This window comes from Mixophyes fleayi, chromosome 4 (genome assembly GCF_038048845.1).
Source record: "Mixophyes fleayi isolate aMixFle1 chromosome 4, aMixFle1.hap1, whole genome shotgun sequence".
NCBI classification, from domain to species: domain Eukaryota; kingdom Metazoa; phylum Chordata; class Amphibia; order Anura; family Limnodynastidae; genus Mixophyes; species Mixophyes fleayi.
Window position 1 is genome coordinate 258,610,045 of NC_134405.1, and position 144,179 is coordinate 258,754,223.

The window sequence follows — 144,179 nt, forward strand, 5'->3', positions numbered from 1 at the left end:
TTGTCTGGACGACTTTTTAATTTCAGCTATGCCAGCAATTAATTTCCCCCTTAGGAAAGCCTTAAAAGCGTCCCAAACTATAGGTGGCCTTGCTGTTACCAGATTATCTACAAAGAAGCCTTCCCACTGTGTCACCAAGGTTGCTCCTGTACCCATCAAGGAGAGCCAGAAGGGATTTAATTTCCAAAAGGACTGGCCTCTATCAATTGCAAAATCAATAGATAGGATGAGGGGCGAGTGGTCAGAAATTCCCCTAGCCCTATATTCCACGCTCCTTACCAGCGGTACCAGAGAGTGTGACAGCAGAGCCAGATCAATTCTTGAAAATGCATTATGTGATGTAGAAAAGCAGGAGAATTGGACATCTTCTGAGTGCCTCAAACGCCATACATCTACTAACCCCATTTCCTCAACCAGAGCAGAAAAAGCTGACTTAGAGTTGCCAACTACAGCATTTTTCTCTCGCCATCTGTCCACCTCTCCATTTATCACATTATTAAAATCCCCTATACAAATGGCTGGAACATCTGGGAACAATGCCATGAATTCTCCACATTTCCTTAACACCTCACCATTATACGGTGGGGGTATATATATACAGCTAACAGAATCACCGGAACCCAATTAATGACAGCCTTCATCAGTACAAACCTTCCCCCTGCATCCACTTGAATTTTTTCTAAGGAGAAGCAGAGACGTTTATGTACCAATATAGAGACCCCTCGAGAATTAGTCGTGTACGTAGAGTGGTATGCCCTACCTACCCATGCTTTTTTAAGGGTGAGTATTCTATCACCGTGTAAGTGAGTCTCCAATAGACAAACAATATCAGGATCATTTTTTCTAATTTGTCTTAGTACAAGAGAACGTTTCACAGCATTATTTAGGCCCCGCACATTCCAGGAGAGAATTTTCAGCTCCTTATCAGATGTACCAAAATAGATATAATAGTAGTCCCTCTTATCTCACTACCCCGCATCCCACACCCCTGCAGAGCATACATTGACATACTTATAAGCACATATAATCCTTGTCTATATATTTGCGATAACATTAAAACTACCCACAACTTAAATAACTTTAATACTAAACCCATACCCCCACCCTGTATACTCCACCCAACTTAAGTATACCTTAAACCCTAACTAAAATTACCTTAAGATATTCAGCAGGCCAGCACACTACCAAAAAAGGTCACCCGCCAACCCGCAAAATACCAGAAGATAGAGGAAGGAAAAGGAAGGAAGGAAAAGGGACGAATTGAGACAAGAGAGGAGAGAACAGCCTTAAAGCCATGGGCTCTCCAGCCCATTACATTTTTATTTTTTTTTTACAGTGGACCTTTCAATATTAGTTTGAAAATCACAGACCCCACCTGAGCGAAATACATTTTTTTTTTTTTTTGTACCACAGAAGAGAAATTACATTATGTATAGCAAATACCATGCATAATATCAATGACAAATCAGCAATGTCCAAAGGACTATCAGGAGAGACATAAAAAAGTACTCATCCAGCATCAGCGTCCAGCAGCAGCTAGGCGGTCCAACCAAATTGCAGCCTCTCAGGGAGTATCAAAAAAGGATGTACGGCCCTCCGAAACCACTCTCAACCGGGCAGGGAAAATCATGGCATATGGGATCTGTAAATCTCTCAATCTTCTCTTCACCGGAATGAATTGAGCCCTGTTCTTTTGTACATCCAGAGCGAAATCAGGATACATTGCTACTCGCTGACCATTGTATTCCACTGAACCTTTATGCCTAGCCAAGCGTAGAACGGTATCTCTGTCACGATAGTGCAACAATTTGGCTATGAAAGTGCGTGGGGAGGCTCCAGGAGGGGGTGCTTGAGTTGAAATACGGTGGGCCCGCTCCACTGCGAATTGGGCTGTAAATGAATCTGTACCAAACAGTTGGATTAACCACTTTTCCAAGAAGGATTCTGGGGAGACACCTTCTGCCTTCTCGGGCAATCCAACCAACCGAATGTTGCTGCGACGCATACGCCCCTCCATATCCGTAAGCTTTTGTTTAAACAGAGAGGCTTGCGATTTCAGACTCTCCAACCGGCCCGCAACTGGTGCAGAAGTGTCCTCCAATGTAGACGCACGTGTCTCAACTTCACCCACTCTCTCCCTGATTTTTTGCACGTCTTGCCGGAGAAGAGAGAGGTCCACCTGCACCTATCCTATTTTATCCGTAACACGCTTTTCAGATGCCCCAATGGCCTGCAGGACCTGCTGTAATGTAACTTCAGGGTCCGCCAGTGGAGCCGACAAAGGGGGGGGTAACGGGATGTGATGCATCTCCTGAACCAGAGGCTGTAGTGGAGGAGCGAGCAAAGCGGTCCAATTTTCCCGCTGCGGTGGACTGGTTATGTTTGCCCATAATTTCACAGGAAAGATGGGATGATATTTATTCTATAAGCTTATATGCAACCCTGTAACCTGTATAGCTTTAATTACATATAGGTGTACAGCTCAGATTTTATTGCTAGCAGTGCATTGCAGCCAGTTATCTTCACAGAGAAAAGTATATCTCCTCCAACAACACTGATAATAATAATCAAATAAGTCCAGAGCCCAATTCAGTTACTCCTCACTTGTACAAGGATATAAATGTACCTGTATCAGATGGATATCACAGGCTGTGTTCACCTAGGCCAGTATGTGGTATTACAGAGGCGCTATGTCCCAGCAGTCATCAACTGCCACAAACTGCCACAGACTGCCTGTAGTATTCCTCTACCCAGATGCTCAACTCTTTCTCTCCCAGTCTCGGGTAAAATGGCAAGAGCACTATCAAAACAGGTACACTATGTACAGCAACTATTCGGATGCACAGTTTTGGGTCCAAAAGTTTCTTTATTCTACTATAACGGAGATCAACAGGATATCTGGGATGGAGAGCTCCTAACTGTGCTTGCTACTCCATGCTCGTCCAGGCCAAGCCCCCAAATACTGCTTTCTTACCTTTATATGCCATCTTAATCTCAGAGGGGTGAGGAATGTATTAATTGTTTGAAATAAAATTTCCAATGTTTACCACAGTTCTCTCTTCCCTTATTAAGGAATTAATGTATACATTGCTTTATATGTGTCTGGTATTGAATTGAGCAACATAATATATATTGAAAATTGTGAGCCCTGAATAACTTTTTGTTGCAATTGCATGCTCATCTGCAAAATAGTATTTATATCAGCTATCTGCACAGAAAAAATAGAGGAATAATATATTCTCAAACTCACTTTGGTTTACTATGTATGTTTTAACACCCACCATAATGTTTCAAAGCTTAGAATCAACCATGACATCTAATAGGAAACAGCAATTGTTTTACGGAAATTATAAAGTAAAGGTATCAAATAATAAGTAACCAATATGCATCAATAATGTCCATATGCAATGTTTTATAGTTAACACTGTGCTTCTAGAAATCCTGTACACTGGTTCTAATGTTTTCAGGCTGTCTATACCACGGAGATGCAGAATAGGGTGTGTCGAATTCATATAATTGGATGAACAAAAGTATATTGGTTAATATTGTTTTGACATGCAATTGCGATCAGTATGCCACGTAACATGTGGCATACTGCGAAAGCACGGTAAAATACGCACGCACACACTAGCAATACAACATTTAGTTATTTATATATATTTCATATTTATATTGATTCCATTCCACAGTGATTTATGAACAGATAGTATTTAGTTTTTTATTAGTTTATATATTATGATTATATATACACTTTAGTGTTATTTAAGGTTCAGGTTATAGGAAATGTTTCTGGTATCATTTTAATCCCCTATTCATCAGCAGTTGTCCGGTTCATTCGCCGAAGAGATCGCACATTGCATACTCTAGTTAGTGATGTTAGGGAATAAATACTTAAAGTAATACTGAATATAAAATGCTAATAGACTAGTCGAAACTGGAGTCTTGGCGGGAAAAGTCAGAGCACAACCCCTGGAAAGATGACCCCCACCTTTGGATATTTTGGTTTGAACTGGCCTATGACATGCAGCACTCTGGACCTTCCTGATACCTGGACCAATAGAAGTAAGCCACACCATCTGCATTGTTCTCACTGTAACACTGAGTATATATAACAACAGCTCTCACAGGCACTGGCCTCAGTCTCTTCTGACCACAGTATTCTGAAGTGAAATACTGTCCGAAGGTGTCAGTGGGAGCGCAGCGAGCACAATTGTATGTATGTATCTTTTGGTATTGGCTGTACTGTTTTATAATCATGTATTGAATTGTTAAATTTTGCATCTGCTAAAATAAATTACTTTGTGCCTTGGAAACACAACACAATCGCTTGGGCAATGCTTCTTTGAAAACGATAAAATTACTTTAATAGGTGCAACACTGAATCCTGTGTGACACCTCCTTGGTCTGATCCATTAAGACTTGAAAGAATATTGTCAATCAGCTTTTTAAATTTATATTCCTCAGTTTATAGTAAAATGATCTACAAACATTTAATCCCCTTTCTTTTGTTGAAAAACAACATTTAGGAGCTTACCAACAGCACTATAGGTTAACAGGACTGCAGAGAGCGTAATTGCTGTTTGTAGCAAAGTACATTTTATGACTGCTTGGCAAGTGCTATTGTAGTGAAAAATACATGGAAGTAGATGTGTGAGGGTTCATATTTTTCAAATGGGAACTGTAAAGATGTCAGCCAAAATCTACTTAATATATACTTATGTCCCCACTAGAAAGCAGTAGAAAATGTAATAACAATAAATTCAAAATTAATTTTACTTTCAATTGAGGGGGGTGATTTCGATTTAGTTAAGTTATATTGGGGATTATACAACATAGACTTAGCAAAAGAAAAAAAAAGGAGAGTAGTAAAAAGAACAAAACAATACAGTATTTGTATTCAACTAAAAAGCTCAGGAAATATTGCATATGCACTGTAAAAGTATCTCATAAAAGTCTCATTTAGGGTTCTGTAATATATAGAGTCCAGCTAGATTAAGCAGAATTTAGTTGGACTGCATATATCTACACCTTATATTATTCTTATGTTCCTTGTAGATCTGCTAAGTTACAGAAAAAGGATTTGTAAGGACTAACTTGATCACAGCATACTATTCTTTTCTTTAAAAATGTGGGAGTAAAAAAAATCATAATTTTGAAAGTGCCACCTTAACTGTACAAATATAGATTCACTTTGTATCCAACTAAAGATTACTTATTACTAGAGATGGGCAGGTTCGGTTCCCCGAGTACCGAACCCGCCTGAACTTCTGGAATCTGAGTCGGCTCGGTACTCTCGTGCCTACTAGGATTCCAAAACAAGGCAAAACGCCATTGTGATGTCGTCGGATCTCGGATCTTGCAGGTTTTGGAATGTATAAATACCGCCCTCCACCGTGATCTAGTGCCATTTCACAGAGAGACACTGAAGGGGTAGCAGGGTTCTTAGCAGTCTCCAGTGCAGTTAGGTAGCGTTATTAATGCAAGTGAAAGAGGAAGTGTTGGCAGTGTTCTTCCAAGTCCTCAGTCACATTTTACTGTGCCAGAGCTCACCCAGAAATAGGAGAATGAGAATGCAATAGGCTGGCATTGTTATTCACAGAGCTTACAGCGAAATAGAAGTGTTAACTACAGTGTTCTTGTCACTCTTCAGTCTCAGTGTCATTGCCTACACAGAAACAAAAGGGAAAGGAGGGACATAATAGAAACTTTGAAATATATAATTATGAAGGGTTTTTTAACAGGTACAGGAGGATAACATTCTTCAAAGGAAGAAAAATACTATACCACAATGATATGTACTGAGGGAAGTAGATTCAGAGGAAATTGGAGAAAAAACTAGCTAGCTTTCTTCTCTCAGCTACATCACAGCACCTGCAATCTACAGTCACCATTCTCATTCTCATCAGTGTGTACATCATTGTTACTCACACAATATTAATTATTCCATGCTGTAAGACTATATTACAGAAGTCTCTGTACTTTGATGTAATTGCCAGCAAAGGACTTTCTTATGGAATTTGTAGTACATATTAAGCAGAAGCTGTCATGGTTTTGGGGCAATTCTTTTAGACCAGAGCAGATGTTGAAATGTTGAGCAGACTCAGGTATCACCACCACTGGGTCTCTTGGTAAAGCTAATTATTTCCTAGCTGCATTCACAATAGAAATTGAAGGAATATACCTTGTGGTGTCATGTACCATTTGAGCTGTCAACTGGCTGACCAGCAACTCATTGCATCTCTTCAGATATGTGTCATTTGGAAATAAATATAACACATAACTCTTAAACCTAGGGTCAAGCACAGTCGCCAAAATTTAGTGATCACATTTAAAAATGTTGATAATTCTTAGATCCAGGCGAAGCAAATAAAGTACTTGGTCTACCAGTCTGATATTCACAATTTTTTTTTACAAAAGTCTAATTAAGGGAATCAAGGTAGCTGTGCTGAACTCACTTTACAGTAGACTTTTTATATTACTTGCAGGACCATAAATAACTGTGAAATTATTCTCCACTGCACTGTACTAAAATACATTCCCCCTTTTTCCCATAAAGTGTAGAGTAAGCGTGGATGGACTTTCGCTGTTGCTCCATCCACTTAAGCATGCAAAGGGTGAAATTACACGTTGTTACCACCTCTTGCTTCAGTTGGTGACAGGGCAAATTGTATTATTGTGGTAGCAGCTGCAATCTCATACATGCTGTTGTAGAATGGCAGTAAAGTCCAGAAATTTTTCCAACCACAGACAGCATCTCCTGCACGTCCCTGTCATCATCCTCATCTGCAGAAGCTAATTATATAGCGTCATTAATTGCGCTGCGCTGTACAGAGCAGATGAGAACTAAGCAGAAACCATTATAAGTTATGTTAGTTATGTAGATAGTTATAACATATAGTTATAAGTTATTTTAGTTAGGCAGATAGTTATAAGATATAGTTATAAGTTATGTTAGTTATTTAGATAGTTATAAGATATAGTTATAAGTTATGTTAGCTCACATCAGTCCCTACCCCATTTAACTTTGCCTTGAGTACAGGTGTTTTTTAATTTACCAAGAATAATTGTGTTTTTTTACATTTTGTTTTCCCTCACTTTAAAAACACTAAGCAACTTAGTCTATAACATAGGCTTTAGCAGATGACGTAAAGGCATTCCTATCATCAGGAAAAAGAGGTTATATACCACCGCACTAAGTATTTTTATTTACATATCCAGACTGATATTCTATCACATTAATGAGTATGTCATATAGCTGGATTGGTGCACCTCTACATGTGAAGTATTCAATTTAGAGACACATGTGAAAGAGGGAAGCATGCTTAACAAGGGCACTGTCACGGCACTAGGAGTTGCTTACCCGAGTTTCACCAGATGGAACTCTGCTAGAGAGGCGGGGTTATGGCATGCACCTCAAAGCAGGCAGGTGAATGATTGGAGCGACACAACAGCAGGAGAGTAGAGATAGTCTGAGGAAGTCAGCGACTTGCAGCTATGGTTAGAGGAAAGTCAGCGACTTGGAGCAGTAAACTGGAGGCTGAAGATAATGTAGACACGAGGAGTGGACGTGGATAGGTGATGGTAGGTAGAGGAGGAGTCAGTGGTCTGCGTACAGCAAGTTGTACCACTGCAGTGATGGGAAGAATAGTACTGGTGCAGGTAGGAAGCAGGGTAGTCGGTGGTCTGCGTTCAGCAAGTTGTACCACCGCTATGGTCAGGAGTCTGGTCCAGGTGTAGGTAGGTAATAGGAGAGTCAGTGGTCTGCGTATAGCAAGTTGTACCACCGCTGTGATATGAGGACTTGTCCAGGTGCGGGTAGGTAGCAGGGAAGTCAGTGGTCTGCGTGCAGCAAGTTCTACCACTGCTGTGAGAAGGAATGAGGACTTGTCCAGGTGCAGGAGAGTGAAGTTGAAAGGCAAACTGCGGCTGTATGGAAACAGCGCGAGTAGAGCAATGTCTTGTGAGGCAGAGATGGAAGGCACAATGAATAGTCTGTATGGAGTAGATGCCATGCAGGGAGGAGAAGCTGGTCACAGCAGATATGCATAATAACGCTAAGTAGTAGCGTGAGGAGATATAGTAGCTTGAGTGAAAGCTTGTCCTAAATGAAGCAATGCAGTAACACAGTCTATATGGGTACTTGTACCCTGTGCAGCAAACAACAATGGATACAACTGGTATGCAAGCAATAGGCAATAGTCAATAGTCAGTAGAGCATACCCAGTTGTGTAGATCCGGAATCAGCTGAGAAGTGAAGCGTTGTAGCGGTATGGGAACCGCCGCTGAGTTAAGCAGGGAGCAGCGTGGAAGCTGAAGCACGAGTAGAGCTGGAAGCAGTTTGGAAACTGTACACATGAGTAGAGCTGGAAGCAGTTTCGAAACTGCACACAGGAGTAGAGCTGGAAGCAGTTTGGAAACTGCACACAGGAGTAGAGCTTGAAGCAGTTTGGAAACTGCACACAGGAGTAGAGCTGGAAGCAGTTTGGAAACTGCACACAGGAGTAGAGCTGGAAGCAGTTTGGAAACTGCACACAGGAGCAGAGCTGGAAGCAGTTTGGAAACTGCACACAGGAGTAGAGATTGAAGCAGTTTGGAAACTGCACACAGGAGTAGAGCTGGAAGCAGTTTGGAAACTGCACACAGGAGTAGAGCTGGAAGCAGTCTGGAAACTGCACACAGGAGTAGAGCTGGAAGCAGTTTGGAAACTGCACACACCTATAGAAGTTCACTGGGAGTGAGACTTCAAGATCAGGCCCCTACCTGAGGCTGCAGGTGCCTTAAGTAGGGAGGGGTGATTGATCCATCAATCACATTAGTGGTCAGGTGTAGTTGTTAAAGGGACCTGCGCATGCCCAGTGCGACAGGATGGCGTGGAGGCACTCACACTCCGGTGAGTGACAGGCACTCAGTAATGATTATTTTATTTAAAATATACCTTTTATTAGTTAGATTTAAAATATGATGTTCCTATCATGAACCTAAATATTGTTGGCAGCGAAACAATAAAAGAAAGAGAAGTAATGAAAATAAAGATTAAAATAAAGATGTTCATTAACAGATTGTCAGCTGTATACCTGTTACTGAAGCCACTGATACACAGAGTAGCCTACTTCTGAAAGATGTGACGTACTTGGGTACATGCTGCTTCTGTTCCTGCTGGTGAAGGCAAATCACCAAACCAGTGGGCTGTCACAGTCATATAATCTTTAGTTTGCTCAGTTCCGTTTGTCCCCATATCTGTGGTTAAGTGTACAGTTGGTAGAATGGCAATTTGTAGCTCTATAATTACATTTTTATGAACTTTCTGGTAAAGGTGAGGAATAGCTTTTCTAGTAAAATGGTGTTGTGATGGAATTTGGGAATAGGGACAGAAGACCTCAAGTAACTGTCTAAAACCAGCTGCATTAATAGTGGACAATGGACGTAAATCTAATACTAGCATAGTCCCCATAGCGTCTGTGATCCGCTTTGCTACTGGGTGACAGCTTTCTTACTTTCTTGCTCTAGCAAAGAATTGTTGTTGTAAACTACTAGTAGTCTTCATCTGGGTGGAAGATCCACCCCCAGCAGCAGCAGCAGCGGGACTAAAGCTCAATAATTCTTCAGAGGAATCATGGATAGTGGAGGAGTCATCTAGAATTAGGAACTTGGATGCAGGACTAACTCCCATCACTTCTGGGGATATTGATGATGAAGGTGTTATGGGTGTAGATTGCAGGTGCTGGGATCTAGCTGAGAGAAGGGAGCTAGCTGATGCAGGACTCCTTGTTGTTATTTTTTAGCATAAGTTTCTGATTTTCCGAAAAGCTTTCATGAACTTGTTTCAAATGTGTAACATGGATGTGGTTCCTAGATGGTTATGGTCCCTACCTCTACTGATTGTGACTTTACAATGCTACAAATGGCTAGACAACTGTTGTCAGGATTTTTGTAAAAATCATTCCACACTTAAGAGGTGGATTTTTGGTCTTATTCCCAGGCATGACAATGACAATGACCTTTCTCCTATCACTGGCAAGAACTGCATCAATATTTGTTTGAAAGTGTATGATAATAATATTGTGATCTGTGAGGTGGTCAAAATTTGAATGGAAATGAATGGAAATTAGTGTTAGTGAGGTTAATAATAATGTAGGCACAAAATAATACCTACATAATGTTATTTTAGCCCAAAAAATTAGATTTTTTAAAAAATTGTAAAACAAAACCAAAACCAAAACCAAAACATACAAGGGTGGTTTTGGCAAAACCAAAACACGAAGGTCATCTAGATCCAAAATCAAAACCAAAACACGGGGTTCAGTGAGCATCTTTACTTATTACCTGGCTCCTCAACTTCATGTAATTTATCCAAACTAAGTTTTATTAGCTACCAAATCAAATATGTAATGATCTTTTCAGTAATCTAGCATAAATAATTATTTTATTCTACAAGCCTTTCTAATACTTTTTAAATGTTTATTTATAGACGTGACTTTGACAAGTTGAGTAAAGTGGTTCTATTTTTAACAGCAGTTCTATATATACTTTAGGATAAAGGGTGGTCTGCAGAAATGAACACTGGATTTGGTGTATTAATAACGGAGGTAATCCCTGGAGATGCAGTGATAAAAACAAGTTTAAAGAACAAGAAATTCTGGTCATCTTCAGGATGCCTAATCTTCTGACTAACTGTTGTACTTCTTACTCCTGTCCTCCTAACAGAGATATTCTCAGAAATTACTGAAACATGCAGATAAAACATATACAGCATGGTGATGTTTCTATTAGTGAATAAATGGACATGACACATGAGAAAGTAATATTTTAAATCGTTGATCTAATTACATTTGTCTAATAATCAACTGTGTCTGGCTTACTAGGCTGCCTGTAGTAATAAGCTGTTACCTGCTGACCTCAATTATCTTTGGGTTAGTGAGCATAATCCAGCCATTTAAAAGAATAATCAATTTTACACTCCAAAAAAACAAAGATCGAACGAAAGAAATCAACCAAAGTGATAAAATAACCTTATGTGCAAGTTTAATTGACTTAAAAAAAGTGACTTGAGCAGCAGTAACATATGATCTCATTCTACTTTTCTTATATCATTTGATAAATTGCCTATTATTGACAGTGTCAAATGGGATTTTATAAAGCTGTAATTGTTTAACCTGGCATTTATCAAAGTATAAAGAATTTTTGTTAGTATATATTTATATAACACCATATTACGAACGCTGTATAGAGAATATGTAATCATTGACATCAGTCCCTGCCCCCACTTGAGTTTACATTCTAAATTTTCTACAACACACACACACACTAGGGTCTTTTATTTCGTAAGCAAAATAACCTAACCATGTTTTTGTACTGTGGGAGGAAATCAGAACACCCACGAAAACACAGGGAGAATGTACAAACTCGGTACATATAGGGACATATTCAATTAGTCAAGATTTTCCTCCGAACATCGTAGCTGGATATGTTTTCTGGTACCCTGTGGGCGCTGTGGTTAATTGAATATGCCCCATAGCGCCCCGATTGGAATTGAAGCATTGTGTGGCTTTATGTAACTGTGCTGGACACATGCAACAATAGTGATCCTAAAATGATTTTAGACAGGACTTTGAAGTGCCATTTTTACTTTTAGCACTATGCACATTTTTATCTGGACCTGCAATCTTGCAAATGGTCAATCATAGCATTTTCATAGGGCACTTTCCAAAATAGGAAGTGGACTTGCACAATATATGTCCTCGATGGACAAATAGGTACAATTATGTATAATTAATTGTGCTTCACATCCACATTATATGTGTGGGCAGCACAGTGGCTTAGTGGTTAGCACTTCTGCCTCACAGCACTGGGGTCATGAGTTTGATTCCTGACCATGGCCTTATCTGTGTGGAGTTTATATGTTCTCCCTGTGTTTGTGTGGGTTTCCTCTGGGTGCTCCAGTTTCCTCACACACTCCAAAAACATACTAGTAGGTTAATTGGCTGCTATCAAATTGACCCTAGTCTCTCTTTCTCTCTCTCTCTGTGTTTATGTGTATATGTATGTAAGGGAATTTAGACTGTAAGCTTCAATAGGGCAGGGACTGTTGTGAGTGCAGTGCTGCGGTATTAGTGTCGCTATATAAATAGCTGATGATGATTATACAATTAGTGCGTAACTGTTGCTGATATTGCATTGATTGTTGCCATCATTGCTACCTGTGGAGAGTTAAAGTCCTGTCAAGTTCCAAATAGACTAATGGGTTGAACATCTTGGCTAAACAATTCTCATCAGCTACTTCCCAGTTTTTTTGGGGGGGAGGGAGAAAACCAGAGCTGAAAAGAAGTCCTGTATATCCTGGCATTAGGTGTTCTTCCCCCAATAAGGGGAGCGGCTAATTGAAAGTCAAAGTCTATTGTCGAACCCTATGGCTACTACAATTATGGTGTTTGCCTGAAAGTGGACCTTCCCTTGGTGTAATAAAAATTATACAACTTTTTTTGACCTTTTTCTCAGAATTGTACTGTTAGAATCTGGATTAGTGGTAATGAGAACCAGGAACTTTGATCTTGTGGAACCACAGGGGAACAATGTGCTCCAATAAGAACATAGAACTGGAATATATGATATGGGAAATTATTGTATAAAAATCATTATTTTGTTTATTCTGCTTTGGAATCACATTATGTTAAAAGATTTTTCAGACTTGCTCCACCAGAGGGAGCTGTTTGAGCACATGTGCATGTACTGAACAAAACACGCAAATGAACAGTTCCATTGCATATTGATGAGTGGTGTTTTCAATGCATTACAGGAAAGAGATTAAATTAATGCAAATCCAAAAGTTCCCTCTTATATAATGCCAATCTTATTCCACGCTACTTGCTTGACTATGTATCCTATTTTAAGAGTGAGGCAAAAATGCACTGCTTTTAAAGGCAATTATTGTGTGGTCTCTTCTAAACTGTCAGTTAAATAAAAATTCAGACTTTCAATGTAAATATATACCACCGGTATACTACCTTCTTAACTTTTTGAAAATAGGATGCAATCTTGACTGTCAATCATCGGTCTTGGGTGCTCCTCATAACAGTAATCTACTAAAAGCAAATGGCATTCAAACAAACAGCATAAATCTGTTCCAAGCAAATTTTGCATTTATTAGTTAGTGGCCCAATTAACAAGATAAAAACAGAAAATTTCACATAAGCAGCAAATCATCTGATCCCAAATTGAAACAAAATATCTTCCGCTTCATTCTTCTGTGGGCAAAAGAGAAGGACCGAAAGGGCAACATGGACTTTGGTTCCTTTCAATTGGGCTCACAGAATACTGCCCAAGTGGCAGTCTGTATTTTTTTTTATCATGCTAGTTGTGCCTTTTGTAAGTAACTACTAAATGTAACATTTTACTGGAACGTAGGTGCCCATCATCGGTGATGTGCTGTCTGTATGGGCTGCATTTACTCATATCCTGTAATGAATGTCATTTTACAATGCATCTTACCTATACCATAGGTTGATTAATAAGCCTGATGAGGCTGAAACATGAAGCTGTCCTGATATCCAGTGTAAATGTCAAATTCAAATTATTTGCAAAACTATTTTATCCCCACTTTTAAGTCTTCACTGATTTAGACACAACAAATCATTTGGAGAATCTGTAATATTTCCACCAAAAATTGGTCATAAATAGTAGAAACGTCATATGAAATCAATCAGGTAGTTGGGCTGTTAGTCAATTAACAACTCAATGATACACTATGAAGGGCCACATTTGCAGCCTCATATCCTTAAAAAAAGGATGCACTTTAGCCTTTATTTCATTCATGAGTTAAAAGTACATTTAGTCAGATAAAGAAAAGTGTTATAACTATAACAAAAAAGTCAAAAAATTTACTTAAGTATAAGACTGGAACAGTCACAACGCAATTCTGCAGATAGGTTTCCTTCTGTCAAATTGTTGCACTTGTTATTATTGATGTGCCCCATGATAGAGAATGTCTTTTCACATGTGTAAGTAGAGGCAAAAAAAGACAACTTTGCATACACCTCTGCATAATAAGGCCTACATTACTTTAATAAAGTAAGTAGGAAGTTAGCTGCTAAGGGTAAAAAACTAAGATTAAGTTCAGCCTTACTCTCTGCTTTGATATGCTAAACTTCACACACATTGCCACAGGTTTTATTAAAAAAAATGTTGGGGCAACTTTTCAGACTTGCTCCACCAGAGGGAACGGTTTGAGCACAGAGGGGTTAAAAAATGGGGGAGCATGGCACAGTGGGGTTAAAAAATGGTGGGCAGCATGGCACAGTGGGGTTAAAAAGGGGGTGAGGCATGGCACAGTGGGACTGAAAAAGGGGGGGAGCAGCATAGTATAGTGTGATGAAGGGGAGCCAGATGAAGGGGGCAAAAGCAGCATGGAGGGCGCAGTGTGATCATAAGGCATGGCGATGATGAAGGGGCACATTATTGTAATATTGGAGCTGGAGGAAGGCCTAATTATTAATTGTGGATGGTATTGATTTAACGCCAGGGTTGTTTGGAATTATCTAAATGTAGCTATTTTTTCCAAATAGGGACCCCAGCATTCCAGGATCCAGACAAGCCGAAACTAAAGAAACATGCAGCAAAAGGTGTTGAAAGTGAGAACAGGTAGCAGAGAGCAGGACAGTATGTGAAATGTTGTGATTCTAGTAAGGACAATGTCAATTTTTGGTGAGTGTTGTGCCCAATGTAAGGTGGAGGCCAGGACTGAACTCTTTGTGTACACACTGCATTTTTTCTATACTACACTTTGGTGCTTGATGTCCTGAAAGTCAGGAGTGCTTGGACATATGTGACGCTCGGGCGAATTGAGAGCCTAGTTTTTGATGTGTTAGCCATGCCCCAATGACGCATTTGCCACGCCCCCAAATGCATGACCACACCCCCGGAAAATTTTGCGTCGTCGTAAGGCGGCGCAATTTTTTTTACCATACTCAACTATGAGGGGGGCCCCATGAATTTGTTTGTACCGGGGACCTGAATTCCTCTTGGCAGCCCTGATCTTGATACAACATAAAGCACAGAATAAGAGCTGGGGCCAATGGGTCATAAGGCAGAGAGAAGGATTAATGGGGAACAAAGCTGGAAGTACCTGCAGGGGGCGGGGGCAGGTGGTGGTTTGGTCTGCTACCTGTTGCCCATTTCTGACCAACAGCACCTTGAAAACTGCTGCTACTTCTGCTTTACATTGATGGATGCAAAGCCCAGGACTGCGTATGTGGTTTCCTCAATCAAAATATAAAAGTTGAATGTATAGCATTGCAAATTAATATTCATTGTTCCAGCAACTCTCTCTGTCATAGAGGTTCTGGATTGTTAATATAGTATGGGACCTATTTGTTGTAGCCCATAAATCTTATAAAATTGTCTATTTTTGCAGGATTATGGAAAATGAGAGTATCAGACAAACTTATTAATGCTCTAACACCAAAGTTATCGAAGATGTCTCTGGTGTTCAATACAATTTCGATCACTACAGCTGTCCCCATTGTTCTCCATACTTCTCTTAGATTGTGGGACCTTTCAAAAGAGATCCTCAGATGGCGTAAGCAGAGGTGATCAATGTCAAAAGTCCTGCTTGCTAATACACAATGTGAAGAGACTAATATGAAGTGAAATAACTGCACTTTCACTAACTTTTCACCCTGCATACACCTCTTCACCAAGACTGCCAGTTTTCTGCAGCACTGTCCAGGCTAAAATAATTGTTAGATAGCAATAAAACGAAAGTGCTATAGTGGCAAATACGTAAGTAATGGAGCAAATATACCATAAATTATAAATATGTCCAATGTTTTACCCAAATGGACCTTTAGTCAGTGAGAATTATTTAGTAACATTGTTTAAAAGTGGAAATCTACCATTTCAAGAAAGCAAGCAATTGGACATTTGTTTTCATTGTCTAATGTGCAATAAATAGTCACATAAAAGTCAATGCTTGACTGGGTGTTATGATTTTGTGCAGATTTACACCTTTAAACTATGTAAGTAAATAATTTTCAGTAGACACGTTAAAGCATACAAATAGTATTGCAAATGCAGCCTGTGATACAGCAGGCAAGCTAAATCGATTTTCATTCACAATGTTTGTTCAGGAACAGAAGATTGTTGAAAAATTAACAGTACAAAATAGCTTAAGTACTTCAACCTCAATTCATCATTCAAAACCAAGAGACAAATTATACTATCTACAAAGAACAAAATATTTAGTTTACCAAAGATGTTTCCAGTCACATGTACCTTTATACAACCAAAGAACATAGTTCAACCTGTCTTTTTTAGATGCTAATGACTGCTGTACATAGCAAAAAAGTTAATCAACACAACTTGTTGATATATATATATATATATATATATATATATATATATATATATATATATAGGACAAAAATGGCTCTGTAGTTTGTTTTCTTCTAAAAGACATTCAAATGACTATACATATTTATTAGCATACCTATTATCTTCTTTGTTTGATAAGACTGACACAGTTGACTAACCACACATCATGCAATCACAGTGTTTTCTTTAGTTTCATTTAATGTTTACAACATTTTTCTGCTGTACTTGAATATAAATAATCTAATAAATATGTTTGCCTCGGTAAAATATAGGGTTTTTAAATATGTTTTCATGGAAAAACTCTTTTTCCCCAGCTTATTTAAGCTGTAAATGTAAAGAGGTAAAGCAAGCTTTTGCTCTCTCTCTTCTCTCTCTCTCTCTCTCTCTCTCTCTCTCTCTCTCTCTCTCTCTCTCTCTCTATCTCTCCATATATATATATTTATATATATATATATATATATATATATATATATATATATATATATATATTTATATCATCATCATCACATCATCATCATCAACATTTATTTATGTAATTTATATAATTCCACAGCGCTGTATAGAGAACTCACTCACATCAGTTCCTGCCCCATTGGGGCTTACAGTCTCAATTCCATCACACACACACTCACACACACACGCAGACAGACTAGGGCCAATTTGGCCTGCCAATATGTTTTTGGAGTGTGGAAGGAAACCGGGACACCCGGAGGAAACCCACGCAAACACGGGGAGAACATACAAACACCTCATAGATGAGGCCATGGTAGGGAATTGAAGTTTTATATATATATATATATATATATATATATATATATATATATATATATATATATATATGTATATATATTGACCGCCTCCACAGCATTGTATGTTGATGTACATTGAGTGCAAAATGCAATAATATAGCTTGCAGGGTAGAATAACAGAGGGCAGGAATTTGCCCAAGGGAATATAAATGCATAGGTTGCAAAAATGGAGAAAAAGGATTGGGCTTGGCAACAGTTACATTTTAGAAAGGATGAAGGATCATATCTGCACCAGGTAGACCATTGGACATAAATCATCACATGAGTACATTAATGTGCAACTCATTTCTCAGGGTACATGAATCCAGAGGAACTCCTGAGTGGTGCACCCTAACACTTATATAGTAATTAAGGAAGGGAGAAAAAAGAGGTGTCTAGAAGGGGCACTCAGGATATAGGAATGGATATATTCTTACATATATTGTTACATATAAAACATAAATTGTATTGGTATATTTAAAATAAAACAATTGTACAATTCTCCTAGGTACATTAAAAGCTAGCGAAATATTAAAAAACGAAACAGTCATGGTGAATACCAACCTAAACACTTGTGCAACTCCTGTAACATCACTGGGGAAAAGTTCTTAGCAAGCAGGGGCATCAGATCTGGATTGCTCTGCGAGCGGAAGGCCTGGGAGCCTAGTACAATCACTCCTGGTGTGTTCCCCTATACACACGGAGCTAGCATGCCTGAAATGACAGAAAGGCCATCAGTCGCTATGCCCAAGGCCACCAAGAGAATTTTTGGGCCCCAGGGCAGCAACTTCTTAGGGTCCCATCCATAGCTTCCAAAGGGTGTGTGATCACATCAGGTTGGTGGCTTCTCCGACTACACAGGCTCGGACCCCGGTACTTTGTACCGCCCCCCTCTCGGTACCCCTGGCAATGCCTGCCGTTAAAGGTGAAGCACTTACCTCTGAAATAAAAAGACATGCTAAGCCTCCCCGGTCAGGCAAACTAGCGCGAGGCTACATCCTTGCACTCATCACACACAATCCATCACACACAAACCATTCTGTTTCTTATGAAACGCCTCATTATAAAAATTCCACATAACACCCTTAGAGCGCATGTACATCCCTTGTACCAGATAAATAAATATCAGGACATTCATATGCTCTTCGGGCCTTATCAACAAGTAGCATGCAGAAAACACCAGCATTCCTTCCAACCAAATCACATAACCAAGTCACATAACTTCTATGCACATCTTCCCCAGTGCCATTCCTGGCTTTAAAAGTGATGGCAAACATATCCACATAATGCCCCACACAAATCCTGTCATGCACCTTACTCTGTATGTCCCGCAGGACAACTATATATGCACAGCACCCTGCTTCATTGCCTCCACCCCCTGTGGGCAGTCACATACACCTCTGGCACCACAGAGGGGACCACTGAGCTTTCGCTCAAGGAAATGTGTAAGCCACTCATTTCTTCTCCTTGACCCAGCAGAATCCACACTCTCAAAAGAGGTGCCATGCTTTTGGCTATGCTGCCCACAGCACAGACTCAAAAAAGGATCACCCAATGCAGACAGCTCCATCTGATCCCAAATAGCGCCCTGTGGGAGCATCACTGAGCCAGATGAAGCTGCCACAACCACCAAACTGATTTGATGACCCAGGATCTAAGATCATCTTAGATCCTGCATTACCAAATCGGTTTGGTGGTTGTGGCGGCTTCATCTGGCTCAGTGATGCTGCCTCAAGGCGCTATTTTAGATCAGATGGAGCTGTCTGTGTTGGGTGAGCCTTTTTTGAGTCTGTACTTGAGCAGCATAAACCACAAGCTTGGCTCTTCTTTTGAGAGTGTGGGTTCTGCTGGGTCAAGGAGAACAAATGAGTGGTTTACACATCTCCTTGAGCGAAAGCTCAGTGGTCCCCTCTGTGGTGCCAGGGGTGTATGTGACTGCCCACAGGTGGTGGAGGCAATGAAGCGGGGTACTGTGCATATACAGTTGTCATGCGGTACATACAGAGTAAGGTGCATGACAGGTTTTGTACGGGGCATTATGTGGATATGTTTGCCATCACTGGTAAAGCCAGGAATGGCACTGGGGAAGATGTGCATAGGAGTTATGTGACTTTGTCATGTGATTTGGCTGGAAGGAATGCTGGTGTTTTCTGCATGCTACTTGTTGATAAAGCCCAAAGAGCATATGAATGTCCTGATATTTATTTATCTGGTCTAAGGGATGTACATGCGCTCTAAGGGTGTTATGTGTAAATTTTATAATGAGGCGTTTCATAAGAAGCAGGATGGTTTGTGTTTGATGGCTTGTGTGTGATGAGTGCAAGGATGTAGCCTCGTGCTAGTTTGTCTGACAGAGGGACTTCCAGGAAGAGACAGGGGTAGAAAGGCTTGGCATGTCTTTTTATTCTAGAGGTAAGTGCTTCGCCTTTAACGGCAGGCATTGCCAGGGGTACCAAGAGGCGGGGGGCTGGTACAAAGTACCGGGGCCCGAGCCTGTGTAGTCAGAGAGGCCACCAACCTGATGTGATCACACACCCTTTGGAAGCTATGCATGGGACCCCAAGAAGTTGCTGCACCGGGGCCCAAAAATTCTCTTGGTGGCCTTGGGCATTGCGACTGATGGTCTTCCTGTCGTTTCAGACATGATTGTTCCATGTGTAGAGGGGAACACACCAGGAGGGATTGTACTAGGCGCCCAGGCTTTCTGCTCGCAGAATAATCCAGATCTGATGCCCCTGCTCGCTAAGAACTTTTCCCCAGTGATGTTACAGGAGTTGCACAAGTGTTTAGGTTGGTATTCCAGTAGACAGGCTACTTATTCTAAGGATTTTTGCATTTGCTTTTGCAGCCTATTCTGGGGATTGTTTGGGTCGGTTCTCCCGGAATGTAAAGTCAGCCCAGCAGATGTCACTAGCTGTGCAGTTTTTCAGAAGTGTTTGTATAGACCTGAATTTTGTTGACTACGGCACTTACTCTTTTCAGTTTGGTGCCACTAAGGTTAAGGCCTCAGAAGGTTGTTCTGTTCAGTCCACCATGGCTTTGGGTAGGTGGAAGTCGAGGTGTTTTAAGATATGTAAAAGGCCAAGTGCTGCGCCTTAATGCAAGCTTTTCCTCCCAGTGGTGCTCACACACGTCGTGCGTTGCTCTCCTTGTTTTGAGGTGGCATGGAGAGATTTCTCTAATTTTTACTCTCAAAAGGGGACTAATTGGCTTTCGGCTCTCCAAGGTTTTTATGATTTTTCTTCCATATGGGTCGTCCCGTGCATCCTTTTTCGGTAGCTAGGCCTGCTGTGTTTTTAGCTGTTACTGTGCTGCTTTTGTTATTGTCTTATGTTTGATTTATCTCTATGTTCCAGGTTCACAATGGGACCCCATGTCCCATTTCTTTGTGTTTTGGGTCACTAAGAGTTGTCTGTCTCATAGCACAAGCCTTTTCCCAGGACTAGACAGATCCATTTGTTGGATTTTAGGGTGCTTCATTGGGCTTCATTGTTGGGTATTCTATTCACTAGTGAGGCCAAGTTTGGATGCCCAGAGATGCTGGTGATCCATTTGTGTAGAAATGACTTGGGAAAATTGACGGGTTTGGACCTCATTGAGCACATTAAGTCTGATTTGAACTGACTAAGTCCTGCTGGCCTAGGGTCTGTTTAAACTGGTCTGATATTATCCCTAGGCATAAATAACCTGGTCCGCCTCAACAAGGTCTGTTCTAAAGTTAACCTTGCCATTGGGAAGTTTCTGATGGGATTAGGGGATTTGTTGGTTAGCCATACGGTCATCAGGATTAAATTTCCTCATTTGTACAGGTCGGATGGGGTGCATCTATCTGAGGAGGGTGTGGCTTTTTTTATGGAGCAAATTTTTAGAATCCTTGGGCTTTGAGAGATCACTGTGAGTGGATTCAGTTCTTTTGTGAGATCCTATCTGTGGCGGAAAAAGCATGCTAATCCGCAGTCATTATGACACATTATGGGACACTGCCTGGTCAGCCAAGCCCCAGCTACTGTGCCAAAAACGAGGTACAGTTGGGCTCCACCACCTAGAAGTGTCTGAATATTTTAGTTTGCTGTAAATATGGTTTTTGTAATGGCTGATAGCTGATTAGTTATGCTTTTATTTGCCACCACGATGATTTTAATTTTCAGTAGAATTGGTGACCTTTCATTCACCAAACAAGTGTCTTGTGTATTTATTTATTTATTTATTTATTTAGTTATGGTGACTCTAGGTAAGTACAATCTTGTATAATCAACCAATAGGCGGTTTATTAAGGAAACATGCTTTTTCAAAATAGATACAATGCCCTAAATCTAATTGTGAGATAGGAACATATTTTTTTGTAAATACTGAGAATGTATTAGTGCAATACATAATAAATTGTTTTATGCAAATTAATAAATACAGAGCAAAGTATACTGTACTTGCACCTGTTTTGCTTGAACAGTAACACAGCGCACATGTTGCAAGCAATGTCTCAATTGTCAGTATGAAAAATGTTATTAGTATAGGGTGAAAATGTTTTAAAATCAGTCTCTACATTAGACTTGGTGCATAAAATATATTCCCTTATCTTTAGTCCAAATTCCTAGTTTATTTAGTTTATCATCAAAGATTCTACATAAACTGATTAGGGTTAAACTGTGCCAAAAAAATATCCCCTTGGGTCATAATGTTTATAGATTCGGAACAGCGTGAAAAACTGAGCGGTATGTAGAGATAGAAGAAAAAACTGTATTTTTATGTGTTTAAAACTAAATATTATATTATAGTCCTAGTCATTTAATTCTCCTACCTTCACTTGTAATAAAAAATATTCCCATTTCCTTGTCCAAATGTGTTGTTTTATGAGATAAAAATAATGAATATATAATCATGCAAAAAACATACAAAAAACACATGAAGTAAAGCTGTAACAGATTGCTTACTTTGATCATGATTGTGGTATTATATATATTGCAACATAATTGTGATGCATAGATTCTGGTGCCTGCATGTTCTTGCTGTTCAGATGAGCAGTACTGTAATTCATTTGTCAGCCTCAAACATCGGAAAATTGTGCATGAACGATTTACCATCATTTTTCTGTGACCTGTGGTCCCACTGCTGTTTGTCTCAACAGCTGAAGTGTGCTCATCAAAGGAAATTGTTATAAAGCTGTTGCTGAATTGTCAGTCCACTCTCTTTGTGGAGTGTAATGTAAGGAATATGGTACTTCTCTAGCTCACAGCATTTATCAGTTTATGATTTATGTCTGTAATTACTAAACAGGTCTTAAAAATCACATAGCGTTTTGCCTCTCTTCTATTTCTCTGACATAAAGAATAAGTTAATGACAAGTGAGGCCATAAGTCAAACGCACTTAAAATCATGTGCTTGTGCGAGTGTTATGCACTTGCCCATTTGGGGTTAGGTCTCCTGCATACACAGCCAATAAGAGCCACAGGGATGGTCCTAAGCTTCTCTATATATTTCTCCTCTTGGTTGATGCTGGGTCTCTTTGTTTTCTGCACCAAATAAGTAGAACCTGTAACAAGAAAGGCCAATTTATTTCTTACCTTTTAATTAGCCTGCCCTTATTCTTACTTCTTTTTCTCCTCTTCTGTTGATTCAGCCTTTAGCTTTCTCAGCTTTAATCCTTCCCTCTCCTTTCCATCTTTCCCCATCTGTCCTCCTCCCTTTGCTTCCCCTCACTACCTTTTCCTCCTGTTCCCATTCTCCCTGCCCAGGTCCTGCTCCTAATTGCCCCCCATATCCCATTCCCCCCCTGCTGCTGCCATATATTTTCCACGGTTTTCATCATCCTCCTCCCTGCTTCCAAGCCATGCCTTCCAACCTCACTCCAAATAAATGCCTCATCCTTTCCGGCACCTTTATTCACGCCTCTCAGTACAAGCAGCCGACAAGCCAGGTAGTGTGCATCCTTGAGCCAGCAGCCATACTTCTCAGCTCTCAAGTGGGGGAACCATATATATATATATATATATATATATATATATATATGTAATATATTTGTTTGCATGATGCAAATAGTACTATTTTATGAACCAGCTTATAATACCTGTCTTCCCCGTTTTTGTTTTCACTTACCCCCTGCATTTACTACCACAGATGGCACCCCCTATTTCTCACTTCAGCATGGGGGGCAGTTTCCAGCTAACAAAGGGGCCACCTTGCAGTGGGTTTGGTTCCTATCCACCACGCCCTCATGCCCCCCCAATCTAGGCACCCATCTCCAGATATAAAGAGGGTGATGCCAGCTACCCCATTCCCATTTTAGTAGCTGCACATCTCCTGCCCTAGTATCCCCACCACCTTGCAGCCAGTCTCTCCCCTTCTCCCTGCCCAGTCCCCATCCTCCCCTTGACTGAAGCATGGGTATGCAGCTCGGGTACACCCTCGCCCACAGCCACAAAAGCCCCTTTACATCAACGCTCCCACACCCCACTCAATTTGCCCCATTTTCACGCCCCCTGACATTCTCCATGCCCCCCACATCATCATGCCCCCCAATTCCTCCCCCAGTTCATGCCATTACACTCCCCCTCCTGGAAATTTCCCATTTGCCTTTCCTCTGCTTTTGGGCACCTATAGATCCTACAGATTGCAGAAATACACATTGCCAATACTAACATGTTTCCAGCTTCAGTATTGCAGATCCTTCGAGTTAAAGAAAGATTTCAGATGGCATGCGGGCACTTCACTTTGAGTGAAAACAGTAGCCGATGACCACCGCCATTCAGCACGACATTTGGGAGCAAGGGGGTTCTATGAGGATGCAGGACTGACAACGTGTCTCCGGTGAGTATGGCGCACACACTGCATTTCTTTACACAATACATTATATGTCACTTGGCTTGCAGGCCTGTGGTATCACAGCAGTTTCCGTTGTCTCAATATGAAGACATTTTTATATTTAAAGAAGAATTTGTATGGTGTGTATGTGATGACCATTTTCTAGTTAAGCTTAGGAGCCAACCTGGCTTGCTACTGTTTTCATGGATGTGGACATCAGGTTGGCCTTGCATTCCCCGCCCAAAGTTGCTGTGCTTACCAGCATCCGGACAATGTTTCCCATACAAGGGCACGTCTCTCCAGTCAATATCTGTGTTTTTGCTTTTAATACCACTAATTAAACTTTGTTCCTATGCGCACTCAACACTAAGAGAGTTGGTTTGGTAATTGATTATCTCGTGTGCAGGCATTAGCATTTTCATTATTTAATTTATGGCCAATTAATATGCAATTTCTTATACATATTTCATATTTGGTACTTAGCTTATATGGCTATATCCAGACGAGGTTGGCAGGCGCATTTAACATCATTTGTCTATAGCCTGTGCGCGATTAACAAGTTCCTGATAATTGATTGATACAAATTTAAATTTACTGTTGCATCTCTGGGGAATCGATCGTTCTCATGTCAGACAGCTTATGCATTGCACCTTTAGGTATATCTATCATTGACTGTGGATACCTTCACAAAAGTACACAGCATTTATTCAGTATCGGTATATAAAAAATATCTAGACAATGGCTTAGAGTATATTCTGCATCTTATTATTAGCAGACCCTAAATTATAAATCAATCTATACACATGTAGAGATGTGCCCTGCGGATCTGGATACTGTGCCCTTGAAGAGGGCGAAGATGGACCTGGCTGCTGTGCCCATGAAGAGGGCAAAGAAAGAAAAGGAAATATACTTATCGTTCCTGCGATCCAGCGCTGGTGAGTATTTCTTTCTTTCCGCAGGTCCTGTCGGCAGAGGGAAGATAAGACAATCAGGGCTCACCTTCCCCTGCTGGCCAATCGGCCGGTGGATAAGTGAGCCAATCCCGGCTCACCTCCGGCCATTTAAATTATTGGCGACGCGGTCAGCCAATGAGCTCTCGCGGCAGCACCCAATGATGACGTCGCGCCGGCGGTTATTTAAGCTGCTGCCCGGCACGTCTTGCCAGAAGTTTGCCGGCGGAGAGAAGAGAGGACGTCGTGGGACGTCCGGAGAAAAGAAGCCAGAAGATATCTACGGAGGTGGCAGGGTGCCCTTGTCAGGGCAGAGAGCTACCCTGCCACCAGAAAACAGCGCCGGAGATGCTGGCAGGGAGTCCTTGTAAGGGCTAAGAGTGCCCCTGCCCAGAGAGCTGCGGGAAATGCCGCGAAAAATAGGCTCTGCCAGCTGGAGGGTCTGGAAGACCCGGAAAAGAAGACGGCGTGGTCAAGTTGAGTGTCCTGCGCAGAGCAGGTAAGTATAATAAGCATTTAGGTCGGACACGGTCGGGCACAAGGCCTGTGGCACAGTTAGGGGCACAAGGCCCAGGGCAATTGGGCACAAGGCCCTATTAGGTAGTTAGAGGGCTTAAAGCCCAAAGTGTGTAAAAGGCACAGGGCCCTAGTTAGTGGGCTAGTGCCCATAGTGAGGTAGGCCGCAAGGCCTAATGAGGGGGCTAGTGCCCATAGTTGACAGGGCACAAGGCCATAGGTAGGGGCAATAAGCCCATAGGTAGAAGGGCACAAGGCCCTAGTTAGTGGGCTAAGAGCCCAGACAGAGAGGGGGCAAAAGGCCCATAGTCAGGGCACAAGGCCCTGTAGTTACCTGGGCAAAGAGGCCCATGGTGTAGGGCATAAGGCCCATGGTACGAAGGGCATTAGACCCTGTAGGCAGTGGCATGAGAACCCTGAGAGAGTAGGGTGCGGTCCAGTGTGTGGTGAGTACACTAGGTGAGAGACCTAGGCAACAGTAGAGTAGAAGGCTCCTGTTAGTGCTATACTAACCCGTCTGGTTTTATAGCAGGTGTGTGTATTAAGTGACAGCCTACCAGATACAGAAGCAGGGTCTTATTCCGTCTGTGCAGCGAATACTGTATTGTGCATTGTATTTTGGTTGTGCTGTGTGTTTCTTTACAGGTGCAAGACGTCAAGCCCCCATTAAAGGTAGGCTCTTTTTCCTTTCTGTTTTCCTGCAATAACCTGTGTCTGTGGGGACAATGTGTAATTAAGCACACACACATAGCCAGGGAAGAACACACAGTAGTCTTCCTGTCTCATAGGTCCCTGGGGTTACGCTGGTTTCCAGAGGCGGTGTTTGAGTATCTAACTGGCAGTGCAGCACAGCCCTATTGAGTTCCAGGGGCGTCCTGTGGTTCTATTTAGGTGTTCCAGTCATAGTAACATAGTAACATAGTAACATAGTTGATGAGGTTGAAAAAAGACACCAGTCCATCAAGTTCAACCTATTTTGGATCTCCTGCGATCCTGCACTTATATTTGAAATTCATCCAGAGTAAGCAACCGCCAATCTGTTTCAATCGTGAAAATCCCCCAAGACTCAATTTTGCAGTCTTATTTTTACCCTATATCCACTACTATCCTACATTTTAATTAACGGTCGTATCCCTGGATACACCTTTCCGCTAAAAATTTGACTAACCCTTTCTTAAACATATCTATTGAATCTGCCATCACAACCTTCCCTGGCAATGAATTCTATATCTTGACTGCCCTTACTGTAAAGAACCCCTTCCTTTGCTGGTTGTGAAATTTCCTCTCCTCTAACCTTAGGGGGTGACCACGTGTCCTGTGTATAGTCCTTGAGGTAAAAAGTTCCCATGAAAGTTCTCTGTATTGACCCCTAATGTATTTGTACATAGTAATCATATCTTCCCTTAGACGCCTCTTTTCTAAAGTAAACATGCCTAAACTGGCTAACCTTTCCTCATAACTTAATGACTCCATACCCTTTATCTATTTTGTCACCCTTCTCTGAACCCTTTCTAGTTCCAAATTATCTTTTTTATAGAGTGGTGCCCAGAACTGTACTGCATATTCAAGATGAGGTCTTACCAACGATTTACAGTGGCAAAATTACACTGTCTTCCCTTGCATCTATGCCCCTTTTTATGAATGCCAATACTTTGTTTGCCCTTGCAGTTGCTGCTTGACATTGAGCACTATTGCTAAGTCTACTGTCTACAAGCACTCCCAAATCCTTTTCCATTATAGATTCTCCTAAATTAATTCCATTTAATTTATTGATTGCGTTCTTGTTTTTGATCCCTCAATGCATAACCTTACATTTATCAGTGTTAAACCTCATATTCCATTTGGCCGCCCAATCCTCGAGTTTATTTAAGTCCCTATGTAGAGAAGCTACATCTTGCTCTGATTTTATTACCTTACAGAGTTTAGTGTCATCTGCAAAAATAGAAACTTTACTCTCTAAACCATCACCAAGGTCATTAATGAATATATAAAAAAGGAGTGGCCCCAGCACGGAACCTTGAGGTACTCCACTTAAGACTTTTGACCAATTAGAAAATGTTCCATTTATCACAACTCTCTGTTCCCTATTCTCTAACCAGTTTTCGATCCAAGTACAAATGTTGATTCCTAGACCCAGTTCCCTAATTTTGTAAACCAACCTCTTGTGTGGCACTGTATCAAAGGCCTTTGCAAAATCTAAGTAGACCACATCTACTGTGCTGCCCTGGTCTAAGTTTCCACTAACTTCCTCGTAGAAACTAATTAGATTCGTTTGACATGACCTATCCCTCACAAATCCATGTTGATTCCCACTAATAATTTTATGGCGTACCAAGTAATCCTGAATACTATCCCTTAAAATACCTTCCAGTAGTTTCCCCACTATTGATGTCAGGCTTACAGGTCTATAATTCCCTGGTTGTGATATCGTCCCCTTTTTAAACAACGGCACCACATCTGCTATTCGCCAATCCCTTGGTACTGAGTCTGATGAGATTGAATCTATGAAAATTAGGAATAGCGGTCTTGCTATTTCCGAGTTTAACTTCATAAGGACCCTTGGGTGTATGCCATCTGGACCTGGAGCTTTATTTATCTTAATTTTCTTCAGTCGCCTTTGGACTTCTTCCTCTGACAACCAAGTATTAATTAATGGCATGGTTTAATTTCCATTTTTATGTATTACTTCTACCATTTGTTCCTCTCAGGTAAATACTGAAGAAAAGAAAGTGTTTAATACCTCTGCTTTTTCCTTAGTATCATTTATCAATTCACCCATCTCACTTCTTAGGGGTCCTATATTATCTTTTTTTAATCCTTTTGCCATTTATATACATAAAAATCTTTTTGGGGTTTGTCTTACTTTGTTTTGCAACGTGCCTTTCATTTTCTAATTTAGCCAATCTAATTTCCTTTTTGCATGTTTTATTACATTTCTTGTACCTACGGAAGGACTCCTCTGACCCTTCAGACTTAAACAATTTATATGCACGGTTCTTCCTTTGCATTTCTTCCTTTACCTTTTTATTTAGCCACATTGGTTTAGACTTAATTCTTTTACATTTATTTCCATAGGAATGAACTTATACGTGTATGTTTCCAACAACATTTTAAAGACAGTCCACTTTTCTTCTGTATTTTTTCCTTCAAAGGTTTTGTCCCAGTCTATGCTCTTTATAGACTCCTTTAGCATATTAAAATTTGCCTTTCTAAAGTTTAAAGTCCTAGTTGATCCCTTATACCTTTGTTTCTGGAAACTAATTTCAAATGAGACCATATTATGATCACTGTTTCCCAAGTGCTCCCTTACTTGAATATTTGATATTACGTCTACATTGTTTGTTATTACTAGGTCCAGCATAGTCCGGTTCCTAGTTGGTTCCTTTACTAATTGGGACATGTAATGGTCTTTTAGCGTGCTCAGAAACTTATTTCCCCTAGCTGTACCGCAGGTCTCAGTACTCCAATCAATGTCTGGATAATTAAAATCCTCCATAATTAAAATTTGACCTAGTTGTGTAGCCTTTACAATTTGCTGTAGAAGTTGGGCTTCCTCAATCGTACTAATATCTGGCGGTTTATAGCATATACCTATCAGCAACTACTCTGAACTTTTTCCTCCGCTGGATATTTCCACCCACAATGCCTTTATATTATCACCAATATTTTCATATATAACTTTCTGAATACTTGGTTTTATTTCTGGTTTAATATAAAGACATACTCCTCCTCCCCTTTTATTTACCCTATCCCTCCTGAAGAGAGAATAGCCTTCCAAGTTGACTGCCCAGTCATGTGTATCATCCCACCAGGTCTCCGTAATACCTATAATATCATACTGCTCATTCATTGCTACTAGCTCTAACTCCCCCATTTTACCTGTCAGGCATCTTGCATTTGCAAGCATACAATTAAGTCTATTGCCTCCCTTAGGTATTTCTTTTTCCTCAATTCCGGCAGGTTCTCTAGCGGTTCCGGACTGGGACAGGTGTTCCGCTTGAGTGAAGGCAGTCGTTCCGAGTTCCGGTAGTGACTACTGGCGGTTGCTTGCGGCATTTGACACTCCGGTGGTGTGCTTCTCCATTGAGCCTCTTTCGTTCCTCGTGAGACTAGTCCTTAGGATCCCGTGAGTGACCCCATAGGAGAAGATAGTCTTCTCGGTACAACCTGGGTGAGAGTATAGTAACAGCCATCCGGAGTAGACCGTGAACACCAGCTGGTGTTCCCCGTAAAGTAGAGGGAGGAGGTTTAGGGAGTACACTACACCCAGTTTATTGTCAAGTTGCGTTCCTGGCCATTAGTTAGTTGTTAGGGTCAGGTCGCCTGTTGTTAGTTAGTGCAGTTGTGTGGGTGTACATATTAGCCTCACTGGTAGAGTAGAGGAAGGCTGTGTTGTGTCTCTCGTCCACAGCTGACGGAGAGGAGCAGGAGAGCAGGGACCAGAAGTTGGAGTGCCTGGTGAGTATAACGCTCTATTCCTTCTTCTGGTTAGGCCCTCACTGAGAGGTGAGTGGGGTAATTGAGGCGGGACTGTTCCTGGTCTCAAGTACTCGTAGTCCCGCACCCTTGGCAAGAGCAAAACAAGGTGGCGGCAAGCGATATTGACTTGAGTGTCTCTGCTCATTGCCGTGGTCTCGGACAGCCCTTTCCTGGTAGGCACGGCCTTAATTTCTGTTTCTTCCTCAGAGGGAAGTGGTTGGAGGTGACAGAGGTTCGGTTGCTGATCTGCTGGGATAGGACCACGGCTGGGGTGCATCGGAAGCGGACGGGAGGTGACCATCGCTTGTAAGGTAAGTTCATCTGTGTGCGTCTGTCCTGTTCCACGCAGGCGTTACACGCAATAATCCTGTATTAAAATCCTATAGCGCTCAGTGACAGAACATATAACTCCACATATACAAACTGCATATCAGTTAACATATAACCGGTGAATATATTGTGGATAATAGTAGATCCTCCAGCGTTGGACACTGGTTTAACCGCAACCACCGGCAGTGCCTTTCTAATGCGTACACGGCACCCAAGGAAGACCAAAGTAATTGATCAATATAAAAAACTTTTGTTTTTTATATTGTCCCTTGGTCCTGTTGTATCCACACCAGCAACACCCTCCTCTCAATTTCCTCCTCGATCTCGATTGGAGATAGTCCTGCAGGCCATGTCACCGGCATGACTGAGTCCTCTTCAATCCGGTATTCTTCCGGAGGATCCTGCAGTGCTACGCCTACTACTGCCGCTGCTGCTGTTGCTGCTGGTAGTCGGTCATCTTCCCAGAGAAGAAGTCGTAATACCGCTACGTCTTTCACTGAACAATTGACCGTACAACAGTCGTTTGCTATGAGCACGAAATACGACAGTAGTCATCCTATGGCAAAGCGGATAACTGCGTCCTTAACAGCTATGTTGGTGTTAGACGTGCATCCGGTGTCCGCCATCAGTGGAGTGGGATTTAGACGGTTGATGGAGGTATTGTGCCCCCGGTACCAAATCCCGTCGAGATTCCACTTCACTAGGCAGGCGATACCCGGGATGTACAGAGAAGTACGAAAAAGTGTCCTCAGTGCTCTGAAAAATGCGGTTGTACCCACTGTCCACTTAACCACTAACATGTGGACAAGTGGTTCAGGTCAAACTAAGGACTATATGACTGTGACAGCCCACTGGGTAGATGCATCGCCTTCCGCAGCAACAGCAGCAGCAGCATCAGTAGCAGCATCTCCAAAACGCCTGCTCGTTCAAAGGCAGGCAACGTTGTGTATCACCGTTTTTAGTAAGAGGCACAACGCTGACAACCTCTTAGAGAAACTGAGGCAAATAATCTCGCACTGGCTTGCCCCACTTACACTCTCCTGGGGATTTGTGGTGTCGGACAACGCCAGTAACATTGTGCGGGCATTACATATGGGCAATTTCCAGCACGTGCCATGTTTTGCCCACACAATAAATTTGGTGGTGCAGCATTATCTGAAAAGTGACAGGGGTGTGCAGGATATGCTTGCGGTGGCCTGCAAAATTGCGGGACACTTTCGGCATTCTGCCACTGCCTACCGAAGACTGGAGCAGCATCAAAAACGCCTGAACCTGCCCTGCCATCACCTCAAACAAGTGGTTGTGACGCGCTGGAACTCAACCCTCTATATGCTGCAGAGGATGGAGGAGCAGCAAAAGGCCATTCAAGCCTACACAGCCACCTACGAAATAGGCAAAGGAGTGGGGATGCACCTCAGTCAAGCGCAGTGGAGACTGATTTCCGTGTTGTGCAAGGTTCTCCAGCCGTTTGAAAATGCCACATGAGAAGTCAGTTCCGACACTGCCAGCTTGAGTCAGGTGATTCCCCTGATCAGGCTGTTGCAGAAGCAGCTGGAGAAAGTGAGGGAGGTGCTGGTAAACCATTGCGATTCCACAAAGCATGTAGCTCTTGTGGATGAAGCCCTTCGTACGCTTTGCCAGGATCCGAGGGTGGTCACTCTTTTAAAGTCAGAGGAATACATTCTGGCCACCGTGCTCGATCCTCGTTTTAAAGCGTATGTTGTGTCTCTGTTTCCGGCGGATACAAGTCTACAGCGGTGCAAAAACCTGCTGGTCAGGAGATTGTCCTCTGAAGAGGACCGTGACATGCCAACAGCTCCTCCTTCATTTTCTTCCACACCTATGGCTGCGAGGAAACAGCTGAGATTTCATAAACGACCCGTTGGCGGAGATGCAGAAAACATCTGGTCCGGACTGAAGGACCTGCCAACCATTGCAGACATGTCTACTGTCGCTGCATTGGATGCTGTCACCATTGAAAAAAGGGTGGAGGATTACTTTGCTGACACCATCCAAGTAGACATGTCAGACAGTCCTTACTTTTACTGGCAGGAAAAAAGGCAGTTTGGAAGCCCCTGTACAAACTGGCTCTATTTTACCTGAGTTTTCCCCCCTCCAGTGTGTACTCCGAAAGAGTTTTTAGTGCAGCGGGGACCCAGGTCAGTGAGCGGCGAAGGAGGTTGCTTCCGCAAAATGTTGAGAAGATGATGTTCATAAAAATGAATTATCAATTCTTCAATCAAGACCAGCAATGGCCTCCAGAGACTACAGAGGAACCGGTGATTGTGGAGTCCAGCGGGTACGAATTGATAATGTGTGAGGATGAGGAAGTACACACTGAAGGGGGCGAGGAATCAGAGGATGAGGATGAGGACGACATCTTGCCTAAGTAGAGCCAGTTTACTTTGTACATGGAGAGATGAATAGCTTTTTTTGTGAGGGGGCCCAAACAAACCAATCATTTCAGCCACAGTTGTTTGGTAGGCCCTGTCGCTGAAATGATTGGTTTGTTAAAGTGTGCATGTCCTTTTTCCGCAACATAAGGGTGGGTGGGAGAGCCCAAGGACAATTCCATCTTGCACCTCTTTTTTTTCTTTGCCAGCTCGTTTTGTAGGGGTCCAAACGAACCAATCATTTCAGCCACAGTTTTGTAGGCCCTGTCGCTGAAATGATTGGTTTGTTAAAGTGCGCATGTCCTATTTCACCAACATAAGGGTGGGTGGGAGGGCCCAAGGACAATTCCATCTTGCACCTCTTTTTTTGGCATTATGTGCTCTTTGTGGCCTAGTTTTTTAAACTGCCACCCTGTCTGCCACTGCAATGCCACTCCTAGATGGGCCACGTGTTTGTGCCGCCCACTTGTGTCGCTTAGCTTAGTTATCCAGATACCTTGGTGCAATATTTTGGCCTAAAAACAATATTGTGAGGTGTGAGGTGTTCAGAATAGACTGGAAATTAGTGGAAATGAATGTTATTGAGGTTAATAATAGCGTAGGAGTGAAAAAAATCTAAAATTTTGGATTTTAGCACTTTTTATGCTTTTTAAAAAAAAAATCAGAACTCAAAACCCAAAATCAGAACCAAAACCTTGAGTGGGGTGTTTTGGCAAAACCCATTCGAACCCAAAACCTCAAGGTAATCAGAACCCAAAACCCAAAAAGTGGCCGGTGCACACCCCTAATAAAGATATTGGGCAAACCCAAAACACAAAGATAGTTTTAGAACCAAAACACAGGGCTCTGTGCGTATCTCTCTCTCTCTCTCTCTCTGTATATATGTATATATATATATATATATACATAAATATGTATATATGTATGTAGTTACTTTGATTAGCATAAAAATAGAGGTCTTGCCAATTTTTTTAATATACACATCTGGGGCAAGTCCCAAGTTGTGTTCCCATTATCATTTGTGCCTTTGTTGCACATTTATGGATGGAGAAAGAAGTAGGTTATATAAAGATGAAATAAGTCCATTCCAGGTTGGTGATCTTCCGCATATAGCCTCAAATGGAAACAAAGGTCACAACATCAAATATTCAGGGAGTGAAGATAAAATAAATGTTGCACTGAAAATGTTCAAATATTCTTACTTGACCTAGATTAAATTTTTACTGGAGAGATTGATGAGATTTAAAGAGAATTCAAGTGTGTAAAATGTACAGCACAAAATAGGCCTGCCCAGAGTCAATGATGGAGTTATCTACATGAAAGTCATGATGTTTCACAATGAACCTACTGGGAACATAAGGAAATAAGGAATATTTGTCTGTATAATTGCCCCATATTTTAGATGTAAAATTTATTGTAGGGAAACTTTGCCTGGTTTTTGGACTATTTGACTTAGATAGGCCTAAAAAGGGAGTACATAAAGGCGAGTATAAAAAATGACTCCACCAACTCATCTCAGCTCATTAACTTCGAGGAAGTGAACCAGGCAAAATCATGGCTCAGATGAGAGTTAAGAAAGTAAATTCTGATATCTCAAAATCTCCTGCTCCTGTTTTTGTTGTTCTTTCCAAAGTAATCATCTTTATTTTGGTGTGGGATTCACCACACAATCTAGAAAATAAGTTTGGATCTAAAAATCATGAGTGAGCCTTCTACAAGGAAGGTATGGAAAAGGTGCAGCAGTCAGGGGATGATATTTATCTCAAGGGTCATTACCCTGGTCAACCATGGTATTGTATATGGCTTCCAACATATGTTTTTTTTAATGTTGTTTTTTTTTCGGAAATATAAAGTTATTAATATTATTATTAATATTTATTTATAAGGCGCTACAAGGCATCCGCAGCGCCGTACAGAGACAAACAAAATCACAATACAATGGGAGACAGCACAGTACAGTAAACACAGCAACTCAGTACGCTCAATGCACAGCTAGAGAGGGCGGGGAAAGGGGAGGGAGGATCCGAAAACGACGGGGCCCAAGAAGGGGGGCGCGGAAGACAGGGAGACCCCCAGGGGGGAGGAGGGAGCGAAAGTGGACGTGGGGTGGAGGACCTTTGAGGAGGAGGGCTACGTAGCTGGAGAGCAGAGTTAGAAGTGGTGGAAACAGGAGGAGAGATGGCCCTGATCAGGGGAGCGTACAATCTAAGTTACATAAGTATGGGTAATTTATACCCCTAGATCATATTATGGTTTTGTCATTTCAATTTAAAGTCAGAGAGCAGGGACTCACTCGATGATTGCAGCAAGTGGTTGAATGATCATAACAAATTTCATACAGTGAATCCCGGTTATTAAGTCACCATGAATTCCAAACGTGCTTAGTTTTTCCAACATAAACGGCCAGAAGATACGATCAAACACCTGGGGGTAAATGTATCAAGGTGCGATTTTGCACCTTGATACAAGTCAAAGGTCAAAGTCTAGATTAAGCCCAAATGGTGCTAAGAATCCTACCTCATATATCCATTTGGCTTCTTCTCTGGAGATCTTGACTATATAGTTGCCTCCTCTCCATTTTTTTTTACCTTTTTATTTCCTAAGAATATTAGCGACGTGGGATCCTCATTGTGGAATTGTGCGTAATGTTGTGACACACTGTGATATTCCACTTTCTTTCTCATGTTTCTACAGTGTACTGCAAGCCTGATTTTTAGGGGTTGAGTAGTTCTTCCTATATATTGTTTGTGGCAAGGGCACTGGAGGAGGTAGATGGTGTTGCATGTAATTTTTTCTTTAATCAAGAACTTCCTATGATTATGGTTTGACGTGAACTCTGTAATGAGTTTGGTGGTATACACACGTGTGCTCTTACAAGTAGAGCACTTATTGCAGAAATAGAAGCCACCAGTGTTCTTATTAAGCCATGTGTTCTGAGATATACACTTTTCTAGTGGTATGGCGCTCTGGACTAGGCTGTTCTGGAGATTTTGTGCTCTTTTGAAGGTTAGATTGGGCTTATCGGAAATAAGGCCTGTAAGTTTTTCATCCTTCAGAAGTATTGGCCAATACTTGGACACTATGTTGCTGATCTTTTTGCATGGACACTGTAATGTGTGATAAATCTCAGACCGTCATCCTTCTTTTTTTCTTTGGGCTTGCATAGATTTCGTTTGTCTCCTTTGCTGCTACAATCGCATCTTTGATTAAGGATGGAGTGTACTTCTTTTCTTTGAACTTGACACTTAAGTTCTCTGCCTGGGTCTCGAAATCTAGGATGTTAGTGCAGTTTCATCTCAGCCTCTGGAATTGACCCCCAGGTATGCTTGTTGAAGTCGTATAATTGGATGAATGAAAGTATATTGGTTTAATATTGGTTTGCCGTGCGTATTGCGAAGCGTACGCCACGTAACATGTGGCGTGATGCGTTCGCACGGTAAAATACGCACGCACACACTCGCATTACAACATTTAGTTATTTATAAAATTCATATTCATATTGGTTCTGTTGCACTGTAATTTATGAGCAGATAGCATATGATTTATTATTAGTTTATATATATATATTATATATATATATAGACATTGATTATATGTACACTTCAGTGTTATTAAAGGTTTAGGTTATAGGAAAGGTGTCATGCCTGATATCATATTAAAGCCCTATTCATCAGTAGCTGTCCGGTGCAGTCGGCGACATGATCGCACATTGCATACTTTAGCTATTGATATTAGGGAATAAACCTTTTGTATGATGCTGGCTATGAAAGGAGCAGACCCCCTGGAGAGACGACCCCCTCCTTTGGATTCCTTAGATTGAATCAGCCTATGAACTGTTTACCCTGGAGCCACCCTGTGTCTGGACCTATAGAAGCAAGCTATGTCATCTCTATTGTTCACAATGAAACACTGACTGTATATATATTCATAGCTATGCATCTAGACCTTAGTCAACTCTGACACAGTATTCTAACAGATATACTGTCCACCGGGTCCCGTGGGTGCGCAGCAAGCGCATGCGATTGCATTGGTATGTACTTATCTTTTGGTATTGGCTGTGCTGTACTGTACTTTATTACAATATAATAATGTATTGAATTGTTGACTATTTACATCTGCTAAAATAAACCACCATGTGCTTTGGAAACACATACAATTGATTGGGCAATGCTTATTTGAAAATTATAGAATTACTTTAATAGCTTTTAAGCCACTGGGGGTGGTGGTTACTGGTAGCCAATATATGGTTACAGCAGTCCACTTCCTTTATTAATGTTTTTGTTTTTATCTCACCACTTTGCACAAGAATCTCTAAATCTAAAAATTCGACTCTCACTGCTGATGGAGGTGGTGAATTTAAGATTTATTTCATTAGCATTAATGTGCCTAACAAAGGAAGTGAGGGAATCCATGTCTCCTTCCCATATGACTATCACATCATCTATAAATTGATGCCAGACCATAATAAGGTCTAGGAAACGGTTGTTACTCCAGATATTGAGGTTTTTCCAGTGTGCCACAAAAAGGTTTGTGTAATTTGGTGCGAACTTCATTCCCATTGTGGTCTCGCAAACCTGTCTGTAGCCCACCCACTGAAACCAAAAATAATTATGGTTCAGAATGAATCCGATTGACTCTACAAGGAAGGCGATTTGTTCTTGTTTTAGTGACGATTCTGTTCTCAGAAGTGTTTCTATGTGGGAACATCCTTTATCCTGTTCAAGGGCGGTGTACAATGAAGTCACATCACATGTCATCATAATATAACCTTCTTTCCATTTTACATTGTTGAGGCGATTAAGTACTTGTGTAGTATCTCTTAAGTAACTCCTTTGTTGCACTGCTAATGTCTGAAGAAAGGTGTTGATGTATTCTGAAAGACTGGATGTCAGCGATCCTATGTGGATTTGTAAGTGATTTATGGATTTTCAGAAGAAAGTAAAAGACTGTCAGTCTCGGATTTATTATATATATATATATATATATATATATATTTATTTGTGTTCTTTCTTGGAGATGGCGCCATTGCTTACACCTGTGTTAAGTAAAATCAGTAATTCAGTATATTTGAGATAAGTGGGTTTATATGTTGGATTCTCCCCTAGAAGTTTTAAAGCTTCTTGTATGTACTGGTATTTCTCCATCACCACTATACCTCCTATTATTACAATGCTGGTGTTATTACTTAGTTCTTTTAGGGTCTTTCATTCTTCCTTATTAAGGTTATGTGGTCTAGTATATGTCCTCTTGAGGTCTAATTTTTCAATTTCTTCTTCTACCATCCTCTGGAAAGTCTCTATATAGGGTCCTTTAAAATGGCTTGAGTAGAATGAAGATTTAGGCTTCAGATTTGTGTGCTGAAATCGATCTTCCAAAATCGTGTGTACCTGTGTCCATGGAGTATTTAAGAAATATTTCTTAAGTGTCAATTTGCATATGAATTTATGCAAATCCACGTATGTGTTGAATTTGTTGACACTTGCACTAGGGGCAAATTTTAGACCCTTGTTTAGCGCCCTAGTCTGATGAGGGGTCAGCGTATATTGGCTCATATTGTAAATCCCTTCCATATTTACTTCCTTGTTTTTGGCCTTGTGCCTAAGCAGATTCCCTTCCTCCCCTTCTGCTACTCCTAGCTTTCTTTTTAGGTTTCTAAAATGTTCTGTACTGGTTTCTTTGGGGTTAGAGGTGGTGGTTCTTTCAGGCCTGCCAACTCTAAAAAATAGTCTATACATGCTTCTGGCTCGGGTTCTTCCTCTACTAAAGTGTGCAGTTCAGTGGTAATGTTCTTAGTGATTTGGTTTAAAAGTATGTTTTTTATGCTTGTGATTTCTGATTCTATTGTTCTGTAACCTTTTGCAAAGATACGTTTAGCTATCTGGTTTTATTTGCGGGAATGTTCTTTTTCTTTCCTAGGGGATCCTATATTCGCTGGATTAAGAGGTTTGTAATGGTGTGACGGGTCTCTAAATTTGGGTATTTGCTTAATCAAGGGAGATCTGGCACTATTGTTTTGGTGGTGACCTTTGCTTAATTGTTTTATATTTCTCTGAGTATAATCGGTGATCAGTGGTGGTCTGAGATTTGAAGAGTGTTTGAATGTTCTTGTTTTACTTCCATGTTTTTGTTCCAGTTTCTATATAATCACCTTGATAATCTGTGATGTCTCTAAGGATTTTTTTCTGTTTGATGGATATTGTCTCTTGCCTAATTTTGTCTAATCTATCTTGTGTAATCTGTTCCAAGTTTTAAAAGCATTCTAGGTTTTTTAGTGGTGTTTGTATTTCTTGTATATATTTAAGTTCAATACCAATCTTCCCTGGTGAAGATTCTCTATCTTTTATAATCGTTTTCATAAGTTATATTGAGCAATCGTCAAGTATATTGTGCCAATCAGTAAGAAAAGATTTGTTATTTGGTATAAAGGTGGACTTTTTGATGATTCTAAGCCCTCTAGGAATAATGTTATGCTCTAGATATTTCTTAAGGGCGGCTAAATCCCACCATTATCTGGTTTCAGAGATGAGTGATTGATATCTTAAATAGTGATCGCAGAAACTCTTAACATCTGTTTGTGTTTCTACCCATTATAGGTTTTTGAGAGAATATCTTGTCCAGATATATGTCTGAGTTGTTCCTTTCGATAGGCATTTATAGGGTATTAGAATGCTGCTATAGGGTTCCCAATTGGGACTATTAATTTTATCTGGATTTTCCTTTATCATATTGTCTTTTTTTTCAGAACCTTCAGTTATGCAAATAACGATTTGGCCACTATCACATATGTTTGTGTTACATGGTTTATATACTGCAGTACAATCATGTTTGTAATAAACAATGTGAAATTACAACATTTATAGACTATATCGCATTTAAGAACGCAATCAGTAGGACGCCAGGGGCTATTGTACACAATTAGTCATTTTTTATTCTTATTGAGCCAAGACCTTGGGCAATTTACACTTAATTATAAGGTTATTTATGTTTTCTTTAATAATGTTAGCTGAATGATGAGTTTTAGATCTTTTATCCAAATCTTGTTTTGATTATTAATATGTTGCACTGTGATGTTTTATGCTAATCATAGTGGTAATATGTGTGACCATTTATCGCCTTTCTCATAGGGATTTTCATTAAACCATCTTAATTTACTTTCATATAAGGAAAACAGCAAGATGTTCAATTCTTATTTCTCATATCAATAGCAGTAAGGAGTCTCTCCTCCTGTGTTATGTTGAACTCCAACTTTTAAAGTAGATTGGTCAGCTCAGGTGTCTTTGATGTACTCTTTCTTTTGGTCTGAGATGCAAAATTAATAAGATACACTCTCAGCACTGTATTACTGTGTTACCACGCCAAAATTATTGGTGTAGGTGTAAGAGAACAATTAAGGTAACAATATTGATCTAGAAATTTCCATTGGCATCTAAAATTAGAGGCCATAATTAGGAATGTCTTTAATAGCCAAGTGGATGAGAGTAGTTTAATAGACTAAAGATTAGAAAATGCTGCTGATGCAGTGGCAAGTGAAATGCGCTTAAAGATTTTCTGAGCTAATTGACGGCAAGAATGAAGTAAAATATGTAATTTAAGAAGATTATTCCAGGAGTTTGAATTTTGTATAATTGTGCTGGATGAAGGTTGGGCCACAGAGGTTGTCCTATCCATTCCTGGGTTCAGTACACTGCTAAAATCATCTGACATTATATCAGCCATTCCTATGCAAAGTAAGGTGATGGGTGAGAGTTATTCCCTTTGTTTTCTGTCTAGATACTCCAATTTTTGCATCACACCAAGGAAAGTCATCAGATGGGATCAGACATTTCTGTGCGGTGCAGACCAAAGAAATATCACATTTTCAAGGTTGAGTAGAGTTTGCTATGTTTAATGATGGAGCTATTGAATCCTTTGACTTTAAACTGTCAAAATGTATAAAGGTTCACTATAAATATCCTTAATTAAAGTTGGGTGATAAAATGGGCAAGCGATTTCAGACAAATACAGTATGGCAAAAAAGCTAAATTAGGGTATAAGGCATGGAAAAGGCCAGCTGGTTGCTTAACTGCATCAGGGATGGCCTTTGTCTATCGGGTGTTCCCAGATAAGACACCCACTCCTAATCCCTTCATAGCAATATTAATGCACCAAATATATAATAATATAATTTGTTTACCATGTAGGGGGGAAACATTTAATATAATTTTTTTTTTTACTTTCATCTATTTTTAACACTTTTTACAGCTGTCGGAGCTCTGGTAGTATTACAGAACAGTGTTACAGTGATGGGTTTATACAACACGCTGCTACAACACAGGAGAGTTAGTTAACACGGAAGTGTTTTACATCACAGCAACGCGCCAGAGATGACCAGCGATTTTGAAGATCAGGGTAAAAATCACAGCTTAATACATTTACCCCCAAGTGTTCGCTCTACATAGACAACGTCACTGTCTTCTGCGCTGACCAGCGTTCGGTGACAGCACTCTTCCAGACCTGCGAGAACTTCGGCTGAGCTTCAGTGTCAAAGGTCAACTGACAGAAGTCAGAGGCGATGCTTTTCGGGCAGTGGCACCTGTAAGACTTCATCAAGATTCTGGGAGTTTGGTTTGGTGGTGAGGGCGGGGCCTTGAAGTGTTGGGAAGAGAGACTCGCTACTGTGAGACAGAAAGTTGGCTTGTGGAGCCTCAGAGAACTTACCATTGATGGGAAAGCACTGGTGCTGCGCAACAAGATCCGTCCCCTTCTGCAGTACATGGCCCAAGCTTGGCCACCTCTTGCTGCCATCTTCAAGACCATCAGGAGGACAGTCTTCCACTTCATCTGCCACTCCAAAATGAACAAAGTGAAGCAGTCGATAATGTAGAAGGAGCTCCTCAAAGATGGCAAAGGGATCCCAGATATCCCTACCATGCTGCAATCCTTCTTTTCCTGCAATTGCATCCACAGAACGCTTATTAAATAGAACATTTGCTCTGCTGGAAAGGCCATGTCACGCTTTTTCCTCCTACCTCCTTGGAGGTCTCTTGGCTGGGACAAGTGGGACATCTTCATCCCTTACAACTGGACTACACCTTGATTTTACCTGGATGTTAGACAATTTGTGAGGGAGCACCATCTGGAGTGACTTACACCAGATTTGTGGAAACCAAAAACAGTCCACACCTAATCAGAGCGAAAGACGTTATGGAGTCTGTTCCAGGGCTCCCTGTTGCTACAGGAAAACATGTGTGGGAGAATGTGGCCTCTAAGAGGCTGACTAATAGAAATAAAGACATTGCATGGATGGCTATCCAGGCGGGTCTGCCTCTCAGGACATTCATGCACTCCCAGAACCTGTGCAGATATGTCCACTGTCCCTTCTGCATCACCAGAAGGGAAACAGCACAGCATATGTTTTGGGACTGCCCCATTGCACAGGCACTGTTAGATGCCTTGGAACATGAACATAAGGACAGTGTGCCCAGGACTTTGTCTTTCATACCATTCGGCATTTTACGGATTATATCCTGGGACCCACACCATTGGGGCAATCCAGGAGGCCAGGCGCCTTAAGAACTGTTTTAAGCATCCTATTTGGCTCGCCAGGAATCATCTCATTTTGAAGTGGGACAAGATGACCATCCAGGACTGTCGCAGGGTGATCCACAGCCTGCTAAGAGACAATAACACCCTTGACAGTCCAGAGGAAGAGGACAATGATGGATTGTTGTTTCCCTCTTCTCCTCCCCCCTATGTGCCTGCTTTTTTTCATTAAAGCCTTGGGCTTGTGTTTCCCCTCCCTTACCTCCTCCAACCCATTCCCCCATCACTGTTTGAAGTGTTATTGAATGTCATCCCTTTTTTATGCACCCTCCCCTAGATATATATAAATATCATAACAGAAGACACTATAAGCTGGACTGCTGTGAGATATCTGAACAGAGGAGCAAAGACAGAAACAGAGAGTCTAATAATTTCCAATGTTTCTTATCTTGTTCATGTGATTGGACTGAGCGATATTTAGCTTAGGTGATTGGACTTAATCAAATCAAGAGAAAATAGCAAAAGTCTTCTGATATACATGCAATATTTACAGAAAAGAGATAATTTATTTGGCAATGGGCCTATTATATAGATTTGGACATTGTCTTGCACTTCAGGCTGCAAACTGCTTTATATTGGAGCTGAAAGAGGCTGATATCCCAGCTAACTAATGATAAACTGCATATCCATATAGATATACCAGTATTTGCATATTGAGGACTGTATTGCTATTTAAAATGTTCATTGATGTTTAGTTATTTAAATAGATATCTGTATATAGCTTTATATCAATATTTTAACATAGCAAGTATTATATAAAGGGTAATAGAGGTACCTCTAGTTTATAATATATTAGAGGGATCTGTTTTAGGTGTTATACACAAAATGTTGTAGTATGCTTTTCTTAATTTTATGTGATTTTTATTGTTCACACTATAATAGTCTATTTTTATATAAAATTAAAATTGAATTCAGTGTGATTGCAGTTTATGTGTGTGCCTGTTGTCCAGGAAAGGGGGGCAGTGGGTTCCTTAATCTCCATCTGGTGTAGCTTGATCCAGGACACTAGCCAACGAAACCCTGGTCTGATTTGACTAAAGTGGAATCACTTCGCTACTGTTAAAGAATGTTCAGACCACCTATATAAAGAAAACACATATATTGAAACGCTTACATACACACCCTAGCAGTACAAAGGGGTGATATAGATGTATCAATTTAAATGTTATTGTATCAAAATGTATTTCAGACTTCGATTGTATAGCACTGCAGATACAATGTATCAAATGTCTTAATGTTTCACGCAAGCCTGAAGTTTCATGTTATTCCCTGATGTAATATTGCAACCATTTGTTAATTGTATCCAGCCAAAGAGCTAATTCAGTCAAGCCATTCCATTGTATAATCAAAGTAACAGAGGCAGTATGTCTAACAGTTAAAGTGTCCACTGATAGACCCCTACTGAAATGGGGAGGATTGGGTCATCTTGACCCCACTCCCTGTGTACAGTTGACAGCCAGGAACATAAGGAGAGCAGTATGTGAAGAGATTCATTGTAGTTTGGAGCATCCTGGTGTACAAGACATTAGCACAAAGGACTCTAGACCAGGCATTATCCTACCAGGCTGTATTCCAGGCTGGGCGACAGAGAAACTGTCTAGCTAAACTGCAGGAGGGTAAGATACTAAAGGATACTGAGATTATTACTTTGGAATGCTGACTGCAAGAAGCTGCTGTAAGGTGTACCCAACCATTTACCCTGTACCCTATGACTGTCTTATGGTGTTGTGTTGTCATAATAAAACCTTAGTTTGTATATATTCTGGTCTACCTAGCCAAGTTGAATCCAACGCAGAGTAACCACCATCCCAACTAAGGGTGGTTTCCTCACATCCAGCTACTGTTTAATATTTAAGTGATTAATAACCTCTTTTACTAATGTTAATCTATTAGGGAATTTTACTAAAGTGAGTTTCACCAAACTGTGGGTTATTTTGCGGTTTTATGAGCAGTTTGTAAACTGTGCAGTGTACTGGGCTAAACTGAACAACAACGAATATTATTTAGAACACCCAAATTCAAATCTGCAATTCTGGTATTGAGCCATAGAGAACATACTAACGGGATTGCTCAAATTGAATGCCATATAAGTATGATGAATATAATCATGAACAAAACATTTCTGCTACTGAGAATCTATTAAAATGGCTATGCTTGGGGAAATTATTGACTTTCTTGGTTTGTTTGCACTACAAAGGATAGGCTTAGGAGGAGAAGGGATTGATCAGCAGCTCATGTTGCTAATGTTCCACAGGTTGTCCCTGGAATCCCTGTCTGTTCAGGCTCTGATTGCGATGTTTATGCTGAACCTCTTCATTCTGTATATATCGATCAGGAATGAATGTAAGACTTTGCCAGCTCACTGTAATGCAATTTCTGATCAGGACACACATTATTATGTGCTTTACACGTCATGGCCTCAGAATCATTTAAATATGTGTGCTCCAAAGTGAAAGTGAAAGATATTACGTCTTGTGCCTACATATATCTGGTTCTCTAACTAGTAGACACAATGAAGTTAGCTTTCTATAATACCTCATGACCAGGCCCTTTCAGAGGTTCATAGAGGTCCAGGGAATCGCAAATTAAGATGCCCTCCACCCCCTCTTTCTTTTAACCCCGCACTCATCATCTCCCGCCTGGATTACTGCAACCTCCTCCTCACCGGCCTCCCCCACTCCCGTCTCTCCCCCCTCCGCTCTATACTCAATGCGGCCGCAAGACTCATCTACCTCTCACGCCGCTCCTCCTCTGCCTCCCCTCTCTGTCTTGCCCTACACTGGCTCCCCTTCCCCTACAGAATTCTATTCAAACTCCTCACCACCACTTACAAGGCTCTCTCCAACTCTACTGCCCCTTATATCTCTAACCTCCTCTCCATTCACACTCCCACCCGCTCCCTGCGCTCGGCCAATGACCGCCGCCTCCCCTCCACTCTGATCACCTCTTCCCATTCCAGAATCCAGGACTTTTCCCGTGCAGCCCCCCTTCACTGGAATGACCTCCCTCGCTCCATCCACCTCTCTCCTACTCTGTGCTCCTTCAAACGTGCACTCAAAACTCACCTCTTTCTCAAAGCCTACCAACCATCCACTTAACCCCCATCTCCTCCACTCATTCTCCCCTCTCTCCTATTCCCTCAACTGGCTCCTCTTGTGCCTGGTCTGTTTAACCCTCCCTTAGGATGTAAGCTCGCTTGAGCAGGGCCCTCTTCCCTCCTGTCTCCAGACCTGTTCTTCTGCTCCGTGTCTATTGCATCTGCCTGCCTGGAGTTTCTGAAGTATTGGTACTTTTGTTTATTGTTCTGTACTGTTATACCCTGTATAGTCTACTGTTTGTACTATGTGCGGCGCTGCGGAAACCTTGTGGCGCCTAACAAATAAATGATAATAATAATAATAATAATAATAACCCCCCCACAAAAAAAACATTAAAAATGCATTTTAAATGCATTTTAAATTGATTTCATTGCTTAACTTTATTAAAATGTACAAATAAAATACTGTATACATATACTGATGTACTAGATTTCAAAATTAGAACTATTTTGTTAGCTTTTTTTCTGCAAATGTAGCAATCAATTTGAAAAAATCCAACTGTCATGCCACGTCATTGTTGATATTAAGCATGGCCAGCCAATTCAAACGCTCTTGCCCCATAGTTGAGTTATGATAGTTTTTTACGTTGTTCAGCAGACTGAACGTTCGTTCACCAGAAGCAACAGTTGCTGGAAAAGTGAGGAAAATGTGCAAATCAATTGTGATGTTGGGAATCACCCAGAAAGTCCTAATTCTAACATTTATGCAGAAAGTTCCTTTGGCTTGCTTTCCAAGTTAAAGTTTGTACTATAAATTTGCTTCAGGAAAATTAGTTTGTCACTGAAACCTTGGGTAATATCTTTCTTGTAATGTTGCTGAAACTTTTCAGCTGCAGAGCACATGTTTTCATTACTCATTTAGTTGAACCCCCAAAGAAACTTAAGCTACAAATTACTTCCAATGTAATAAAAGGACAACGAAGACCAGATAGAATGGAGTCTACAACTACATAGAAAACGTTGACCCTATAGTGATTTTTGGCATCGGATAGAGTAGGTAAGTTGCGACTGGTGGAGAACTCGGTTGGAATCTCAGTTTTTTTACTACAAATTTACACTCTATGACAATCTTCTCCCATTGTTCCTTGCATTTGTTACTTATCTTTGATAAAACATTTGATGTTGTTCAGCTCAATGTCCAAAGTAGCATTGCGTGCTTCAATAAGGAGGGTAGTTTGGTTGATCATTGTAAGTAGCTTTATCCACAAAGATTACATAAGAACTAATTCAAATCTCTACAAGTACTTTTCAATGGACTGAATTTCTGATTGAGCTTGTGCAGTGCGAGTGAGAATATTAATATTTAATAAAGCCGTTCCCAAAGAATGCAAATGATGTGCAACTGGTATAACAGAATCAATGTGTGCAGACCATCTAGTTGTGGATATATTATGAAGTGAAGCAGGGACATACTCTTCTGCTTTTGTGGAGAGGAGCTGAAGATATTGTACATTTGTTGCATAGTTCAAAAGTAAGTAATTGTCTCCTTAAAGGATTCAGCGCAATTAACACCCACAAGAATTAGTGTGTGGTTTCCACAGCTGGAGAAAATACAGTATGATAATTTAGTAATTCAGCTTTGCTGAAGCAGAATTGCTTGTACTGCATTGTATTTTCCAAACATGCTAGATCCGCCCCCATTACTCAGACATCCCTTTCCCTCCTTCTCCTTTCCTGAAGTCCTGACAGCCCTGCGGGAGCTGAAAGGAGACTACAGAGAATGAGCCGCTTATTAAAACATTGCGGTTGGCGTTCGGCAAATGGACATTGTGTTTCCACCCCCAGGGCAGCCTCTGCTCAGTGCTAGGGCACCGTCCACACTACCCTAGTTACGGCCCTGTTACTTAATTTATTCTATTTACCTTATAAAGGCATTCAATTGTCCATGTAAAAAAGTAATATTTTAAAATGTATTAATAAAAACAAAACCTGTCGAATCTATACAAATATGGGCATTATAATAATAATAAAAATTTATGAAATGAAATGGCTTATTCTACAATTCCTTGAGTAAACATTGAACATGAAACAGTCCAGTTCAGTTTCCTAATTATAAACAAACTATTCCCTTGCAAAGTTGCGACTCACTAACCTCGGCAAATCTCAAGGACAAGTGGCGTTCTCACGTGTATGTGGGGATAGATGCATCATGCACCGAGAGAGCAATAAGCGCATGTGCTGCTGTGCATTATGCCAATTTACCCAATTAGCATGTTTAGGTGCTAGGCTTGAACTTTTATTACTTTGAAATTGTCAAATTTGCAAATGGATAAATATATAAAAAACTGAAAAGAAATGGGAACACAAAAACAATAAGTCTGAAAATTTTGAGTCCCCCTGCCAGTCGGAGGCCAGGGGGACATTTCCACCCTAGCTCCCCACTCTTGTAGGGCCTGCTTATGACTACCTACTGTCTGGGGAGCTATAAATTACAGACATGTTGGTCTGAGACCACCTCAACACAGAGAAGGAATGGAAATTATCAGATATCAGTATCACTTTCTCAATGTGCAAGTGGTTTGTGTTGTGAAAATACAAATCATAAGTGTAGTAGCAGGCTGTCCTAGTTCCTGTCATGACTCCTATATCCTGTGTCAGTCATTATTGGCAGAGGAAATTCCTGAGGCAGTAATACATTTGTACATGTAGCATGCTTTATGTGTTTCACCTGTGCTAACTGCAATATACACCAGAGATTTATCTTTGAACTCTACTTCATATGTAAGTGGTGTTATGAGCGTTTTGTCGCTATCCAATAACGATTGTCGAATCTCGATTTGTGTTTCCAACGCACAAAGATTTATTCTCAAAAAGTAGCAGAATATATTCAAGCGAAATAATAATAAGTACAGCCGTTACTTATCGCAGGCGCTCTGGATCCAGTGTACAGTCATTCAGGTCTGAAGTCTATGGTCAAGGTGACTGAACACTAGATGAGGAGCTGCTGCTTATATGCACACAGAGATACAGTAAACAATGCAGATGGTATAGCTTGCTTCTATTGGTCCAGGTTTCAGGAAGGCCCAGGGGGTTGTCGATCATTGGCTAGTTAAACCTAAAGAATCCAAAGGTGGGGGTCATCTCTCCAGGGGATATGCTCCGATCTTCCCGCCAAGATTCATAGTCTTAATAGTCCATAATTCCCTAACATTAATAACTTGCGAATGCACTCTGCGATCCCTTCGCAGAGTGAACCGGACAGTCGCAAATGTAAAGGGGATTAATATGATACCACACATGACACGATTCCTTCAACCTGTACCATATGTTTTACTGATATGCATATAACTTATAATATTACACATAAACACTACTATATTTCGACATAAATAACTATGTGTTGCAACTACCATTAATGTGTACTATTTTACAAATGTGTGTGTTGGTGCGAATGTATGTAAAAGCGTAAATACTGTTGTTGCCACGTGTTGCGGCTGCGTACGCCCTTATACGCAGTAGCGTGCCATACGCATCTTTTCAGACAAAGACAACCAAGTTTGCTCGATTTTAATTGAAATGACTTTATCTAATTTGCTGACTTCGAAAGTGGTCTTCAAAAATCTTTTAGCTTATTAATATTGCTGTAATGTAATGCACAAAATTGCAATATTTTTACACATCCAAATCTACCTTATATTTTTTATATAATGGTTCACATTGGAAGTCCCTACTCTGTGCCACCTTTGTGCATGTACTTTGTTTTTGAGGACTACCTGTTACAGATATTGAAGGTGTGCTGGCAGCATTACTCTTAGTAGAAGTTGGTAGAAGAGGTAACACATGATGGCTTACCTGGGCAATAGCATTAATCCAATTAGCATTATGCTCCCTCACATACCTTGTTAAACCCTGTATTGCCCGTTTGCTGCCTTACTAATCTGTTATAAATGTATATATGTATATCAAATTGTAAAGCGCTACGGAATTTGCTGGCGCTATATAAATAAATGTTGATGATGATGATATCTATTGGGAAGGTTTTGGGGCATCGAGAATTAACTTCCAGGGCTTCTCCTGCATTTGCATGAAGCCAAATTTATTCTGAGACCATATTAAGTTGTGAGCAAGGTAAGTCCATCTGTAACAGATACCTTTGTACCTAATAATTTGTGTCAGCTCCACTAAATTTGCACCTTTTGGCGAGGGTTGCAGGAGCCTGCTCTTCGGAGATATATAAGGAGACTTCTTGCATACATTTTTACTTTGTTTGGAAATAATGTAGTCACAGTCTGTGTCTTGCATATTTGGAACTAATGCTGTGCTTGATCTACTACTAACCGGTCACTAGTAATGGAAGTATACTGGCAAATAGTCCCATAAGATAAGCTTCCAGCCTATATCTCCTCAGAGATATTCTTAATTTTTATGTTACTCCACAACACATGGTTTCTCATGCAACAGGAAGAAGCAATGTCTCAGTTGAAGGATAGTTTATTTTTCCATCTGCTACAAAGCAATACCTTTGCCCATCTTGTGTTCTAATTGGATAGTACGATCTCCAATCAATATTTTATCTGTTCTGAGGCTGATAATCACTTTCTGTAGTTACTGTTGGATGGGATAGTTTATTTCTTTCATTTCTTAAAATTTCTTAGACATCTTGCTTTGTGGCTGACGTGAGATCCTCGTCTTCTGATTCAGAGTCTGTCTACACAAAGCAGAGCCATCTTAAGGCATGGGCATTCTAGGCCCGGGGTGGCCCAAGAGCATAGGGGTGCCAACTTTTCAGAATATTATTCTGGGAGATTTATACTGAACCTTCAAACTAGAGATGGGCGGGCTCGGTTCCCCGAGATCTGAACCCGCCCAAACTTTGCCTATACGAGTACCGAGCCCATTTGGATTTGAAATCGAGGCAAAACATAATCGTGACGTCGTCGGATCTCAGTGCTCGGTTCTTGCGATATTTGAAATGCATAAATATCCACCTCCACAGCAATTCATCGCAATTTGACAGAGGGAAAGAGCAGGGTTAGGTCACAGGCTGTATTAGATCAGGGACAGAGCAATTATTGTATACCTTATTCTTTCAATTATTATTGAAATTCTGCTAGCAATGCTATTAGCAATTCTTAGAGCAGGAAGAGAGGAGGATAGAGCAGGCATTTTTTTGAATATTTTGCACTACAAGTGCTTTGGGGTGTCCCATATTCCCCAGTGTGAAAGAATAATTTTTCTGGCTGCAAACAGTCATATCTAGCAGCACTACAAGTGCTTTGGGGTGTCTCATATTCCCCAGTGTGAAGCAATAATTTTTCTGACTGCAAAAAGTCATATATAGCAGAAGTATCTATTGAATATTTTGCACTACAAGTGCTTTGGGGTGTCCCATATTCCCCAGTGTGAAACAATAATTTTTCTGGCGGCAAAAAGTCTTATCTAGCAGCATTATCTATTGAATATTTTGCACGTCAAGTGCTTTGGGGTGTTTCATATTCCCCAGTGTGAAACAATAGTTTTTCTGGCTGCAAAAAGTCATATATAGCAGCACTATCTATTGAATATTTTGCACTACAAGTGCTTTGGCCTCATTAAAATTGATTCAAAGCAGTCCACATATGAACAGTATCAGCAAGCAGGTCCTGGCACCAGTCCTGATGGTAGTGTTCCCAGTACGTCATCTGGTAAAGCCTATGTAAAAGTACATAGTCTTTTCAAGTCAGGGGGAAAAAAACACACCCAAAAATTTTTTTTACCGTGTTGAAGCGAAAAAGAACTGTAACTGAGGAAAGCTTAACTGCCGATAAAAAAAAAATTGCCAACATTCCATTCTACACACGCAGTGCCAAAGAAAGAATGAGGCCTTCGCCTTTCTCTGTTAGTGGCAGATCAAGAAAAGTTACTGAGCCTTCTTCTTGTACGGTCACTCGTGTCCGAGCAAGACCAAGTAATGTGGAGTCTAAAAGTGGTGCACAACTACTGTTATGCGTCAAAACCGAGCTGCAAGAAAACAGTAAGGCATTAGAGGATAATGTATGCTGAGAATCAGAAATGACACCAATCCCCGTGAAGAGTCCATCCACCAGTGCTATGTGTAATCGGGAGCATTCTGTTAGTGTACCCATAGAGAAGGGCCCTTTCAGCAGTTCTGCTGATGTGTGCCTGAACAGCCCGAGTGTAGCTGGTGATACACCAATTGAGGATGCCACTTTGGAATTAGAAGAGGATGAGGGGGAGATTTGTGTAGGCGACGAGGGCGCTAATGAGGATGTTGATGAGGATGATGCAGACAGATACCAAACTGCCTTTCTCAATTTCTATTTCTATTCTACAGTTTATAATGGCTGAATAGTTTTCTATTTTACTCCTACTGGAGAGGGGGTCTGACGCAGACAGCCACCAAACTACCTTTGTCCATTTTGTTTTATTTTGGACAGTCTATGCAGGCTGCTTTTTTTCTATTTAACTACAAGTGGAGGGGCAGGGCTATACAGACAGACACCAAACTGCCTTTGTCCATTTCTATTTTTATTGTACAGTCTATACCGGCTGTTTTCTTCTATTTTACTACAAATGGAGGGGGGTGGGGCTGATATCAGACAGAAACCAAACGGTCTTTGTCCATTTCTTTTTATATTTAACTATAAGTGTAGGGTGTAATATACACCCAAAGACGATGGCTGCATTGCCAATAGGCTAAGATGGAGAGGAAGACAATCAGGTTTGTGTGCAGAATTAAGGATGGCCTACCAGGGATTAAAATGTTTTTTCCTAATTTATTAGCTTTAGAATTTCCTTACTTATCCAAGAAACAGGTCGAGCACTAAATTAAGTTAATTTAGGGCAAAAAAAATGATTTTTAAACAAAATTGCAAAACAAAACCAAACAAAACCAAAACCAAGACACTCAATGGCGGTTTTGCCAAAACCAATACCAAGACCAAAACCCGAAGGTAATCCAGATCCAAAACCAAAACCAAAATACGGGGGTCAGTGACCATCTCTACTTCAATCCCTCTTTATTAAAATGTTTTGGTGGACTAATCACCTCAGTATCAGCTGTTACTGTACATGCGATCTTGCTGTTGCAAATCCATATCTTTACCTTGACGAGAACAACGTACATGTACTAATTGTACATAAGTAACACAAAATCAACACACGTAATTTATTGAAGCCATAAAGCTATTATAAAGTTCTTCCAATATTTTTAATTGTCCATGTCAGTTGTCATCCACTGCAACCAACCAAACGTAAATAATGAAAGAAATTGAAGAGAGCGCAATGAAGACAATGATGTGGCTTTGTGTCAGTTTTCTTTGACTCTGATCTGCACCCTTTGATGTAGAAGTGTGTTTAAATCTACTGTTTCTCCCTTCCTTCCAATTCTTCCCCATCCCCCCACCAACACACGCATGCTAGAAGCATATAAGCTTAATTTTAACAATAATTTACTTTTTTATTCCTGTGAGTGTTTGTGTAGGTAGGGCCTCAGTCCACTGCTTTGCCCGGGGGCCTATAATGTTGTTAAGGCGGCCCTGACACAAAGGTTTCTGTTAGTCTCTCTGCTTCTCAGGTAGGCCCTTTTTCTTTAAAAGTAATTACAGGGAATATGTTTTCCCCTTTGTTGTATTCTACCTATATGTCTACCTCCCCCACTTTCATATATCTTTTGATCTTGTTTCGTTATGGTGGTACCAAAAGAATTATTAAAAAAGCTGTCTTGAAGATAGGAACTGTTATTTCAGCTTGCTATTGGCATGGCTTCGCACATGCACCTCGAGTAATTTTAACTTACCACTAAAAATATAACTGAAACTTTATAGTTCATAATGAGGATTTGTCAAGTGGGAGTGTATTGTAACAATATCCACCTACTGCTTTTCTTTTTAGACTAATGGAATACTTATTAAATTTGACTCATTGGAATAAGATAGAATGATAGAAAGGTACTTAAAGATGATCAGCGACCAAAGAGATGCGTTCCTTTTTCAGGCACACCCCTCCCCTTCTGACTCCTGTCCTCCTGCTCTCTTCTCCTCCCCTCTTATGCACCCTGCAGCTAACTCAGAGGTGGCACTGTTTGGCGCTTGATATCAGGTGATGTCGGAGAGGAAGACTTTGCTTGATATTACTAAAGTAGCACTCCTGCTGCCTACAGGAAATCTCCAGATTATTCCATAAGTTCTATATGTATGTATAATTTTATTTGTATTATGCTTTTTCAAATCTTGCTATTTTTTCTATTATTATTATTATTATTATTCAAAGTTTGCTGTGTATCAAGGTCTCTGCCATAGAGAGTGTCAGTAAATCTGCTCAATTAGTATTAAAGAGAAGTAACAATTTTACCTGTCAGTAAGACCTCATACTTACTGGTGCTCAAGTCATGTGCTTTTCTAGTGTTTTTACAGAATGATACTAGAGTTGCCAGCATTTGCTGTAGGACTCTATTTTTCATAATGCATTTTCTTCTACCCAATGTGTTTACCTGCGGTAAATGCATTGAGCAAATCTACAGTGAGCTGCAACTGCATGTAACATACCCAGTTACACTTGTATTTTTATTAGCATTTAAAAACACTAAAGTAATACCAGTGGAAACATAGCCTAAGGAAAAAAAATTACATCTGTGACAAAAAAAAACCTTCTCTTCTGACAATACATTAATACACAGAATGTATACAGTATATTCAAGTATAGTAAAAAGAGGTGCCAGTTTATATACAATAGTAATTTTTGCAGGCAGAGCTCAGAGAGGAGGAGGACCAGAACCAGTATCTTACCTAGGTCCCTAAGAGGTCTTAATCCGGATCTGTCAGGTACTCAAAGAATGAAATCTGGCAATCATTAATAGCTAAGCCTGGACTTATTTGGGACAAATTGGTGACACTTACCTCGTACCAGTATATGTGACATGATGTAATGACAATTAAAGGAAGCCATCACACAGACTTTATTTCAAATCAAAGGAACCTCCATCGGTACATGTTTATAGAACAGCTAAAATGTAACAGGAAAAGAAGAGGATCATATACCATGTGATGATTTTACAAATGTGCAATTTATATTTATATACTTTTTTTCAACTATTGTTTGAGAAAATGGGAATTTAATGGTGACATGTCCATGTTATTGAATGTCTTTCCTTTGCCACTTTTTGCTTCATAGAAATTTGTAAGACAATACAATTTTTAAAAGGTAGAAATGTTGTTTTGGTTCATGATGTCAGATCACAAATGGTGGCATTATATGTGAGAAAGAACACTGTATACCCCAATATAAAACATTAACAACTACAGGCAAACAGTGTAAACATCCTTTATTGTTCTAATTAGAATGATAGAAATGTTTCAAACATCATTTCCATATCATTTTACCCAGGGGCATTAAATAGACAAGAAGCATTATCTTGGTCTATGCAGGAAGCATTATCTTGCTCTGCAGACTGTTATCCATTTGAAGACACCAGATGAATTAGTAAGGGCTACTGACACTGTTCAAGCTACACATGTCAGGTTTTATTTGTAACATTCTCTTTTGAAAATAAATTTGACTATGTGAAACAAAGTGTAGGAATGCAACACCAAAGCAGCACTTGCACATTAGTTCAATCAAGTTTATGGAGAAGATGATACACGAGCCATAAAATATCGATGAACAGCTTTAAAAAGCCTTATTGAGGTTTGGCACTAAAGTGGTACAAATACTTAAGGGGTGAAATATTGAGCAAGTAGAGCCATTATTTAAAAAAAAACATTACAAAGGTAAGATCTAGTGTAGTGTTGTGTGGATTGCTAAGTTAGGTTAGGTACACACTGGAGCTTTTTCGTCCATATTGGGCCAATCAGGCGACATACGACCATTTGGTCGGAAGTTGGGTTAGTGTGTATAATGACAGAATGGTCGAAAGTCGTACTTTTTAATATTTTCCTCCCAATCACCTAAGGATCATGTAGTGTACATAAATTTCAGATCGATCCACGAGCAACTGCCGATACTTTCTCGAGCTGCGATTCCTTTTGGGGCATGTGTATGTAAATTTGTGATGCCTTTACCTGTCCCACGTGGTGCGGTATCTGTACGTCACTCATTTTGTAATTAGGTGCTTCTAGTGGTAAAGCAATAGCAGTTTAATTAGAAACCTTTGTCAGTGTAGTCAAAAAAACAACATTTTGTTTATATGTTTATAGCTTATGTCTGCCTCCATAATTACGTCCGTTTGTCCCTTTATTGTACACTCAATAAACATTAATTTAAAATACAAAATATATGTATTACATTTGTCTGCCTGCATAGTTATTTAACTGTGGCCAGGTATTGTACAAGAATAACCATGTTTTTCTGTTTCCTATAGATGTGTATTCTATATGACAGGTTGTACACCTGTGTAAATGGTAATGCATCTTACACCTGTGTTCTGTAACACTTTACATGTATATTCAACATGTTTTATAATTGAACTTTTATTTACTTATTAATGCATATATTTGTTAATTACACAGAAAAAAACACACATTGTGAATATTACAGATTTATTGTTGAAAAGTGTACAAAAATGTTACTGTGCAAAAATATAAAGGTTAAACAAAATTATACTACCACTAAAGAATTGGACTGTTTAACGGTTAAAGTGGCTAATGATTTGTAGCATAATATTCTGAAATAATTGAAACATCTCCATGAAGTTTTTTTCTAGCGTTTTGAATTTTTCTTTAACATCACTGATGTTTGACCTTAATTCTTAAACGTATTCGTTGAGCTTTTACATCTTCTCCACAGTACTCTTCAAAGGACTACCAACATTATTTTCTCCCTCCAAACTTTCGTCATATATGACGATGGTATCTACGAGCAAAGGATAAATATATTTGGCATTTTACTGCTATATATGTAATAATGTTAACACAAGTTCTTTTCCAACACCATACAAGCCCCATTTGCTCACCTAGTACACTGCTGGTAATAAGTTTATGATGTGGCCCTTCTTGTTGGTTCTCTAGAAAGGTGCCCTTTAGCTCCATAGGTTCTGTAAACCATGCACCATTTTGGTTATTATAACGGTAAATGTTTCTCCCAATTTTACAGCCTTTAATCCGTTTACGGTGGACCTCATACCTTTACCATATTTTACCTTTACAAGAGTTAACTTAACAAAATAAAATAGCGACACAGAGACTTGAATTGGCATTTGAAAGGTCAGGAATTTATTAAAGGGGAATCTGCTAGAAAAAATTGGTGGCAAATCTAAACAGACCAATCAGCCTCCAGGCCACACCTGTAAGTTGTAAATTCCGTCCAAACTAATTTGGACCCGACTAGGCGTTAAAATGCAAACCCCCCCCCATTTGGCACATTAGCTGAGGCCCGCTCACCTAAGCGGAGCCCCCTAAACCCCGAAGGGCAATTCTGACTAATTGCCTAATCCCTTTAAGGGGATCGTGCCTATCACGCCTTAAATGTAACCAGATTGGCCGTTGATTGGGCTGCTTACCGCCACAGCTAAGGTTCCCCCCAGGAACCGCAGCACGCCACAAACTGACCTCTCATAGCCAAACAAGAAAACTAAAAATCTGCTCTATCAAATAGGACATACCCAAATCAGACAAGTGTACCCCATCAGGTCTATAATACTGCGTAGAAGAAGTCCTAATGGAAGGATAGCTAATGCAACCACCACCTACTTCCTGAAAGATTTTCCGCACCGCCCTATTGACCTTCCCTCAAGCTTTCTAAATCCGAGCTGGTCTATTCGCCCCTCTCCAATTACGTCTAGGGATAATGTCGGACAAAACCAGGTGAACTGTTGGCCAATGCAATTTAATGGTCTCGACATCAGATTTTATCCCCTCAATGACCTCTAAACTCTTCCACTTTCCAGGTCAATCCCCCCAAGGTGAATTATAAGTTATGAAGGGCGCCCAAACTTTATCTCGCTATCCTTTAGAATATTCAACAGTGACGCCCAATGCAAACCCCTGACACCTAACCATCTTACTGAATCCTCCCGGGGGAATCTGCTCAAATCATGAGCAAGGCCGCTCTTACCAGCCCAAAAAATAAATGAATGGCCGACCAGCCAAATATTCTTCCCATCCTGTCGTGACCCTGTAACATGGAGTAATAATGCGTATAAAAAAACTGACAAAAACATAATATATAGTATTAGAGAAAGCACTGTTACATTGCGCCCAACGCAGGGTGACCCATACGGAGGTAAAACCGGAAACCCCGGGGTGCCACCGCCAATCAGGCCCCCGGAGAAAAGAAATGGCAAATCCATCCGCGCCTCCTTTCAACAAGGCAAGCAATGCATGTCATGGGTCAGCCTTACTACATCGCATTATTAAGCCTAAAGCACCGCAGCTGGCCTAACATTCCGCTTAAAACACTTAGACCTCCATCTACCTAAAGCCATAATCCTCTGCTCAGACTCACCTTCCTCTGCTGCCCCTGCCCCAGCCCCTCATTCCTTTAGGATAGGGGCGGCTGCCCCTATCCTAAAGGAATGAGTCCCATATTCTGCTGCACTCAGACCAAGTTTAACAACATAATTCTTGAAGACTGCTAAAAACTGAAACTTGGTAAGGGGAAAACCATGACAATGCCTAAGCCAATTATTACCGGGAGCAGGAGACATGTCCTGTACAACCTTGTCCATTCAACCGGACAAACTGATATCCTGATTATGATGCAAAGTAATCCACTTCCCCCTACCCAACAGATCAGTCTTTGATCTATGAATCTTACAAGCAATATTCTCATCTTTAACCACCACATTCCTGTAAAGCAACCCTGAACCAACTGCCGCTCTAGACGAAGCTACCAACTTGCTTATTCTGAAAGCCCCGAAAAAACCCATTACAAACGCTAGTCGAAACAAAGCTGCCTCAAACTCTTCAGTAGCCACAACCGAAATAACGTTTAAAAGATCCACTAACAGTCTCTTATCGACAGGTCTACGCTTGTCTTCCACGGGGGGGAAGGGGGACTCTATCCCACTCCCTTATCACTTTACGCACCAATGCTTGCTTGGTAACATTTTGCCTACCATTAATCTGCAGAAAAAATGAAATACCAGACAACGCCGACACCATATATGCCTTTGATCTACCAGCCTGAAAACAATGCCACACAAAAGCAAGAATGCGCTGATGTTCCGTCTTACCTTGAGCCTCATCCAAACCACAAAACCCCTCCCAGGATGACCGAGCCTCCCGATACTTCTTCAAGGTCCCAGGTGCAACCGAACGCTTAGCAAGCTCTTCTATACCGGCCTTATAATCTGCCAGACAAAATCAGGGCATGAAACACCAGTAACATTAGCATGGGGGGCTAGCAAGCGAAACTTCTGCCAATCAAACCTAGACAAAGCATCTGCAATCCCGTTAGCAGTTCCCGGCACATGCCTCGCCCTGAAGGTAATGTTAAGTATCAAACATCTATAAACCAAATGTCTCAATAACCTCAACGCTGGCAGGAAGGTAGCCTTCTGATTATTAATGGCGTGCACCACACCCAAATTGTCACACCAGAAAGATATACTTCTATTATGCAGAAGAACGCCCAACAACTCCATAGCTACAATGATAGTGAACAATTCCAACAACAAGAGATTCCTTGTGAGACCCTCCTGCTGCCAAGCAAATGGCCAGGCTGCCCCCCACCACTCCCTGCCCAGGTAAGCCCCAAACCCGGAAGACCCAGCAGCATCCGTAAACAATTGCAACTCCACATTATTGGCGACAAGCAGGGACCACAAACAAACTCCATTAAAACTCTAAAAGAACAAATGCCCCATAGCCAAATCATCCTTAATCTCTTTGGATATTCTCACAAAATGTCTTGCCTTTGTAATCCTCACTGTAGCCCTCTCTAGCTTCTGACAAAAAACCCTACCCATGGGTATCACCCTGTAAGCGAAATTAAGAACACCAAGCAGTTACTGCACTTGTTTCAAATGCACTTTACATTCCCCTTGAAGCGACTCAATCACCCCCCTCAACTTAGCCACCTTCTCCGCTGGAAGCCTACAACAACCTGCAACAGTGTCAATTTTAATACCCAGATATGACAAACTCACAGTCGGGCCCTCCGACTTGTCCGCTGCAACCGGAACTCCCATCACCCTAAACAGCGACTGGGCAGAAAACAACAAATCCTGACGAACCACACGGACCAATAAACAAAAATCATCCAGATAATGCGCAACACTCTGATGCCCTGACCCCGTGACAGCGCACCAATGGAGAAAGCTACTAAAACACTCAAAGAACGCGCATGACACCGAACAACCCATAGGTAAATACTTATCCGCGTATACCCATCCGCATGGAATGACGGGCCCACCATGGCCGAGGATGTGGCTTCCGCATAAGAAACACGCCCAGACCTCCGAACTGATGTCACCCGCCCCGACGAACCTGCAGATGGGGAAACAGAAGAAGAACCCTCCGGCCTGGGACCCCTGGTCCTTGCATTCACGGCAGTGCTGAACTCTGATCTCTCAAACTATGGTCAGATGCCACTGTCGCACCTGCTTGCTGACTTTGTAAACTTGGCGCGACCATGCAGGGAATGACCCGAGGACCCGCCAGGGAGGACGCTTGAACCTGCCCCGTATCTGGCCCCCCAGTCATCAACCGCATGTCGCTAGTCCCTAACAGCACTGACAGTGAGGAGACAGGAACCTGACGACCCTCCGATCCTGCAACCACCGGAGCGACAGCAACTGTGGAAGAAGCACTTGAGGTTACCACAACATTAGGAGGAGGAAGATAACCAGGGGGAAATCCCCAAGGTGGGCATGACATTGGAAAAGGAAAAGCTGGAAACCCTTGACCTTGTGGCACCCTGCCAGAACTAACCCCTTGCAAAGGGAAGGGGGGCTGAGGGAACCCCGTAAAAGGCGCCTGACTAGGCCCGTACCCATTTGCCCACAGAGGAAAATAACCTGTCCAAGGGGGGCAGGACATAACTGTGTGCCCTATAGTGGCATTGGGGTTGTGCCCAGGTGGATAAAATGTGCGCCCCCGCGCATACAAATAACCAGACCATGTTGAACTAACTGTAGCTGTACTCTGGGTAGAAGAAACCGCAGCCCCAGGAGGGGGGGCAGATAAGGAGAAGGAGATGGAAATAGGATATTGGGAAAAGAGGGGGGGGGTGAAGGAAAAGGGGTCCCAGAAGGGAAAGCTGCCCCTGAAGTTCCAGGGGGAGGAGAGGGGAGAAGAGGGGTTATAGAATTGCTGCTGCTGGGAAACAGGTGGAAAATTAGAATGTGCATGACTAGATGTAATTGGGAGAGGGAAATGGGGGGCAGAGACACCCCCAGATTGAGAGGAAGCACTGTCAGGGGCACTGGATATCATGCCCAGACCCAAGGCTGCAGCAGGGAACTGCTGACCACCCGTGGGTAAGGGAGGGTTAGGGGGTTCTATCATGCCCCCAGCCCCTTCTGTTATACAAGCAGAGCCTGCAGAGTCTCCACCCCCAGCCACAAGGACCGCCTGGTCCCCGGCGGGGGGAGGATCTACAGAGGCCCCCAATATATTGATTTCAGCGGGGACAATAACGGGCGCTCTGGAAGCGCCCATTTCTAAAATGGCCGCCAGGGCCGCCAGAGCCGCCATGCTCGCCCGCGCCATGCGCAGTAACTTTTTTCGCCCCACGGCGGACCCCACCGGTCCCATGCCAGAGGGGGGGAGAGGAGAATTACCCCGCGGCGAGTCAAGGGCCTGGACCCGCCTCTTGGGGGTTAAAATGGAGGGCACAGCAGCCTCCACTAAGCGGTGGGGAGGGACACGAACCCGCTTTGCTCGCAGCATGGGGGTGGGAGAAAGCTACCACAAGGAGGGAAAAAGGAGGAAAACGAGGAAAAGAGAAAAGAGGGAAAGGAATAAAGTCAAGGTGAAAGAAAGGGAACATAACAGAGAAACAGATCACAGAGAGGAAACCAAATAAATTCAGATAAAGTAAAATACACAGCAAGTCACATTACAAAATCACAATCCACAAGGCAGTATAACACAGGTTTATACAGCAATACTCACCAGGACAACAGAGCAGGATATACTCACTCTAAACTCTCCAGACGGTAAGAGGAAGTTGAAAACTCTTCTTATATGTTATAAACCTCTCTGAGAGCTAAACCCTCCCCTTCCGTCCTTCCCAATTGGATAACTCAGTTTTTCACTACCACCCATATAAATTAACTCTTGCCATGCCTGAACTTTTTCATCTACATGCCCCCGCAGCGTTTATATCACTTCGGGCTAATTCAATCCCTCTGTTATATTAAATGTGACTTCAAATACCTTTTTTTAAAACATCTTTTGTTTCTTCTAATTTTTTATTGATTTTTTCTTCTTTAACAAGTTTACGTTTAGCTTTTACATTTTCTGTACCTACGCAGCACATGTCATCGGGCATTCTTCTTTCTGGAAATAATACAACTTTTATAATATATTATATGCTATTGTCAGTCATTCATCTACAAATTCACTAACAAGTCTGTCAAACAGTTGCACAACTTGTAAAACTCACTTTTGTTAACGCTTTTACGAATTTGCATCAGTCGCCGTTGTTCTATATTTTTTATATCTGACCACTGCTTTTGAACTGAAATTTGGTCCTTTCTTTCCAAGTTTCTCCTTCATTTGTTTTAGCAATTTCTGCATTGTGAGTTCCTTTCTTTTATTAACTTTTTGGTATTTTCTCTTTTGGCAGTCGTAGTCATACTGGTCCAGTACTTGTACAATCATCTCCACCTCTTTTGGGCTCATTGCCTTTGCGCTTTAGTATTTTTTCTTCTTCACCATCCCTTATGACTTCTTCAATTTTTTCCACTACTTCTCGAACCCCCTCTGCCTGTACTTCTTGCACCCCCACCAACACCTGCTCCTCATCCGCCATCTTCTCACGCCCCTCGCCACCAGTCAGGCTTCTCTGTATTTTTATACACTCAGACATGGGCATTTATTCCTGTTGTGTACCAATCAGTGATTGTTCCGGTATGGAATGGAGCATTGTGGGTGAAGGCCATTCATGTATAATAACCTTGTGTTTTCCACAATTTATCAATATATTTAACCCCTCATGGTCTGTGAAATATGAAGGGAAACTACGAACGTTTGCCATATAAGGTAAGTTATTTATGGAAGGATAATTAATGTTTTTTTGTACCGTTGTGCTTGTCGTAATAACTGCATAAATATAGATTTTGTGATTGTTAAGCAACCTTTTGTGTATATTCCATATAATTCTTTTATACTTAATAGTATTGTCTATGATTCAAAAATTGGCATATATTCCAAAGTGTCTTTGATATCATCAGTGTAAAAAAGAATAAAATTACTCTTAATTTTTTCTTGGAAAAAAAGCTGAAAATGGCATATGATTGCAATGTGGAGCTCATGAAAGATTTCATTGAGACATAATGGGCGCACCCCTGTTTGTGGAAAATTAAATCCAAAGAATTTTGTAAGTGAATGCTGTGGAATGTGTCTATGCAAGAACTTGTGAAAGCATGCATGCCACATTGCCCAGGAGCAAATGTGGAATTGTCACAGACTTACCTGTCATCGCCGCTCCGTCCGGAAGCCGCACTTCTGGTTTACGGAGGTCACATGACCGCAACCTGGAGGTGGGGAGATTGAATCCCCGTCAGTATAAAACATCCACTCTGACACTCTGTGAGTGTCAGAGCAACATCCCTTGTTCCTGGCTCCTGTTCCCTGTGGATTCCTGCTTCCTTGACCGCTGCTGTTTCCTGTATATTGACCTCTGCCTTTCTGACCATTCTACATCTCCAGTCCCAGTGTACCAACCCGGCTTTCTGACTACTCTCCTGTTCTGGTGACCTGTGTACTGACCCAGCCTGATTGACTCCGAGCTTGCTTTCTGAATCTGCCTCCATTGTCTTCCTGTGTACCGACCCGGCCCGTCTGACTACGCTACTCCTGCTCCTACTACACTGCACTACATCTAAGGGCGAGCCTGAGGAACGCGACCTGCGACTCCTGGCAGCAAAGCCCATCCAGCCTTGCGTCGGTTCTTGGTGAACACTAGGGAGATCGTTAGACTCCGCACCTCAGGTAAGCCAGCACTATTTAGATTGTAGTAATATCCAGTAAATCTGTTACAGGAATGGACAAAGAGCAAGCTACAGAACCTTAGGATAAGTTTGCCTCTCCAGTATACAAGAAATAACTAAGTAAGACTGAGCCCTCTAAAAAATCTGGGGCAGGTGCAGATGATGTTTATGTGCCAAAGCTGTAGTACTTTGACCATTTGCACTTCATTCGTGAAAATGAAATTACAAGGCAGTTCACCTGCAGTCTGGATATAGACAGTAGTTCTCCTACTGATGTGGTGCAAGCTGACGACATACCTCCTAGTGGAACTATAATTAAAATATATTACGCTGTTGCTGTGTAACAGGTTTATTAAAGTAGAAATACATAACAATAAAGTTTACACACATAACATATTTATGGACAATTGTTACACAAACCCATTCTGTCATGACACTGCATCCTCTCTATTGATATATTGAAAATATGCCTCCCTGTTTAATTTAGCAATGGCAATTGCATTTCTAAACTGACCCGACTCTAGAGGTGTCAAGCCCCCTACCTCTGTTTCTTCTACATTATTGTACACATACGTATGTTTACCGTGTACACAGTGGGTTTTACGTCGTACAAAGTTATGCAGAACACAACAGGCCATCACCACTTTGTCTATTTTGTCCAAACGAAGATTTATAGCAACATGCCTAGCTCGTAACAGTCTATAATTAAAAAGATCCGCCTTTCTGTAGACAGATTGCGTTGCGGGTACGGTTTCAATAAATTGTTGTGCAATGCAAATGCCTCATCGGTCACAAACACAAAAATTAATCCATATTTTGTATTACTTGCAGTTGGAATATTAAGTTAATTGTTTTTTAGTTTTTTGTGGAATGGAGTCTGCTCCAATGCACCTCCATCAGACTTTTTCCCATTTTTCCCAATGTCCACAAATAAGAATTCATAATTTGCATCCACTATGGCCATTAGAATGATGCTGAAAAATCCTTTATATATTATAATAAAATGATCCACTCTTGGATTGAGGCATAATTTGGACATGTTTCCCATCAATGGCACTGCACAATTTGAAAAATTCCATTGCCAGTCAAATTCTTCAGCAATAACTTGCCATTGTTCTACCGTTGTAGGAAACTGAAACATAAAGAGGTTTGAAATTATTAAATTGGTACATGCATTTAATTTCATACACTTTTTTTTTCTTTTCTCATTACAAAGCTTCCTGTCCTGTCACAAGAATCATGTTGAATGTTGCTTACCAAGACAAGACAACAAGTATTGTACAGGGAAGCCAGGTGACACTTGAGGTTGCAGGTCACAAAGTAAGAAGAGGAGAAAAAAGAGGCTCCAGGAAATTGAGCAAAGTGATGTGCTAACTACGAAGATGGTGGTCTGTGTAAACAGTTTGATGGCCAAAAAACCTGCACAGCACACTTTTGATCTACTTGGAGCAACGCTAGCAAGTAAAATGAAAAGTGTAAGTAGACCAATTTAAATTCAAATGGAGCGTTTGGTGTGTGATCTCATGTGTAAAGCTACTGCAGAGGATTTGTTCCTGGAAATAATTATAACATCATCAAACCACAGGCAGACACCATCTTACACATTTTGGCATACACAGATTCTGTCAGGTGCTGTCCCCGTACTCCTCCCAGGTGCAAAGATGGTTGGCTGCCTTGCTCAGGTCTCTGTTTCCCATTGCCTAGCAACAGGTCGCTCTTCTGGCTCTGGGACACTACTTTGCGCAAGCATGCGCAGAGACAATTGTGTCCTGTTGCTAGGTAATGGTACGCTCTTCTGTGACTTTCTGTCGGCAGTCAGCTGTGTTCTGACCATTAAATCAGATTTTTCTCCTCCCTCTATAAGGAACAGTCTGGCATCCTAATGGTGCCAGTGTGTTGGTTCACTCCAGCTCCAGCAACCTCCTGTCTCCTGTGTATGATGACTTCTGGCTTGTTCCTTTGCTCATTCCTCTGGATTCCGATTTGGTTCTGCACAGCTCATTTGGAATTGACCCTCTGCTTGTTCCTGATGTCTCTTCTGATTATCCTTGTGTACTGCGCTACTGTTTGACTTTGACCCGGATTGTTCGACCATTCCTGTCCTACTCCTCACTGCGCTGGTGACTAACTTGGAGAACCCACGCAGCTAAGTCCACACCTCTTTGGGGGGGTCCCTGGCAAAGACCGAGGGTGTGTTAGAATCCACGCCTCTCTGTTGAGCTGCGAAAATACCAACCAGTGGCTCCTACGGTATTATTAACCGTGCCAGATGCAGCATGGTAATATGGGAGGACAATGTTTAATGCCAAAACCATACATGACTACTGCTCCTATATCCAGCTCTAATATGCAACATCACAGTGGGAGTCCATCACAAATGGATAATAGCAAAGTGTAGCACTACGAACGATTATTAACACTTTATTTGGTCGAATTTACTTTATTATTATTATTATATATATTTTAATTTTTATATGTGTCAATAAAATTATGTTTTATTCTAAAGAAGAATATTTTTTTTTACCAACCTTCATATACTGTTCACGGAGAACTTCAATGATAGCATCACAGGTTTTAGGTATTATCAAACCCAAGGCTTGAGGTGAAATTTCAGTGCTGTATTTCAGATCAGCCAGTAATCCTCCTGTTGGCAAAAATCTAATGGTAGCAACTAGTCTCTCCTCTGCAGATATTGGTCTCCTTAAACAGGTATCCTCCTTCTGGATGATGGGGGCAACAAGTTGGAGTAGTTCCTGGAATGTGGGTTCATTCATTCTCAGGAAATTCCTGAAGTCATCAGGTTTGTGGTCCCGAATCTCCTGAAGCAGGGGCATATGAGAGAATGAGTTTCTTGTTTGGTCCAACAAAATCTATTCTTTGTCTTTCTTTCCCTTCAGGTCTGTAGTTGCAGTCTTCTTGCCACAGTGAGCAGGAAAAGAGCAGTTGCTTGTTGTTCTTCAACAGTGTCCATATCAGTAAAAAAATTTGATCATGTGCTGTTGCGAACGAACGTACACTGTACACAAGTATGTGATAAACGAATGAATGAATAAAAAATGTTCACTTCTCTTTTATAAAGGTTTTGAGTGGTTACTATTGAACATGCTCTTCCCTTTATTTAAATTTCTTGATGATATCGTTAGATGGACCTCATGTGTTGTTTCAGTGTTTGCAAAAATCAACAATTCACGACAATATGGCTGTAAAAAGTCGCTGCCTGGACGATCAGTCTTAGTTTTAATCATCCAAAAAGTGACTAGTGTGTACGCATTAATCATCCGAGCGATCGTACCTTCGGTCGAAAGTAAAGTTGTTGTAGATAACATGTCGGTCGGGAAATTCTTCGGTGTGTACTTGGCCTACACGTTATATATGGTGTTTACTTACTGTATCTGCTATGCTTTCATTCTCTAATGGTCCAGTGCCAGTGTCTTATACACTAGTCCACTCACCTAGTCGAATATGCACTGCTGCTTCTATTGCAGGTACCTCTTGCCTGTGTTCTTCCCTATGCATATAAATGATACTTGCATTAAGGGAGACATCAACAACATAAATGTCTGTCTAAATCAGGTGAGCGAAGCTATGGTGCAAAAGACTGCCTACGTATGGTTAGAGATATTAGAGACCCAGTGAATTATGTTAATAATGCATCAGAGATAAGTAAAACAGTAGACTTAGGGGGAGATTACAGTAAGGAATCTCTGCTGATATTTCTGCGTACCTCTATTGGGAAGAAGACTATGCGAGGACTTCTTACAGGACATTGCCTCCATATGGTTCCGCAGACTGCTCCAGAGTCAAATCATGTTGAATTTACTCTCCCCCAAAAATGTCAAGTTGGTAAACCCAAGCCAATATTAGATTTGAAGTTTTCATATTCTTTGTTAAGAAATTTTAGTATGCCCTTTTTTCCAATATTCATTATATTTTGTTTTCCCAGTGACTTTCATATACTTTTTCATATTCCCATTATGATTTGAAGAGAACAGAATCTAATTAAATTTATCTGATACATGGATGGCTGGGTGGTTCCAGTGCGTATCATCTGAACAATGCCAAATTTAGATGCTCACGGCATAGTTAATTAGGCAACATTATTAAAGATAGGTTTTGATATTTTTTTGCATTATTATTATTAATATTATAATTTTGACTTGATGTTTGAATGTTAATAATCACGCTTAATTCATTCTCTTTCACTTTGCAATCTTCATTGTTCACATGCATTTAATCTCAGGAAATGTAAATTATCTGCTTATTACCTCCTATCTCTATGGATACATAATTACAGAGCCAGTTCAATATTATAGCTTTAGCCTAAGTAGAACCTTGTGGGGCCATACTTGGGGAGACTTAAGGGAATCTGACATATAAATTATTTAAATGTATTGGCTTTATTATGACAAATAATATAACCACAGCACAGTTGAGGTGTGTTATTGATCATCACTACTTTAATTTATCTAGCAGTTTTTAGCAGCAATTTATGGACTTACAATTATTTTATTTACTATACCCAAGGTTAATATGGTTGACTTAATTTTTGGAGGTAGGCTTCTAAGCAAGGAATGGTCTGCCTTTTGGACTTCAATCATGACATACTGAAAGTGTTGGGCAATATAGTTTGACAAAATCAGGAGCACTGACCCATGCTTATTCTAGCGCATTTAGTTTGTTAGAAGTATGAAAGTAAATCCTCATTTGCTAAATTTTATCATTCAACATGGAACCTTTGATATGTTGTAGTGTGGGGTAAATTGATTCATCTCACCTGTCCTTGAATAGCAGAATAGCTCTGTTTACTCTGAAACTAAGGACTTGTTTACTGATTGCCAGATTTTGGTGAAAGTCCTCCCTATATCATTAATCACTGGCTTGCACTCCAGCACCTTGACTCTTGGGCCCAACCTGCCCCCATGAGTGGGCCTACTGCCACCTATTGCCTTGTTTGAAGATATAGCAACTTCCAGTCACATAAAGCCTGAGAGAATGTTGCATGTTGACCACATCAAAGCGTGGCTGGGAGTTGCCTCATCCCATCAAGATGGGAGAGGCAGAGAAACGACAAGGGATCCCAAGGAGACAGTTGCTCATTTTACTAGAAAGTAAGTCACATATTTGCACTAGACAAAATGTTATGCCAGCAACATAACACTCTAAACATGGAAAATAATATCTTCTCAAAATTGTCGAGAGGGAATACCTAAAATGCAACATAGCAGAACAATACAATGTAATCTTAAATTGACGTAATGCCAACCTCTAGACATTACTCAAGAAATTTACAAAAAGTGTAAGCTGTCCCAATTCTTTGTTCAAAAATGTTGCACACAGGCCCACTATTTTCTTAATACGCCCCTGACTGTACATACCCACAAAACAAGCTGCACACATATGTGCATATGCAGAGTTGCATCTACACTTGCACCTGCTTGCTACTGGAGAGGCAAGATGGGTGAGGGGCGGTCTAAAGTAGGCCGAGTACAGTATAGGTGTGTTTGTGTAGCCTCAAGCAGATGCAGACCTGAATGGAAATAAAGATATGCCTGTTAAAGCTATATCACTTGCAAGTGCCTGAGGGCTGGCGCAGATACGTGCTGATGATGATAACAGTTGACCGTACTAGCTAGCCATCTTCTTCATTGATCCTGCATATATTGTAGGAATTTGTCTATTTTTTTGCTACTTTCCCACTGTGTGCAGGAAGGAATATTATATATACTATTTTATATCAAGCCTGATATCAAATGTGTTTTTCGCTTCTAAAAACAATTTTCTTTGTGTGCTTATGACCAGGTTGTGCATGTGCATGTGGTGTGCATGTGGTGGTATGTATGCCTGACATAAAACTGCCGTATATGCTTAAGCTGGATGCATCTTGTGATAAGTGTGATTCAACATATATATATATATATATATATAATATATACATATTATTTTTACAGGAGGCTTTTTTGAGTGTAAATTATGTCTAACGTGTGTCCAATTCAGCATCAGGCCCAATGTGTTTGACATTATAAAGTACCCAATAATCATGAATAGATGCCTTTTGTGTGAATGAAAAGTCAGTTTTGGATATAGTTTCACTTTTAAAATGATCCGTTCACAGAGCGATTTGACACCACATGACACCCTTCCTCTCATATTTCATCTTCAGCAAAAAGATGAGACCAGGGGAGGTTACATGAATGGAGAATTGACAGCCAATAGAGATAATCCTGTGTCAACTCTCTGTTTGCTGACAGCTAATACAATGACAATGGTCCCTTTTACTTTCAACTATTGTTAAGGTAAACAAATGGAAATATATGAAGAGTTATATTGGTGACTCTTTTCCAAGAGGGAATAGTTCACTTGCTAACAATACTAACTCTGCTACTGTGGCTGGAACAGAGTAATCAGGCTTATATTCTATTTCTGTGCCTTGTGCCCTTGGGGAAGTCAAAATTAGATTCAATCTTTACTGTAAAGAGATTCCAATGGCTTTATGATTCTATTGCAGGTGAAAACCTTTTACTGGAAGAGATGGCTATTTTCTCAAATATTACCTGGTTATAGTAAATAATTTATTGCATTTTTCTGCTGTTTGATAAATGAGCAAATTCAAAGGATGATTTTCAGGTGATAACGACAAGAGAGGCCATAACCCAAACGCACTTAAACACATATGTCTGTGCATGGGTCATTCACTTACCTATTAGTGGTTAAGTCTGCTGACATCTTCCAGCCAATAGTATACATGGGTTAGGGTCTCTAGCTAGTCCATATATTCTTCCTCCAGTGGTGGCTAGGTCTCTTTTGCTGCACAAATCCCCTCTCTCCCTCTCTGCATATGTGTGATGTATTAACCATATTCTTTTTCTCAATACCAAAAAAAGGCACAGTTGGCAGGAAAGCATTTGCAGTCAGCAACTAATTCACACGTTGCTATCACTGATTGGCCGTATGTCACTGCCTCTTTTGAAGTACCCTGGCTCTTGGACCCTTTGTGTGGAGAACCCCTTGACCTGCTTTGTGTGGGCACGTCATTGTGAGCCCAGATGGGAAGCATTCACTATGATGCCAGATTTAGCACTGGCCAATTATAATGGACTATGTCCTGGGATCAATGGTTAGTGCCTGTGATCATACACTGTTTGGTTTTGCTATTAGTTGTTAGCTGTTGTGGTTGTTAGTGTCTTTATTTATGTATGGATTATAGTGTTGAGTCTTAAATGGGAGAGGTTTTGTGCAATAAAGAAGAGGCATCGACAGTATGCAGTTTATGCATTGTAGCAGCTTTAATAAAATGGTCAAATAACATTAAACATGAGGTTAGATATTTAATGAATTATTTATAATTTAACTGGTACTTTCTGATCAGAAATTAAGCCTTTGCAAAATGAGTATCAGCCTTAGTTCTACAAGAACAAGGACACAGATCACAGTAATTGAGGACACATTGGCTATAAAAGAACTTCTGCTTATATTAGGAATACGAGACCCCTTTGATTTTTGACTGTGTGAAAACTTGTATTTAAATGTGTTAAAAATGTATCATACACTTATTGTCACAGAAATGTGTCAGTTTGACCACTTTGTACATACATAAGTGTACACTGTGAAATGAGAAATTTCAAAGCTAAGGATTTGACCTAAGAATGTTGAAATGCATAAAGTTTAGCTGAAATAGTAGACAGACCAGTATTTTTATAAAGCGGTGTAAATGTTCAAGTTAGTAATTTTTTCTTTTTTACGACACTAAAAAACTGTCCTACAACATTTTTAACTACCTGGATAAAGGGCTGAAATTCTGACAAGAATGTTACAGTCTTAATAATTGTTAAGTGTTAATCGCTATATGAACACAAAACTATCATTAACTTAACCACAATGTTTCATAATCCCTTCGCTCAATTATCAAGAACATATGAACAAATAATTCTACAAGATAACTTTAAGATCATATTCACAGCACATATAAGTCCTTACATAACATACCTATAATACAGTACAGTTCTACAGGTATGGTTCAAAGGCAGTTTCCAGTTTATCCAGAAATACAGGAGTCTATTTGAATTAACGCATTAACGGTCTGATTCGCTAAGGGACCTCAAAGGCACTCAGCGCATGCTCAGAACCGGATCATACGGCACAGAACACAGAAACATTACTACAGCCTATGATTTCAGGGAGAAAATGGGACAGGGGAGGGCACCCCTTAGTGAATGCACAGTAAAGGCGTGCCAAGCTCCAGTGCATGCAGCAGCGTCCGATTCAAGCTCTGGCCATCTCTCAGGGACTTGTTTCTTAGCAGTATCTCTTGTTCCCGCTACAGGTATAGTCTAAGTACCGATTACAAGTGATGACGACTGAGTATTCATGCTAGGACATGTGTTCAAATCAAGAACAACTGTAAAAACAAATTTATTATTGCCTATATTATTCACAGGTAACATTAATTGAATAGTTTTGTTTTCTTCTGTGTGTTCTTTGTGAGTTTGTATTCCACAACGGTATTGAACATATTCTGCAGTGTCCTATCTAGTAGAGCAGAGCAGACCTACCCATATTCATCACCACATGTATCTTCAGATTTGTTCCTTGTTGAATTTGGACACACATTATGTTCAATATGCATCCTTTAATAAATCAGGCCCTTTCTGTTTGACATATGTATCACTATATACTATTCACAAGCCCATCATAGCAGTACATATAATTTTCTTCCAGTCATCTACATATAGATGGCTTGATCCATTAAGGCACTTAAATGCCCATACCTGCCGTATTTTGCATAAAATTTCACCACGCATGCCCAGAAATATAGAATACGCCAGAGAATGCAATAACGTCCAATTCATCTTCGAGCACAAAAAGACCCTTATTACAGCCTACGATTTCATAGGCGTAAAAGGGAGGGGACTGGACATATGCATGTAGTCAATGTACAGTAAGGACATGCCAAGCTGACACGCACACAGCAGCTTGAGCATCTCAAAGGTACGTGTTTTTCTGGTCGTAACACTTGAACCAGCTACAGGTCTGGTGTAAGTGTTGATTACTAGTGATGACGGTCGCTTATGCAAACTTGAACATGGGTTTGCAATGAGGAGCAACTGTAAAAATACATTTTTTAACGTTTTGTTATTAATGACTATAGTATAAGCATTGAATATTTTTTTTACTGTGCATTCATTTGTGAATTTATGTTCCACATATGTATTTTGATATATCCTGGAGTGTATTGTCTGTGTTTGAGCAGTGTGGACCTAAGCCCATATTCAACAACAGACATATCTTTACATCCGCTCCATGTTGAATACTGATGTGCGTACGCCCAATTTATGTGCATTTTAAAAAAATGCACAATACATTCGTATTGCGTGCCTTAATGAATTAGGCCAAGACTCTGTTGCACAGTCATACAGTACAAATAGTTAACCATATAAACTTAGATACATGTAACATTTCACAGGAATAATGATATCAGAAAAGAATGCATGCAGATGAGGAGGTTCATTTAAGATGTTATATTCTCATTAACATATAGAAGTTAATGTATAAAGCTGAGAGTTTTCTGGCGGGTTTGAAAAGTGGAGATGTTGCCTATAGCAACCAATCAGATTCTAGCTGTCATTTTGTAGAATGTACTAAATAAATGATAGCTAGAATCTTATTGGTTGCTATAGGTTTTTCAATTCCATCGGAAAACTCTGATATATTTACTCCATGATCTTCAATAATACTATCTTACATATAATATAAAACAGCTTAACATAGATGATAAAATACCAAGTTACCATTACTATGAATTCACTTCCTGTTTTATAGAAATGTATGTCCTTTCATCATTATGTCTAATACCATATCATTATAGAATTGTAAATATATCACAGTATAACAATCTCAATTCCAAGGATGGGGTACATCATGCAAGGAAAATCCCTGGATAGTGGTATGTCAGTCAATTCTTGTTGAAGTGGGTGAATGAACCTCTGAAGTATTCCCATTGTATGTTTATTCCTGTCAGAGAGAGAGGCAAGTATTATTCGAGTGTGTGGAACTACTGCACCCAGCAACACTTGGTAAGCTGCTGTGTAATTATATTTAATGGACACAAACAAGTAAAGTGCAGATGGAGTAAAGGAGTAATATAAGTTGACATCTACTGAGGGGTGGGCTGACAAATTTTGGCCCGAATGGGGCAAGACTTGACTCAGCAGCCTGTTAGGAATAATTTAACAGAAAAGAAAATGCAGGTGACCCAGCCCAAAGTAGCTCTCTATGGGACCTGCCCGAGGGCTAATGCTCCACTGCCCAGTCTGCCCCGCTAGAGTTTATGTGCTGAAGATGTTTTGGAGAAATTGTGCCTATAACCATTATAATCTGTGTTGAAGGAGTTTGGGGTTTGAATTTATGTCCATTCCAAACTATATGTGCAGGAGGAGAAGGCATTGGAAAATAAAAGTTTATATTTGCTCTGAGATGGTCTGGCACCCAAAATGTATTTGACTTTGCACTGTACACCACTAGTGACCAATCCATGTTTATTGTGTTTAAATATCTATTGTGTTGAGCATTCAGGGGACCCTCTAATTGCAGATGCCACACCATAGCTGGAGCAGAAGAGGTGTTGACAATGTATGTGTTATAATGTAACAGGATAACCCAAGTGACCGCACAACACCAGAGGGGTTTCACATGCACACATCTCACATGTGCGCACAACCAATGTTGGCAATGACACACTCAATGTACTGAGCATGTCCTGAGAATGTGAAAGGGATTCTCGGACACTATGGCATAAGAACACGCCACCTTCATGATGTCATTGATATCATTGCAAGGTTTGTGGATGCACCACACACGTGCTGAGGTGTTGGGGGATAAGGAGATATGAGTTGGTCTGCTCCTTTACAGTCATAAAAAAAAAGTGTTCTTCTGGTTTCGGCAGTAGGAATCTACCAAAATGGTGCTCCAAATCATTGAAAATAATTGTCACACATTAAGAAAAAATTGCAAATGCATGTAGAAACGCAATCTAATTTTCTATTAATATGTCTTACATTGATATTTTATCCCCAAAGAACACTTATATAATAGTCATGAGATGTACAAAAACTGAAAGTGAGTTGGCCCCGTAATGGGATACCTTGAGCTGGGTCACTGGGCTACCTACATATTTTTCCTTTAAAATGTTCCTACTAGGCTGCTGAACTAAGTCTCACCCCAAGATATAATATTTGCCAGTCAGCCTCTGTACCTGGTTGAAAGCCATAACAGTGGATGTGAGCTTTAGTTTGCCTTTGAGATTAATTTCCTTTTTTGTTCCTGTAGTTCCTCTTTTTTGAATAATCAAGTCAATTTTTAATGGATTATGAAGTTCACTTGTAACCATTCCACTATGCTTTTCTGACAAGGCTGCTGACTGAAGCTGTGTCCACGTATTTTCTGAAATACTCTGTGCCACTCTGTGCTTTTTAGTGACTTGGTTACAAGTTGCTCTATCCCTGCTAATATTAAGTGAGGACACATGTATAAGCAAGAGATGAAGATTTACAACAAAAGGTGCTCAGACCCTAGTCAAATGCTCCTAGAAATGGTAGTTTGCCAACTTAAAAGGGATATTTCAGAATGAGTGAGACAATAATTAAGCAATGTGCAGGCCCGGCGCTCCCATTAGGCAAGGTTAGGCACTTGCCTAGGGCGCCGGGCTCTGGAGGGCGCCACAGATTAAAAATTTATTTAAAACTTTGCGGCGACCGCTGACCATACCTTTCACGGCCGCCGCACAGCTTCAGATACATCCACAGAGAGGGGGGGAGGGACTATTGATCATAACCACCGCCGCCTCTCTGCTCCGTCTCCTCCCCTCCACTCACTGACTGTCGGGCCGTGACATCATCATCACGGTCCGAAAAGACGGGGGGCGCCTATTTTGAAAATGGGGCGGGGGGCGCCGATTTTGAAAATGTGCCTAGGGCGCCAAGGACACAAACTGAAATACTTCTGATCAGTAAATGTATCAATTAGGATTAGTGAGAACAGTTGAAGGTGGACAATTAAAGTTATGTGTGTGGACTAACATGTGCAGCAAAAACTTTTGCATTTTTTAAAATATAATTTCTTGAAAAAAATATTTCTTAACTACCAACTAGCTTACACCAACTAGCAGAATTGGGAGTATTCAGAGTATTTGCCAACTCTAGCGCTGCACCAATGTCTTTCCCTGCAATGACAACCTCATAAAAATTGAAACAGCACTGTATTATTTTCCAACACAAGCATAGAGTAGACCAAGGAAAGTGGGATATATTAGTTAAACATGATTGCATTGATGGAGTAATTCTTAAAAATAAATTTCCCTATTTGACTGCCCTGCAAAACTTTGTGCCTGTGACTTTGACTCATTATAGATCAGACCATGATGATGGGGTTAAGAGCCAGAGACTCAATTCTACAAATTGTGCACATTGATTTTATCTTTACATTATTATTTTTTATGTTGAAAAGCCAGATTAATGAATTCTCTCTCATTTCTTACCAACGTATACAAGATGTTTAGAGAGGTTCATCCATCAATGTCATTTTTTAATCAAATACATAACTTGGTTGCATTAATATATTATAATCATATCTCACTGGAGAAGAGGAGTGCCTAATTAAAGTGCCTATGATACTTCAATGTTGAGGCAAGAATTCAAATAGCAATTTACGTATGATAAACTAGCAGATAGCAATACAATGCAAGCACAGGGATTTGTTACAAGAATGTGTAAAGGTCTCTAGCCAAACTCCATTTCAGCTTACTATGTCATTTTTCGAACTTGCAGCTAACACTGACAAATTATTATGCTAACGAATAAACTATTAATCCTTGAGATTTTTAAAAGATTTACATTAAAGGGGTTTATCTAATTCATTGTTGCTAATATACATTTTGGTAAATATATATTTGGATACTGACCCAATTTTTGTTACTTTTAGCTGTTTACCTAAATGTATTCAAGTCACAGTCATATATTGAATATGGGCCTAACGTGCAACAGCTTTAATTTGAGGGCACTCACATCCAAATTAGGATTTACAGTTTTAATATGTAGCTCCTGTTTTTAAAAGGACCAAAAGTACTAAAAGTAATTGTATAATTGACTCAAAGCTGTTTAATGGACAGGTGGGGGTTATTACTTTGTTATCTCTTTATCAATTAAGTAGGCAAAAGGTCTGGCGTTGACTCCAAGGGGTAAATGTATTATCTTCCGATTTTTTCAAGTCGCCGCTATTTGGCGAGATTGCAGTGAAATTTAAAGCGGCAATGGCTTAAAAGGCAAAACAATGCCTTTAAAGCCATTGCCGCTTTAAATTTTTACTGCAAACACGCTGAATAGCGGCGATTTGAAAAAATGGGAAGTTAATACATCCCAAGTGTTTTATTTGCATTTGGAAGCTGTTGTTGTGAACCCACAACATGCAATCAAAAGAGTTCTCAATGCAAGCAAGTGAAACAGGCCATCCTTAGGCTGCAAAAACAAAAAAATCCATCAGATAGACAACGGGAACCTTAGGAGTGGCCAAATCAACAGTTTGATACAATCTGAAAAAAAAGAACGTACTAGTGAGCCTGGCCACACAAGATAATGATGGTGATCGCAGGATCCTTTCCATTGTAAAGAAAAACCCCTTCACAACATCCAGACAAGTAAAGAACACTCTTCAGGAGGTATACATATCATAGTCTTTGAGGGTTTTTTTGTAATACCGAGTAATACTCTGCAATAGACAGGTTCAGTTGCATTTTAAAACAAATATATTTTAATGTCAGTTAGTTAAATGAGCTTATTTGCCAATGTCCACTCAGCAGTTCCTTACAATATAGGAATGCTGGAAGTCTGTGCTATGTTGTTCTGTTAAAGCAAAGGAAGAAGAGCATTACATTTGCATGTTATGCTAATACAACATCTGTGGACAAAGCAGCTGTGCACATTTCATTCAGCAGCCAGAATAACTAAACACTCACTATAGGCAGAGTTCACATTTTGAAGGCAATTTAGCATAATTCAGCTCAATGAAATGTGGTGATGAGGAGAACTGCAGTTTTTTCTTCACAAAATAAGATAAGATGAGCATAAAGCATAATGAAGAGGGACAACATGAGCAAATCCTTATATGGGTTCGTAGTATACAGCAGCAAACTATTTTCAATTTGGAGCATAACAAGAAATTTGGAAATTGAACAGCAAACTTTTGAAGAGGTTCCCATGGAACACCCTCTTCTCACTTATCTTACATTTCTGCTTCGTTGCTAGCCACTCTCCACTTCCCGCTAACAAAAGAAGAGAACATCAGAGTTCCAATTCCCTCTGAGCAGAATATGCTGACTTGTGCACCAGGCCGGTGTTAGCATCTCCAGCACCCCCCCTGCCAGTGTTTGTGCATGCAACGACTGGCATGACCCCACACCTATTCCAATCCCTTCTTTGTTCAGAGTGGGGAATCGGATAACGCCTACCACTTTGTCCAACTAACGGTATCCGAGCCAGCTCAGAACTGGCGCGCGCGTTTGGTCATGGAAACGAGGCAAAACATCATTGACTCGTCGGATCTCGCGAGATTTCGATTCTTTAAATAATGCGCGAAATGGAGCACCGACAGAGAAGGGATAGCAGTGTCTTTGATAGAATCTAGTGTAGTTAGGCAGGGTTAGTATAGTGATAATCTCAAGTCACATTGCCAGTTCCAGAGCTCACCCACAATTAGGAGAGGTGTCAGTGGGCTTTGTTTAATAGGCTGGTATTGTACTTTCCAGTCGCCATTCACAGTGTACTGTTGCAGAGCTCAGACAGAATTAGGAGAGGTGGCACAGGGCTTTGCTTTATAGTTCAATAGGCTGTTATTGTTCTTTTGAGTCTCCACTCACAATGTACTATGCCAGAGCTCACCCACAATTAGGAGAGCTGGCATTTTGCATTTTCATTTTAAAAATGTAATAGCCCACTATTGTTCTTTACAGTTAAATTGCATTGTGCCAAAAATCACGCACAAATAGAATAGTTGGCATTTTGCATTTTCTTTATAAAAATTTAATAGACTGGAATTGTTCTTTAAACTCACAGTGTACTGTGCCAGAGCTCGCCCACAAGTACGAGAGTGGACATTTTGCATTTTCTTTATAAAAATTTAATTGGTTACTATTGTTCTTTACACTCAAATTGTACTGTGGCAGAGCTATGGATTCCCATCAGTCCCCAGAAGACCAGGAGCACCAAGCAGCTGCTGGCACCAGTCATGATGATGATAATAATAATCCCTATACCTCTACATCATCTGCTAAAGCCTTTCTTAAAGTGCATAGTGTTTGTAAGTCAGGGAAACAAAAATGTAAGAAAACTCCTTTTACCTCAGTAAAGAAAAAATCACCTTTACTCAAGGCCAAGTTAAGTGCCGAAAAAAAAAAATCTACACATGCAGTGGCAAGGAAGATTCAGGTCTTCACCTTACTTTAGGAGTGCTAGTTCTGCAAATGTACCTCAGACATCTTCTTGTAAGGTCAGTGATGACGATGGAAGACCGATGGAAGTCATTCTGACTACAAAAGTGGTGCCCAAATACTTCTGAGTGTAAAAGCAGAGCTGGAAGAAAGTAGCAAGACCTTAGGAGAGTCTTGACCTTTTTGATACAGTACTCACAAAGAAGCCCCCTGTCAGCATATGTTCTGATGTGTGCAAGAGCAGGCCAAGTGTAGCCGGTGATGCCCAAATTGAGGATGCTATTTTGGAATTGCAAGATGATGAGGGGGATATTTCTGTAGCTGATGACGGCGCTAATGAGGATGTTGATGACGATGATGTTGTTTGTATAAGTCCTGTACCGGTGGAAGCAGTTGTTCACTGTGATAGCAAGAAGCCCATTGTCATGCCTGGGCAGAAGACAAAATAATCCACCTCATATGTCTGGAATTATTTTTACCCAAATCCTGACAACAGCTGTGTAGCCATATGCAGCTGTTTGTAAATCCACAGTCAGTCGAGATAGGGACATTAACCATTTGGGAACCTCATCCATGTTACGCCATTTGAAGAGAGTTCATGGGAAGCTTTTGGGAAAATCTGAAACTTATTCCCACAAAATAACAACAAGTAGTCCAGCATCAACTAGCTCCCTGCTCTCATCTAGATCACATCCAATGCAATCGACACCGACAACATCATCCTCATCAATATCCTCATTAACGATCGGAGTTAGACCTGCATTCAAGCAGCTTAGGCTACATGACTCCTCCCCTAACCAGGATTCCTGTGAAGATTTTGTGACCATTAGGTCTACTGCTGCTGCTGCTGGTCCTGCTGCTGTGGGTGAATCTTCCTTACATAAGCAGCCAAAGAAGAAGACCACTAGAACTTTACAACAATTAACTGTGAAACAATCTTTTGTTAGAGGAAGCAAGTATGACAGCAGTCACCCAGTCGCAAAGCAGATCACAGATGCCATGGTGACTATGCTAGTGTTAGATCTGCGTCCAATATTTACTATTAACACAGCTGGTTTTTCACAGTTAATTGAGGTCTTGTGTCTCCATTACCAAATTCCATCGCGACACCATTTTTCGAGAAAAGCTATAACTCAACTGTACCAGAATGTTCGTAAAAATTTAATAATTGGGCTACAAAATTCCATTATACCCACTGTACACTTAACCACAGATATGTGGACAAGTGGAAGTGGGCAAACAAAAGATTATATGACTGTGACAGCCCACTGGGTTGGTGATTAGCCTTCACAAGCAGGAACAGCAACATCATGTACACCACTACGTAACATTTCTCACAGGCAGGGTACTCTTTGTATCACTGGCTTCACTAACAGGCATACAGCTTATAATTTGTTAAGAAAACTAAGGTATAGCATTGATACATGGCTTATGCTACTTGGACTCTCCCCAGGATATGTAATTTCTGATAATGCCACCAATATTTTGTGAGCATTGCAGCTGGGTGAATTCCATCACATTCCATGTTTTTCTCACACAATAAACTTGGTGGTGCAGAGCTTCTTGAAAAATAACCATGAGGTGCAGGAAATGCTTTCGGTGGCCCGTAAAATTTTGGGAAATTTCCGGCATTCTGCCACAGCATGCAGGAGATTGCAGCAGCTACAAAAACAATTTAATTTGCCCTGCCACCAACTTAAGCAATAGGTGTTAACAAGGTGGAATTCCACACTGTACATGCTTCAGAGGATGGAGGAACAGCGCAAAGCCATACAAGTGTATTGCACCATCCATGACATTGGGAAAGGAGGGGGAATGTATTTCAGTCTTGCACAGTGGAGAATTCTTTCTGTGTTGTGCAAGGTGCTGAAACCATTTGAAGTTGTGACGTTGAAGTGAGTTCAGACACTGCTAGCTTGAGCCAAGTCATTCCCTTAATTCGACTTTCGGAAAAGCAGCTTGAGAAACTGAAGGAGGAGATGAAAGAAAGCAATTCCGCAAAATATGTTGGCTCACTATGTTTAGGTGACTGTGCTTGATCCTAGGTTTAAGACCTACATAGATTCTTTGCTTTCATCTGACCGAGATCTGAAGAGATTCAAGGAGCTCTTGGTCAGCAAGTTGATTGCTCAAGTGGTCCATGGCTTGACGGCATCGCCTCTTTCAGTTTCTCAGGCAGCTGCTGCTCGTAAGAAATTGTGTTTTCCAAAGTGAAGCAGGGATGATGCAGGTGGCAGATAACAACAGTTTGACATCTGGGCTGGTTTGAAAGAATTTAGCAAAAAAAGTGTGACCTCGCCATAACTTCTTCCGATCCTACTATTAACATGCAAAGGATGGTGGAGGATTATTAAGAGTTCATTGAAATCGACTTGTCAGACAGTCCCTTTCCATACTGGGAAGAAAAATAAGCAATTTGGAAACCCATGTACAAGCTCTCTTTGCAATACCTAAGCTGCCCACCCTCCAGTGTGTACTCAGAAAGAGTTTTCAGCACAGCCGGGAACCTTGTCAGTGATCGGTTACGTTACTTCAGAGGAGGTAACTTCCTAAAAATGTGGAAAAGATGATGTTCATCATCATCACCATTTATTTATATAGCGCCACTAATTCCGCAGCTCTGTACAGAGAGCTCATTCACATCAGGCCCTGCCCCATTGAAGCTTACAGTCTCAATTTCCTAACACACAAACACACACACCGACATATAGAGAGAGACTAGGATTAATTTCATAGCAGCCAATTCACCTACTAGTATGTTTTTGGAGTGTGGGAGGAAACCGGAGCACGCAAACACGGGGAGAACATACAAACTCCACACAGATAAGGCCATGGTCAGGAATTGAACTCATGACCCAAATGAACTACATCTTCTACGAGGAAGGCCTTTACCGGCAAATACATCCAAGTACTGACACTGCTGTCGTAGCGGATTCCAGCGGAGATGAATTAATAGTCTGTGATGATGATGGACACACTGATAAGGGTGAGAATGATGCTGAACATGATGACGACAACATCTTGACAGTGTAGAATTCATTTGACAGCACTGTCTAACCTGCACTTAGGGCATGTATAGCTGGTTTAATGGGGTCCAAACAAACCAAGCACTTCAAAAGGGGCATCCCTTTTTGCTCAAGTGCTTGGTTTGTTAAAGTGTGCATGTCCTTTGTAAGATCCAACATATGCGTGGGTGGTAGGCCACAAGGACAATTCCATCTTGTATAACTTTTCTATTGTAAGTTTGTGACAGTGGTGTGTGGCAATGTTTTCTAGATGTGATATAAATTGCAGTGTGTTTGTGTCGTTGCTCTGTCGCTTAACATCCAGCCAGCTCGCTGCAGTATTTAGCTGAATTTGTATTAAAAAGCATATTGTGACCTGTGAGATGGTAAAAATTTAATGGAAATGACTGGAAATTAACGTTAGTATATATATATATATATATATATATATATATATATATATATATATATATATACATACAAGTTAACCCGTGCATGATACTCATGCATTCTAGTCAAATCAAGCTACTTAAGGTCTTAAAAAGGTTCTTGTCATGCATTTGGACCTAGCCCAGGCCTCCTCAGGGGAAGAGCGTTAGTTCCCGACGCAAGCGGCCTTTTTAATGTGTGTTCATGAGGTAAAATTACCTCACGAAAATGAGTTTGACCCCTCAACTCGTAAATTTAGCCTTTACTACCCCTCCCACGGGGGAAGGGGGATGATGGAAGTTAACTGACTTGACTATTCTAATTTTTTTGTCAAATAATGTCAGTATACCAAATTTCAGGTGAATTGGATGAGCCCTTTCTAAAAAAATAGTTTTTTCCACACACACACACACACACTAACGCACGCCTCTACACATGTGTGTTCATGAGGTAAAATTACCTCACGAAAATGAGTTTGAGCCCTACCAAATTTCAGCCCTTTTTGAATTTTTTTTCCCACACACACTAAGAATTTAGTAGGTCAGTGTATAACTCTGCCCAGCAGGTGGCGCTGCAACTTGGGTTTTTTTTCCACACACAGATGCCACTAAGCATTTATATATTAGATATATATATATATATATATATATATATATAATATATAAAAGCCTAGCCGCGTGTGTTAGTGTGTGTGTGGAAAAAGCTACCTGGTGACAGAGTGCTCAAGCTGCAGCGCCACCTGCTGGGCGGAGTTATATATACACTGTATATATATATACACTGACCTACTAAATTCTTAGCATTATCTTATATATAAAAGCCTAGCGGCGTGTGTTAGTGTGTGTGTGTGTGTGTGTGTGTGTAAAAAACAATTTTCTCAGAAAGGGCTCATCCAACTGACCTGAAATTTGGTATACTGACATTATTTGACAAAAATATTATAATAGTGAAGTCAGTTAACTTCCATACTTCCCCTTTCCCCCCGTGGGAAGGGTAGTAAAGGCTAAATTTACCAGTTGAGGGCTCAAACTCATTTTTGTGAGGTAATTTTACCTCATGAACACACATGCTGTGTTAGTGTGTGTGTGTGTGAGTGTGTGTGTGTGGGTGTGGAAAAAAACTACCGGGTGACAGAGTGCTCAAGCTGCAGCGCCACCTGCTGGGCGGAGTTATATACTACACTGACCTACTAAATTCTTAGCCTTATCTAATATATAAAAGCCTAGCAGCGTGTGTGTGTGGCGATGAAGATGACAAGAACCTTTTTAACACCTTAAGTAGCTTGATTTGACTAGAATGTATGAGTATCATGCACGGGATAACTTGTATATATATATATATATATATATATATGTATATATTTACACACACATATGTGGTACCCCAAAGCTCTGTTGAACAGCACAGAGGAGTGCATAAACGCTTTTAAAATGCAGGGCTACAAGGGGTTAATTGTGCTCCTGAAAACTTGTGCCCAGGAGTGATTGACAGGAGGAGGATGAAGGCCCTGATTGGCTGGGGGAGTAACAGGAAGAGGATGTGCAGGAAGGAGGAGAGAGAGAGAGCAGCATGGTAGAAGGAACAAGGGGGAGTACGTGCAGCCGAGCAGAGAGAAGATAAGCTGCTGCCAGAACTGTGACATTGCCAGCAAAGCGGACGGAGAACCGTCTCAAGGTAAAACCCTAGCCTGCAGTGTACTGCACACACCCCAGTGTCAGAGGGAAAAGTGATGAGAGAATCTATCCAAAACTGACATTGCATTCTTGTACAAGGAAGGATTCTGAGAGTTTTTCCCCCAGATCATACCTTTACACATGCTGCAGGGAACAATTAAGACGGTCGTTTCAGCTATATCCTGTGTGTGTGCTGATATCTGGACATTATACCCTGTTGCAGAGCACATGTGCTGATAAAGATTCATTGACTGTTGAGGGAACAGCGCCATCTTGTGGCTGAAATGAGCAACAGCCCTGCTTTCTACTATAATACTTAACCCTTGTTGGAAACCTCTGCAGGACATTGGAACACTACCAAATTCCTGTGCACAGGTCAGCCCAGGACTGATAGGAAAATATGGTAACGTTACCAGGGATAATATTGGTGCACCAAATGATGAGATGGATGTTAATGTTATGTGATTTACCTAAGAATTGATTTATTAATATTGAAGGTGTGACATTCAGTGTTAGTGGTACCGATGCAATTCAAGTTAACTCAGCAGTAGATGCTAAAAGTGGGGCGCCTGACCCATAGGGAATAGCACGGTACCCCAAACACCTGAATAAGAAGTAGCCCTCTAGTGGGCGCGGTAGTGACCGTAAAAGTCTTGATGGGTTATTATTGATGGTTTTTGCATCATCACCAGTCAGATATTGTTAACGTGAAAGTAGTAACTGTGATTACCAGTGTGCCTTATTAGACAATGTGCATTGAAGATGTTATCGTTATTCTGCCTTATACTCACCAGGTGTATGTCATATGTTAAATGCTATTGTGCTCTATGCTGATCAGACGCATTATTTTGTCATTACTATTGAGCTGAAGGGGTTAGTGGCGCGGTGTCTTACCGAAACTATCCTTACCGCATTCTCAATAAACCCAAGTTGTTTGACCAATCCTTGTCCCTTTTTCATTGAAGTATTTATCTCCTAACCACCGGATATCCGAACAGAAAAGAACCTGACTCGTGTCTGGTGGACAAGGGAAGGGAAGGATTCCCATTAGTCTCGACCACCACATAAACTTTGGCATCAAACCGAACAGGATCCGAGTGCATCAGGAGAGTAATACCCTCAGTTAAAAATGGATCAGCAACCGGCAGGGCCACAAAACCCAGAACAGGCCGCCCCAGCAGGAACACCAAATATGCCCATAACCCTCCCGTACTATTTTGGGGCCCCATGGCTCCCAAAGTACAGAGGAGATGACGGCAAGCTACAGGAGACTTCATTCACAGAATTCGAGAACAAACTGGAATCCATGTTCCGGCTATACACGTTGAATGAACAGCAGAAAGTGGAGATCGTAATAGGGCAACTCACAGGGTCGGCGCTCAGAGAAGTAATCTCATGGCCGAGGGACGACAAGAAAGAAGCGGCACAAGTTTTAAAAAAAATTTCCACAACGTTTGAGACAAGAACTCGGAAATAGATCCGGATCCAGAGAACTGGAGGCCCCAGTTCATCGGACAATGTCCCATGTTACCCGTTACAATTAATTGAGTGGAGACCCTGGCTATGCTTGACACGGGGTCGCAGATTACGACCATCCAGCTCCCTACATTCCACAAGTATTGGGGCAAAGAGCAGCTGTTATCACCACCCCCAGCCTGCCTGCAGCTGATCGCCAGTAACAGCGTTGAGATTGCATGTGAAGGGTATTGGGAAGCGGACATCCAGATCGGAGCGACCTTGTTGCCAAGACAAGGCTGTCTCGTCACCGCCCCCTGTGAAGGGAAAATAGCCCCCATCATCCTGGGGATGAATGTGCTGCAAAGATGCCCGGATGAGTTAGTGGCGACATTCAAGGGTAAATTAACCCAAGCGGCTTCCACCGGTCATCAGGCCTTACAGAAGACAATCGAGGTCCTACAAGGACATCAGCGTTTTGTACAAAAGACAGGAGAAATCGGCAAGGTCCGTCTGACGGACGGAAAACCCGTAAAACTCCAACCCAACGCAGAAAGATCGTGTGGGGTAAAGCCCGCTGCGGACCCAGCAGCTGCAGATATGAAGCCCTGATTGAGTCATGATTGCTCCCAGCTAGACAAGAGGTTGTGGTAGCCAGCACCTTGGTGGCAGTGGAAAATGGGAGGGTCCCAGTGAGGGTGCTGAACCCACACAATTACGTGGTCAAGCTGTATCGGCACCAACCATTGGCCACCCTTTTATGGACCACGTTCCAAGACGTGTTGCATCCATCCTCGCCCGCCCAGCAGGGCCACACGACGGCTGAAGAGAGCCACAAAAGTGACCCAGATACCTCGTGGTGGGACGAAATACATATTGGTGATGGAGCAACTCATGAAGACCATAAAGAAGGAGTCCCTAAGGCCGTCCGAGAGATTGCCGAGGCCTTCAGCAGGTATCCATCTGAATTGGGGGTCGTAGAACAGATCCGACACCAGGTCCCGACAGGGGATGCCCGCCCCATCAAAGAGTGACCCCGGCCAATAGCCCTAGGACTGTATCAACCAGTCCGATAGATGCTGGAGGACATGAGGGCCAATGGGGTGATCAGGGTGAGCCACAGCCCCTGGGTGGCGCCCATTGTACTAGTAAAGAAAAAGGACGGACAATTGCGCTTCTGTGTAGATTACCAGAAGCTCAACAGCATAACGCACAAAGAGGCGTACCCGTTGCCCCGCATAGAGGAGTCACTGATGGCTCTCAAGTCGGCCAAGTACTTCTACACCCTTGACTTGACCAGTGGCTATTGGCAAGTGCAGATGGCAGAGAAGGATAAGGAGAAGGCGGCGTTCGTGACGCCCATGGGGCTATATGATTTCAACAGAATGCCCTTCGGGCTATGTAATGCCCCGGCCACGTTCCAGCGAGTGATGGAACACTGCCTGGGTCGGAGGAATTTCGAGACCGTTCTCCTGTACCCGGACGATATTATTGTCTTCTCCTGAACATATCCCGAGCATATCCAACATCTGCAGGAAGTCTTCCAACAACTTGCGAGATACGGGTTGAATCTGAAGCCAGGTAAATGCCACTTGCTGAAACCCGAAGTCCAGTACTTGGGACACATCGTAAATGCAAAAGGCATCTCCCTCAGAATTTCTACAACTGTGGAGACAGCGGGATCGACTAGTAATCGGTGGGGAACTGGTGTATCGCAGATGTATCGACCCAAAGACGCACCTGGCCTAGGAACAAATCCTCCTACCCAGAGTTGCAATAGACACAGTGCTGCAAGCCTAACATGACGAGTCAGGGCACTTTGGGAGTAAGAAGACCGAAACTACCCCGCGGAACCGATTTTACTGGCATAACTTGCGCCAAGACACCGAAGATTGGTGTAAGGCCTGCATGGTTTGCATGGCCCGGAGACCAGCCACCGCCACGGGAAAGGCACCACTCCATCCCATTTGTATCCGCAGGCCCCTCGAGCTGGTGTCCCTCGACCAGGTGAAGATGGAACCCAGTCCAATGGGATACACATACGTCCTCACCATGGTGGACCACTACACGAAATTCGCAGTGGACGTGCCGGTAAGAGACCTAACAGCCCGACCCACCGCCGAGGTCTTTTGGAGGGCGTTTGTCCGACCCTATGGGTTCCCCCAGAAGATCCTGTCCGACCAAGGTCCGTCTTTTGAATCTCAGCAGTTCAAAGAATTGTGCGCTTTCTACGGGTGCAACAAACTACGCACGACCCCTTACCACCCCCAAGGGAATGGCGCTTGTGAGCGTATGAACCAGACGCTCATCCACATGCTACGAGCACTGACCCCGAGTCAAAGATCTGAGTGGCCCAGGTTGCTTGCCGAACTGACCTTCATCTATAATAATATGTGTCACACCTCGACCGAATACTCACCCTATTACTTGCTGTTTGGACGAGCAGGGAAGCTCCCGGCAGACATGCAATTCGACCTCCCTGACACCAAAACCCCTTTGCCCCCACAAACCTTGTGGGTACATGAGCATCAAGACAGGCTGCGGGAGGCCAGCCTGATCGTCCAGCAACGTCTGGAAGAGGTGCACAAACGGAAGAAGAAAGACTACTACCGGAATGCGCAGGCCTGCCGGCTGCCAGAAGGGAGCATCGTCCTCAAGAAGAATAATCGACCCCGGAGTAAGCTGGATCCCAAATGGGAGTTGAACCCGTATGTGATTACAGCTGAACCCATATCAACGATGGCTGTTTACCAGATCTCGAGACCAGACGGCACCCGTCCACAGTGGATTCACCGAAACCAGCTCAAGCTCCGCCAAAGGCCAGATCAAGGGCCAGAAGAAACATCAAGGGATGACTAGGACAAAGAGCCAGATGATGGCAAAGGGACTCTGCCTCAGCTGCCCACTGACCCTTTCGAGCTACTATTGGCGGTAGGCTGGGCTACTATGCCACTGCAGAGTCAGTCTCGGCCACCAGTCGAGTTACCATTATCCTTTGCGCCGGTGGAGGTGGCCCCCGATCCCGAACTAAGACGCTCCGTGAGGAGTACGAGGGGTACACCTCCACGGCGGTATCAGGATTAGATATCTACTGAAACTGTTGTATATAATGTATATTAAAACTGCTGTCATTTAAAATGTTTGCCATTATAACTGTTGTAGATGTGTGATTTAAGTTGATAAAGAACAACCACCTTTATGTCTTAATGCGTGAGGACACGCACCTGAAAAAGCGGGGGTGAATGTGGTACCCCAAAGCCCTGTTGAACAGCACAGAGGAGTGCATAAACGCTTTTAAAACGCAGGGCTACAAGGGGTTAATTGTGCTCCTGAAAACTTGTGCCCAGGAGTGATTGACAGGAGGAGGATGAAGGCCCTGATTGGCTGGGGGAGTAACAGGAAGAGGATGTGCAGGAAGGAGGAGAGAGAGAGAGAGCAGCATGGTAGAAGGAACAAGGGGGAGGACGTGCAGCCGAGCATAGAGAAGATAAGCTGCTGCCAGAACTGTAACATTGCCAGCAAAGCGGACGGAGAACAGCTGGGGACACGCAGTGGGCGCCAAAGACAGTCTCCACTAACTGCAGAACCGTCTCAAGGTAAAACCCTAGCCTGCAGTGTACTGCACACACCCCAGTGTCAGAGGGAAGAGTGATGAGAGAATCTATCCAAAACTGACATTGCATTCTTGTACAAGGAAGCATTGTGAGAGCTTTTCCCCCAGATCATACCTTTACACATGCTGCAGGGAACAATTAAGACGGTCGTTTCAGCTATATCCTGTGTGTGTGCTGATATCTGGACATTATACCCTGTTGCAGAGCACATGTGCTGATAGAGATTCATTGACTGTTGAGGGAACAGCGCCTTCTTGTGGCTGAAATGAGCAACAGCCCTGCTTTCTACTATAATACTTAACCCTTGATGGAAACCTCTGCGGGACATTGGAACACTACCAAATTCCTGTGCACAGATCAGTCCAGGACTGAGTGGAAAATATGGTAACGTTACCAGGGATAATATTGGTGCACCAAATGTTGAGATGGATGTTAATGTTATGTGATTTACCTAAGAATTGATTTATTAATATTGAAGGTGTGACATTCAGTGTTCAATTCAAGTTAGATGCTAAAAGTGGGGCGCCTGACCCATAGGGAATAGCACGGTACCCCAAATACCTGAATAAGAAGTAGCACTCTAGTGGGCACGGTAGTGACCGTAAGAGTCTTGATGGGTTATTATTGATGGTTTTTGCATCATCACCAGTCAAATATTGTTAACGTGAAAGTAGTAACTGTGATTACCAGTGTGCCTTATTAGACAATGTGCATTGAAGATGTTATCGTTATTCTGCCTTATACTCACCAGGTGTATGTCATATGTTAAATGCTATTGTGCTCTATGCTGATCAGACGCATTATTTTGTCATTACTATTGAGCTGAAGGGGTCAGTGGTACGGTGTCTTACCGAAACTATCCTTACTGCATTCTCAATAAACCCAAGTTGTTTGACCAATCATTGTCCCTTTCATTGAAGTATTTATCTCCTGACCACTGGATATCCGAACAGAAAAGAACCTGACTCGTGTCTGGTGGACAAGGTAAGGGAAGGATTCCCATCAGTCTCGACCACCGCACATACATATATAATTTTGACAGTGTGCAGTTTATATGGAGAACAGAGCTTAATAGACATATTATTGTGTGGTATTCTGAGTATTTTAGGAGAGCTATGCATTGCATGTAGGAGGAATAAGTTAAATGTGGAATATATGATTTGCTCAGAAGTCCACTATATAATACAAGCAAGAGTTACAATTGTATTTTGATAAAGTCTTGCTTTGGACACTGGGGAGTAATACACTTACATACGAGGTGGATGAGATCTAGAAATATGAACCATTTCTGAGCTAATTCTCCTTTTATTGTTGAATTCTAATGTTGAATTATGGAGATTAACGAAAGCTGTGTTTTTGGATATCTTTTATATGTGGTATTTTTAGATCAGTGCACTGATCAAAGGAAATAGTCTGATTACATGCTGTATATTTTTTATCTTTGTTTTTATTTTGTGTCTTCTACACATCAGTTCCACAAATTTATTCACAATTGAGTCAGTACTGCTCTCAGGGCTGTGGTTTCTTTTTGGTTTCTCTTGATTCATATAAGAACTCACAGGCTCTTCCCAGCTGCAGGAGCTGGAACCACTAATTGTGTTTGGGATACATTGTTTGTTAGCGCTTTTAACTTTTTTTAGTTTTAGCTTTTTAGTTTAACTTATAATTTTGTAACGCTTTTTCCCTTTTTTAAATTATTTTCTTTGGTGAACAAACCACTGTCTATATCTGTTTGCATTCATATTCATGCCAGCATACATTTACACTGAAGTGCATTGTTTGACACTGCTTGTTCCATTTCAGTGTGTTAAAGCATATTACTGCACTTAAAAAAGTCCATTGTTCCCCATTTGGTGAGTAAATCTGGTGTGGAACACAGTTTCCCCCGAAAAGTTTGCAGTATTGTGCTACAGAAACACCATTGAAATTAATCATAGAAATGAATGTGCCAATGGCATGAATGAAGCTGCACAACATTGGTAATTGTTTTTCCCTCACATCGTTAGTGATTCATTTAATTTCTAATGATGTGTGATCAAAGCAGGAAGTGCCCAGGTCTTCCCCTTAAATCTATCTATCTATCTATCTATCTATCTATCTATCTATCTATCTATCTATCTATCTATCTATCTATCTATCTATCTATCTATCTATCTATCTATCTGTCTATGTGCTATGACTTTACACAATTTGTAAATAATATTAATTTGGGATTAAACAGATTAAGCAAATCCTTTTACAATGCAGAGGATTAAACACATACATATTATGTAAGCTTTTACTCCACGCTATGGTTAACCAATTTTGGATAAATCCTAGCACAAAATTAAGTATGTTTTGTCACATCAAATGCCCTAACTGCCTTTCTGTAAGCCACAGAAACAAACAGTTTAAGATTTTTAAACTGTACTTTAATTGGATTTTTATTGCAGTTAGTGGCTAGGGGAAATGAACCTTTTACCAATTTGTATTGTGCAATATACATGTATATATATTAATAGTCGCTATGTTTAATTTGTATGTTCTATGCAGCTCTGACATTTGATTTTCAAATTTCTTAATGTGACACAACAATGCTGGAAGTTGAAATAACAACATGTGGATATAATGTATGTAGCAATAATTGCATATGCATATTAATAAAGCCGTTAACCTGAATATACAAGCTGCTTTTTATTTTAAAGATAAACTAATGACATTCACAAATGCATGTTCAAACAAGGCTGATGGATTAGGACCAAGTGAATTGGTGGGTTGTAAAATTCAAGTCTTTTGCAGGAAGCCCCAATCTCTCAGTCACAGACAAGGGTTAAGTTATACCCCATTCATACTGCACCAAAATCCCGGGTTTTTGCCGGGGCGAGCTCAAACGACCCGAGTCTTGGTGCAGTATGAATGGTACAAGTGAAAAATCCCGGGTCTAAAAACCCGGGTCTTCAACCCGGGATTTATCGAGGGGTAGTTCCCGTGTCTTTGCATAGGGGGAGAGAGAGAGAGAGTTTTTTTTTTCATATTCCAGCTTTCAGCCAATGAAAAGTGCTCTGGTGATGACTCCCACAAATTGCCAGGGCACAGACTTGTGCAGTATGAATGGGGTCAACCCGGGAAATTCCCAGGTCCGAGGTGCAGTATGAATGGTGTTTCTGAGCTGAGATGCTCCAAGCCCCTGCAAAATTTCGCCTTCAGAAACCCGGGATATTGCCGGGGCGGCAGTATGAAAGTGGTATTAGCCACAATAATACTAAAGTTCCCATACTTGAGATTTTCGACAGGTGTAAGGAAACGCAAGTCAGTGATACGAAAAACTTTGATAGGATATTTGCTTATGTGTTTTTGAAATGCCCAAAAACGAACAGGGGAAGTAGAGTATAGGTGGATCCATAAAAACAAACACTGAAAGAGCAATTTGATAAGTAGAATGAGAACTAGGAGAAGACAGTGTCCTGAAGACTTAGGGAATGTTGTGTTTGTATAAGAAGTGTGTAGTCAACAGTATTAAGTGCAGCAGTGAGGTCCAGGATAATTAAAGTGAGCAATGGCCTTTAGATTTAGAAAGTGTGTGAAGCGAGTGTTGACAAACCTCTCAAGGAGTTTGGAGGAGCATGGGAATTAAGAGATAGAAGGTAATCTGTGAGAGGGTTTGGGTCAAAATTATTTTTCTTCAGATTAGGAGTAATCACTGTATGTTTGAATAATACAAGAAAGAGAGCACTTATATATTTGAATTAAGTCTCTGAAGAGCACAGGAGAAAGGGATTGACTATTCTGTGAGGGTATAGGGTCAAGTGAAGATATAGTAGAGTAGGAAGAGAGGAAAGGGAATATATGCTACATCTAAACTTGTGGGGGGAGAATGTGCCAGAGATGTTGATGGTAGTTGGAGTGTGACACCCCTAGAGGCGGGTATTAAGAGGATCATACCTGGTACAGGATGCTCTTCTTTAGGTCATGGATCGGCAGTGGGACAAAGAACACCCGAGTCCCCAGTACAAGTAGGACACCAAATGAATGCAGTGACGTCAGATTTATTATGCAGGAGCAATATGTCACTTAAATATTTCTGGACAAAGATTGATTAAAAACAAATACAATCTGAATACGTTATTAACAGGTGTGAGCTAATAGAGGTGTCAGCTATGGTACCTTATAGTGCATTTAACTTGGCCGTTGCTATGGGCAACACTATCGGGACTTACTTCGAGAATATCAAAGGTAATAACAAAACTCCTATATGTCCATTATTCTATAATGTAAACAGTTTGGTAACAACTATGCTGTACAGTATTTTTGATAACCATCACGTGACCAGAGACTCAACAGCATTTTGCGCTGCAGCCATATTATCTTATCCCTGGAATAAGTGAGGTCACATAAACGGTCTAAGAATACAGTAATACGATTCTAGTCCTTAATATCATAAAGAACGTAAATTTCCAAAAAATACACCACAAGCAAATGATATCACAGTCAATTAATACCCTTTAAAGAAGTACATTCTCAGCATAGCTAATTAGCATAAAAGTGTTCACTGGCCAAGCTTTTGTAAGTGTACACGTTGGAACCAGACAGGTGGCACTTTTATTATAATAGAGGCATAGAATTATAATGACAGTCTTGTAACTTCAGTGCAGCAAAACAGCAGCTACTGTCTAAGGTATAACACAATGCAGTCAGGACCGCCAAGTGAAATTTTGGGATGCCGGTTAAGAAAATATTTCTCCCCCCCCCCCCACCCCTGCACAGGCAAGCAGCAAGGATGCTGAATGCCGCCGCTACACGGCGGTGCCTACAAAGGGGCATGGTCACGTAATGTTGGGTGTGTGGTCAACAGGGGCATAGCTGCACTTCTTTAGACAAGACATATTGGTGGAAATTCAATTTCCGGTGAGGTGACACGCAGACATCGCGCAGCGCACATTGCCGGTAATTACGGTAGAAATCTCCGCTTATTTTCCCTCGCACCCCATAGAGGTGCAAAGAAAATGGGAGGAGATTTCTATCAAATCTCAGCCGCAAAGTGTCTCATGGACGTTCTGGAGACACTTTGCGGCTAATTGAATTCCCACATTATGTATTAAAATGGTGCTACTCTCACCTACATGTAATTGCAGCTTTCACAAACTGGTAATGGATTCTTGCATGGATCCTGGAATGTTGTGACCTGTTGGAAAATGTAAATATGGAAAAGCAAGCAACAAGTGAACACCGTACATAACACAGATCATACAGTATAATACATACATTATAATAAAATATTACATTTATCTCACGCTTCACAGTCAAACCATACCACACCTCAACTACATCACGCCATCTTCTGCCACATCACCCATCACGTCACCCCCCCAGACACACCACGTCACCTCCCAGACACATCATGCCACCCATCAGCTATATCACGACAACCCCTCAGCTACATCACACATCACGCCACCCCCTGCCACATCACCCATCATATAAGTAATATAAATGGTTTCCCGCACAAGAAAAAATCTTTCCAATTAATGTATATTTCCAAGACATGATTTAATATGTTAGTATGATAGTATGAGGTGCTACTTCCAGTAGTAATGTATTGTATATAATGGAAGAGAAAGAGAAGTACTACTTATATGGAAGGCACACTCATAGAGAAAATCCTGTGTTGTTGAAGGGACACTTCATTGTGGATAGCAAACGTGGATAGAAATGAGCAAATAAATTGACACTACACTATAAAACTACTATTTATTAGTCATACAAATAAAACTGAATGGTTAAAAAGAGAAATATTAAAATTTTGGAGTCTTGGTCGGGTACTTATATTCAGAAGATCAATACATTTTATTTACTTCCATAGATATATACCGGGAGTCTCTATCAATGTCACCAGTTCTTTTCATCAACACTTGTGGGCGGGCTATTGTCTGCTCGTTCTTCCCAGTCTCTCAATACTCAGATTTAACAGTGAACGGCTTGCAAAGCATTGGGAGACTTCAGACTAAGGGACCTAGGTGTTCTACTTTTTCCCTTAGTGACCTCCCGCCTATAGTTCGGGTACCTCAAGAATATTTAGTGGAAAGAGAACTTATCCTACTTGATATAATCACTGAGGCAGGTGTGAGCACGCCCAGCACTTTGTTTGGTCTAAAACCTTACCCTCCCAAGAATGATAATCATTCTCAAGGATGCCTGCTCAAGTCCGAATATTACTGGACCGGCATCGCTGGGTGTGTCTCTTTTCTAACCATGGGGTCGCCGTACTTACGGACGTAATGCTACTCAGACAATAGCCCCTCGCACTTTCTCCAAGCTCCAAGGTTTCCAAATCTTCCTTTACCCCTGAATTGAATAGAGTAATTGACTGGACCGATTATGCTACTAACTTCTTCCTCCCCAATACCTCCTTATCACTACCTGAATCAGTGTCTGTCACCTGCTAATAATCAAAAGAATTAACCGTCCTGAGAAGAGAGTGAAATGAGAGAACACAAAACAGGAAAAACTACAACTTCATGCTGGACAACAGTCTTAGCCTTTGGCTCAGGTGCTACTAACTGCATTTGAGGCCTTCCAGTACAGACTCATGAGTGCCCTTGGACCCTTCTCTGAGTTTTGGCCCCTCTGCAGTGGGTGGTATGGGCACCAGTGTGTCTCTGCTACCCTTGAAGCCGTGAGGCTGGTAGCCTACACCTGGTACCTGTCTGTTAAATAACCTAAGCTTAAGAGATTTCTGTTCCACAACTTACTCTCCCGATCCAACATCCTGACAGTTAGTGTGACTTTTCAGGAAACAGTGTTTTGGACGTTCTCGGTTACTGTCTCACTATTTACCTTCTCTCAAGGTCTAACCTAGCCTCCCAATTACAATCTCATCTCACGAAGGGTCAAGAACATTTCAAAAACTGACAGGTTAGGAGTCTGCCCAGGAGTGATCTTTTGGTAGCGGGAAAGGACTAGTGGCACTTCAATCAAGTTCCAACTCTTATTCTATTCAATTCATTCTACCGAGTACCACTACTTTATGTTCACACTGGTTTATGGCTAACTGAAAGTATGTGATTTGTTACCACTACTCATACATTATACATCTATTATCAATAACATGAATACCCCTATCATCTATTATAACTCTAGGACTATCACATTAAATAACAAAAGCTTTGAGTATGAAACAGTAATACATTAGACACATTTCAATACACCTCTACCTAGACATATTTCATTGGTACACCTGTGTATACTTGAGGATCCTGCATGGTGGTAATTGGATGACGTGTATTTGTTTTACCTGGAGGAAAACCCATCAGCAGGAGGGATATGGGATGGCTCTATTTGTCTACCTTTTCCATCTCTCCAGAGTCCACCAGACTCCTCACCAAATCTCTTCACCTTCCAGACAGTTTATCCCTCGGGTAACACAAATCTTCCTATATCAAACCAATATGTGTGCATGTGTGTGTGTGTGTGTTCACCTTTTTAAAACTAAAACAATACAACGAAAAACAAACAAAACATAGATTTGTTAGCTGTCACATAAAACCCTGTTGTCTATTTGACAGCTATGTTCTCCCTGGTGTGACAGCCCTGTATGGTTGTGCGTGTAAGTGTGGACCTTACTAGCAGCTACTTCAGTTGGTAACTGTGTCACTGTCTAAAGTCCTCTATGTAGTGTCCTAATCATGTGCTGGTATTGCTATAAAACGATTTCTCAGTCACCTCAACATCGCCCTCTAGACTAGAAAAATGCTAAAGACCAATGTATATCAATCGATTTTCCCTCTGCCAACTCACATGTCATTCTCAGTGTCACGGGCACTAGGAGTCTTTACCCAGGGATCACCAGGTGATAGGCTTACCAGAGCAGTATAGGTGGTAATATGGTACTCTGGTAGCAGGGTGATCACGGAACAGGAAAAGCAGATGATGAGATGCTCAGGAAAGTCTATGACTAGCAGCACTGGCAATATGGAGGTAGTAATACACGAGGAACTGTATGGACAAAGGACACGTGAAGGTAGTCAGTGGTCTGCGGTAGCAAGTTGTACCACTGCTATAGTGAGGAGGAATGTCCAACAGAAACGAGGAGGTGATGAGAGTCAGCGGTCTGCGGATAGCAAGTTGTACCGCTGTCTGAGTGAAGGAATGGAATCCAAGTGGAGGTATCCGGGGAGTCAGTGGTCTGCGTTAGCAAGGTGTACCACTGCTATGTGAGAGGATACTGGAACAGGTGAAACTGTAAACAGGAGTCAGTGGTCTGCCACTAGCAAGTTGTACTACTGAATATATATGTGAGGAGGTGCACGGGGAGAGACTGCAACACAATATATACACGGGCACCTTGACTTTGATCCACAGTAATATGCACAATATAAATGTATAAATGACTGAACAACACTGCCAATATAGAAAGTCTCTTGAAGTAATCCAGCATGAGATAACACAGTCAATGATGGCAATAGACTCAGCGGATAGTACACTCCAGAGGAGAACCAACACAGTCCAGCAAGGTATGCAATACACAGCACAGTCAATGGGAAGTATGCATACCGTGGTTCAGGAGAAGGCAGTCAGACAGAAGTGCAGAGATACCTGAACGGCAGGAGGCCGGCAGGATGCAAAGTCCCTGGATGGGTGAAGCGGTGGTCTAGCAGGTGCAGCGCACAGGTAGGTAGACCAGCAGGGAATCCAGGAAGGCGTGGAGAGCGGATCAGCAGTAGATGGATGCGTAGCGCTGAGAAGTAACAGCAGCGGGTCTCTGCGGGAACACGGAGGTAGCCAATAGCAACCAGCAGGTGCAGTAACGATAGGACACCAGAGCAGAGTTGAACTGGAACAGTTGATCACGGAGAGTAGCGGGTAGCAATAGTGGCAGCAGACTCAAGGAAACACGGGAGAGTTGACAAGGGCTGAAGACTGAAGCGCACAGAGGCGGCGGATAGGAATCAGCTAAACAGTCACGATGAAACACAGACGGGTTGCAGGTTGAAGACTGTAGTGCACGGAGGCAGCGGATAGGAATCAGCTAGCAGTCACGATGATGAAACACAGACGAGTTGCAGGTTGAAGACTGTAGTGCACGGAGGCAGCGGATAGAAATCAGCCAAACAGTCACGATGATGAAACACAGACGAGTTGCAGGTTGAAGCCTGTAGTGCACGGAGGCAGCGGATAGGAATCAGCTGGCAGTCACAATCATGAACAGGTGAGTGGATGTGAATGAAAGACTGTAGTGCACGGAGGCAGCGGATAGGCATCAGCTAACAGTCCCAATGATACAAGGTAGAGTTGAAGTGGTTAGAAGACTGTAGTGCACGGAGGCAGCGGATAGGAATCAGCTCACAGTCACGATGATACAGTAGATGGTAGAAGTGGTATGGGAACCACAGTAGGAGAAGTGGTTTGAAGACTGTAGTGCACGGAGGCAGCGGATAGGAATCAGCTCACAGTCACGATGATACAGTAGATGGTAGAAGTGGTATGGGAACCACAGTAGTAGAAGTGGTTTGGAAACCACAGAGGTAGAAGTGGTTTGGAAACCACAGGAATCAGCTGGGCTGAATAAACGAGGAAACACAGGAACACCTTCAGAGACTCATGGGGAATGAGACTCCAAGATCAGGCAACGTGGTGTTGACCACAGGTGCTTAATATAGGGAGGTTGCCTGATCTGCCAATTAAGTTAAAGGAACATACACTGAAGGTTTGGAAAGGGCTGCGCATGCGCAGTCCCTCAGGATGGAGGACGGCCACGGTTCCTAAATGTCCGGGAAGAAGCACTCACAGTCCGGTGAGTGACAGTACCCCCCCTTTTAAAGGTGGGCACAGAACGCCTGGAACCGGGCTTGTCCGGATTTTTGGAATAAAACTTCTTCAGAAGGGCAGGAGCATTAAGATCTTCAGCTTTGATCCATGAACGCTCTTCAGGACCAAAGCCCTTCCAATGAACGAGGAAACGGAGGACTCCTCGCGAAATTTTTGCATCCAATACCTCAGTAATCTCGAAATCCTCCTCCTGATGAACTTGAACTGGCTGCGGTGCTGAGGGAGGAGTCGAGAAACGGTTGATGATGAGAGGTTTGAGCAAGGACACATGGAAGGCATTGGAGATCCGAAGATTCTTAGGAAGAAGAAGTTTAACACATACTGGATTGATAACTTGAATGATCCTATATGGACCAATAAAACGAGGGGCGAATTTCATAGATGGAACCTTCAAACGAATATTTTTGGTAGATAACCAGACACGATCTCCAATTTTTAGTGGTGGAATAGCCCGCCTCTTCTTATCTGCGAAAGACTTATATTTGTTAGATGTCTTCTTTAAACAGGTTTTGACCTGAGACCAGATATTTTTGAAGGTCTGACAAGCAGTCTCCACAGCAGGAACTTGGGTGGGCGGGAGGGCAGGAAATTCCGGAAAAGACGGATGGTGACCGTAGACCACAAAGAATGGAGTTTTGGATGATGACTCATGGTACATGTTGTTATGGGCGAATTCAGCCCAAGGGAGCAATTCTACCCAGTTGTCTTGGTTGGCTGAAGAGAACATCCTAATAAAAGTCTCAAGATCTTGATTGACTCGTTCCGTTTGTCCGTTAGATTGCGGATGGTAAGACGATGAGAGTGCTAATCGTATGCCCAAGGTTTTACAAAGGGCCCGCCAGAATCTGGAAACGAATTGTACTCCTCTATCTGACACAATCTCAGACGGACATCCATGGATGCGGAAGATTTCTTTAATGAAATGTTCAGCCAGAGTAGACGAGGAAGGTAAACCGGACAGAGGGACGAAATGAGCCATCTTCGAAAATCTGTCTACCACTACCCAAATAGTATTGTGATTCTTACTTGGTGGCAAATCAGTAACGAAATCCATACTAATATGGGTCCAAGGCTTGGACGGAATGGGTAGTGGTCGCAGCAACCCTGCTGGAGTTCTGCGGGAGGATTTGAACTGAGAACATAAATCACAGGAAGCAATAAACTCTTTGACGTCTCTCCTCATTGAAGGCCACCAGTAACTACGAGAGAGAATCTCAAAGGTCTTATGTTCACCGGCGTGTCCAGAAAAACGAGAGGCATGGAACCACGAAAGGATTTTCCTCCTCAGAGTAGGAGGCACGAGGGTCTTCCCAAATGGTAGCATTTTGGTGGATGAAGCAGCCAGAGAAATACATTTGGGATCTAGAATAGCATGGTTGGGAACCTCTTCTACATCAGAGGACGTCACAAAAGCTCGAGATAGAGCGTCAGCTTTCTTGTTCTTAGCAGCTGGTTTGAAGGTTATAATTAATTCAAAACGGGAAAAGAAAAGAGACCATCTTGCTTGACGAGGGTTCAAGCATTGAGCAGATTGCAAATATGACAAGTTCTTATGATCCGTGAAGATCGTCACCGGATGGCGAGCTCCTTCCAACAAGTATCTCCATTCCTCTAATGCAGCTTTGATGGCCAGCAACTCCTTGTCCCCGATAGTATAGTTTTTCTCTGCGGGCAGAAGACCCCGAGAGTAGAAGGCACAAGGATGTAATTTTTGTTGCTCCGAGCGTTGGGAGAGAATAGCTCCTAAGCCCACATTAGAGGCATCTACTTCTAGGAAGAAGGGGAGTGTCACATCAGGTTGTCGCAGAATGGGAGCAGACGAAAAGGACTCTTTGAGGATTTGAAAGGCTTGGAGAGCCTCAGATGACCATTGCTTAGCATTAGCCCCTTTCCGAGTTAAGGCCACAATGGGAGATGCAATGGATGAGAAGTCTTGAATGAAGCGTCTATAGTAATTGGCAAAACCTAAAAAACGCTGGATGGCACGAAGAGTAGTTGGCTGAGGCCAATGTAGTACAGCATTTACTTTGTCTGGATCCATCTTCAGGCCAACTCCGGAAACTATATACCCCAAGAATGGAATCTGGGGTAACTCGAATGAACATTTTTCCAATTTACAGAACAACGAGTTTTTCCGTAGTCTGGAGAGGACCTCTGCCACATGTTGGTGATGAGAAGGCAGGTCCTGTGAGAAGATCAATATGTCGTCCAGGTAGACAACGACACATACATATAATAAGTCCCGAAAGATCTCATTGATGAAACCCTGGAAAACCGCGGGGGCATTACACAGCCCGAAGGGCATTACTAAATATTCGTAATGCCCATCTCTGGTGTTAAACGCGGTCTTCCATTCGTCACCGGAACGGATTCTAATTAAATTGTAGGCACCACGAAGATCCAACTTAGTAAATATCCGAGCTCCCTTGATGCGATCAAATAGCTCAGTGATCAGCGGAATGGGATACCGATTCTTGATAGTAATGGCGTTGAGTCCACGAAAATCTATACAAGGGCGTAATGATCCATCCTTCTTTTTGACGAAGAAGAACCCAGCTCCAGCGGGAGAGGTGGAAGGTCGAATGAACCCACGCTGGAGATTCTCCTGTATGTACTCAGATGTGGCTTGAGTTTCAGGTAACGAGAGAGGATAGACCCGACCCCTGGGAGGAGTCTTGCCAGGTAGAAGGTCGATCGGACAATCCCAAGAACGATGAGGAGGAAGACGTTCAGACTGAGCTTTATCAAACACATCGGCAAATGAAGCATACTGAGGAGGGAGTCCCGGGGAGGAAGATGAGATGGAAGATTGCTGTACTTTAAGAGGAATAACTTGAGAGAGACAACGATGGTGACATTCAGGCCCCCAAGACGTAACTTGAGGGGTGCGCCAGTCAATCTGGGGAGAGTGACATTGAAGCCATGGAAGGCCTAAGACAATCGGACTTGTCGTAACAGGAAGAATTAAAAACGAAATTTCTTCATGGTGTAGTACACCAATCTGAAGGGTTACTGGAGACGTACTCTGGGTGATGAGACCATTGATGAGACGTGATCCATCTATAGCCGTCACAGTAATGGGTGTTTTTAAAGTGATCACTGGTAGGGACCATTGATTCACTAGTGATTTAGAAATGAAATTTCCTGCTGCTCCGGAATCAATCAATGCCTGTGACTCAAAGGATTTGGTAGCAAAGGAAATCGTAACATCGAAAGCGCAGACTTTAGATTTCATAGACAATGGAGAGGACTCCAGGGACCCTAACTTCACCTCTCCAGAACTAGTTAGGGCCTGGCATTTCCCGATTTCTTAGGGCAAGAACTGAGCATATGTGTGGAATCAGCACAATAGATACAGAGTCTATTCTTTACTCTTCGTTTCCTCTCTTCTAAAGATAATTTGGAACGTCCTATCTCCATGGGAATCACAGAAGGTGAAACTGGACGAAATTGAGGGTTTAAACGAAGAGGTGCTTTAGCAGAAGTTGTTTTCTCAGATTCTCTTTCACGAAATCTCATGTCTACACGATGGCAAAGAGAGATCAAATCTTCTAGTGACGAAGGAAGCTCTTGGGTAGTCAGTGCATCTTTAATTTTATCGGAGAGCCCCTGCCAGAAGGCGGCAACTAATGCTTCAGTGTTCCACTGAAGTTCAGAGGCTAAGATCCTAAATTGAATGACATACTGTCCTACTGTATGGGAGCCTTGTCGCAAACGAAGAATGCTGGAAGCAGCGGAGGTCACACGACCTGGTTCATCGAACACACTTCGGAACGTGGAAATGAATTTGGCACTATCTTGTAGAATTGGATCGTTTCTTTCCCACAGAGGGGAGGCCCAAGCCAGGGCTTGTCCAGAAAACAATGAGATAAGATAGGCCACTCTGGAACGATGGGTAGAAAAATTTTGAGGTTGGAGTTCAAAATGGACTGAACATTGGTTAAGGAAACCTCTACAAGTTTTGGGGTCCCCGTCATATTTTGACGGAGTAGGCAGGTGAAGCGTAGGAGCTGTAGACACCTGGGATGGCACTGGGGAAACGGAGGAAAGCACAGGAGCTTCAATACTAGCTGTAACAGTCTGTCCAGATGTTCCTTGGGAGGTTAACGATTGGTAACATTGAAGTAACAGCTGTTGGCGAGCATCCTGTTGCTCCACACGGCTGACCAGATGCTGCAGCATCTCTTTAGCAGTAGGTTCCGTATCTGGGTCTGTCATGGCCTGATCTTACTGTCACGGGCACTAGGAGTCTTTACCCAGGGATCACCAGGTGATAGGCTTACCAGAGCAGTATAGGTGGTAATATGGTACTCTGGTAGCAGGGTGATCACGGAACAGGAAAAGCAGATGATGAGATGCTCAGGAAAGTCTATGACTAGCAGCACTGGCAATATGGAGGTAGTAATACACGAGGAACTGTATGGACAAAGGACACGTGAAGGTAGTCAGTGGTCTGCGGTAGCAAGTTGTACCACTGCTATAGTGAGGAGGAATGTCCAACAGAAACGAGGAGGTGATGAGAGTCAGCGGTCTGCGGATAGCAAGTTGTACCGCTGTCTGAGTGAAGGAATGGAATCCAAGTGGAGGTATCCGGGGAGTCAGTGGTCTGCGTTAGCAAGGTGTACCACTGCTATGTGAGAGGATACTGGAACAGGTGAAACTGTAAACAGGAGTCAGTGGTCTGCCACTAGCAAGTTGTACTACTGAATATATATGTGAGGAGGTGCACGGGGAGAGACTGCAACACAATATATACACGGGCACCTTGACTTTGATCCACAGTAATATGCACAATATAAATGTATAAATGACTGAACAACACTGCCAATATAGAAAGTCTCTTGAAGTAATCCAGCATGAGATAACACAGTCAATGATGGCAATAGACTCAGCGGATAGTACACTCCAGAGGAGAACCAACACAGTCCAGCAAGGTATGCAATACACAGCACAGTCAATGGGAAGTATGCATACCGTGGTTCAGGAGAAGGCAGTCAGACAGAAGTGCAGAGATACCTGAACGGCAGGAGGCCGGCAGGATGCAAAGTCCCTGGATGGGTGAAGCGGTGGTCTAGCAGGTGCAGCGCACAGGTAGGTAGACCAGCAGGGAATCCAGGAAGGCGTGGAGAGCGGATCAGCAGTAGATGGATGCGTAGCGCTGAGAAGTAACAGCAGCGGGTCTCTGCGGGAACACGGAGGTAGCCAATAGCAACCAGCAGGTGCAGTAACGATAGGACACCAGAGCAGAGTTGAACTGGAACAGTTGATCACGGAGAGTAGCGGGTAGCAATAGTGGCAGCAGACTCAAGGAAACACGGGAGAGTTGACAAGGGCTGAAGACTGAAGCGCACAGAGGCGGCGGATAGGAATCAGCTAAACAGTCACGATGAAACACAGACGGGTTGCAGGTTGAAGACTGTAGTGCACGGAGGCAGCGGATAGGAATCAGCTAGCAGTCACGATGATGAAACACAGACGAGTTGCAGGTTGAAGACTGTAGTGCACGGAGGCAGCGGATAGAAATCAGCCAAACAGTCACGATGATGAAACACAGACGAGTTGCAGGTTGAAGCCTGTAGTGCACGGAGGCAGCGGATAGGAATCAGCTGGCAGTCACAATCATGAACAGGTGAGTGGATGTGAATGAAAGACTGTAGTGCACGGAGGCAGCGGATAGGCATCAGCTAACAGTCCCAATGATACAAGGTAGAGTTGAAGTGGTTAGAAGACTGTAGTGCACGGAGGCAGCGGATAGGAATCAGCTCACAGTCACGATGATACAGTAGATGGTAGAAGTGGTATGGGAACCACAGTAGGAGAAGTGGTTTGAAGACTGTAGTGCACGGAGGCAGCGGATAGGAATCAGCTCACAGTCACGATGATACAGTAGATGGTAGAAGTGGTATGGGAACCACAGTAGTAGAAGTGGTTTGGAAACCACAGAGGTAGAAGTGGTTTGGAAACCACAGGAATCAGCTGGGCTGAATAAACGAGGAAACACAGGAACACCTTCAGAGACTCATGGGGAATGAGACTCCAAGATCAGGCAACGTGGTGTTGACCACAGGTGCTTAATATAGGGAGGTTGCCTGATCTGCCAATTAAGTTAAAGGAACATACACTGAAGGTTTGGAAAGGGCTGCGCATGCGCAGTCCCTCAGGATGGAGGACGGCCACGGTTCCTAAATGTCCGGGAAGAAGCACTCACAGTCCGGTGAGTGACACTCAGTACCTCATATTCAGCTACTTGACTAAGTGGGAAAGGCAAAGGGGTCTCTTTCTATAACACTTTCTTCAAATATAACAGTATCCAGTACATGCCTGTCTAACAGTGAAAAATATAAAACATGAAAATTCTACATTTTCTAGGGGTTCACATTATGTCGTATCTTGTGGTAAAAATCCTACTGCAGTGTTCTACACAGAGATGCATATCTGTATGCCTATCCTCTAGCAATCTCCTGTCTCCACCCTTTGTGCATCCATAAAAAGGCACATTTTTGTACAGGAGGCACGAATCATAAAACAAAAAAAACAAAACAGATATGCAATCTATAAAACATGAATCGTATTTCCACAACAGAACCTTTCTGCTTAAAATCAGCAGTTTCTATACACATGAAAACAAAACCCCTGACTGTTTCTGTAACTCATGTCAATCTAGTGTGTGTATCTCTGAATTTGTCTTATGTAAAAAAAATAAACTATGTTTTAGCCCCATTGTTGAGACTGTGTCTGATTTTATCTCTACCAGAGCAGAGAGAGAGAGAGAGAGAGTGAGAGAGAGAGAGAGAGAGAGTAGAGAGAGGGGGATAGAGAGAGAGAGAGAGAGAGAGGGTAGAGAGAGGGGGGGTAGAGAGAGAGAGAGAGAGAGAGAGAGAGAGAGAGAGAGAGAGAGGGAGAGAGAGAGAGAGAGACTAGCATTTGTGTAAAGAATGGGAAATAGGAAAGCAATGAATGATGGGAATACAAAGGTTTGAATACAAACATACATATAGAAAGGGAGATTTTTACAACAAAATGACAGCTGGATTGGACTCTGACTCTATGGGGAAATGGCTGTATTCATTCCACTGTTCCCCTTAGCTATTTGCTAACTATGACCCCTCCCCATACTTGACTAGGGGGTCTTAACAGTGCAATCCAGTGTCGTCCGTCATTTGTTCATTAAGAACTCGGTATCTCATTGACTACATACCTTTTCAACGGACTTTTCTAACTTATAATAGAGAAATGTGAAAATTTACTCTTAGTGACTCATATTTTCTCTGAAATACATAAAACAATATGTTGGAGCAAAGTATGTACATACTTCATTGTTGGATAATGATTCTCAGCCAAACAATTTATCATGAGTCACTGCAGCCTAAAACAAAAGAGTGTTCCAATTGTCTATTGTTAATTTGTCTTTCAAGAGTGATTCTTCTATTTCTCTATCTCCCCTTTTGATCACTAAGTCTATACTCCTTTTGTGTCCCCTTTACCTGTGAGAAGAAAAACAAGATAGTTATCTTAAAACAGCAAACACAACAAACATTTCTATTCTTTGCCGTCGGCTAGCAATTTAGGAAAACAAACATTTCACAACATAAATGAACAAACAAAATCAACAAAGATTACCTTTTAAAAATCAGTTTCCTGCCCACTACTACTTACCACAGTTTAAACCCCACCTGTTTGTAGGACTACAGGTCTGACCTAACCTCCAGGGTTGACTATGGTTGTGTGCGCCGTCTCTGTGGGTGTCTATGTGATTCCCCCTTAGATGGGCCAAGTCTCTTTGCTTCGTGTCCCATTTTCTTAGCCTTGGCTCTAATATTTTTTTTGCAATCTTTCCTCAAATGTCCCTTTTTAAGACAGTTAAAACACTTCAAAGATTTCTGTTTCTTTCGTCCCTTATAGTGGTTTTTATAATTCTGAGGTTGTGGATGTAGTTTTTCTAATGCCTGGATACTCAACATCATTAACTTATCACTCTGTGCTTTTTCCTTTTTACATATATTTTTATCATGTTCTATAGCATGTCCTCTAATATCAGTTACCGTGAGACCTCTCCAATTAGGAAAAGAGGTTTGTATCCAGGTCCTTAGATCCTCCCGGAGGCCGTCCATTAGTACTGCAACAGTTACCTCCCTGTAATGTGGATTTACCATTATATCCCATATTCCTGTGTACTTAATAATGCCCGCTAGCGCCCTTGAAAAATAATCAGTTGTATTCTCATTACCTTTTTGTTTGATGTTGTATATTTTGCCCCATTCCACAGTCACTGGAAAATATACGGCCAACTCTTTGATTATACGTCCAATATTACGCTGATTGTTATCCTCAGTTAAGGGTTTATCCTTTTCCAAGCTACAACCCTCAAGGAACTTCTGTATATCAGTATCGAGAGGAAGACAAGCTCTAAACAGCACTCGCCAATCTTTATTAGTACATTCATGTGCATTACCTAAATGTCTAATAAATTTCTGACACTTGGCCAAATCTTTTCTAGGATCAGGGAAATCAGACCTAATTGTAAATAGTTCCGTCTTAGTCAATGGAGAATACACTGCTACCTGTTTCATGGGAACTACACCATCTCTGTCCACTTTCCCATTGGGAACTGTTGTTCTGCGGATAGGATATAAGCCTACTAAATCACTCTGTTCTGACCTAGTTCTGGAATTGCTGTTGCAGTATAATGAATGTCTCCCCCTGTGTTAACTTTTTCATTATTCTCACCGCTTTCAGCAGCTGCCCCTGCTGGTGGGACCGTTCCTCTTCTTTGTCCTGAAACATTACTTTTACCATTACTTAAAACACCATACAAGTTACTAGTTACCATTTTTACATTTTTGGTATTGGCTGTACTTCCCGCCCCAACCGTATTCATCGGGGGCGTGTTTGCGCTCAGTTCGCCACGCTTTGCAACGCACACTTCCGGAATGCTTGTTTCCGGTACGCTTACTTCCGCTGAACACGTGTTTTTCGCTACACTCACTTCCGCTGTGCGTTCGCTGCTCTGTCACGTGTTACCTTCCATTTGCCACAATTTTAAACAGTCATCATGTTCAATTCTCGTTTTTGTTGATTTAATCAACCGCACTTTATCTCTAACATTATTTAACACCTCTGAGTCAAGAGTACCTATGTTTGGGAAAGGTTTCACACACTCCCGGGTCATCTTGACCCATTTGTCGCAATATGCCGTGGCATACGCACTGTATTTATTATACATAACATATTTTGCCGAACCAACCGGCCATTCATTAGGCAGCACAACATGAACTATCTCTAGCATTTGCTTCATATCCATTGTGAAAACAACCTATTTCTCAACGCTACACAAAAAGACTTTTACCTGTTCTCTTTTGAAACAGAACTTACTAGAGATTTTTTTTTATTCCTGGACGTTTTCAACAGGCACGTCCCCTTAAAGATATCAATGCCCTTCCTAGTTTGAGTACTGTACCACTGTCAGCACCCGATATCAATCAAGAATATCAGTGGTTGCAGCGTATTTCCTCCCACATCTCCCAAGTCGCAATCACAGCTGCACTAAATCAACCATGCGGTCCAATCGCACTGCCTACGGATACTAACTATTGGTAAGCTTTGCGATTAATATTTGGGAATGCCGCGAAAACCTGTTATTTTCGCTTCGAGTATACCTGTCAAGTATACTCTGTGGTGTCTCTTTATCACCTGCTCTTTGTTAGAACAGAACACCACTCACACAAAGGTTTCTTTATATCCTGCTCAGCCCTAGAACAGAACCTTTGTTGTCAGGTCACCTTTTTTTTAACATGCCCCATCAGACACACCTGAACTAAAGCGCTATCAATTTTCAACAGTTCCACACTGCCCTCCCAATACTTAATCAAGGCCCTGCCATGCGGTCCAACCGCACTGCTCAGAGATACTAGTTATCTGTGAACATCGTGATTAGTATTAGGCACACGTGTAAAAACCTATAGTTGCCTATAGTTACCAGTATATTTTTGCCTTTATATATTCATTCACATACACACACATAACCTTTGTTTTCTGTACAGAAAATAACTTTCCCAAACAATGGCACGATCTTTTCAGAGACTTTACCAAGTGCTTACAGTATGCATATAACAACTATCAAAACTATTGTTCAACCACGTGGAAAATCTACCGGAAGTTCGCGTACGCACAGCAGGAACTACACATACGCACAGCAATGCAATACACTTTTAAAACATAAAACGACAATAAAAAGAAACATTTTTCTTTCTTGTCCCTAGATTCTAATTAGCGTTCCTTCAGTCTATGCAACAACGGACATTCGGTTTCGTAAACACACATTACGTTCTTTCCTGCTTTATGCGACGCGTCCGTCAATCCACCATTTGTTGAGGAACCGAATATCGTAAGCGTTGCATACCTGCCGGTAACGTAACTCCTAACTCACGAGCCCCCAAATTATTAAAGTAATTCTATCTTTTTAAAATAAGCATTGCCCAATCAATTGTATGTGTGTCCAAAGCACAAAGTGATTTATTTTAACAGATGTAAATAGTCAACAATTCAATACATTATTATATCATGATAAAGTACAGTACAGCACAGCCAATACCAAAAGATAAGTACATACCAATGCAATCGCTTGCGCTCGCCTGCGCACCCACGGGACCCGATGGACAATATTCTGTTTAGAATATTGTGTCAGAGTTGACTGAGGCCCCAGTGAGATGCAGCTATTATATATACAGTCAATGTTTTATTGTGAACAATAGAGATGACGTAGATTGTTTCTATAGGTCCAGACGTTGGGTGGGTCCAGGCCAGACAGGTAATAGGTTGATTCAATTTAAGGAATCCAAAGGTGGGGGGTCTTCTCTCCAGGGGGTCTGCTCCTTTTCATAGCCAGTATCATACAAAGGTTTACTCTCTAATATCAATAACTAAAGTATGCAATGTGCGATCTCTTCGCCGACTGCACCGGACAGCTGCTGATGATTAGGGCTTCGATATGATATCAGGCATGACACCTTTCCTATTACCTAAACCTTTAATAACACTACAATGTACATATAATCACTATATATATATATATATATATATATATATATATATATATAGACTAATAATAAACCGAATACTATCTGCTCCTGAATTACAGTGTAACAGAACCAATATGAAATTATATAAATAACTAACTGTTGTAATGCGAGTGTGTGCGTGCGTATTTTACCGTGCTAACGCACCACGTCACGTAACACGTGGCGTACGCTTCGCAATACGCACGGCAAACCAATATTAAACCAATATACTTTCGTTCATCCAATTATACGACTTTGACAAGTTATATTGTACAGATGTCACTCTGGTAAGTATGTCACTATAATATGTCAGTATAGGCCGAGAGATCCCCAATGATAAGAAATAAATACAGTCCTGGTAAGTATATTACTGTGCTAATCCTCAGATCACATGAATTGCCACGTTGGTATAAAGATGGCAGGTTATTTCATGTTTTTAATTATTCTACAATAATTGTGAATATAATTTTCACTCTTAATCTTATGGTATGCAGAGCTTATCTCGAGAACCACACGGATACCACCAGCTGGGTAATACAGGTAGAGGTCCCAAAAACTCTCTAGTGTCCTATCATTTATGCACTTGAGTTTTGGAATTCTTCATAATGGTTATATGTGATTTGATCTGATCGTGATGAAGATAAAATCACAGTATTTTATTCATGTGAAATAATCCCGCTATTAGATATTTCAAAGATATGGTGTTTAAATATATATGGCATCAAACGGGATATGGTGCATGTATTCTTATATGAGAATTATAGCTTGTATACATCACCCATCACGCTACCCCCCAGACACACCACATCACCCCCCAGACACATCACGCCACCCCTCAGTTACATCACCCATCACGCCACCACCCAGACACATCATGCCACCCCTCAGTTACATTACCCATCAAGCAACCCCTCAGCTACATCACGCATCACGCCACCCACTGCAACATCACCCATCACGTCACCACCCAGACACACCACGTCACCATACCTCCCAACACTGATAGATCTCAAAGCGGAGCTGTTGACTAAAAGAGGTGTGCCCGCATCATCACAAGGGAGTGCCTGCGTCATCATGGGGGTGTGTCTGTGTCATCCCGGGGGTGTGGCCACCCTCCCCGGGAAATTACCTAGCAATAGAGCAGGGGACTAAAGACTTGGAGAGGTCATTATCCTATGTATTAAGGTGAGCTGGACTCTGGAACAATAGCAATTACTTAATCCTTGTTACGATTTTGATGCCTTAGTCAGTATTAGCACAGGCTTACCTAGGGCGCAGAGTCTAACGGCCTTCCGGTCTTCACCAAGAACCACCGCAAGGTAGTGTGGGCTTAGCTGCCGAAGAACCGCAGGTCGCGGCCCCCAGATTAGCCTACTGACGTAAGGGAGAAAGTTCTAAGTGATGGCAGGCAGACAAGAAAATAGACAATGCGGTGCAAGTACAGGCACTAACCGTTAATTCCAGGTGTTGTAGATCTGGAACAGTAACCGGTAGATGCATGGAGGCAATGGGTACGTGGCAGGATCCAGAGAATAGTTGGTAACACAGCCGGGTCGGTACACAGAAGGTATCAGGTATACGGTGCCAGAGGGAGATCCAGAGAATAGTTGGTAACACAGCCGAGTCGGTACACAGAAGGTATCACGTATGCGGTGCCAGAGGGAGATCCAGAGAATTGTTGGTAACACAGCCGAGTCGGTACACAGAAGGTATCAGGTATGCGGTGCCAGAGGGAGATCCAGAGAATTGTTGGTAACACAGCCGAGTCGGTACACAGAAGATAGTCCAGTTGCGTAGTGCCAGGGATAAGCCAAAGAATAGTCAGGTCACAGCCAGGTAGGTACACAGGAGTAGGAGGAATCGAGGGGTTAACAGGGAGCAGGTTCACAGGAGTCAGGACACAGGAACTGTAGCCAGGAACAGGAAACACATTGCTCTGACACAGGCAGCGTGTCAGAGCAGGGGAGATATAGGAGTTTGAATTCCCCGCCCAGGAGTCACATGATCAGCAGCAGAGAGAACCCGGAAGTGCGGCAGCGCTAACAGAAGAAGCGCTGAAGAGATGGACACCGCTGTCAGCTCCCGCTGACAGCGCAGCGGAACGGGAACAAGGTAAGTTCCTAACAGTACCCCCCCCTTCAGGGGTGGCCTCCGGACAACCTATAAGGCTTTAGAGGGAACTTGGTATGGAATTTCTTCAACAAACTCGGAGTATGAAGGTCTCGTGCAGGAATCCAAGAACGCTCTTCAGGACCGTAACCTTTCCAGTCAACCAGGAACTGCAAGGAACCTCTGGAAATCCGAGAATCTAGAATCTCCTTCACCTCAAATTCCTGATCTGGTGCAGAAATGGCAGCAGGAGGTCTTCTAGAAGAGAAGAATTTGTTAACAACAAGTGGTTTGAGAAGGGAAATGTGGAAGACATTGGGAATCCTCAAGGTAGGGGGTAATTTTAATCTAAAGGCCACCGGATTAATGACCTCAATGATCTTGAAGGGACCGATAAATCGGGGAGCGAATTTCCTAGAAGGAACCAACAAGCGAAGATTCTTTGTAGACAACCACACTTTGTCACCAGGAGTAAGTAGTGGAGACGGTCTTCTTCTTTTGTCAAATGCTTTTTTACTGATGGCAGAGGTGTGAAGTAATTTGCGTTTGATAAAATCCCACCTAGACGAGAAGTCCGATAGAAGGGAATCCACTGCAGGAACCCCAGAAGCGGTTAACTCTTTGAAGGGTGGAACTTTAGGATGAAATCCCTGAAGAGCAAAAAAGGGAGAAATGGAGGTAGTCGTGTGAATTATTATTGTGGGCGAATTCTGCCCAAGGTAATAAATCAACCCAATCATCATGTTTAGCTGAAATGAAACATCTGAGGAATTTCTCCAATTCTTGATTCGTCCTTTCCGTGAGACCATTACTTTGCGGATGATATGCAGAAGAGAAATTTAACTTAATTCCACAAAGACGAGAAAAGGCCCTCCAAAATCTTGCCACGAACTGAGTTCCTCGATCAGAAACGATAATATCTGGACAGCCATGTAGGCGGAAAATTTCTTTAATGAAGAGTTGAGCCAGAATAGGAGCAGAAGGGAGACCTTTTAATGCCACAAAATGAGCGGCTCGGGAAAGGCGATCACTGACCACCCACACTACTGAGAACCCTCTGGAGGAGGGTAAATCTGTGATAAAATCCATGGAGAGATGACTCCAAGGTCGATCCGGAATTGGCAGAGGCTGCAGCAGACCGTATGGAGCTTGACGAGGATCTTTATTTTGAGCACAAGTGGAACACGCCGTCACAAACTGTCGAACGTCCGAACGGATAGCCGGCCACCAATAACTACGGGAGATAAATTCCAAGGTCTTCTTTATACCGGCATGACCAGAAAAACGTGAGGCATGAGCCCATTTAAGGAGTTTAGTTTGGAGATGTGGAGGAACCAAAGTCTTCCCGTGAGGAATGATCATCCGAGTAGGAGTAGTAGCCAAAATACATTCTGGATCTAGAATAGACCTAACACTCTCTTCTTCGGTATCCATAGAATCAAAGGAACGAGAGAGAGCATCAGCCTTCTTGTTCTTGGACCCTGGTCTGAAGGTAATGATCATACTGAATCGTGAAAAAAATAAAGACCATCTGGCCTGACGGGGATTGAGGCAGGATGCAGTTTGTAGATAAAGCAGGTTCTTGTGATCCGTAAAAATAGTAACAGGAAATCTGGCTCCCTCATAATGATGTCTCCAGGCCTCCAAGGCCAATTTGATAGCAAGTAGTTCTCTGTCTCCAATGCCGTAGTTTTTTTCGGTGGATGAGAATTTACGAGAAAAGAAGCCACAGGGAGAAAACTTTCCAGTAGAATTCTTCTGAGACAAAATAGCTCCTACTCCAGTGGAGGATGCGTCAACTTCGAGAAAAAAGGGGAAGGAAGAATCTGGCTGTTGAAGAATAGGTGCCGATATGAAGGCTTCTTTAAGATACTTGAAGGCCTCTACCGCCTCTGGTGGCCAGGTCTTAGCGTTGGCAGATTTCTTGGTCAGGGAAGTGATGGGTGCAATAACAGACGAAAACCCTTTGATAAAGTGGCGGTAATAATTAGAGAACCCAATAAAACGCTGGATGGCCTTAAGTCCAACCGGTTGGGGCCAATCAGAAATCGCCTTTAATTTCTCAGGGTCCATACGTAATCCGGAGCCAGAAACCACGTGACCAAGAAAAGGAAGATGCATTTTTTCAAAGACACACTTGTCCACATTACAGTACAGATGATGCGACCGAAGGCGTTGAAGAATCAAGGAGACATGATGGCGATGAGTAATAATATCAGGTGAAAAAATAAGAATATCGTCTAGGTAGATGACAACAAATTGATACAGGAAATCCTGAAAAACTTCGTTAATGAAATTTTGAAAAACCGCAGGAGCGTTACAAAGTCCAAATGGCATGACAAGATACTCAAAATGCCCATCGTGCGTATTGAACGCCGTCTTTCATTCATCCCCTTGTTTAATACGGATAAGGTTGTAGGCCCCTTTCAAATCCAGTTTAGAAAAAATTGAAGCTCCCTTGATCCTATCAAAGAGTTCAGAGATTAATGGTAAGGGGTACCTATTCTTTTTCGTTATGGCGTTGAGGCCACGGTAGTCTATGCAAGGACGCAATCCGCCGTCCTTTTTTTTTACGAAAAAGAAACCTGCTCCTGCTGGTGACAAGGATTTCCGGATAAAACCCCTGTTTAAATTCTCCTTAATATATAGGGACATGGTCTCTGATTCGGGTAGAGATAATGGAAATACCCGTCCTCTAGGTGGTATCTTATCCGGCAACAATTCAATGGAGCAATCCCAAGGTCTATGAGGGGGTAACTTGGAAGCCTCCTTTTCACAAAAGACATCAGAAAACGAATGATATTGAGGAGGAATACCGGAGGGTGTTGGAAGACAGCCCATAGCGGGTCTATGAATCCTGGGAAGACATCGGGAATGACACTCTGAATCCCATGCAAGAACTTCCGGTTTCTGCCAATCTAAAGTGGGGGAGTGAAGTCTGAGCCAAGGTAGGCCTAAGATCAACGGGTTGATAGCCTTTGGAATGACTAAGAAGGAGATTTCCTCAGTGTGTAAGGCTCCAATGCGTAGAGACATGTTGACAGTTCTGTTCTTAATGGATCCTCCAATGATACGACTGCCATCTATAGCTGTAATGGCAATAGGTGGATCTAAGGGTTGCCTAGGCAATGATAACCGCTCTACAATGTCAGCTCGTAAAAAGTTCCCCGCTGCACCAGAGTCAATAAGCGCTGGAAGAGACAATTGTTTATCAGTATATTGCAGAAGAACTTGGATAGAAAAACTAGAATCCATAGGAGAGAGAATGTTCATACCTAACTTAGTCTCTCCGTCATCAGTTAGGTCCGATCGTTTCCCGGGCGCTTCCCACATTGACTCAGGACATGACCGGGTTCCCCGCAATAAAGGCATAAACGATTCTTGAACCGCCTCTCTCTTTCCTCCTGGGATAAACGTGCTCTTCCCAACTGCATAGGCTCTTCCTCCGGTGTAATAGGACTTTGGAAGCGAGGAGCCAAACGGAAAGTAGATCGACGGGAACTCTCTCTCTCCTGAGTGCGTTCACGGAAACGTATATCAATCTGGTTACAGAGAGAGATCAAAGCATCCAGGGTAGTGGGTAACTCTCGGGCTGCTAGCTCGTCCTTAATACGATCGGACAAGCCTTGCCAAAATGTGGCCACTAAAGCTTCATTGTTCCAACGAAGTTCGGCCGCCATAGTGCGAAATTGAAGGGCATACTGGCCCAGAGTAAGGGTACCCTGGCGTAGACGGAGGAGTCCAGAAGCTGCACTGGAGACTCGTCCGGGTTCATCAAAGATGCGTCTGAAGGTTTCCAAGAAAGTGGCACAATTATGGAGAATGGGGTCATCATGTTCCCAGAGAGGAGAAGCCCAGGCAAGCGCTTGACCAGACAATAAGGAAATAATATAAGCGACTTTAGTTTTCTGTGTAGGAAAGTTTCCGGGCAAAAGTTCGAATTGAATAGCACACTGGTTCAAGAAGCCTCGGCATTCCTTAGGATCCCCATTGAACTTGGGTGGGTTAGGTATGCGGAGTTGAGAGGTGGTGGGATCAGATACAGCTGAACCGCTTGGAGTGGGGGCAGGCTGTGGGGCCGGAGCAGGTGGAGGATTAGGAGCTGCCACCTGAGCTGCTTGGAGCGTATCCAACCTGTTAGACAGAGTCTGCAGAATCTGTAATAACTGTTCTTGATTTTTCCCCTGTTCCTCAACCTGAGCCGCTAAGTTATCCAGTAGTACTCTCGCAGTGGGATTCCCTGTCGCTTCCATCAGTTAGATAAGCTTCAGAGCAAACTGTTACGATTTTGATGCCTTAGTCAGTATTAGCACAGGCTTACCTAGGGCGCAGAGTCTAACGGCCTTCCGGTCTTCACCAAGAACCACCGCAAGGTAGTGTGGGCTTAGCTGCCGAAGAACCGCAGGTCGCGGCCCCCAGATTAGCCTACTGACGTAAGGGAGAAAGTTCTAAGTGATGGCAGGCAGACAAGAAAATAGACAATGCGGTGCAAGTACAGGCACTAACCGTTAATTCCAGGCGTTGTAGATCTGGAACAGTAACCGGTAGATGCACGGAGGCAATGGGTGCGTGGCAGGATCCAGAGAATAGTTGGTAACACAGCCGGGTCGGTACACAGAAGGTATCAAGTATACGGTGCCAGAGGGAGATCCAGAGAATAGTTGGTAACACAGCCGAGTCGGTACACAGAAGGTATCACGTATGCGGTGCCAGAGGGAGATCCAGAGAATTGTTGGTAACACAGCCGAGTCGGTACACAGAAGATAGTCCAGTTGCGTAGTGCCAGGGATAAGCCAAAGAATAGTCAGGTCACAGCCAGGTAGGTACACAGGAGTAGGAGGAATCGAGGGGTTAACAGGGAGCAGGTTCACAGGAGTCAGGACACAGGAACTGTAGCCAGGAACAGGAAACACATTGCTCTGACACAGGCAGCGTGTCAGAGCAGGGGAGATATAGGAGTTTGAATTCCCCGCCCAGGAGTCATATGATCAGCAGCAGAGAGAACCCGGAAGTGCGGCAGCGCTAACAGAAGAAGCGCTGAAGAGATGGACACCGCTGACAGCGCAGCGAAACGGGAACAAGGTAAGTTCCTAACAATCCTCCAGGAGTGGTGTGCACACGTAGTAGCACAATAGCAGCAGCTCACATACCTCCCAAATTGGCCATAAAGTGGGACAACGCTGGCCTGATAGGGAAGGCGGGACAGAAACCTTAAATCGGGACTGTTGGGAGGTATGCATCACCCCCCAGACACATCACACACATGCACAATGCCATATACATACACTTGACGTCTACAGTGCGGGCCTTGCCCCCATGGCATTCCCGGACCCCCGTTAATTTATACCCGCTCTCCCCGCCTCTTGGCACCCCTGAATGCAGTGTGTTGCCAAGGCTATTATCACTGTGCTTTAATCTGATCTTGCAGGAAAAGTCAAGAATAATGCTGTGTCTTTGCTTGCATATTTAGGCCATGATGGGTTAAAGGATGCTCCAGATACCAGGTTACTATCAGAGTGGGCACTGGTGATTAAATATGTAATTGGGGTATATGCTGTGTGTAGTAGTAGGAGGTTGGGTAATGCTTTTCACTTGTTAATGAAATGTCTCTGTAAATTTAGCTTACTGCTCTTAAAATGTAGGATATATTGTGAAGTGAGTGAGAAAACACAATCAGTTTGATTACACAGACCTGTTTCCTGTTGTGTAGATAGTTTTCAGCTCCATCTTCCTTATCACTGGTGTCAGCTCCTGTCGTTAGTGACAACCTCTCTGTGGTCACTATAATGACATCTTTGCGCATGCAGTATTCTGGCTGGCAACACACCTCAGCCCTCAGCAGCAACACTTGCCTCATGTTTCCTCACAACAGCATAGCAGAAAAATGTGTCTCTTTTCACAAAATGTCTCCTCAGTACTCGCTCTATGAGGCTCCTCCTCTCTCAACAGTTTGGGTCCTGGGGGTAAATGTATCAAGCTGAGAGTTTTCCAGAGGGTTTGAAAAACCAATCAGAGTCTATCTATCATTTATTTATTTAGTACATTCTACAAAATGACAGCTAGAATCTGATTGGTTACTATAGGCAACATCTCCACTTTTCAAACCCGCCAGAACACTCTCAGTTTGATACATTTACCCCCTACAGTCTCTTCTGTATTATGCTGTGGAACAGTCCTGTTGCACAGGATCCTAGTGCCCTGCAGCTTCAGGGAATCACAGGAAGCATTGCTTTCAGAAGGCTGAGAGAGAGATTTAAATATATTAAAACAGTATTTGGGGTCAGAAGTCTGAGCAGAAATGAAAGGTTGGAAATATGTTTGTTTGGCAGTGTCTGGAGCGTTTCAATAGAAATGGTGGAAAGTATATTTGAGGAAGCCATTGAAAGTTTGAGACTTTGCCAATATTGTTCTACGTGTGGAGGTGAGTGAAGGGACATTTGGTATACCTGTGAATGTGCACGCCTTGAGGATTGGGTGAAGTGGGGACCACCAGATTTCTTCCTATGACTTTGCAAAGTACAGTCATGGGCAAAAAATTGGAGAATGACTTGAGATTTGAGAATGTATTGGTTTTCAAAAAGTTTGCTACATCAGTGGTTTTAGCCCTTTTTCAGATGTTGCTATGGTATGCAAAAGTAAAATTACAAGCATTTCATAAGTGTCAAAGGCATTTATTGACAATTACTTTACGTTTACTCAAAGAGTCAATATTTGCAGTGTTGACCCTTCTTTTTGAAGGCCTCTGCAATTAGTCCTTTCATGCTGTCAATCAACTTCTGGGCCACAAACCGACTAATGGCCACCCATTCTTGCCTAATCAATACTTGGAGTTTGTCAGAATTTGTTGGTTTTTTTTTTGTCCACCTGCCTCTTGAGGTCTGACCCCATGTTCTCAGTGGGATTAAAGATGGGGAGTCTCCTGTCCATGGACCTAAAATCTCGATGTTTTGATCCCCGAGCCATTAAGATATCACTTTTGCCTTATGGCAAGGTGTTCCATCATGCTGGAAAAGGCATTGTTTGTCACCAAACTATTCTTGGATGGTTGGGAGAAGTTGCTCTTGGAGGATGCTTTGATACCATTCTTTATTCATGGCTGTGTTCTTAGGCAAAATTGTGAGTGAGCCCAATCTCTTGGCTTAGAACCAATGGTTCTCAGGATGTGTTACTGTTGGCATGGCACAGGAATGATGGTAGCGCGCACTTTTCCTTCTCCGGACAAGCATTTTTCCAGATGCCCCAAACAGTCTGAAAGGGGATTTATCAGAGAAAATGACTTTACCCCACTCCTCAGCAGTCCAATCGTTGTACCTTTTGCAGAATATCAGTCTGTCCCTGATGTTTTTCCTGGAGAGAAGTGGCTCCTTTGCTGGCCTTCTTGACACCAGGACATCCTCCAAAAGTCTTCGCCTCATTATGAGTGCAGATGCACTCACACCTGTCTGCTGCCATTCCTGAGCAAGCTCTGCACTGGTGGTGCCCCATTTCCGAAGCTGAATCGACTTTAGGAGATGGTCCTGGCGCTTGCTTGACGTTCTTGGCGCCCTGAAGCCTTCTTCACAACTATTGAACCTCTCTCCTTGAAGTTCTTGATGATTCGACAAATGGTTGATTTAGGTGCAATCTTACTAGCAGCAATATCCTTGCCTGTGAAGCACTTTTTGTGCAAAGTAATAGTGACTGCACGTGTTTCCTTGCAGATAACCATGGTTAACAGAGGAAGAACAAGGAATTCAAGCACCACCCTCCTTTTAAAGCTTCCAGTCTGTTATTCTAACTCAATCAGCATGACAGAGTGGTCTCCAGCCTTGTCTTCGTCAACACTCTCACCTGTGTTACGAGAGAAATACTTACCTGATGTCAGCTGGTCCTTTTGTGGCAGGACTGAAATTCAGTGGAAATGTTGTTTTTGGAATAAAGTTCATTGTCATGACAAAGAGGGACTTTGTAATTAATTGCAATTCATCTGATCACTCTTCATGACATTCTGGAGCATATGCAAATTGCCATGCTAAAAACTGAAGCAGCAGACTTTGTGAAAAATAATATTTGTGTCATTCTCCAAATGGTCATGACTGTACTGGTAAACAGTGCAAAAGCAAGATTTCATTTTTCAGAGAAACATTATTGAAAAGAGATAAAGGGGTATAAAGGCATGCTGTTATGGGAATTTATTGCTAGATAGATGTACAGCCATTTTAAAACTGCAAAACCACTTGAATAGCGTACCAGGGCAGAGTTAGCTGACATTATTTCTCATCCTTTATGCATTTTGCAGCTTCCACTTTAAAAGAGAACAGCATTTCTATGAGCACTCTCCCAATAAAAAAAGGCAAAGTGCCACACAAATTAATAACAGTCCCTATGTCCCGAAGGCAAAGCTAGGATGCAACAGCAGCGAATTCTACTTATCACCACCTCATCCTCTGAAGTTGGATAGGGGGAAAAATTTACAAAGCTATAGAAAAATATTAGTGGACTCCTGAAGATGATTGTTACTTCATTGAATTGCTGGAGCCGATTGATATTCTGCTTCCTGGTTCTGCATTGAAGTTCAATGAGGAAACAGGCGCCCAGGTACTGAGTTAGATTGCAAGTATGAAGGAGGAGAGTGAACGGTGTTGTATCCTGCAAATTGGACCCTTGATCAGAGTTTATACAGTAACCCATCTCAAACTGCAGCAGAGGAAGTTAGAGGTTGGTAATACGGTATGCCTTGTGTGAATGGAAGTGGGATCTAGGCAGTGTGGCTGGATTGGAAATCTGTGCAGGGGGATTTCCACAATGGGTTCTGTGCAAAAGGTCATCTGAAACACGGCTGAAAATGTTGCTGGCAGTGGATTTTGCACAATGCATTTAGCAATTGGATATTAGTTTTTTTTTGTATGTATTGTACCAAAGTTGCCATTGCCCACATTGCATGACATGTGGAAAGGAGGTGAGTCCTACATTTTGTGGCAACACACTGCTCCTTCTATTTGAATGGCTGGATGATAATAAATTCTGTGTTCAGAGCACAAAAACTCCTATTGGCACCTATTTAACTCCCCTTTACCAATCACTATTAACTATCAATTTGCTTGAGCATCCATTAGGAAGTTATATAAAATGTATTTGCATTATATTGCATATATTTGTTGAAAGAATATATACTGGTGCACACAGTCCAGTATTTAAAATACCCCCTTCCCTTTTATAAGATTTTTATGTAGTATAACAACACATATATTTAAATACTCTGATTTTAAGTGATCCACTATATTTCTTGGAGCAATAAAAGTGAAATCCATAAATTTTAACTTAAATACATAAATCATTCTATAATTGCTGAGGGAAATGAGCTGTCCTATTTACAAATATGAATATAGGTTCATCCAAGTTACCTGGTATTAGATGCATTTAAATATAGCCCAATAAATGTTTTCTCTTTCACACAAATCCTTCCTTGTCAAACATGTCCCAGGCTTTGAAATATATTTAAAGAGTTCTGTCTACAACTGATGTCATCATGGAAAATAATCTATACTTTCAAGTTCATTTGGGAAATATTCAATGAAGAGGTGATCTGATAAATGGTAGCTATAAGACTGAAGCTTTACTTCCAATCTAGATTGAATGCATGAATCATGGTGACCAAAGGACCATAACATCTAAACATGTATATTAGGTTGTTAAAGCTTTCAATAGGCTAAGTCAGATGTGTAATTAGATGTTGCTTTAAATAAATGCACATGTTAAAATAAAACAATATTTTTATTATGCAAGTCATTCAATGACAAAACACTACTAACTCGTAACTGTCACCACCATTTCATATTGCGTCAAAAGGACTTTATATCATAAAATACCTTTTATATCATGTGTGAAATACATGCATTTTAATTGTTTGTATTATTTTGCCCATATTTATGACTCAAACTGTAAAAAGTTCCTCCATAGGTGATTATTTGATGGCTTTATAATTATGTTTTTGAAAAATCTGTAATAAAAGGTCAAAATTAAAAAAATCAACACATTTACATTATAAGTTACCAATATTTGTTATACTCAAAACAAATGGAGGGAATTATGTGTATGTTCTACCCACACTTTCTCAGGTGGAGTTTAATCCTTTAGTCTTTGTTTATATGTGAAATATAGGTTGCTTTAAACTAGAACATTTTGACGATCATTGCACCGAGAGCATTGCACCTACTTACAGCAAAGTCTAAGGGTCCCTACTCCAAACTCATGGGCCTGTGTTACTTTCAACTCTATTGGTCATCCTCTTCTCCTGCACACATTTCACTCCATTAATGATGACACAGTTCTTTTCTGGTTAACTTCCTAACTCTCCAACTGCTCCTTCAGTGTCTCTACATCTGTCACATCCTACTATCCATTCCCACTATCTGTTGGGGTCCCACAAGACTCTGTTCTCAGCCCTCTGCTTTTATCATTGATTATTTCTTCTCTTGGTGAACTAAATTGTTCATTTGGCTTCAAGTGCCACCGCTACACTTACAAAACCCAAACCTACCTCTTTTCCCTTTCTGTAATCAATTATCTCTCTGTTATATCCACTTGGATATCACAACACTACCTGAAGCTCAATATTTACAAAATAGAGCTTATCTCCCCTCTTCCCAGAGTCACTACCTCCCCTGAAATCTCTCACAACATCAATAACACCGGAATTTCCACAATCTCCCAAGCCTGCTGCCTTGGTGTCTATTAGGGCTGACGGCTACGTAGATAAACTTTTAGAACAAGACAGGATAGAGGTCTTCACCTATAGCAGCTGCCTTTTCCAAAGAACTGGTTATGTTCAGAGGTACTCGGATGCCCCCAGGACTTCACTCTAGAGTAATAAACATTTATCAGTGGTAAACATAGCGCAAGGTGGAGGATAACAGGAGGCAGGTTCCAGGTACGTTTCAGAGGTCATGGGTCAGTAGTCAGCAGGATAGTTGAGGGACAGGCTAGAAGTCAGGGCAGGTAGCACACACGGATAATCCAAAAGACAGGCAAAGATCAGGGGCATAAGAGTTCAAGCACGGTCCAAGCATGCCAAGGGTAACAACAGGTAATCAGGTCAAAGATAGCAGAGAATCCACAGGACAGAACAGGTCAGCAAAGTACTGTATACTGAACACTATAACGATCAGGGAGGCTAAACCCTCCCTGCCTTGAATACATAGATAGGCCAATCAGAAGAGAGGGGGCACAGAGATAGTAATCAGCCTCAAGCTGTCAGATTAGCTGGGCAACGTCAATGAAAGAGAGACCATCCTGACTTTTGCCGTGGTAACAGCGGGGCTGAGGAAATCGGAAGTGACATCCCGACTGTCAGGGCAACAGCCAGGACTCGACCCCTAATGGAAACAGATGAGTTGATGCCGCTGTACTTGTCTTCACCCTCTGCTTTATTTCTCACATTCAGTCTCTCTCCCAGTTCTGTCACCTCTATCTTAGAAATATAGCCAAAATATTTTAATTTCTTACAAAAGATGCTTCCAAAACTTATATCCATTCTTTCACCATCTCCCATCTTGACTACTGCAACCTCCCCTTATCGGGAACTCCCCTCACCATTTATACCCACTTCAATCTACCTTAAATGCCACAGAGAGACTGATCTTCCTCTCTCACTGCTCCACATCTGCCACACCACTTTGCAAAGCTCTACGCTGCATCCCAGTATCTTCCAGAATCCAATTCAAGTTGCTCACCCTTACTTATAAAGTCCTCAACATCAACACCTCTTCATGCATCTCTGAAAACTCTTTTTTTTATTGTTTACCCTACTCCCACCTATATTACCCAAACTAATATTTCCTTACAGTTGTTCCACTCTGAGCTAACCTTTATCCACTTGCGTCCTCTTCCAATTAGAATGTAAGCTATCTCATGAGCAGTGCCCTCAATGTCTGCATTCATATTGTCTACCTTGTATGTCCCTGCTTTTTGTTTGTCCTGGTTTACCCAGTGATCGGCAGTTCAGAGCACTGTGGCGCCTTACAAATCATTGAGAATATTAATAATAAAAATACGAGAATGTGAATACATTCTGTTATAAATTAGATAACACTGCCCTATGTATAATGAATAACCAAAAGATTTTTAAAAAAATAGGAGTATTGTTTACAAAGTAAGTAGGATTGAAAAAGTTAAGCTAAACAGTAATGCTATGTTTTCTACACCCAATTAAAAATACAAATATGCATTACATGTCTAAAAGGATAAGTTTAATTTCCTTCATGCAAGAAAAAAATTCTGACCTCATATTGAAAAATCAGTTGCTAAACTGACTTACGGTTTACCAACATAATGTTAACCATTATGATTTTAGTCAGGTCTGATTAGAACTAGAGATGCTCAGGCTCGGTTCCCTGAGAACCGAACACACCCAAACTTAGCAGATCCGAGTACCGTGCCTAGCCGGCTAGGTACTTTCGCATGCTTTCAGAATTGAAAAAGAGGCAAAACGTTATCAGATTTCGCGAGTTTTGGATTTAATAAGTACCGCCCCCCACGGCGATCTAGCACCATTTCACAGAGGAACAGAGAAGGGGTAGCACAGTCTGTAGAGCAGTTGGGCAGAGTCATAGATATAATAGAAAGAGGAGGTGGTAGCAGTGTTCTTCAAAGTCTATAGTGACATTCAGGAGAGCTCCATTGCTCCATTGCTAATTGTCATTGCTGAAATGGAATTAATAATAGGTCTGACAGGCTTGGTCTTCTAAATCTGCAGTTCCATAATGTACAGTGTTACATAGGTAACACACAAAAAGGAGAGCTCCATTGCTCCATTGCTAATTGTCATTGCTGAAATACAAATACTAGGGCTGGCAGGCTTGGTCTTCTGAAGTTGCAGTCAATTTGTACGGTGTTATATAGGTTACAGACAAAGAGGAGAGCTCCATTGCTCCATTGCTAATTGTTATTGCTGAAAATACAAATACTAAGGCTGGCAGGCTTGGCGTTAATCTGCAGCCACATTTTACTGTGTTATCAAAATGGATTCACAGCAGTACACAGAAGACCGAAGCTTTATTGAGACAGACACAAATATAGGGAAGGGTGCATAAATTAAGGCAAGACATTCAACAAAACTTCAAATAGTGATGGGGGAATGGGTTGGAAGGGGTAACGAAGGGGGAGACACAAGTCCAAGGTTTTATTGAACAAACAGACAAATAGGGGGAGAAGGAGAAGAGGGAGACAGAAAATTATTAATTTTCCTCTTCCTCTGGACTGTCAATGGTGTTATAGTCTCTGTGGATCAGCCTGCGACAGTACTGAATGGTCATCATCTCCCCTTTCAAGATGAGGCAATTTCTGGCAAGCCAATTAGTATCTTAAGCAGTTCATAAGGTGCCAGGCCTCCAGAATTGTCCCAATGGTGTGGGTCCCAGGAAATAATCCATAAAATACCGAATTGTATGAAAGGCAAGTTCTGGGTACACTGTCGTTAAGTTCATGTTCCAAGGAATCCAACAGTGCCTGTGCAATGGGGCAGTCCCAAAAAACATGCTGTGCTGTTTTCCTTCTGGTGATACAAAAGGAGCAGTGAACATATCTGCACAGGTTCCGGGAGTGCATGAAGGTCCTGAGAGGCAGACCCCCCTGGATAGCCATCCATGCAATGCCTTTGTGTCAGTCTCTTAGAGCCCACATTCTCCCACACGTGTTTTGCTGTAGCAACAGGGAGCCCTGGAACAGACTCCAGAATGTTTTTCACTCTGATGACCTTGTGGACAGTTTTGGCTTCCACAAGTCTGGTTTAAGTCTCTCCAGATGGTGCTCCCTCACAAATTATCCAATATCCAGGTAAAACCAAGGTATAGTCCAGTTGTAAGGGAAGGAGCTGTCCCACTTGTCCCAGCCAAGAGTACTCCAAAGAGACATGAGAAAAAAGCGAGAAATAGACTTCCCAGCAGAGCAAATGTTCTTTTCAATAAGAGTTCTGAAGATGCAGTAACAGACAAAGAAGGCTCGCAGCATGGTGGGGATATCCGGGATCCCTTTCCCACCTTTGAGGGTCTCCTTGTACATGACCACCCGCTTCACTCTGTCCATGTATTAGCTGTAGAATTACTACAGTTATCCAAGGAACAGGTGGAGGGATCAAATGAACCATAACTGATTTCATGATCCAATGACACTTCCATCTTGCACCACTGTTCTTTTCTGCCACTGCTGTGTGCCAATGTTTCCTAGATGTGCTAGGAACTGCCGTGTGTTTGAGTCATTGCCCTGTCGCTTAGCATCCAGCCAGGTGCTGCAGTCTTTGTTTGAAAGTAAACCAGAGAAACCAGCTGTCCATTAAGCCTATTTAAGGCACATTTGGGTGTGGCTCACAAGCCAGCCTTTGCTAGATGTAAACCCCTATACCTGGGAGGTGAGTGCATCTGATTTTAACTGCATTTTAATAGTGTTTAAAGCATATAGGTCAGTGTAGGACCTGCATATAATGAGGTACCCTTGACGTGGGATGCAGGCTTAAGTCTTTTGATCAAAATATGAACTAATACCTTATGTTTTCATTTTGCTAGACACACACAGATATGCAGTTTAAAGGATAAGTGCTCACAACTTTCTTTCTGTTTTGTATACATATATGGGCATTTATATTGCCACGCAGCTGGTACCACATACAATATGGTATATATACCTAGTGCGGGCTTGTTGCCAAGCAGCTGGTACCATATATAATGGGGGATATAATGAGCACGGGCTTATTTTTCTCTGGTTTTGTTTCAAAATATTGCCTTTTTGTCATAGCAGCTGTCCATTAAGCCTATTTAAGGCACATTTGGGTGTGGCTCACAAGCCAGCCTTTGCTAGATGTAGACCCCTATACCTGGGAGGTGAGTGCATCTGATTTTAACTGCATTTTAATAGTGTTTAAAGCATATAGGTCAGTGTAGGACCTGAATATAATGAGGTACCTTTGACGTGAGATGCAGGCTTAAGTCTTTTGATCAAAATATGAACTAATACCTCATGTTTTCATTTTGCTAGACATACACAGATATGCAGTTTAAAGGATAAGCGCTGACAACTTTCTTTCTGTTTTGTATACATATATGGCCATTTATATTGCCACGCAGCTGGTACCACATACAATATGGGATATACCGAGCGCGGGCTTGTTGTCAAGCAGCTGGTACCATATATAATGTGGGATATACCGAGCGCGCCTATTTTTCTCTGATTTTGTTTCAAAATATTGCCTTTTTGTCATAGCAGCTGTCCATTAAGCCTATTCAAGGCACATTTGGGTGTGGCTCACAAGCCAGCCTTTGCTAGATGTAAACCCCTATACCTGGGAGGTGAGTGCATCTGATTTTAACTGCATTTTAATAGTATTTAAAACATATAGGTCAGTGTAGGACCTGCATATAATGAGGTACCCTTGACGTGGGATGCAGGCTTAAGTCTTTTGATCAAAATATGAACTAGTACTTCATGTTTTCATTTTGCTAGACACACACAGATATGCAGTTTAAAGGATAAGCGCTGACAACTTTCTTTCTGTTTTGTTTGAAAGTGTATGAAAATAATATTGTTACCTGTGAGGTGGTCAAAATTGACTGCAAATAACTTGAAATTAGTGTTGTTAAGGTTGATAATAATGTAGGGACAAAAAAAGAGCAAAATTATGTGATTTTAGCATATTTTAGCAATTTTTCTAAAAAATACAGATCATCATCATCATCATCATCATTTATTTATATAGCGCCAACATATTCCGTAGCGCTTTACAATTGGGGACAAACGTAATAAACTAATAAACAAACTGGGTAAAACAGACAAAGAGGTGAGAAGGCCCTGCTCGCAAGCTTACAATCTATGGGACAATGGGAGATTGACACATGAGGTTAAGTATACATTTTGCATCTTGGCCCAGCCAGACTGCAAAGGTAGGGTGACTCATAAGCTAAATGATCCTGTCACACAATAATGTTGGTCCGGGGGTAATTGTCTTGTGTGAAATTGTGTAACAGGCTAAAGGTAGTGAGGTTAAGATGGTGGTTGAGGAATATTATACGCTTGTCTGAATAGGTAGGTTTTCAGAGAACGCTTGAAAGTTTGTAGAACAGAGGAGAGTCTTATTGTGCGAGGGAGAGAGTTCCATAGAGTGGGTGCAGCCCGAAAAAAGTCCTGTAACCGGGAATGGGAGGATGTAATGAGGGTGGATGAGAGACGCAGATCTTTTGCAGAACGGAGTTGCCGAGTTGGGAGATATTTTGAGACAAGAGAGGAGATGTATGTTGGTGCAGCTTTGTTGATGGCCTTGTAGGTTAGTAAAAGTATTTTATATTGGATTCGGTAGAAGACAGGCAGCCAGTGTAGAGACATACAGAGTGATTCAACAGAGGAATAGCTATTTGCAAGGAAAATCAGTCTTGCCGAAGCATGCAAAATAGATTTTAGGGGTTTGAGTCTGTTTTTGGGAAGACCAGTAAGGAGGGAATTGCAATAGTCAATGCGGGAGATGATTAGTGCATGAATTAAGGTTTTAGCAGTGTCTTGTGTGAGATATGTGCGGATTCTGGAAATGTTCTTTAGATGTATGTAACATGATTTAGATATAGAGTCAATGTGGGGAACAAAGGATAGGCGTGAATCAAGGATTACACCTAGGCAGCGAGCTTGTGGGGTGGGATTTATGGTCATGTTATCAACAGAGATAGAAATGTCAGGTATGCTCTTGTTGGCGGGTGGGAATATTATTAACTCTGTTTTAGAAAGATTAAGTTTGAGTTGACGAGAGGACATCCAAGATGAAATGGCAGAAAGACAGTCAGTTACACGGGACAACACAGATGTCGAGATATCAGGAGAGGATAGATAGATTTGGGTATCATCCGCATAGAGATGATACTGAAAGCCAAAGGAACTTATTAGATTTCCAAGAGAAGCGGTATAGATAGAGAACAGCAGAGGACCTAGCACCGAGCCTTGTGGTACCCCAACTGATAGGGGAAGCGGAGCAGATGTGGCTCCAGAGAAATTAACAGTGAAAGAGCGATTAGAGAGGTAAGATGAGAACCAGGATAGAACTGTGTCTTGAAGACCTAGGGATTGCAGCGTTTGTATGAGAAGAGAGTGGTCAACTGTGTCAAATGCAGCCGAGAGATCAAGGAGAATTAGGAGAGAGTAATGGCGTTCAGTCTTAGCAGTGATCAGATCATTAACAACCTTGGTCAGCGCAGTCTCTGTGGAGTGTTGAGAACGAAAGCCTGACTGAAGAGGATCCAACAGGTTGTTTGCGGAAAGAAAGCGTGTGAGGCGAGTGTAGGCAAGTCTCTCTAGAAGCTTGGAGGGGCAAGGGAGCTGAGAGATGGGACGGTAATTTGAGAGAGAGTTTGGGTCGGAGTTTTGTTTTTTTAGAATAGGAGTAATCACTGCATGCTTGTATAGTGATGGAAAGATGCCAGTAGAGAGTGAGAGATTACAGATTTGAGTTAGAGGTGAAATGAGCACAGAAGACAGGGATCTACCAATTTGCGAGGGAATAGGATCAAGAGGACAGGAGGTAGAGTAGGAAGATAAGAAGAGCGTAGAAATTTCCTCTTCATTTGTGGGGTCAAATGAAGAAAGGGTGTCAGAGGGTAGTGGGAAGGAAATGAGCTGATGGCTTGTTGAGGAAGAGGATACCATTTCTAGTCTGATCTTATCAATCTTGTCCTTGAAGTAGGTAGCAAGATCCTGAGCACTGATAGTAGATGGAGGGTTCGGGGTGGGAGGATTGAGAAGATGATTAAATGTATTGAAAAGGCGTTTGGGGTTAGAAGCCTGAGCATAGATAAGAGATTGAAAGTATGTTTGTTTTGCAGTGTCCAGAGCATTTCGATAGGAGTGGTAGACAGAAGTATATGTGAAGAAGTCATTAGAGTTTCGAGATTTACGCCAGTGACGTTCTGCTTTACGGGACAGTTTTTGAAGATTTCGTGTTGCTTTGGTGTGCCACGGTTGACATCGAAGTCGACGTGTAGTATGAAGTGTCGCTGGAGCCACTTGATCAAGGGCCGTTGCTAAGGTTAGGTGAAAATGAGGTACTGCCATCTCAGGGGATGAGAATGTAGAGATAGGGGAGAGAAGGTGTTGGAGAGAGGTGGAAAATTGTTGAAGATTAATAGAATTCAGATTTCTACGAGTATGAGGAGGCTTGGTTGAGTTAGACAGTAGAGAGGTTAGAGCAGTGGGGGTGAGAGTGTAGCTGATAAGGTGATGATCCGAGAGGGGGAAGGGTGTATTAATAAAGTTAGAAACTGAGCATAGTCTAGAGAAAACAAGATCAAGGCAGTGGCCATCCTTATGAGTAGATGATTCAATCCACTGGGAGAGGTCAAGTGAGGATGTTAGAGAGAGTAGTTTGGAAGCAGCTTTGGAAGGTGGGTTATCAATGGGGATGTTGAAGTCACCCATGATGATGGTGGGGATGTCTGAAGATAAGAAGTGAGGGAGCCATGCAGAGAAATCCTCAATAAATTGTTGGTGTGCTCCAGGGGGACGATAGATCACCGCAACACGTAGGGAGAATGGATTAAAAATGCGAATAGCATGTACTTCAAAAGATGTGAACGTGAGTGATGGGACATTTGGTAGAACTGTGTATGTGCACTGTGGGGAGAGAAGTAGTCCAACCCCACCTCCTTGTCTGCCTTCAGGTCTGGAGGTGTGGGTGAGATGGAGGCCACCATGTGAAAGTGCTGCAGGTGAGGCAGTGTCTGATTGCATGAGCCATGTTTCTGTTATTGCCAGAAGGTTGAGGTTTTTTGAGAGGAAGAGATCATGAACGGAGGTAAGTTTGTTACAAACAGATCGTGCATTCCAAAGGGCACATTTAAAGGACTTGGGAAGAGAGGGTAGACAGGTGATGTGTTTGAGGTTTGCTATAGAACGGTAGTGTTCTGATGTATGTGTGTGTGAGGAGTGTGGGGGACCTGGATTAGGTGATATATCACCAGCTAATAGAAGCAGAGTGAGCGAAAGATAGGCAAGGGGATTGTAAGATGTGTGGCCTTTTATTTTCTGGCGACAGGTGGAGGCTGTACTTGTTAGAGATAATAAATAGGACAACAGTTCATGGGTGTTAAATAGAGGTGAGTGGAGTAATGCAGGTGCAATATGAACAAATTTGTGTGTTGGTGGAGGGGTGAAAGATGACACAGTCCTAAAGATCATGCCATGAAATGAGACTAAGAAAAGCAATTTGTGAAACATTGTGAAAAAAGGGGTAAAAGCAAAAAGCAAGGGTATTTTAAGAATTACCTCTTAGCAGTATTCCATATAAATAGACAAGTAGTGCAGAAATAGGCTGTGGCAGATGTTGCTTATTCCTGGAAGTAAAAGCAAGTCAAATGTAGTCCAATGTTTGTCCAACTGTGTTGTCTAACTGTGCATTTTCGTCCACTTTGTGAGAAAATCCCACTTAGTGCAGAAATCACACACGTCTAACCCCACATACGTCTCCCCATAGAATGAAACTATGATGTAGTCAGTCTAATTTAGGAATACACTACAGATGTGCTAATTGGTCAGCTAATCAAAGGAAAAGAAAACATTTGTGGGAAAGGATAGAGGAGGCCAGATACCTATCATAAATTAGGCAGCAATAAAAGACTGTGCCAACCTAAGTTTAAACAGATAACAGTTTCCTATAACATACTTAAACACAGATTGCAGGGATGAAATTCACAGAATAATGATCAGAGTAGTAGTAGCAGCATGGATGAACATACTTAAACACAGATTGCAGGGATGAAATTCACAGAATAATGATCAGAGTAGTAGTAGCAGCATGGATGAACATACTTAAACACAGATTGCAGGGATGAAATTCACAGAATAATGATCAGAGTAGTAGTAGCAGCATGGATGAACATACTTAAACACAGATTGCAGGGATGAAATTCACAGAATAATGATCAGAGTAGTAGTAGCAGCAGCATGGATGAACATACTTAAACACAGATTGCAGGGATGAAATTCACAGAATAATGATCAGAGTAGTAGTAGCAGCATGGATGAACATACCTGAAGATGAAAAGAGAAGAGAAAGATGAGGATTAGTTGCTGTGTTGTCTAACTGTGCATTTTCGTCCACTTTGTGAGAAAATCCCACTTAGTGCAGAAATCACACACGTCTAACCCCACATACGTCTCCCCATAGAATGCATCCAAAACCAAAACACACGAGGGCGGTTTTGCCAAAACCAAAACAAAAACATGAAGTTAATCCAGATCCAAAACCAAAACCAAAATCAGAACACGGGGGTCAGTGAACATCTCTAATTAGAACTCTGCATTAATGCCCAGACTTTTAGTTACATAGATTGCATGTGTGTATTCCAGTGCACACACAAATCTGTGTATTAGCCGCTCCACTACTTTGTGGAATCTACTCCATTATAGTAAATAATCTGCAGCTAACCACATGATGCGATGGCATACCATGTCTGTATTGGGAAAAGAACACATCCATTAAGGCTTCTGCCTTAATATTCATAATTTCATTGCTATGTGCTTGAGTGGTAGAGTTTCAATAGTTTCCTTAAATTTGTGCGGAAGTGTAAGACGTCTTAATACCTAATCTTAAACAGAAGGTTTTTGTCTATGGAATTACTTTTATAGCTATCCTTCACTGCAGGGTCTCTAGTCATGAAGCTGTTTTGGTGATTTGGTGCTGAAAATCATACTTTGCATTTAACATGACATGTTTCACCAGTGGGAAACAAAATATAACATTTTCTCTCTTCAGTCTATGCCCCGTTTAATGCAAGCAGTAATATCCTGCTGATTCTAGATGTAGAATTCCATGCTATTTTTAAGGCTATAATCTACAAGCATATCCATAACTTTTTCATTGTAGTTTCATTTAATAATGGGACACTTTGGGTGTAAGATACTCCCAAATGGATAACTTTCCATTATACAAATTAATCATTGCTGTTTCTGCTCATACAGAAATGTCCCCAGTCTCACACGTGGAGATTTTTTTCAGACAATTTTGATGATTTATTTCAAATTAGACTGAAATCACTGAGAGGCCGAAACATGGGTAAAATAATTTATATTTATCCCCTGTCAAAAACGAACTTTCCTAAATCACCATTAACACTATTTGTGTGTCAAGGCCATTTATTGATTCTAATAATTGAGCTCCATAGGATTCAGCCAACATGCTTCAAAGAAATCTACTCAATTTGGTCATCTATATGTTGCATATACAGTATAGATATAAATGGTCAAATTGGATACAGATCCAGCCAATCAATTATCAGACAAAATGAATAGATGTTAAAGTGTTTAATGTTTATTATCTATACCTTTCCTCTTCAATATATCTTCCCTTAAGGAAGCAAGGGGCATACAATTACTAATTAGCCTAATAGCTGTGATAAATAATCACTTTGTAAATGTAATGTAATCATTTAATGATTAAATAGTTAAAAAAAAGCACTAAAGTAGTTCATCAGTGTTGTTTATATAATCGGTGGCAGAACTAGAGAAAGTCTGCCTGCAGCCAGGGATTCTGGATCAGTAAACATAAAATTCAGTATACCGTTATAGACAAGAATGAATATTATTATGTAAATGTCACATGTAATATCTCTTGTGCAGCTCGACTATGCTGCGTCTTATTTTAGTATATAAACGATATAATAGAAAATGCCACAATTATTTTTCAAAATAATCAAGATTTTGATATTTCTGGATTGTCTTCTAAACATTTGACTTTTAGTTTAACTAGATCACATAATAAATTAGGTTTTCAAGATTTTCTGTCAGAGATACATACTTGTTTTTCAGTTTGATATGTATATGCTAATGATAATATTATCAGTGTAGATAATGCTGAATACTATGATGCAGTTAGGTAACACAATTTAAACGCTATGGTTAGATCAGATAATTAACCTTAATAAGAAACATTTAAGGTTGGAGTTGAAATTTTCAATGTAATTACATATATTTTAGTGATTTTGCAAAGCCCATAGCAACCTATCAGACATTTGATTTCATTGTCTAACTTGCACTAGATTGATCATAGCTAATTGCTGATTGGTTGGTATGGGTTACTGCACATTCGCACTTTGTTAAAAATCAAACCCCAGTGACTTTAATTTCATTGATGGAACTACAATAGAGTATGCAATAGGTGATGGCTGTCATTTTCATCTTTTGTTTTATCAGTCTTAAATGCTTTCATCCCTCGCCATTGTAAAACTGAAAAGTCAGCACTGAGAACGTTTGCTCTTCCCAACCAGAGTTAATGAGTTACAGTAAGAGACCATCCGTTTATTTACAAGCATACTATTAAATATGATCATATTTACAATTAAGCTGGTGAATGCTGACAAACTACTTATATTTATATTGAATCAATATGCACTGATTAAAGAAATAAACAGCTGAAAGGATTATTGTATTAAACCCAGAATTTCAACAGTATCTGCATGATAAAGCAAAAAGAAGGAAGGTTTCTTATTCTCAGTAACAATCAATTTGGAAACAGAGCTCCTTGTTTCTCGACACTGCCCGAGCTTACAGAACTGCATGTTAAGAGCACCTGAAAGCAAAACCCAGTGGGCATGCAGTCAAATAATAATCAATTTTCTGTCTGCTCTTCCTTGCATGAATGGTCTTCCTTTTGGTCTGCCTCAAGGTCTTTATAGCACCGTAAATCTTGGACTATTATTATACCATGGATCTTTCTCTTAGAAAAGCATTTCAATATTACAAGCACATGCACGTCTGTAATGTAATCTCAATAGTCCTGTTGGGAGCAAAACCATTGTAAGACATTACAAAATAAAGTCTATTAAATCTAAAACATTTATGAAACGGCGCTGTCTTTTTCTTGAAATGCATTCCCTTATTTCATTTAAATGTCTAAATTAAAGTTTAGAATTCTCGAGCAAAAGGAAATTGCTAAAACCCAATAGTGAATATACTGATCGTCTGTCTGTATATCTCTTGAAAAAGTTTTATATTATAATGGAATGACATGTCAGAATGTTAACATGCCTGCAGTGGGAGTTTATCTCCCTGGATTGATTCACATGAGCTGTCCGTGATGTTAGATGTGACAAGCAACAGAGGTTCAATTCTTTTACAATTCTCTTGGCCCAAATTTTGGGAAATTTTTCAAAAGTATTTCTTAAAAGCAACTCCATTACGTAATCCCTCTGCAAAATTCACCTCCATCTTCTCAGTGTTCAGAAAAATGCTGGATCCAATGCTAAACACAACTCTGATGTTAAAGCTTTACCGAGACATTTTTTTAGTTCCCCAAATATAAAGGGCATTTGTAAATGTTCAACAGTGCACACCTGCATTTTTATTTGTTCAAATGCGCCTAGATGCCCACCTAATGCATTCATAAATAATAACTGTCATATTGTATGTTTGACTAAAGTATAAGGAGATATTAAACAGTGGCAACATATTAATTAATATTTTACTATGCAATAATTAATAGCAATGTATCAGATATCAGGAAACCCTGCAGAGTATAAAAATGCAGCCAACACCGGAAAAAAACAGCCATTTGCTGACATCATTGGGGCTACTACCAGCACTCCGAGCAAGTAATTGTGGTAATGTTTGATAGATAAAATTAGCATTTTTTATGTGCCTCTATTGGTCCTAACAATCCTTAATAGCCATAAACTGCTTAAATATGCTGGCATTTGTAGTACTACAATCACCAGCGTGCCTTGGCATCCAGAGACTGCTGGGACCTGTAATGCCATATAGAAATCACATAGATGTTGATTATAGAAAGTACTGTAAAAAAAACACATGCACCATATAGAAAATCCTTTATTTAAAATAAAGACTCACCAATTCCCTCAGTCACCACTTTATTAAACACCTAATTTCAGAGGGATCCTCGTCTTTAGGTAACTCCATATAACAGACAAAAAAAACACTACAGCTACACTCTGATTGGTCACAGACTGAGAGAGCCGGTTAGTTGCAACTAGACTGCAAATAGGGATTTTGATACTTCAAATTTGAGCATTTGACTCTAGTTTGGCTGGTGACCAAAAGTTAACAGTATACCTCGTCAGGGCCAATGTTGTGATCTACACAGACAACAACCTGCTTGCTTATTTGAATACAGCAAAGTTGGGGGTCTTAGAACAGCATTGAGTGGACCATTTAGCCTGGTTTAATTGCAGGAAAGAACCGCAAGAACTAAGTCAATTGTGTGAAACACCAGTGGGCCAGATGAATGAATGCCGGGAGAATGTTGTTATTTCCCAGGTTGCTAATTTTTAGATCTGTGCTGACACAGGGCATTGATGGGGACTCCCAGGTCCAAGAGAACACCTGCATGGAGATCTTCAACAGAGTATAGTAGGTGGCACTATAATATCAAGATGATTATATCAACCATGTCCAGATATTTCTACAGTGAAGACAGAAGCCCAGATGAGCAAAATAAGATGTCCAGCAGGAGAATATCATTAATTAAGTGGGATCAGCTGGTGGTGCTAGATGACACGTTATTCTGCAAGATATGTCTGTCCAAAGAAAAACAGGACATTTTGCAACTGGTATTGCTACAGCAGTCCATCTCTGGTAACTTATGGCTGAGAAGAGAAGATATTTTAGAGCTGATAAGGTAGAATAATATGTATAACATTATTTTAACATGGAAGCTATACAGTTTCCTTGGATTATGTCCATGCTTTACATAATAGCAAGGCAGCCTTAACTATGCTAATATGGAGCGATTTCTAACCACTACCAAGACAGAGAAGAAAAGAGGGAAGATTGTGCAAATGCAGGGAGGTGGGAAGAAATTTAGGCCTGGATCTAGGTCTAGGTGGTGGATAGGGGGATGGTATTTTGGGTATAGAGCAGTGCATGATAGACAATATATTGCTGTGTGTAAAGAACTTGTATGTTGGGATCATGCTGTATTGTGCTTTGCTATACACTTAGTATGACATATACTGCCATGCCCTGCATAAAAAAAAATCTGTTATTCATCATACTGAGCATCATGCTTGGGCACTATGTATATCCATTTTTGGTGTATTGCATGTGACATTTATTTTTCCATAATGTCACGCCACTGATGCTATATTTCTCTACACCATGACTTTGAAAATCTGTGGACTACATCCCCAATAAGTTAAACAGCACAGTCAAAATGGGCTGCCATTTATACGAGGAGGAAACAAGTAGCTAGTAACAATGGGCCTGATACATTAAGGAAAGTTAAGCAAAAGAAAGTAAGTAAGGCAAAATCATGTTGCATTGACAGGGAAGGTAAATTTAAAAAAGTGATGGCAGATTTATATTTGGGGTTGAGCATGTCCTAGATCAACTTTAACTTTTAGTGTACAAATAAGCTATCAAGTATTTGTGTACTACATGAAAAAACAGCCAGCATTTTCCTTGTGCAAAGTAATAAACTCATTTGCACTCCTTGCATTGCAACATGCTTTTGTCCAGAAAACTTGAGTAAGAAAACGTACTCAATTTTTTGTTTAAGTTTCCTTAATGAATCAGGCCCAATGTTCTGCTGGGTTGCAGTAGCTTGACACCTAATGTAGTCCTAGCCCAGCTGCTTTGGTGCATGGCTAGCCTTAAAATTGGTCTAACAGATAAATTTATGTGATAAAGTAGATACCAGTTCTGGATACTGTTCCAGTTTCTCTCCTAGCATCTCACCAATGACATTATAAACAATCTTATCAGCTATTGCCAGACCTTCTGCCTCTTTAAATTTACCATTGTATGTATTCTGCCTTAGCTATGTTCCAGGCTTCTAAATATATGACTGTTTATTGAGGCACTGAAGATAAATATGAGCTCTAACTTAGAGCCATTGACTGAAAATTTTATGTGATTTCCTTTGCTGTTTTTTTCCAAAATATTAATGCTTGTTTCTGTTGTCTGAACATACAGCTTAATATGCAATGTATTGAATACTCTATAACAATGCAGTATATCTTATCTGTAGACAGTCAGACAACCTCAGTTATTAATGGAGATGTTTTATCCAGGCACTTCAGCTATGTATCTTCTCATCACACAACACTGTAACAGTAATCATATACATTTATATGGTCAGAAACATTTATTATACAATAGAGAGTTTTAATTTCATATTCAGTGTCAGGCTGCTGAATCTCTGAATTTAAAACTCTGTCCTTATGTTTGTCTAATAATGGATGCACATGTCTGGGTTGCAGTACAGAAAATCTTTACAGAACCTTTCGGCATGTAGGTTGACATAATAAATACAAATAGATTACTCATGAAACACTTTTACTTTATTTTAAGTAATCCTAAAGTGGCTTATTTGGCATGAGCTGTATTCAGTGTATCATACCCTTATTGCTTTTTGGTACTTTTAGGATATTTCTTAATAGGCTTCAGTTAGTCAAAAGGGTCGTTCATGCTAAGTTGATGATATAAGGACAAGGCTGTGATACAGGTTTCATGTGTTTAAGGAATATCACAGTGCCAACTTCATAGTGTGCAATTATCTGTACTCTTATACAGCGTCGGATTGCCCCGCGAGGTTGCCGTGATATTCCCCGGTTGGCCCCGATGCTTGATAGCACTGCCCCCTTCATTAGTCGGCAGTGAGCAACTCGTTTTTGTTTTGTTTTGTGTTTTTGACGTGATGAGGGGGAGGGCATGGATATGGAGGGGGGGCGCAATTGCAGGGTGGTGCAATCGTGGGGGGGCTCAGGTGCGGAGGGCGGTCAAAAGCATTGGTGATCAGTGGACAGCAACAGGTAGACAATCGCTAAGCTGCCTGTTGCTATATGAGTACCCACAGTGCTGTGAAGCAGACAGGAAGTCTCACTTCACCTGCCTGCCTGATCTGAGGAGCGACTCTGGTCAGCTAAAGGTAAGTGAGCTGCCTATACTAAACTATAGGGAGGGGCGCTGGCATTGCCTATATTGAACTATAGGGATGGGGGGCTGCCTATTCTAACCTAAAGGGAAGGGGGGCTGCCTATGCTAAACTATAGAAGGGGGGTTGCCTATGCTAAACTATAGGGAGTTGGGCTGTCTATGCTAAACTATAGGGAGTTGGGCTGTCTATGCTAAACTGTAGGGAGTTGGGCTGTCTATGCTAAATTATAGGGGGGCTGCCTATGCTAAACTATAGGAAAGGGGGGCTGCCTATGCTAAACTATAGGGAGGGGTCTGCCTTTGCTAACTTATAGGAAGGGGGGGTGCCTATGCTAAACTATACATAGGGAGGGGGCTGCACAGCAAAAAACTGTAGGGAGGGGGAGGCTGCACTTAGAAAATTATAGGGGTGGGCTGCACAGAGAAAACTATAGGTGGGCTGCACAGAGGAAACTATAGGGAAGGGGGCTGCACAGAGAAAACTATAGGGAGTGGGCTGCTATAATATGTGAGGGAATGGGGGGCTGTCTTAATAGTACATAGGTGGAAGGTAGACTATTAATTTAATGGTGGAGTTTGGGTCTATAATTGAATGTGGGGCTGAGTTTGGAGAGGAGGGCTATTTATTAAATGTGAATTTTGATGATTTAATGATGTTGATGGTTGTCGGAAATGGTTATATTAAATGTAAATGCTTTTATTTTATTGCTGGGGCTATTTGGAGGGAGGGAAATAGGTTTATTTATCATTAATTACTAATTATTAAATGTGAGTGCTGTTGATTTAATGCCAGGGATGGTTGGAGTTTTCTAAATTTCATGTTCCCATTTTTTTTCCAACAAGGATCCCAAGGATCCAGACAAGCAGCAACTGATCTAAAGAAATTAGCAGCCACATGTGGTGAAAGGGACAAGACAGGCAGGAGAGAGCAGAACAGTCTGCCAACTGTCTTGAATCTTGACAGTCCCAAATGTGGGTGACTGTCAAGCTTAGAAAGGATTTGGTCCGATTACAAGGACAGTTGGGAGGTATGTCCCGCTTCACATTGTACTGCTCATGAAAGTAGAGCTGTGTATAACTGTAGTGCACACAGTTTTGCCTGTGTATTTGTCTATAATGTATCTAAAATGATAACCTTCCTGCCTTAAGTTCCTCAGACCCCCCCAACACCCATTTGCAGCACTACATGGCGCCCCAGTCCAACACTGCGCTTATATTAGGAGTTAGTATAGGGCAAAAGGTAGAACCATGATTATTTATTTTTAAATTGGTGGGAAATATTGGGAAAGCTCAAGCAAGTTTCTTCACTAAAGCTAACACAGCCCGTGAGTTTACAATATCAAAATGTACATTGTAAATAAAGCGGAGCACTTCTTTTTCACACACCGGATGTAGCCATAAGACCCAGAAGGTTAAGTTCAACTGCTGGTATATAAGACTTATGAAAATACCAACAACAAAAAAATGTGTAATAATAAGAGAACTGATTTCTCTGCTAAATTTTATTGTGTACTGCGCATAAACCATATATAAACATGTTTTCATTGTTTCAGTGTATAAATATGTGTAATAAAATTAGGGAGAGGAGAGTGTCCTGTAACATGAATTGTGAATCTATGCTGGTATAAATGCTCTCCCTGGTGTGTGAAACCCTTGCTGGTCTACTGCAGTCATTTACTTGGGGTGCCAAGATTGTCGTATGGTATCTCATTGGCTGTTACCCTCCACTTCTGCTCCAGCTATGGTGTTGGTGTGACATTCGCAATCAGAGGGTCCCCTGAATACTCAGGAATTTAAACACAATTAGGTTGTGGAGTAGACACTAGTGGCTTTGCAGTGTAACTAAAACAAATATTGGACACCAGATCATCTTGATTGAAATGCTGAAAAACTATATTCGAAAAGACTTCTCCTCAAACACATAAGCATAACAGTTGCAATAAAATGTAATTCTATAATATCAAGACCTCCAGCACACAACAGTGTTGTGGGTATAGTAGTTCTACAGCAAACAGTCAGAGTTAAGCATACATACAGCAGACAGTTGCCATGTATCAGAAGTTCTAGCACTATTCTTCTATCATCCCAATATTCAAGAACTCTCCTTCATCTATGCACACCATCAACTACATCAGGGACCCTCTTCTACAACTTATAGCCATTCTGTCTTAGTGAAGAGACCCCCTTCACGGGGGTTCTTTCCAAGAGGGATCTCCTCCTGCTGCTCTACAGACTCTAATCTCTAATTTCCAGAGACCTTCCTTCATTACTCTGCTTAAACTGAAAATAAGTTTTCAATGAACACTTCCAGACTGTTTCTAAATATTATATCCTAGCAATCAAAGATTCTTTCATTGCAGCCTCACAGTCTCGCAGCACTCCCTAACTATAGGGTCCAATCATGTTGCTGTCTATCTAAAACATCCCCCTTATTACTGGCACAAATATACTTAGCCCACACCATTGGCAAAAATGCTCTTCTAGGAAGTTAAATTTAGTTACTTAATAAGGGGCACTATTTATTGGGGCTCCCCCTTTCTGGACAATGTAGTCCCGTTGCTACTGCCATTCACTCACCTCTTTCTGGTGACTTCTTTGTGGGAATTCTTCCCTCTCACCATTAGATTTGCTCATGGAGGCCTGTTCTGGTGTACCCTTGATGGTGGGGATCCCCCTGACTCTGCCACTCTGTACAGCACCTCAGTTATGTGGACTTCATTGTGGACTTCATTAACTGGTCCCTCGCAACCTCTGCCGCGCATCTCCCACTTCTGCAGGTGACTCTTTATATTGTGAGGTCTCTAAAAATCACACTCATATTTTTGACCTTGCATAATCTGCCATGCACCCCCTTCTGCCAGAGGCCCTGGACCACCCTCCTTCTCTTGGGTCATAGCAACAAAGATGGCTTCTTCTCCACTAGATTCAGGAAACCAGAGTCTTTAAGGAGTCTCTATGTGAAATCCCTATCAGCGGTGTCAGGCACTTTTGTGCAGCTGTCTACTTCACCTTGTCCGCTAGCCCACGTCACACTACTGATTTGCCCTCCCAATGACCATGCCTGTAGTCACCAGGAGGTGAGCATTTCTACGGTAACACTTCAGGTGTTACGTTGGCAAACCAGATTTCGAAAGAAATGTGTCATTCTCACCTCTGGTTCTTATTTTCCCCCCATAATTACATGTTGTCAGAAAAGAGGAATATGAGAATAGGAGTCAGCTAAAGAATTTGAGATAAAAGAGAGGGACAGGTATTTTTACATTAGCTATTTATATTTATTTTTTACAGTAAAATCTGAAATGAAGACCTCGGTATTTGTTCTTTTTATTCCTTCAGTCATAACTGCAGCAGTTTCTATTCTTTGCATGGTTGAAGATATGAATTCAGAAGTTCTATGATGGGGTAATGGGTACCAGGATTAATGAATGTCTGCCATCAGGCACACCAGTTTCCCACATGTGTTCATAGGGTGTGGTCAGGAGACATACAAGTAATTAGAAGACAGTTAAAATAAAAACAAACAAATTAAAGTTACGGTTTTCTTCTAGAAGGTACATTTGATTTTGGCAGATTAAAAATCTGTGAAATCATTAATAAATAAGGTTTGAAAGTGAATTTGGCAACATAAAGCTACTAAAAGACAGGAACAATCAAAACTAAGAAGTCTAGAGTCATCATCTTGTCTCATAAATAAGGGAAAGATAATTTAAGATTGAATTATAAAAACATAACAAGTGTAACACAAAATCTCGCCCATCTCCACAGACATATATTATTGGTAATATTTCAAAGTATACCACAACACACAGAGAACCTACAACTGAAGATCACTTAGATTTGATATTAAATTCTCTTTATAATCAAAATCCACTGGTGGCACAAGGTCCACCATAAAGCAGGGAACAATGGCTCAGGTATCTGTAGTCCTTCATTCCCCAGGAAGAGGAGTGTCAGGCGCCGTCCCGCACTCTTACCTGGTGCCGGGACGGACGCCTTCTCGATCCCCGCTCGTCCCGTTGCTAGGCAACGGGACGTCACTTCCGGCCCCACAGGAGTCCCAGGCGCATGCGCCCGAACATCGCGTCTCCTTGCTAGGCAACGGAGACGCTTGCCAGCAGTTCCTGTCGGCGGTCAGATCAGCTGACCGCCGAGCTCCACTCCACCAATGACAGGGGTGGCGCCTCTATTTAAACTAGAATCTGGCATCACTAGGGTGCCAGAGTATCTAGTCTCCCAACCTGTCTCTAGGCTCCCCTGTTATTCATATATCTATATATATATATCTCCTGCTGCTTCCTCCGGATTGACCTTTGCCTGTTTGACGATTCTTTGGATTCTCCCTGGTTCCTGTTACTTTATCCTGGTTCTGACTCTCGGCTTCCTGACTACCCTTCTGCCTCATCCTTCTGTACCTCGTTACCTGCACGGATTTGACCTCGGACTGTTCACTACGTTTGTTCACGTGACCTCGCTGGTGGCTACCTGGGAGAACCGCGACCGACACGTCTCAGCAGCTAAGTCCATAACTCCTTGCGGGGTTTGCTGGTGAAAACCTGGGGCGTGGATAGACTCCACGCCTCCTTGCGTAGCAGCGCTAATACCAGCAGGTAAGGCCTTCCAATTACCTTGTTTGTGACAGAATACTCTGGCCATGACCACGGACGGCCAAAATGAACCTTCAGCCCGGGACCTCTTACTGCATTTGGCCCAAAAGGTTGAACAACAGGACGCCGAGCAAGCCAGACTTCTCCAGTGTATCCAGGGTATAGCTACCCGACTGGATTCCATGCAGATTTCGCTAGCTGCCTCCCAATCTGCTGTTGCCGCTCCCTCCCAAGCCATTTCTCCGGTCCTCGCCCCTTCTCCTGGGGCGTCCTCCTTGCTACGGCTGCCCACGCCAGAGAAATTCGATGGGGATCCTACTAGATGCAGAGGATTTCTTAATCAGTGCTCCATACACTTTGAATGCAATGCAGGAGCCTTTTCTACTGAGCGTTCCAAGGTGGCCTTCATCATGTCACTGCTTTCTGGACAAGCCCTGGCCTGGGCTTCGCCACTGTGGGAACGAGATGACCCTCTTCTTCTAAGTGTCTCCTCCTTCATCACAGCCTTTCGCAGGATCTTCGATGAGCCAGGCCGAGTATCTTCAGCAGCCTCCAGCCTTCTCTCCTTATGGCAAGGCTCTCTGATGGTGGGTCAATACGCGGTACAGTTCCGCACCCTCGCTTCTGAGCTTAACTGGAACGATGAGACACTCACGGCAACCTTCTGGCAGGGTCTTACGGATCGTATCAAGGATGAATTGGTGTCCCGTGAGCTCCCAGCGGATCTGGACTCTCTCAT